The sequence below is a fragment of the Macaca nemestrina genome, chromosome 2 (assembly GCF_043159975.1).
Source record: "Macaca nemestrina isolate mMacNem1 chromosome 2, mMacNem.hap1, whole genome shotgun sequence".
In the NCBI taxonomy this organism is placed as follows: Eukaryota; Metazoa; Chordata; class Mammalia; order Primates; family Cercopithecidae; genus Macaca; species Macaca nemestrina.
The window spans coordinates 149,831,894-149,946,914 of NC_092126.1; the positions used below are offsets into that span (position 1 = coordinate 149,831,894).

The window sequence follows — 115,021 nt, forward strand, 5'->3', positions numbered from 1 at the left end:
TCTTCACCCATCCTGCTCCAACCTAATTGCCTTTGCCTAGACCACAGTCAGAGCTGGTGACTTTGCCAGCTGTGGCCTCACCTCCCTAGACTCCAGCTCACTGTGGAAACTACAGAGCCCAGTGACCCATCACTTCCACTGCAAGAAAGGCTGGGGATGCAGTCTGACAATCATTGTCTTTCTCCGAGCAATTCAAGGTAACTATCAGCACCATGATGCTGGCAGCTGTGACTGCTAATGGAGCTAGAAACTGTCAAACTGAAGGTAATAATTGTCTCCTTAAAAAAAAAAAAAAAAGAAAGAAAAAACTAGTTAATTAGCATAATCAGGGAATATATGGGCCAATATTCCTCACCTAATGTGGGAGATGAATATGAACTATGGGGCCTTCGGGGTTTCCAGTGGAGAGAGCAACTCCAGCCAGGAAGTTGGGGGCCACCAGCACAGAAGGAAGAGGAGAAGAGGGTAGGAAATGCCTGTGTATTTGGAGGTATTATTGTATGAGTGCTTCTGGAGACGTTATTTTATGTAAAATGCACGCCTGTCTTCAAGGCAGTGATGTTCATCTTGGCATTTCTCCAATCTATCCCTTTGATGTGTACTTACTGAGCACCTGCTGGGAAGGCAGCCAGGATTTGTTCTTGGCAAAAAAAAAAAAAAAAAAAAGTGAAGTTCACGAAGCATACTCCCATCTTCTAAGCTGCTTATCCACCTTCCCACCCCGAAAAGGGTCTGTTCTCTGGGTTGTCAAGGTAAGACGAGAGCTCATCTGAAGCCATACATGACTGGTAAGGATACCTAGGGTGCCCTGGGAATTGAAAAACAATCTCTCAAAGTCATCTCTCAAATCATGGCAGGCACTGACTGCCTAATATTTGTACCCTTCCGATGGGTGTGTTCAGAGAGACTGGGGAGAGGCATGAACTAATCAGAGTAAAGCAACCCTTCTCTAGACTCACTGTGTGCTGGGAGTTTACCACAACTATACAGACATTTGTTTAGTTCTCCTCATGAGACTGTTAGGTGGCTACCATTATCCCCATTTTATAGAGGAAGAAACAGAGGCAGAAAAATGGTTAAATAACTTATTCAACATCAACCTGATAGTGAGTCCCAGAGCCAGGATTTGAATGCAGGAAGCCTAAATCCAGAGATCATGCTCTTAAGTCTCAGTCTAATACAGGAGAGTTAAGCTTGACAAAGCCAAGCCTCCATAAGAGAGGGCAGGAAGTAGAAGGGAAGCATCACATACTGAGCACCTAGCACATGGAAGGCATTGAGCTGAGGACCCTCCAGAGCTAGTCCCTATCGCCAAGGCACTAGCAGCAGAAGCCAGGAGTGGCCGACACATCTACAGTGCAGGACCCCTGGGCGGTCACTCCATGTGCTCTGGGTCTGAATTCTGGTTCTCCACTTACTAGGTAAGCGCCCCTAGGCAAGGTACTAAATTTGGGTTCCCCTGGAAGCTGCCCCTGAAACAAGGATTCAAGCCTAAAAAGTTCATTTGGGAGGTAAACCCAGGACATATTGATAATGAAGTGAGAAAATTTATTAATATTATCTATTGTATAACAAATTATCCCAAAATTTAGCAGCTTAAAAGAACCGAGACTTATTACCTAATGGTTTCTGAGGGTCAGGAATGTGTGAGTGGCTTAGCTGGGTGGTTCTGACTCAGGGACCCTCACGGGGTTGCAGTCAAGGAGTCAGCCAGGGCTCCAGTCATCTGAAGGCTTAACCAAGGCTAGAGGATCCACTGCCAAACTCTCTCAGGTCATTACTCAGGGCCGCAGGCTTCAGTTCCTCACTACATGGGCCTCTCCATCTGGCTTCCCATGACAGGAAAGCAGGATTTTATCCAGAGTGAGTGATCTGAGAGATAGAGAAATCAGACAGAGACAGAGAGAGAGAAATCAAGACTGAAGCTATAATGTCTTTTATAGCCTAATCTCAGAAGTGACATACCATCACTTTTGTCATATTCTACTGGCTACAGAGTCCAACACTAATACAGTGTGGGAGGGGCTGCAAGGATATGGATACCAGGTGGAGTTCACAGAAAGTAAGATGGGGGAAGCCATAGAGGTCAATAGTGGATGTGATATCAAGCCAGGTCCCACTGTGGGCACCAAGAGGCTAATCCCACAGGGGAACGCTGGGAGAAAGTGTAGAACATGTCTCAGAGTTATCTCCAACATACAAGTGAGGATGCTGGGGGCATTTTCCCATCCAATCCTCATTCATCATTAGTTGAAGGTTGCCTCTATGGGCCCTAACACCAGCATCTTCAGCTGTGACTTCCTCTCTCTCAACCCAAGTTTCCTTGTCTGTAAGTGGGGATGGCATCAACACTTTCATGATAGAGTAATTGTGCAGTGGTTATGCCTGGCACACAGTAAGTGTTCAATAAAGCTGCTGGTGGTGTGGTGATGTGGCTATGATGGTCATTCTGATGTCTGGTTGGGATGAAATGAGATGATGTCAACACCATTCTTGGTAAATCCCTACTTGCTGATTCTCATTCCTGTGTTCTTTCCAGCTCAGCACATCACTTCTCAAGCTCCAGATAATACCACTGCAGGACTCATTGCTCTGATGTTCATATGAGCCCAGAAAGAGACTGGGAATGGGAGCAGATTATGTCAAAAGTTCCCGCCAACTTCTGCATCCATGAGATGTGTAGGGCCCTGGGAGCAATGTGGTATCAGAACCTTGGACAGTTTCCAAAGGCGTGGGCCTGGCCCTGGTTGCTCCCCTCCTTCTTAGGACTCCATAGTACTTAGATGTCTTGAGGCCCTCCTGCATATTAGTAAAGTGATTTGTCTGAGGCTCCACAGCTAGAAAGGGGCAGAGCCAGGACTCATAACAGTCTTTGAGAAGTGCCTTACCTCTCTATTCCTCAGTTTCTTCATCTGTAACACGGAAACAAGGCAGGCTCTGTGAGTATGTGACTTAGTTTATGCACACTATGCTCTTCAATCACTGTCTTGAAATTCTTAGCAATTTTTAAACAAGGCAGCCAGTATTTTCATTGCGCACTGAGCCCCTCAAATCACATAACCAGTCCTGCAAGAGAAGAAGAATACACCTCCATCTCCCGGAGATGCTGTTTCCCCTTTTCGACCTGCTCTCCACTCTTCTCCACCCACCGTATGGTGCATGAAGCAGGCTTATAAGGGCTACACCGACAGGATCCTTTGTCTTCTGATATGTATAGCTGGGTTCAGCTGATGGGCGGCCCTGGCAGGGGACAGGAGAGCAGGAGGAGTGGGTGCTTGGATCCAAAGGCTGCTCACTCCCCAGGGGAATGTCTTCCCCCTGCTCCTTCCCTGCTGGGTCACAGAAACTGGGCCACATCTCTGCCCCTGCATGGAAGCAACAGCTCCATCCTTGCATGGACACCTGTGTGGAAGCCACAGCTGTGTCAGGCAGCCCTCTCCTAGAGCTATGACCACTCTTGCAATGCTCCAAACATCTCCTTCCCTTGGTCCATCTAAATCCATGGTTGCTGACCTCAGACACCTCATCATCCTCTCGTTGAATGCTTCTCAATTTCTCCCTGTGTATGCATCTTCTATTTCCCACTAGGACCCTGGCTAATGCACTCTCTTGTGGAGTTGATGGGAAGATTAAATAAAATCCCACATGTAGCACACTCAGCACAGTCCCTGGTACATGGTCAGTACTGGGCAGAGGTTCACTGTTACTACCGGTTACCTAGCTCCAAAGGCCCAAAGTTCTGAACCATTATCCTACACTGCCACACCCCTCCCAATACACACATGCGCATGCACACATGCACACACATGCGCCCCACTCTATGAAACAGGTGGTTTGGTGGAGTGCAAACAACCAAAGACCTGTATCTAGGGAGAGAAGCTTGGAACCTAAATTGTCCCTAAAGACCTCTGGTTTCCATCCCATTGGCTCTGGGCCACTCTCTGACTTTCGTTGGAAATTTCTCTCTCAGGCTTGGTTCTCTGCACCCTTGATTCTCTTCTGGGAACACAGGCTCTACATAACAAGGCAGAAGCCAGGACTTGGTTTCTCTCCCTACTTGGATGAGCAAATCACATCACAGTTCTATTGCCCTTTCAAGTAGGTAATTACGGAACTTTGCAAGACCAGGAGGTATAAAAGGACCTCCATGATGTGGCCAAGATGGTACCAACACCACCAACCAAGGGTGTAAACAGTGATTGATGATGCCACGGCCCAGAGGAGTGCTAAGGACCCTAGGAGGATGGGCTCAGTTCCCTTCCCCAGGGCCCCAGTCCAATAGACTTCTAGACTCCTGAGGCTTGGAGCTACCACAGCCCTTGGGGTGGCCGTGTTGTCCTAGGGCCATGTCTGTCCTGCTCCCCGATGCAACCTTGGACCCTGGCAGATGGGGTGGAGGCTCATAAAAGTATGATGAACAAATGAACGAATGAACACTTGAGTCCATAAGCTAGTTCAGGAGCCAGTGGAGCTCTTCCTGTATCTCAGGCCCAATGTATTTCAAAGTCCCTCCCCGCACCATATATGGCCTGAGGAATCTATAGAAGAATCACCCTGCTATCCCCACACACAAGACACTTTCCTCTTAGTAGTCTTTTGATTCAGCCAAATAAACACTCGCCAGGCCTATGACAGTTCTAGTTGGAAGGAAGAAAATGCTCCACTATTTTCATTAATTCCTCCTCTCCCATGTGGTCCAGGTAGAATTTTGTAGGACAACTGCAAGGACATTTTTAAGAAAACCACAGAGAGAGCTGTTGACTGGAGAAGCTTGGCTGAGCTGGTGGGAAAGGGATGGTGCGTGTTCCCCATGAAGTGCTCCCCCAAGAGTCAACCTGTCTTCGAGTTTGGATTCCCCCAGAAACAGACCTTGAGACAAGTGAGCAGTTAAATTTAGGAGGAAGCACTAGTGGGGCAGGGAGGAGGAGAAGGAAAGGAAGCAAATAGTCTATTTCAGAACAGGTCACAACCGGCAGCAATGGGGTCTTAATCCCTCCTGCGCAGACCACACCTTGGGGCCATCCCACAGAAGGGCAGCAAGCTGGGTACTCATCCTCCCACTTCTGTCCCTCTCCCTCACTGGTCAAGGGCTGCCACCAGGGCTGAGAAGCTCCCGCATGTCCAGCCTCCCCTGCACAGCCAAGAGAAACCCCTTGCATGGAGGGCTGAAGGGCATTGCAGGGGGAGCGACCCACACCACCATCATCTGATACGCACCATTAATCAATTAATCACCCATCAGCAGGTTGGAGCCTCCCATGATGCGTGTGTGCTTAGGCTGTGCCTGGGGGTCTGCCCTTCATAGCCCCGGCAACAGAGCTGTGAGATTGTGAGAACTGCTGCCTGCATTTTACAGATGAGGAAACGGAGGCATAGAGGTGACTTAACTTTCCCAAGGTCTCATCACTAATAGGCAAATAAAATAAATAAAAATTCCTGCCCTAATATAGCTTCAATTCTAGGGGAAGAAGACAAACAATAAACAAAATTGATAAACAAAATGTGTGGGGTCTTAAAACGCAATAAATGCTGTGGAGAAGGGGCAGGGGACAGGGAATACTGGGATGGGGAGAGATAGAGAATTCAATAGAATAGAGAATTCAAAAAAGACTTCCCAGGCCGGGCGTGGTGGCTCACGCCTGTAATCCCAGCACTTTGGGAGGCCGAGGTGGGCGGATCACAAGGTCAGATCGAGACCACGGTGAAACCCCGTCTCTACTAAAAATACAAAAAATTAGCCGGGCGCGGTGGCGGGCGCCTGTAGTTCCAGCTACTCAGGAGGCTGAGGCAGGAGAATGGCGTAAACCCCGGAGGCGGAGCTTGCAGTGAGCCGAGATCGCGCCACTGCACTCCAGCCAGTGGGACAGAGCGAGAGTCCGTCTAAAAAAAAAAAAAAAAGAGTTCCCAGAGATGACAGCATTGAAGCCAAGACTCGAAGGAGGTGAGAGGAGAAGGGATCCATGTGGCTATCTGAGGTCACCGAGTCCTAGGTAGAGGGAACAGCAAGTACGAAATGCTGAAGCAAGAGTCTTCCCAGGGCTGGGCATGGTGGCCTACGCCTGTAATCCTAGCATTTTGGGAGGCCAAGGCTGGCAGATTGCTTGAGACCAGCCTGCCCAACATGGTGAAATTGCATCTCTACTAAAAAGAGCAAAATTAGCCGGGTGTGGTAGTGCACACCTGTGATCCTAAGGAGCTACTAAGGAGGCTGAGACACAAGAATTGCTTGAACCCAGGAGATGGAGGTTGCAGTGAGCTGAGATCGCGCCACCGCACTCCATCCTGGGCAACAGAGCAAGAATCTGTCTCAAAAAAAAAAAAAAAAAAAAAAAAGAGTCTGCCCCCAGGGTGTCCAGAACAGGACTGTGTGGCTGAGACTAGGAGCTGGTCATCTCAGGGGATGGGAGCTGGGTCATACAGGTCACTGCAGGGACTCTGATTTCTACTCTGAGTGAGGTGGCTTTGGAGCAGAGGAGCAACGTGGTCTGACTTGCGTTGAACAGAGTCACTCTGACTACCAGGTTGAGAGGAAAATAAAGTAATATGTGAATGAATGAATGAGCAAGTGAATGAAAGAATCAATTGGTGTCCTTGTACCTTCTCACAGATGAGTCTGAGCCACTTACTTTAATGGGGAGACAAGGGGCAAGAGTTTAAAGGGAAGCTGGTGAAGCCCACACTGCAAAGAGTGGAATTCAAGCCCAGGAGACAGCAGCTGGGCCTGGCGGGAGATGCTGGTCTTGGCTGTGTCTGCAGCTGCCCCTCCACCCCTGTGTTCCCATCCTGCCAGCACAGCCCCAGGGAGCAGCTGTGATCACAGACATGAAAGCAAGCCCTGTGCAGAAGATGATCAGAAGCCTTGTGACAACAGTTGTCCCTCAGAGTGCTGCTTTCAAGAGGCCTTGGGCCATCCTGGGGAGTCCTTCTCATCGTCCTCCAGCCCCTGGGCTGCAGAGCCCAGGCCATGACACTCTTACTCAAAAACAGCACACAGTTTCTGAAATAATAACACAGAGATGAAGGCTCCCCTGCTCTGGAGTGGGAGAGACTCACAGCTGCCTATGAAGACACCTTAGGGGTACTGGTCAAAAATGTGGCTGACAGATGCTGAAACCTACCCCCCATCAGAGCATTTTGAATCAAGCATTTTTTTCTCTCCTCCTCCTCCTCTCTCTCTCTCTGTCTCTCTCTCTCTCTGCCTTTGTGTTGTAAATTGGGAAGTTAGAGAGGAAGGAAGATAGGAGGTGGAAGGAGAGAAAAATGAAGGAAAGGAAGGGAAAAGAAGAAAAGAAATGGCCCTTGTATGAACATCAACTGTGGGCAGGACACATTACTGAATACTTTCTAGTCTATTCATTAGTTCATTTAATTCATACAACAGCCCTATGAAGTAATTCCCATCAATAGGCCTATTTTGCAGACGTGGAAAATGATGCTCAAAAAGGTTAAGTCATCTGCCCAAAGACACAGAGTGGAGAAGTGATGGAGCTGGGGCTGTGTGTTCTAATGCTGATTCTGCCTACATGCAACCGTCTGATGGGGGACATGTTCTGTGCTCCATTTCTTGGCAGAGTCAAGACTGGACACCCTGAGAGAGCTGCATCCCAGGCTCTGCGCCTGGGGGAGTGATGGAGCCTGGTGAGGGAAAGACACCAGGTGAAGGAGCCAGGGCTCTTCCTGTTTTCAGCCCCCTGAGCTCCCCTCTGGTTCAGCCATCTAGCCTCATACAGTTCCACGTGCCCTGGTTTCTCCACTCACCCACCACCCGTGAGCTGGGCCATGCTATGGAACCCAAGAGGACTCAGACCTCAGCCCTGCCCACATGGGGCTTCTAGGCCAGGAGGCACACACAACTGAATCCAGGGTGAATGTTTTCAACTATTCCCAGAAGACATCCCTTCAATCTTCCACAGGGATTTGACTAATTCCATTTATTTCCCACCATTCCCTGCACACCGCTCCATGACATGCTATGTGCCTGACTCTGGAGCCACAATGGTGCATAAGACAAGGTACCTGTCCTCAGGAGCTCTCAGCCAGGCTACCAGGGGAGGCAGATGTGTACACCAACAGATCCGGAACAAGATTATAAGTGCCTCACAGGCAATCTTTTCAGAGTTGAGTGGAAACTCAGAAAGAGTTCACTGTAGAAGGTAGAGTAGACATTAGAGCTGGGTTTTTGAAGCATAATTAGGAGTTTTCTCAAACCAAGAAGACAGGCTTGGGCATTCCAGGTGGAGGGAAGAGCTTGGGCAAAGGCCCAGGGGTCTGAAAGGACATGGTGCATCCCTGGAACTTCCAGGAGGCCACGGGGGAAGGAGGCAGAGTGTGCCCGCGTCTCTTCTTTTTTCTTCCTATGCAGTCTCTAAAAATCCCCTCTACTGTTGGAGCAATTCCACTCCACCCTCGATGTGCATCCCTCAAGTGGTAATTAGTCCAGCATTCCCACTGGAGATCTTACCCCTAGTCTCCACAAAAAAGTATACAGGCATTCATCCAAATAAAACAGGTCTCTCCTTTGGGGGACGTCTGCTGCTGATAGCATATGATTTTCCTCACATTGTTACTCAAAAGACCGGAGAGATTATTTCCTTCCATTGGAGGAGTAAGGAGAGAGGCTGCCATTCCAGCGAGGAGGCCGGGTGACTTGACAGTGCTATGGGAGTGGATTGGGGAGCAAGGAAAAGTGATGGGTGAGATGGAGAGAGAGGCTGGATCCAGATGGAGGAGGCCAAGGGACCAGGTTGTGGGCTGCTAGACATCCTGATGGAGTAGGGTGTGCCGTCGGCAGTTTGGCCAGCCTAGGCCCCGGATGGCACAACCAATGGCACCCCAGCCTGGCTTGGGGTGAGCACAGAGTTGGCGTTTGGAGCTGTCAGAAGTGATTAATTCATCAAAAACACAGCACACTGGAAAACTGGCTGTGACTCAATGGCTCATTAATACTCAGACTCTGATCAGCCCGCAGATGCTAATTAAAGCCACTCTGAATAAAGGGCGGCCTCCTGAGAGCTCCAGCATGAACCTTTCCCTCACTGCCCTTGGCAGGGCACCCTCAGAGCCGGGGGGGAGGTGAGCATAGTGGGTGGGCTCTAGGCCGCCAGTGAGGGCAGACTCATTCTTGGTAGCTCTTGAGTGACAGAGCCCAGTGGCATTTGGAGAGGATCTGTTCCAATCTCTGCCATTTTGCAGATGGAGAAACTGAGGCTCAGGGAGGAGCAGGGGCTTTCTCAAGGCCACTTAACAAGAATGTAACCAAGCCTGGGCTCAAATGAGGCCTGAGCCCTTCCTATTCTGTTCCTCTTGACACTGTGCAGGCTGAAGGAAGGACAGGAAGGTGAACACAGTGTAGCCACAGCCCTCAGGTTGAGTACATGTCAATGGGAGGTCATTTCTGGGAGGGTTTCAATCTCACCTTGTTCAATTCCACACCCCAGCCCCCAGCCTAGAACCTGGTACAGAGAAGGTGCTTAACAAAATGCTGAACAAATTTATGCATGAGTGGACTATAACTTATGCCAGAATGTGATCATCAGATACAAAGGTGCTTTAATCAGATACAAAGTGCTCTGTGAGTTTGGAAGAAGAAGAAATCAACGAATGCTTCCTGGAAGAAGAAGCATCAAGTAAAGAGGCACAGACTGACCCTGCCTGAGCCTGCTCTGAGTATCTTCTCATTTCATCCTCACAAAAGCCCTACCATGATTATAGCAATGATTACATCCATTTTACAGATGAGGAAACTGAGGTCCAGTCAAGTGAAGTCCTTTCCCCCAAGGTCCCACAGCCAGAAAGTAAAGGAGTTGGGACTTGGATCCAGGTCTTCCTGGCATCAAAGCCCATCCCTCACCAGTGCCTGGAAGCTCAGTTATAGAAGCCCTGCCAGAGATGAGTCTTCCCAAACTCCCCCAGGACGTGGCGGGATGCCTACATCCCTCCATCCCAAGATCATGCCTGCCCACTCCTGTCATAGGGTCTAGTCAGGTGTGTCTATGGAGGGGATCAGGATGGTATCACCACATCCACATCCAGCACGAGTTTTGCAGCCTGGGAGCCACCCACCAATATCTGTTGAGGGTACTTTAACCCAAACACCTTCGTGGAGGGCTGCTGAGGGATTCCATGAACCAGATTCACAAACTGAACACTGGGCATGCAGTGAGTGCCCTCCAGGAGGAGCAAAGGTTGCATTTGGGCTGTTCATTGTTATTCGCATTTGACCAGCCTCCCTTCCTGGATTCAAAGTCATTCTTGTCTCCAGAGAGGGGCAGACCAAGGACAGTCACGGGTCATACAGCCACGGGAGGCGCAAAGCCAAGTTTTCCAACTCCTGACTCCCCAGGAAAGCCTCCTTGTTCTCAGAAAACTGCCCACTCAGCCAAGGTTGAGGTCTGTGTCCTTTGACAACATAAAAGCCCCTTCTGATGAAATGATTCAACTGCATTTCCACCAGGGAGTCAACATCTGCTTCCCACCTCATGCTGTTCCCACCCCTCCCTGGTCCAGATCAGAGGCTGGAGGCACTGCGCATGTCACACTCACCTGGAGCGTGCTAGGGAAAGTGCGTGAGCCCAGGGGAGTGTGTGTGTGTGTGCCCAGTGTGTGTGTGAGAGTGTGAGGGTGTGTGTGAGCTCAGGGGAATGTGGTTGTGTGTACTTAGTGTGAGCCTGTGTGAGTCCAGCAGGAGTGTGTGTGTGAGCCCAGGGGAAGCATGTGTGTGTGTGCACATGCCCAGTGTGAGTGTACATGAGCGTGTGGATGTGTGTAAAGGATGTGAGACCAATGTGAGTCTGTGGGTGGTGCGTGTGAACCCAGCAGGAGTTGGGGGGTGTAGTTTCAGTCGGCTACGACTGGTGATGCTGCAGTGACAAACAGCCCCAGTCTCCACAGCTCACAGTGGCACAGATTTACTTCTCAGCATCTACCAGTTAATTTGCAGGTCACCTATGGCTCTGCTCTTTCAGCTGCATCCCAGGACCTAGAGGAAATGGGCAGCATCTGGCTGGAATATTGCGGGTCACTGTGGCAGAGGGAAAAGAGCATGAAGGAGCCATGAGCTGGTTTTCAAGGCTCCTGCCCAGAAGCGACACCTCGCCTTTCCACCCTATTCTATGGCCAGAGTGGACACACAGCCGAGCCTGACTACAACAGGATGGGAAGTGGAATCCTCTCTTGGGGAAGGCCAGGAAATACCTGTGAACAAGGACACAGCCTATACCCCTGTGATTCCATGAGGAAATGCACATGGCTTCCTTGGCTTCTCCCTTGCACGTGGGTCCAAGTGAAAAAGAGCCAGCGTGCAAATCTGCCCTTTGGGATGTCTTGCTTCTGAGTGCGAACACATAGAGGCTTTGTGTTTCACACAAAAATGCATGATCACTGTGTGCAAAAGCCTGTGGCCCAATGGGCAGGTGCCAGAGCACGTGTGATGGGAAGAATGTGGGAAGGGAGTGCATGTGTGTATCCTCACCCTCATCGCAGCACTGTCTGAACCCGTCTGTATACACACTGAACGCCCCCCACATTCACACCCGAGCATACGCTCCCTTCCACAAGGAAGAGGCTCTCGCAGATGGGAGGTGAGATGCTCAATTTCCCAGCTGATGATTTAGCAGGTTCATTCACCCCTCATTTGTGGCCATCTGTCACCTTCCACAAGGTGGCTGTCTCCACCTGGCCTGCACACTCTGGCTGCAAAGGAATGGTGGCAGGATGAAAATGCACAGCTTCTGTTCTTAGCTACCAACTCTGAAGATGGGGTCCCCCTCCCAGTTTCAGGACTGTCCTTCTAAGTGCTGCCCTGAGGGTTACGAGCCCCATAGGAGACAGGTCAGCCCTAAGCCTCCCCAGAAGACACATCTCTTAATGCCTCAGACTCCCCCGAATCTCCAGCAACTTTTCTCTCCTCCTAGTCTGTCCCATCTTCCTTAAACGGGCCTCTAGTGGGAAAAAGTCAGCCCCTAATAATCACTGAGAGAATCGCCACTCCTTGGGTGCTGGTCCTTGTGCCAGCACTTGACACGTCTCATTGACCTGTCGAGAAACCCAGCAGACAGGGACTTCTGTTGTTCCCATTTGACAGATGAAGAAACTGAGACTCAGAGAGGTGCCCAACCTCACACAGCCCACTTACAGCTAAACGGGGGCTTGTATCAAGGCCTCCCTGTTCAGCCTTTTTCAATGGGTCCAGGCTGCTCAGGTAACCTCCTCCAGGAAGCTAGCCAGACCAACGGCCTGGAGGGGCTGTGGCAGGACAGGAGCCCTAGATGTGGATGCTGAGGGAGGGAGAGCAGGCAGTCCAGGTCATTGTGTCTTCTCTGGCAACACTCACTCCTCACCCAGGGAGAGACCCTCCCTCAGATAGACCTCCCTTTGGCCCTGACTCCAGCCTCTAACACATCCTTGAAACCAGCCTTCTGAGCTGTGAGTGATTTTGTCAGGTCACATCTCAACCACCGCCTGCCCTGGTGCCCCATCCCCCTTGGGATGAGACTCAGCCTCACACATGCCCTATGAGACCTGTACACCTCTCCAGCTCTGGCACCCCATGCTCCCTCCTCTCTTCCTTCCTCACACCTCACACCCGCTGCACTCCTTACTCCCTGGTCCCCTACCAGGAGCCCTTTCCTTCTCCTTCCCACTTTCCCTGTTGAACTCCTGACCAACTCAGCAAAGTCTTCCTACAACAGGGACCCCATAGTTCCCTACCCCACCCAACGGTGGAATAGCACCCCTCACTCCACAAGGCAACTGTATCTCCACTGCTGAATTCTAAGTTCCCTGTTAACTACTGCATCCCCAGCTCATCACTTAACAAAGATCCTTGATCTCCCCCGCCCCAGACCAGGAACTTACTATTTTAGAGGCCAGCGATACAAGTAAACGAAAATGGAAGGCAGGATGGAGAGTGACTCAGGCTGGGCAGCAGCTGTCAGAAAGGTTGTCAGGGAAGGCTGGCAGTGACAAGCGTGCAGACCCGAACGATGAAGGGAGCCATCCCATCCGTGCAAAGCTCTGAGAGAAGGACATGGCTGGCAGATGGAGGAATGGGCTTGGCATATTCAGGGCACACTCATGTGGCTGGATTTTAGGCAGCTGGGGGAAGACAGGGTTTCAGCAAGGGAGCAAAGGGTTTCAAGAATGTTTTTATTCCATCTTTGAATACTCCAGGCCACCTCCTCCAGGGAGCCTTCTCTGATTGCCCTTGCTGACCTTTCCCAGCCCTGACCCCTAAGGTAGGTTCCCAAACACCTCTTGGCCCCCTTAAGATGAAGGAGTCTCAGAGGATGGAAAAAGCATTTTACAACACGGCCTTCCTCTGGTCCCAGGCTCCATGGCCAGGAGAGCATCTGCGGGGTTTGGATGGGGTCCCAAATGGGACAGTTGTCCTCTGTGTCAGCTCCAGCTCCAGTTAGCAGGTCCCTCAGGGAGGCAGGCCAGGCCGGCTGGAATGTGAGGCTTGGTTATTTATGGATTTCAATTTCCCCACTCCTGCACCTCCTGGGTGTATCACAGGGAGGCTGCAGAAAAGAATTTTGCCTCAGACTAGCAGAGGGATCCAATTGCCACGTGAATCAAACACCCCTAGGGGACCCATGGACATTTAGGGGTAGCATCTGAGAGATAAAAAGAGACTGCACAAAGGGCTCTAGGCTGGGAGCCAGAAAACCAGGTTTCTAGTCCTGGCTCTGCCCCAACTTTAGGGAAGCCTTTCTCTGGGCCCCAATTTCCACCTTAATAAAGAAAGACATTAATCTAGGTCAGGGATCAATGAGTTTTTTTGGTAAGATGCCATACAGTAAATATTTAGGCTTTGGGGGCCTTATGGTCTCTGACACAACTACTTAATTCTGCTCTACAACCATAGACAGTACGTGAGCAAATGGGCATGGCTGTGTTCCAGTAAAACCTTAGTACAAACAGGTGGTAGGCAGAATTTGGCCTATGGGCTGTAGATTGGTTTCCTGTGACCTAGGTGACCCTTCTGATAGGTTGCAAGCAACAAAATCCCAATGCCAACTGCTGTAAGCTAAACATTACCTAGGTCAGAAGGACTTACCAGGTCACATAAAAGTCCCAGGGAGACATCAGGCATGGCTGGATCCAGGGACTCAAATGATATCATTAGGACTCATTAAACACTCTTTTATGGGGAGAAACATGGCTGTCAGCATCAAGAGTTCCAGGATCAATTCTGATTGGACCAGCTTGGGTCATGTGCTTCTCCCTGAACCAATCACTGTAGTGGAAGAGAGGATGTGCTCCTGATTGGCCAGGCTTGGGTCATGTGCCCATCACTAGAACTGGAGGTGAGTCCAGCCCCACCTAAACTACATGACCTGGACTGGGTGAAGGGGTGGCACTCCTGAGGAAATTTGGGGTGCTGTTGCTGAAAGAAAGGGCAGTGTACAGGGCTGCACTTGCATATAGTGAACCTTCATGTAAATTAGAACAGCACCCCTCTGGGTGGACGTAGCCCCACACTTTGGCTTGGCCAGTGGAGCACAGACTGGATTTCAGCCCATACTCCCCCCACCCCAGGGTCAGACACCTGTGTGGGGAATGACATGCGCTCATGGCATATGGGGTGGCCCTGGAAGTAGATGCCACCAGATGTCCATGTGACCCTTCCAGGTGGACAGTCAGGGATTCCTTGTATGGAGTTTGTCCTCAAAGTTTTTTGTCACAATGTCATTGTTTCTCTCTGGATAATAAATAGTAGCCACATCCTGGATGCCTCTGAGTCCCCAGTCACTCTTCCCATCCAACCCACACCACACACCATCACCAGATTAATTTTCCCAAAGCTTCCAAGTCAATCCCCTGCTCAAAAAACCTACTTAGCTTCCCATTGGCACCAGAACAAGGTCCTCACACCTCAGTCTCATGCTCAAGGTATCCAGTGGTCCTTCCTTAGTTTCTTTTCTCAGGCTCATCTCTTCCACTTTTTTATGCTCGACTGAGTCCAAGACTTGAGTTGGCCCCATCATTCATTAACCATGTGACCTTGAACAAATCCCTGTCCCTCTCTAGGCCCTCAACCTCCTCATCTGTGAATTTGGGGATAACCATTGATGTATCTTGAGACACATGAGTCATTTTTACACTATAAAATATTATACAAACACCAAGTGTTACTATTATATCTCCTCCCCTTGTAACAGAAGCCCTCATAACAGTCATAATTCACATTTCACTAGAGTGTAGGTCCTAGATTGACCTGAAAATTTCACCCAAATATGTCTGGGAAGCCCCAAGAGACATCTTCTAGGTGCTCACCAACCAGCCTGGCAACACCAGTTTCCTGTGCAGCCGCCACGCTCTCTCTCTCTCCAGCATCCACATTTGCAGTCCCTGCTCATGCCTGGGGTCAAGGTGTTGTCCCCAGCTGTCTCTCAAGATGTTGGATTGATGCTGTAGCCAAGCATACCTGGAGACAAGAAAGGGCTCCTCTCCTTCGCACCTGTGGGGCTGGGTAGAGTCCCCCAGGCCCAGAGCCTCATGCAGACCCCTGTGGAAGAGACCTCTTCAGCTTCCACCATAGCCCCTTCCTCTAACAGCCCAGCCCAGGAGTTCCTGGCCTGCCATGGTGCAAAGAGAACTCAGGAGGTCTGTGAACTGGCATGGGGAAAACATTACAGCTTTATTCTCATCCATTTCCTTACAGTAGGAATAAAGATAGCAAGCCACAATGGTGTTAGCCGTACCTATGACTCTGCAGCCAGCAGCAATCACTAATGTTTTCCTATCACCTTGCAGTTGTTACAGCAATCTTTTCAATATTGTTTACATTCATCACGACTTTGAAATCACAGTAGTGACTAGATCCAATGTTAGATCTTGCTTAACTCATTGATGGAATCGTATATATTTGTATGTGTCACAATTTTGATTTTTAAAGTATTTTGATAACCATGTTCCTTTGTCATCCAGTATATTGTATTTTATGCATCTAAATGAATTATTTTCAGAAAGGGCTATATACCAGCATGCTAAAATGGCCCATGGCACCAAAAAACGTCGTTAGATGTCAGGATTCTTACCATCCCAGGCTCTCCTCTGCCTCCTCCTCTTTTCTTCTTCTTCTTCCTCCTCTTCCAAATACATGCAAATAAGGGATGCACACTTCATCAGACAGCCCTAAACCTGTCAGAGCCGCAGCTGCAAGCAGAAGCCAAGTTCATGCCTGGCTCTCTCCCGTCTCCTGTGCCAGCCCCCACCCCACGCCCTCCCGATCCTAGTGCTTTTGAAAGTGAAAAGCAGGCAGCTACTGTGCCAATGATAAACAGCCCCTCCCCCACCTCCCCTCAGCCTGCGCCCTCTTCCTCTCTCTGCTCACCAGGGCTCCGGCATCACATTCCCATGTGCCTGGATACAGAGTGTGGTTCTGTAAACAGGGCTGTGGGCTATACCACGCTCCCTCCCTCAAAGCACTGACCTTCTCCCGATTGCTGAAGAAAAGGGACTTGTGCATGTGGCCCCCTGGGAACTGAGTCTGACCTAGAAATCATGATGACCGGCAGGCTCACCCCAAAAGAATGAGAGGCATTTATTTCTCTTCTGTTCTCTGAAGAGGAAGAGCTCAGTTGTGTGTTCTGAAGATTGCAGGCTTCCCCATTGTGTCTGAGATGGAAGGAGTCTACTGCGAGGAAAGCAGACCCCAAACCTGCCAGAGAAATGGGGCAGTCGTGTCCAGGCAGACCTGGTTGCAAGCATGACTGCCTCTCTGTGAGATGGAGTATGCAATCTCATGGAGGGACGTCACCCATCTCGGTTCCCATTAGCAGCTGAGATTGTATTAAAAGAGGTGTATCGGCCAGGCACGGTGTCGCATGCCTGTAATCCCAGCACTCTGGGAGGCCGAGGTAGATGGATTACCTAAAGTCAGGAGTTCGAGACCAGCCTGGCCAACATGGTGAAACCCTGTCTCTACTAAAAAAAAAAAAATACAAAAAATTAGCTGGGCGTGGTGGTGCACGCCTGTAATCCCAGCTACTCGGGAGGCTGAAGCAGAAGTTGCAGTGAATCTGGGAGGCAGAATCTGAGAGATTCTTGAATCTGGGAGGCAGAGGTTGCAGTGAGCTGAGATCACGCCATGGCACTCCAGCCTGGGCAACAAGAGCAAAATTCCATCTCAAAAAAAAAAAAATGTATCTCCAAGGGATCTTGTTTTGTAAAAAGAACACAGTGAAAACTGGTGGGGCCTGGGGAAGAAAGGATAAAGGGAAAGGGAAGGAGAGAAGTTCTGTAAACAAGAGTCCCCTGCAACCCAGTCTGCAATGGCAAAGAATTGAAAATGCCTGAATAACCATCAATGGGGAAGTGCATACACCCCCTCTAGGCCGCACTTCGGAATACTCACAGCAGTTCAAAGAGAAAAAATGAAGATCTGTTTATTGCATGGCAAAGTGCAAAGATCACCGAAACTATTGAGTAAGAAAAACAAGTGGCCCAATGATAGCATGGTATAATGCCATTTTTATAATGTCAACACACAACACAAAAAACCCACCAGCATATGTTTTCTAGGTACATATAGATGAAATCGAGTGGAAAGAACCAAGCCTGGAAGGATGTGTTGTAAACAGTTCACGATGGTTCTATCTGGGGAGGGAGGAGGAGTGAGTGATGATTACGTGTGATGATCAAAAAGAACTGTCTTAAATGTTGTAATAGTTTACAAGGAGTAAACTCCTGAAATGCTTGCATAATTTTTATTATTATTATTATTTTTTGAGACAGAGTCTCACTCTGTCGCCCAGGCTAGAGTGCAGTGGTGTGATCTCAGCTCACTGCAACTTCCACCTCCTGGGTTCAAGTGATTCTCATGCCTCAGCCACCTGAGTAGCTGAAATTACAGGCATGCACCACCACACCTGGCTAATTAGTAGAGACAGGGTTTTGCCATGTTGACCAGGCTGGTCTCAAATTCCTGGCCTCAAGCGGTCCACCTGCCTCTGTCTCCCAAAGTACAAGGATTACAGGCGTGAGCCACCACAACCAGTCTAACTTTTTCTTTCTTTTTTTTCTTTTTCTTTTCTTTTTTTTTTTTTTTAAAGACAGGGCCTCGCTCTGTTGCCCAGGCTGGAGTACAGTGGCGTAATCCCAGCTCACCGCAGCCTCAAACTCCTGGACTCAAACGATCAAACGATCCTCTCCCCCCAGCCTCCTGAGTAGCTAGGACTACATGTGTGCGCCATGACACCCAGCTAATTCTTTTAAAACATTTTGTAGAGATGGGGTGGGGTCTTGCTACTTTGTCCAGGCTGGACTCAAAGTCCTAAACTTAACCAATGCCCCTATCTTGCTTGGATTACAGGCATGGGCCACCATGTCTGGACTGTAATTAATATTTTTAAAGAGGGAAAATGAAAGAGAACAAAATAAGAAAAGAAAGGAGAGAGAGTTGGGGGAAGAGCGAATGAAAGTTAAAATTGGAAGTAGACAGAGGAGGGCAGGGGGAAGGGACGAAGGGGATGGGAAGGAAACAGGTGCAGAAACACCTTGTGGTCCTCTCTTCTCCCGCCTGCCAATCTCTCCCCAGTTCCCATCAGCCTGGGGCAGACAAGCAGAAATCCAAGGGCTCTGCAAGTTTCTCTCCCATTACGATTTCAATTCCTGTCCTTGTGCCCGCCTGCCCCCAGCCCTGGCCTCCTGTGGAGTGCTTCATTCCCCTTATCAGAGGGGACCAGAAAGGACCTCAGTGCTGGCCCTGTGCCTGGCCCACTGATTGCCGTTTGTTTCTGAAGGAGCGTTTGACGGTGGGCTTTCCCTCTCCCAGAACTATTCTAGGAATGTCAATAGCTTCCGCTTGGGATAAAAAGGCTGAATCCATTTTTTTCTCCTAAATAATGATATTGTGATTAGCTGCCATTCTCATGGCAAGTAATGAGAGCAGAGCGAGCATTTGCTGCTTCTGGATTTCCTAAGATAGAGATGTGTGGATGCCATGAGCCTTAATGGGACAGCCACTCCATGCTAGGTCTTGAGTGCACAAACTCCTTCCACCTCTCAACGCCTCTCTTGAGTATTCACGGCTGTGCCCATGCAAGAAAGGAAGAGACTGAGGCCCGGCTAGGAAGTCCTACAGGAACTGGGGCCTTCTGACTCCAAGGCCAGGATTCTTACCTCTGGATTCCACTACCCGCTACTCTTGGAAGGTGAAAATCCCAGAAAATGAATAAGATCTCAGGGTAATGCTCACTGGCACAACCCCATGAGGCATAAGCTACCTTTGCAGTGCCCACCCCTTTCCCACTGAAGGAGATGCAGTGTGCCACTCTTATCTCTAGACTTTACCTTTCCCAGCTGGTCTGGCCGATCTCCCACCACCATTGCCTGCACCTCTGTGCCTGGGGGCTTTTCTACAACCCCAGAAGGCTGTTGTACCCAAGTGGTCGCTAGTCCAGAAGACTGGGAAACTAACACTCTGAGAAGCAGCCCTCAACTGACGGCTGGCAGGAGTTGGTGTACAAATACTCCAGCTCCCTCTCTCCTTGAGTAGGATAATTCTGAGGTGCGTGTGCTACACTGTTTCCTAGAGTTTCTTCCAGGCACTTAAACTCTGGTTGCCCACCCTGGTAACTGGCTCAATCATACACCCTGTGTTGGCTGCCTTCCCTTCCCAATCTCACTTCCCTACCCAGGTTCCCTGCATCTCCCAAATAAACTGCCTGCACTCAAGTCCTCATGTCAGGGTATGCTTCTAGGAAAGACCAAACAATCACCTCCTTCAGAAGCTGAGATCCAGACATACTCTAACAGAAGCTTTGGTCATCAACAGTATGTCTTCTAGAAGGAACTTTCTAAGAGTCAGATCCAATCACATCCTTCTTCAGGACTCCTACACCAAGTTCAAACTCTTTCAAGTGGTATTTGGACATATAGGTTTTGCCTGTTCAGCAGTCATTTTCCCTGACCTAGTTACAACCCTCAACTTGGCATGGGGGTAGGAAATTACTTCTCCAAATTCAGTCCTAACAGGACACAGGATAGTATCATGGTCAAGACTATAGTTAAGAGTGTGTGGATCTGAATCCTGGCTGGGCGACCTAGGGCAAGTTCACTTCAACTTCACTTCACTGAGCCTCTAGTCTTTATATGATGGGCAACAAGGATGGGACCTCCCACATGGGGTCTTGTGTGGATTCAATGAGTTCATACACACAAAAGGTTGAGTATAATAGCTGGCAGTACCTGGCATGTGATTCAGGTGGGTTAATTCCACCCCAGATTCCGTGGAAATGGGATGTATATGACTCAAGCTTAGCCAGAAAAACACAAATACCTCTGGCCACAGCGACTGGCTCGGGAAGGAGTCTGTGGGCCAAGTTAGCCCCATGAGAACCAGCCTTAGGAATTTGCCGGAAAGGCTGGGAATGAAAGAGTCTTTCCTCTTGAGAGGATAAGGGTATTTGTCTGGAACTGCTGACAGCCATGCTGTCAACACGTGGGGAGAATGAAGCCAACTCTCAGGGAAGCAGAGCTGAGAAATGGAGGCGGGGGGCGGGGATGGATCCAGCCATGCTGACAAGATATACTCCTGGCATTTTAGCTGTGCAAGTCGATAAATTTCATTTGGTGTTTCAGGTGGTTTGAGCTCAGATTCCATCTCCTGCAAGCAAAGGAATTTAGGATGGAGTCACGCTCTAGATCTGAATTGAATGAGTCAGATGGCCCTTTGACATCCTAAGGCCAGTGACCTCTAGGTTTTATCTTTAGCCAACCAAAAATTGTATCAAAATAATTAGTAGAAGTCCAGCTTATAAAAGTGCAACTGTACTGGTTGAATTCAAGATAGAGACCCTTGAGCCTCTCAGATCATGCCCCTCAATGTAGTGTGCACGGTTGAGCCAGCTACCAGGGTGGGCAATAGGAGTTTAATTGCATGGGGGAAACTCTATTCACACAAGGAAATATCACTCACACGTAACTGCCTCCCAGAGACACGTCCACAGGAAGATCCAGGGATCACTGGGGTCCCAGGACTGGGACCACTGTCCTGTACCACCCCTGTAACAATCCAGCTGAACAAACAGAAAATCTAAGAGGGAAAGTGACTTGCTCAAAATCACATGTTAGAGTGACAGCTGGAATCCAGATGAGCCCCTGACTCCACTCTCTGCACCTCCCCTGACCGTATTTTTTAAGTTTCCATGACTCACATGCCACGTCAAAAAGGTTTTTTTTTTTTTAAACATTCATGCCACTCTTTAGGAATTTTGCCAGGACTGCACGTACTCAGATTGTCATTGACTTAATATCTTTCTTTAAATAAATCCCTACTTTTAAACTACAATAAACTTATTTAAAAGGAAACATTCCACCACTGCCACTACAAATAGAAAGCCAGTATTCCTTGCCAAAATAGAAATTGTTAAAATAAATACAACAAAAGTAACAAACAAAGAGCAATGTTATTAAATTCTAGCCAGACTCAGTTTCAGGAAGGAAGCTGAGGCCAGCTCTGTCTTTATTGAAAAAGGAGATTAGCAAGGATTGGAGAGGTGTTAAATTCATGGCAGCACCACAGTGAGACTTTCTTCTTCATGTGAACAGAAGGATTAGGTGTGAATTGAAGAGGAGGTCACTTTCCATGATTGTGAGTCTGTGTCATCTAATGCCAGGTCCAGGTCTCACCCGGAATCCTCTCCTGGCCCTCTAGTGGTAGAATCTGACACTAGGGAAAATTCTGCCATAGGCCAGGGCTTCTGCAACTTAAATGTGCAAGTGAGTTTCCTGGGGTTTTGTTAAATGCAGATTCTAATTAAACAGATTGGAGACGAAGGGCCGATGTTCTGCATAATAATAAGTTCCCAGGTGAGGCCAATGCAGCTGATGGTCCATGGATTACCCTTTGAGGACAGTCTAGACCAGGGGTCAGCCAAGTCTGCAGTCCCACAACCTGTTTTTGTGACTAAAGTCTCTAAAGTCTTCTTAGAGCACTGCCATGCTCACTTGCTTATGTGTTATCTTATGGACTACACAGCAGAGTTGAATAGTTGCAACACAGACCTTACGGCCTGCAAACTCTAAAATATTTACTACCTGGTCTTCTTCCAAGGAAGTTTGCTGACCCCCTGGTCTAGACAGCAGACCCTGAGGCCTTTATAGGTCCCGGACTGCCAAAGCCATAGGGAAAGGGGCCTGGTGACATGTCCAACTGTCATCTTGGCCACCCACTCCTCAGCAAAGGCAGACACTAAAATCTCTTTTTTTTTTAATGTAAGTAAAGGTGCCTGTATAGAACGCAGTATCATTCTAAACAAGGGTAGGAAATGGTAAACATTTTAATGGGTTAAGGATCAGGACTGTTAGATGAGGAGTTAAATTGCCTTTGAACCCTCTGAGTCAAAGGATTGTAGGCCCTCCCTTAGCACCATGGACATGGAGCCAGAGCCCTGCTCATGTCACCTTCAGCCTCAGGGCCCCTTCTTGTTGAAAGAAGCAGGTCTGGCTTCTTAGTAATGGAGACTCAGAGCTCTTAAATGGGCTGCTGGCATATCTACCAAAGTTCAACACACACCTCCCCAGGACCTGCAAACCCACTCCTAGGTATTAGAAAGACAATTCTGCAAGTGAGTCTTGGCCTAAAAATGCATGACTTTTTATCATGAAATCAGTAAGTGTGAAAGAAGAACCACTGAACAGAAGTACATTCACATGTGCACCTGAGGGCATGCATAAAAATGTTCTCAGCAGCACTATTTAGAGTACCCTGGAGCAGGAAACAATCCAATGTCCATCAGCTGGAGAATGGATAAATACATTGCAGCATATCCATAGAAGGGAATACTATACAGCCCTGAAAATAACAAACAATCGCTACATCCAATAGCATGGATGAATCTCACAGACATAATGCAGAATGAAAGAAGCCAGGCACATGAGAGTATGACTCTATTTGTGTGAAGTTCAAGAACAGGCAAAACTAACTTATGGTAATGGAAGTCATAATAGTGGCTACCTCTTGGGGTGATATATTGACTGGGAATTTCTGGGAAGGTAAAAGTGTTCTACAGCTTGCTCCAGCAGTAGGTACATAGATGTGTGTACATATAAAATGTCACTGAACTATACACTCAGAATTAGAGCTCTTTCTGCGCTTTATTGTATGTTATACCCCAATTTGAAAAAAAATTTCACAGGCTGCTGGCCAGCCCAGAAGATAAGGTGCGTTGGCTGCTGTGGGTCCCTCCAGCCCCATGGAGAGACAAGAAGCAAGTTGATGAGATCCAGGGGCTGGTGGCTTTTGTCACCACCAGTTGTGGGCACAGTGGGATCAGGGAGGCACCCAAGGGCCTGGCAGCAGGGAAGTTATTCTCCCACCTTCTTCTTAGAAGCACATTCCTCACAGCTTATCTCAAGAGCTGCTTCCAAGGCGATACCATTTTTAAAAGCCACCAAAAGCCCTCTCCTAGGACTGCCTTTGTATAAACTGCCACATCTGGCTGGGCACAGGGCACTTGGTATGCATCACTCTATTGAACCCAGGCAACCAGCCCTAGAAGCAGTGACACAAGCAGGGATGTTGAGGAACTTGCCATAGGCCACACAGCTGTGAGGGCATGCTGTGATTTTTAACTATTTCCCTCCTTCCCTCCCTCCCTCCCTTCCTTCTTCTTTTTTCTTTTCTTTTCTTTCCTTTTTGTTTCCTATTCTTTCTTTCTTTCTTTATCTTGGTAGATATGGGCCCTCACTATGTTGGCCAGGCTAGTCTCAAACTCCTTGCCTCAAGTGATCCTCCTACCTCAGCCTCCCGAAGTGGTGAGATTACAGGCGTGAACCACTGTGCCCAGCCACCCTGTCTTAATTACTCTAACAGTCATACTTGCATCTGCACCACACGTCAGTGCTCTATAGATAAGACCAAGAAAAAATCCTTACAGAAGTGTGACACTTTATACATATGAAGGCACTTTCTACATAGTAAGAAAATGGTTGGAAGCCCAAGCTAAACTGCTTGGTTTCAAATCTCAGCTCTAGCACTTCCAGGTACGCTTTTGGGCAAGTGATTTAACCTCTCTCTGTGCCTGTTTCCTCACCTGTAAAATGGGGCTCTTGATAGTACCTATCTCATAGGCTTGTCGGAGGATTGCTGTGCAGCCACTTGAATATTCTCTGGCACAGTAGGCTCTCAGTAATGTTAGCCATTTGCATGTTAGTCAATACAAGCCAGCATTTACTGAGCCTCCTCCACTACTGCAGCTGACCTCATTCAGATTTCAGGGCCATACCGGGAGTCTCTAGCTCACTCCCATTTCACAGACTGTGTAAAAGAAGTTTGAAGAAATGAGTCCCTTTCCCAAACAGAGGCCCCAAGAGAGTAAGCAGCTCACCAGGGTTTAAACCGGGTCTTACTGGCTGTGTGACCTTGGACAAGTGGTTTCACCCTCTGAGTCTTTTTTTTTTTTTTAAATATATTATATACTTTAAGTTCTAGGGTACATGTGCACAACATGCACATTTGTTACATATGTATACATGTGCTGTGTTGGTTTGCTGCACCCATTAGCCTGTTGTGGAGTCTTAATCTATAAAATAGGAATAACATCACCCATTTTATGGGGTCTTTTGGAGGAGGATTGCAATGGTTCATGTGAATGGCTCCAGCACTGAGAGAACTTCCACAAATACTTACATAGTTACTTGTTGTTTTAAAGACATGACTTGCCCATGGGCGCACACCTCCTGGATAACTCTCTGGGATGTGAATCCAGTCTTCCCTCCCCAGTGCCCACATTCTTTCCACAGCATGGACTGCCTCTTTGTGCCTCCCTTCCAGGCCTGTCTTTCCTCCAGCCCAACCACCTCGCTACCCTCCAGATAAGCCTTGGGTTTCCAGATAGATATGCATCAGCCTCCTCAGTGTGCAGCACACAGGATCCAGTCTGGGTTAGTTGTCAGACACCCACAGGTGACCGGTGACATTACAATCCTTGCCAACTGGGCAGGGTTCTTATTCCCAGGAGGCTGGCACTGCCCAGGGAAGAACAAATAAGGGTTTTTGAACTCTGAGCCTTGCTCCTTACATCCTGTCCATTGAGAGGCGGACGTGCAGGCCCTCAAAAATTTATACTTGAGTGAGACACAAACGCATGGTTTTCCTTAGTGCCTTCATCTATTCAATAGATATCTATTGCATGTTCCCAGCTGGGGGTGATGGTTCATGCCTATAATCCCAGCACTTTGGGAGGCCGAGGCATCTCCTGAGGTCAGGAGTTCAAGAGCAACCTGGCCAACATGTCAAAATCCCATCTCTACTAAAAATACAAAAATTAGCTGGGCATGATGGTGCGAGCCTGAAATCCCAGCTACTCAGGAGGCTGAGACAGGAGAATTCCTTGAACCCAGGAGGCGGAGGTTGCCATGAGCCGAGATCATGCCACTGCACTCCAGCCTCGGTGACAGATTGAGACTCTGTCTCAAAAAAGAAAAAAAAAAAAGATATTTATTGCACGGGCCAGAGGCGTCCCGGTGGCACCCAAGCTGAAACCTGCAGAGTAAGAAAGAGTTTACCAGGAGAAGAGAGAGGATGAGGGAACGGTGTTTCCAGCACAGGGAATAGCATATATGAAGGCCCAGAGGTGGAAGCCTTCTGAGTGTCACTGAAAGTAGCCTCATTTGGCTGGATGCAGGCAATGAGTGTGGAAGGGAATTCAAGAGTCCCAGGGACTCTGCAAGAGGATGTAAGGGTCGCAGTCAACAAGTATTGAGCCCTGTTGTGTGCAGTAGTCCAAGGGGCAACAGTCCCTGCCCCCACCAAAGGGAGAGTGGTAAGAAGCTGAAGGAAGGCAGTAGTAAGGTCTGTGTGGGAGTTTCAGTGGAGAAGAAATCATATGTAGTTGGGAAAAAATCAGTCAAGATTCTTGGAGGTGGTAGCATTTGAGATTGACCTTGAACCTCAACTAGAATCTTGTCAACTGGGGAGGTAGGGCATGGAGATTCCTTGCAATTCACAGCAGAATAATTAATATATGCTGAGAATTTACCACAACCAGGGCGTTAGCTGGCTTTCTCCAAGCAACCTTCTGAGGTAGAGACTACTATCATTCGCACTTTACAGAGAGAAAACAGAGGCCCAGAAAGGGGAGGTCACATGTCCAAGGTCTGTCTAGCTCAAAGCCAGCATAACACCTGTAGTACAATGTGCTGTGGAGAAATGTTTATGAAGCCATCTCCTGGGGGGCAGGCTCATCTCCATGGCTGCTCCTGGCCTGTCTTTTCACAGGTTGCCCATTTGGAGGCATCCGCCTGTTGAGTGTTTAAGTATTGATCTCAGCATGGTATGACGGGCACAAATATTTAAACATTCAGCAGTGAGGCCTCGCTGCCCAAGATCTGGCCCAGCGTGACTCGGGGACAGAATAACAAAATGAACCTACGTCCTATTATCTCCTGTGAGGCGTATTGTGGTTTCTCAAGTGATTACGCACATTAATGATTACGCACATTAATTGCTAATGGGGGAATTTCTGGCATGGAGGGGGGTGTGGTTAAGGTGATAACATTTCTTCTGAAAACAAAAAAAACAAAGGCCCGCTTCCCTATAGGGGGTATTTTCTTAGGTTGAAGGGGGGCTTCTCAGTGTTACTATAATTTTGGAAAGCCTGGAAGATGGGATTCTTTGTTGTCATGGAGACAGAGTCTGCTATGAGCAGCGGATGGGGTCCTGGACAGGGGTCCTGGACAACGGGCAGGAGAGTAAAGCAGGTTGGCGACAAGTCTGGGGGCCCTGATCCCAGATTGGGTCTCTTCCCGGAGCATCACTGTGACCTGATGAGAGGCTCTCTGGGGCAGCAGAAAAGCCCCCTGGCAGGATTCATGAGCTTACAGGCCCAGAGCCCTGGCTTTGGAGGAGGCCGGGCCTGAACTGGGATCCAGCCTCTGCTCCTCTCCTACTGTGTGTCTCTGGGCCAGTGATTCGTCCTCTCTGCACCTGTTTCCCCCTATGTCAATCATTACCATGCAGCGAGTGCTCAAAAATGTAGCTAGTAGGCATGGTTTTTGTGGCTTTGTCAGCAGATAGCCAAGTACCCTCAGGCAAGTCAGTGCCTCTCTCTGGGCCTCCGTTTACCTGCAAAAGCATTCAACTAGCTAATACCTAAGGACCATTTCTAGCCCAATGGCCTGTGAGTCTATGACTCAATGAACTCTCCCAAGTCAAGAAAGAGACAGGACTATGATAATGGCATTCACAATCATCATTTCCACCATCTATTGGGTGCCTACTGTGTGCTGGGAACCCTGCTGGGCACCAGGTCCTCCTCGCCTCACACCTACAGTGCAGCCTCCTGACAATTTTCTCACTTCCAGTCTTCTCCCTTTTAATCCATCCTGCATACCTGGCCAGTTTCAGCTTTCTTAAACCCTGCCTGCTCCTTTGCTCCAGAACACTCAGTGGCTCCCCAGCGCCCCTCAAGGTCAAGACCCAACTCCTTAATGTGGCAAGTGAGCCTTCCATGCTCAAGCCCTTCCCTTTCTCATGGACTCTCCGACAGACTGTGTTGTCTCTTTGTCTAGTCCTCCCCATTCCTCGTACTCAGTAGGTGCTCAATAAATATTTGTCAAGTGAATGAACGCATGGATAAAATGTTTCTCTAAATTAGGCTACTCAAACTTGAGTCCTTTGCAAAGCAGCCACAAGAGTTTTGCAAAAATTGCATGCCATGTCTATTTTTATTTACTTAAATATTTTCCTTTTTTAGATTAAATAAATGTATCTCAAAAGGAAACTTTACATCATGCTATAACTAGAAGGCCAATATTACTTGCCAGAAATAGGTCTCCATTAAAATAAATACAAGGACAAATGAGCAAAGCATTCAATTCTAACTAGATACTGTTGTCTACCAAAGCTGGCGGCCTCTCAGTTAAAATGGGATTAGTCAGTGCTTTGGAGAGGTGTTAAAGACTAAACTAGCACCAACCTGAGACTTACCCATTGACAGAAATCACAAGGATGTAACAAGGGGATGAATAGGGAAGAGCTGTTTCACTCTAAGTTATTCCATTCCACTGAAAATTATCCTACCAGCAGCGTGGTAGGATACCACCTAAGAAGGTAGGCTGAACTGGGATCCAGGCTCTGCTCCTCTCCTACTGTGTGTCTCTGGGCCAGTGATTTGTCCTCTCTGCACCTGCTTCCCCATATGTCAATCATTACCATGCAGCGAGTGCTCAAAAATGTAGCTAGTAGGCATGGTTTTCATGGCTTTGTCAGCAGACAGCCAAATACCCTCAGGCAAGTCAGTGCCTCTCTCTGGGCCTCCGTTTACCTGCAAAAGCATTCAACTAGCTAATATCTAAGGACCATTTCTAGCCCAATGGCCTGTGAGTCTATGACTCAACGAACTCTCCCAAGTCCAGGCCCCCTGTCCAGGACCCCATCTGCTGCTCATAGCAGACTCTGTCTCCATGACAACAAAGAATCCCATCTTCCAGGTTTTCCAAAATTATAGTAACACTGAGAAGCCCCCCTTCAACCTAAGAAGGTAGTGGCAGCCTACACTTTGGAAACCCTGTTCTGCAGAGCCCACAGCTCCAGCAGGAGGTATGCATATGAGTTCTCTGAAAGACTTTAACTCAGGTTTTTTGAAAGAGCATTGGAGGTCCTGCATGCAACTACCTCACCTTCACAATATAGTGTCCCTATCTGAAGTCTCACTGCACCAGAGACAGCTCTCAGAGCTCAACTGTGATAAGAGTTCGTTGGACACCATCTTCCTGGTGGAATAATGAGCTTCCCATCCCTGCAGAGATGCAGACATATGCTGGACAGTCATGGGTGTAGGGCAGGGGCAGAGAATGTCAGCAGGGGCAGGAAATGTCGTGGAGATAATTCAAGCGTCAGATGGTCAACCTATGAAATTGATCTGATAGCTAGAGTTTGCTTTCATAGGTAAGTAAAACAAATCTAGAGGGACAAAAAGAGAGGGGAATTCATTCTGGTCAGCAACGTAGAAAAAACAGAGAGACAATTGTGAATGGGGTTACCCAGAAAACATGAAGGACAAAAGGGGGATGGGAATGGCTATTATTATTCTTTTTTATAATGCTTCATAATTCTCAGTCCAACACTGGATTCATGAAGGCTATTTTGGTTTTAAGCAACATAAACTGAATTCAAACTTGTGTAGTATAGGAAAAATGACTTAATGATATAAATAGCTGACACTGCCTTCAGGTATGGCTGGATCCAGGGACTTGATATACATCAGGACTCACTCCGCTCTCTGTCTCTCAGTTCAGCTTTCCTCTATGTTGGCTTCATTTTAGGTAGGGTCTGCTCAAGTTCTACAAAGATGGCTGCCAACAGCTCTATGCTTAGGAGCTTTGGTGGAGATTGAGTTTCTGTTTGACAATAGTTTTTGCAAAGTCCCAGGCAGAGTTCTCATTGGCCCAGCATATGTCACAAGTCCCCTCATTGAGGTCAGAGTGCCCTGGTTGTCTGGTTGTCAGAGTGCCCTCTGATTGTCTGTGCCCTGGGTCACAAGTCTGTCTCCAGGAGGAGGGAACCCCACCCAACCATATGAATATGAGTGAAGGAGGGGAAGTTTCCCAAATGAAAATTGAGGTTCTGTCACCTAAAGAAGTTGAAATGAATGTCAGGCAAGCAAAAGTAGCCTTCATTTTTGCTACCCTTGTATCTCCACTCAAGGCTATGCTCCACATCTCCATCCAGACAGCTCCTATTCATCCTCCTATTCATCCTCAGTTCAAATGGCACTTCCTTGAAGAAACTTTCCCAAACCATCCCACACTGGACTGGAATCCCCTGCATGTGTGCTCTTGGCAGAGCTTGTCATTCTGGGCTTGTGTGGTTATTTGATGAAAGCCTGTCTCCCATACTGGACTGGCATCACCTTGAAAGCTGTGGCCTGTCTCACCCATCGCTCTGTCCCTGGAGCCTAGGACAGTGCCTGGCACACAGGAGGAGCTCAGTAAATACTTATTTGAAGTACCAATGGAGGTCCACAGCAAATATGACCTGGTGATCAGTGGTGGGAGGCGAATGGGTCAAGAAAGACATCAAGATTCCCTGCTCATGAGTGAGAGTGTGGGGAGACAGAAGTCAAGGTGACCTTGGTGAGCACTGCCTTGGGGGACTCAAGGATGGATGAAAGCGGGAGGAGGCGAGGTTACATGGGGTAGAGGACTGGAGATCCATCAGCAAAAGCCATCCCTGGGGACACGGAGAGGAGGGGAAGAGTAGGTCAGGGCTGAAGAGAAGGAATCTTTTCTCTGAGTTCCTGGGGAGCCCAGATGGAAGGGTTGATGTGGCCCCATTCCCAGGAGCCTTTATAAAAGAGAGTGGGGAGGTCAGGGCTTTGCAAGGACAAGGGAAGGAGTCCCTACGTGCTGGATTGGGATTGGTTGGAAAAGGGATTTCTCTGGGAGAATCCCTCAAACCTCAAGAACTGGGAGGAGAAGGGTGTCTGGGGCTTCTGCCACCATCCCTGTTTCCCTTTTGAGTAATCTGTTTCCGCATCTGTCCATCCACACACAGAGTTACTTGTGTCTCCATGACCAACCGCTGGCAGTGGACAGGGTGTCCTTCCCACCCCCCCTCTTACACACACTCACTCCCACCTGGTACCCAGAGCCTGGTCACCCCAGGCCAGGCCTGTGTTTCCAGGTGTAACAGGCAGGAGACGCTGCCCTAGGACGAGAGCAGGGAGGGGGCAGGGGCCCACCCCCACCCACAGCGACCCACAGAGGGCGAAAAGAGGACGACGGCAGAGAGAAACAGAAAGGACAGGCCAACAGAAGCAGTCCTGCAAGGCTGGAAAGAGAAAAGCCAGGAGGGGAGTGCTTGCTGTGAAGGACAGGGAGACAGAGACCAAGACGGACAAGCAGACAAGCTGATGACCCAGGACGAGGCCGGGAAGAGCCATCCAAGGAAGGAGAAGGAAGGAGAGAGACTGGAGCGGGACGGCGGGGCACGCGAGGGAAGGAGGGGGTGGGGAGAGGGAGGGAGGAAGAGAGAGGGGAGAAGGAGGGAGAAGAGAGCGGGAGAATGCGAGAGAAAAGAAGGGAGAGGGGAGGCGTAGAAGGGGAGAGGAGGTGAAGTGAAAAGGAGAGAGCCTGCTGGCGGTGAAGCTGCAAGAGGCAGCTGCGGAGTGAGCGCGCGGCGCGGGCCGGGAGAGCGCTGGGCGGGGGCGGGCGGTGCGGGCAGGGCCCTCCCCGAGCTGGGCGGGCTCCGGGAGCCGCGGGCCCCGCCCTCCCCCTCCATCCCTCCGGTCTCGCTCCCCCCTCCTCTCCCTTCCCCGCGTCCCTCCGCCCGCCCTCGGAAGACCGAGACAGCGGAGAGGTTGCGGGTGAGCTGCGCTGTGCCCAGGAGCGGAAGAGTCGGGAGCGCAGCGCAGCCCGAGCCCGAGCGGCCCCGCGTCCCGAGCGCACCGGAGCGGCCGAGCCGCCCCGCGCAGCGCCAGTCCCGGGCAGTGCAGCCCCGGCCGCAGGTAGGAACGGGCGGCTGGCGTCGGGGCGCGGGGCGCTGAGCCTAGGATAACGGCGCAGGACCGGCTAGAGTCCCGAGCCGCCGCCGAGAGCCGGGTCGGGTGGGGGGCTGACACCTCGAGATTCAAGCCCCCGCGCGGCACCGTCCCTGGAGCCACATGAAGGAGCAGGGGCGCCGCTCGGACCCCGACGTGCGCCCGGGCCATCCATCCCCTGAGACACGCGGGAGGCAGGAGAGCTCCAACAGAGGCGAGAATTGCATGCCCCTTCCCTCCTGCGGTGCCCCTCTGGCCCCGCAAGTTGGCGCTGGATTCTGCTGGAGCCGTCGAAGCTCCCTATTCATTCCCCAGGGGATGGAGGGGACGCGGAGTGAATGACACGAACAGCGTTAGGGAACCGTGCGCCACTTTCCCAATCCTGGGGTCAGCTGAGCCGAGTTAGAGCTATGCCCCTCATTTGTTATCTGCGGCTACGGCGGGATCGGGTGCGACTTGAGGATGGGACATCTCTGGGACAGCCCAAGCTCTCAGAAACGTTGGCTTAAAAGCACACCTGGGCTTGGGCTGAGTGCACTGGAGCTAAGCCTAGTGCACCGGAGCTCGCGTCGCGCCACCCCAGCCCCGACTTTCTCCAAGAGATACGGGGTGCGGGAGGTCCCTTAGAGGGCTGGAGGACTGTGCCTCCTTGCTGCTTCGGGAACCGCGCTCCCCTTCTTGCTTTTGCTCTCTGCGTTTACTCCCGGGGCGACACTGCTCACCACGGTAGCCTCGGGCAGGGCAGTGTCCGTTGGGTCCTGAGCACACGTCCCCACAGGTGGCACCCACAGATGTCCTGTTCTAGGCTTGGCTCGGTCTTCAGACAAGAAACTCAGACCGGGCAGTCCCCTATTGAGGCTCTGAACTAATATCCTCCCAAAATAGACATGAACCTCAAGGAGAAAATTGGAATTTTTAAAAGCCAAATGATAACACCACGTTCCTCCCCAATGTGGGGCTGGAGGCTCATTCCCTTTCCCAGGAAGCCCAGCCTTATCCCCATGAAGAGCTGGCGGGGGGTGGGGGAGAGGGAATAAAATGGCTCCTGAGCTTTTGTGACACCCCAAAAATCAGAGACCGTGTCAGACTGAGTGGCATTGGGGGTCTACCTTTGTTTTTCTGTGACACACAAGGTGGGTGTTCGGCAAGGGAGTAGGGGATGTTGGGTGCTGGATAGTGCCTAGATTCTGTGTCTTTGGGAACTTTGGGGGAAGTGTCCTCTCCTAAGGGAGCCTAAAAAGGCTACTACCCCTGTCCCCCAAATTCCAAAACAAAAGAGGTCAGTGAAAGCTACTCGCATCTTGCATGTTATCTCTTTATCTTTGGAGCGCATTAGGAGGGACTGACCCAGCTCCAGATCAGGGTCTGGTTGGAGCAGGCACAGACCCTCTCCAAGGCAGAGAAGGGGAAAAAGAACTTGCCCTTAGAAGTGGGAGTCCCTGCGGGAGTGGGACGGACCTTTTCCCAGAGCAGCCCTGGCAAAATGGCTGAAGCCTCCCTCGGGCCTCAGAAATAAATCGTCAGGCAGGCAGCAAACAAAGAAAGAGCTCTGTCTCCAGCCAAGCGCTGGCTCAGTGGCCAGTCCTTGGAGGACAAACAGTGAGTCCCAGGCAGAGAGACACAGCCCGGCCTGTCTGGCAGAGCATCTGGAAAGTGGGGTTCCCCTAGGAACACACAGGAGAGAGGCAGCCACTCTGGAAGTAAAATCAGGGACCCTCTGTACTGATGTGGGATACTTTATTTCAGGTCTGGAGGCTTGAAGAGAAGTGAGTCTCCAGGAAGTTAGATGGAGCTGGGAAGGATGTCTAGAGACCAAGGAGTAGTAGCTTAGAGGGTAAAAATGAGGCAAAATCAAGTCCATCAAAGCCGAAAGATGCACAGTGGCCACGTCTCTCCTGCCTGCCATGGATTTTACATGCCTGGTGACCCGAGAGCAGCAAAGACTATGAATTTTTTTACACATGGCCCAGCACACAGCAGGACCTCAATAAATCTCTTAAAATAAAGCCTGCATGTATGGAAGGTGATGCTATCACTGGCATGGACCTACCTGCAATCTCTACCTGTCTTGCTGAGCCAGGAAGGCTATAAAATGTGGCCCCCTGGCCCATAGCCGGGAATGAATGAGCCCCAGATGAGGGTTTGCTTTGAGCTGAGGCATTGCCATTTCTGGCCGGGTGACCTTGGGTACATTCTTGTTCCTGTTGGAAGGAAGGAATGGAGTACCCAGAGCTTCCAATGTGCCAGGGGCTATTCTTACAAGAACTGTGTAAAGCAGGCACTATTCTAATCCCCAATTCAGAGGCGATGAAACTGGATGCAGAGAGGGGAAGTGACTTGCCCAAGGTCACATAGCCAGGAGGAGGAAGGGCAGGGATCTTAACCCTACTGTTCTAATTTGCAGGCCAACTTTGTCCTCTCGTGGGTCTCTGGGCCTCGGTTTTTCCATCTGTAAAGTGAAGTGATGGGGTGGTAGTCCCTGTGGGCTTGCCATTGGAGCAGTGGCTGGTCCTCCGCCTTGGTGGCATATGACATGCTGAGAGCACCATGAAATAAAACACCAATATCAGGCCACTTCTTGCCATCACACAAAGACGCCGTTCCTTGGCTTGGCTGTGAGCTCAGCAGCTGAGATTGAGTTCCATGCCACTTGGAATTTGGAGATGTTTTTTCCACCCTCTTGCTTGTCAGTGGTTCACAGGCAGGGTGTTGTTAATGACAGTTGATTCAGCCTTGCCACCACCTTTAGCCGCCTGCATCCTGAAGTTCATCTCCTTTGTCCTTAGGAGCCCATCCCTGTTGCCTAGTCCAAAATGCACCCACCTTCCGCTTGACCACCAGCCCCGCCCCAGCAGCCCCTCTCCTCTGCCACAGCCCCAGTGCCAAACCCACTTAGAGCCACTTCATCGCCTCTCTGCCCAAATGGAAACTAAAATGCGAGCGTCAGCAGGCCTGTCTCTGCCTGTGTCGGAACTACCCCTTCAATTCAACCGCGCAGTGTCGCCTGAGCTTCTCTGTGTCTGGAGAATGCTGGGCAGGGTATAGCCCCGCTGGATGACAGCAACCTCAAGTTGACCTCAGTTGCCAAGAGCATTGGGCACTGCCCCCACAAGGTGAAAAGATCATCATGTGTCCACTGCTCTGTGGCTTGGCGTGCCTCGATGCTGGCTTCTCAAACAGGCCCTGCTCAGGTGGCTCTTTTTGCCAACTTTACCCCGTTTTCTGAAGGGCGCTAGGAGATGGAGGGGAAGAGGTTGGTGCTTGCAAAAGAAAAAGTTGGGAGGCCAGATGTGCACCCCAAAATAGGACTTCCCAGGAAATGGGTCTCAGTAAGCGTATGAACATCCAGCATCTTCATCTACTCCATGCTCACCCAAGACCTCTGGGGTCAGGGGAAGGGGCTATGGAGTCAGTGGGAAGTGGGCCAGTAGCAGAGAGGAGAGTTGCCTGGCATAGGCAGTAGGTGTGAATGCAAGCTGTGATATTTCAGCGGAGACCTGGAATTCAGTCATAAACAGAAAAGGAAGAAAACACTAAATATTGTTCCAATGCAATTGTATCAAAAACAGTAATAACTGTCAGTTACTGCATGTTGGCAATATGCCAGGGACTGTGCTGTGTGCCTTACTTATATCATTGCAGTTAATTTTCACAAAGCCCTGTGAGATACATAGCATAATGATCCCTATAAGGGTGAGGAAACTGAGGAGGAGAGGGGCTAAGGCACTTGCTGCAGGATCACTGGGCTAGTAAATAGCCTTAAAGCCCAAACCCAGTCACAGCATGCTTAAATCCCTGCCACTGAAAAGCCCCTGACACTGCTTACTTGGCAATGACCATGAGCACCCCCCACCGCCTCCACCCCAGTTAAGGAGCTGCACAGTTTACAAAGCACTTCTTCATCCATTCCATCTGTGGAGCTTTGCCACAGCTCTGGGAGGCTGGGTGGCATAACTTTTGCGTGATAACTGGGGAAGCTGACTTGCAGAGAGATGAATTTATGCCCAAGGTCCCTCAGCTGCTAGGTTGCAGAACTGGGGTTCAAATTGAGATGTCCAGCCTGTTACAACATATTTGGGACCTAGATTTTAAATTCATTTGCAGCTAGTGCTGATGTCGTGCACTCAGCCACCTTTCCCTAACTCTCGGGTGTCTCCCAATTTTGTCCCCACCATCTTACTGCTTAGGAAGCTATTGAGAGTGCCCTGACAAAGCCATCAGCTGCGTTTACCGTGATCTGACGTGACACAAAAGTGGCATCCGATTCCATGCAAGCTGCCTGCAGCGAATGGCCTTCTATTTTTACATTTCTCACAAATTGGAAATTACAAGGAGGCCAGGTCTTGCAGAGAGATTGGCTGTGGTGCTCTGAAAGCAGGGGATGTACAACTAGGTGGAACGGGCCACTTTAGGATGCCAGGGGCCCTGTTGGCTGTGAAAGGAGTCCCCTGGCTACTGGGACTGGATGGGATCCTGGCACACAGGCCAGGCTTGGGGATGCAGGAGTTAGTGACTGCCTTGGACAGTGACCTGCAGCTCTGCCCACCTGTCGGTGGCCTGGTGTCTGCAAGATCTGTGTCTCACGCCAGCTCCTGAGATAACTGAGCCCTGGCCAGAGGGACATTCAAGGTCAAAGATGCCCTGAAACATAGACAGCAGGTTGCTTTCATGAATGTGTTGTTTGATAAGGAGGTTCTGTGCAGGGAGAGGGCAGCAGCCACAGGGAGGTGAGCAAAGACATTTGGTATCAGTGTTGCGGTTTGCTGCAACTTAGCACTGATCACGATACTCCCGGTCATCAGAACCGCACGTTATACTTTGCTAAAAATGCTCTTGCAGCTGCTCTTTCTTTTGATCATATATAAAGTATTCTAGGGGAAGAAAATATGGTCCTTGAGATCCTGGAGAAGAATCCTTTCTCTAATAAAGAGTGACTTTTATTTTAAGCTAGTTTTCTCATAAAGCCCAAATCAGAATGACCTTGACCCAAATGAGGCTCCTTTGCACACATGTGCTTACATGCACATGTTAACACTTACGTAGAATTTCAGTTTTCAAAGTGTTTTCTCAGTTGAAGCTTGTGACAGCCCTGGGAGTTTCAACTGAAGGTAATTTTATTGTTGTTATTAGTACCATTATTATCCTCATCCAAAAGATGAAACTGAGGCTCAGTGAGCCCTGACTCCTCATCTCTGTCCCCTAGTTTCCCAGCTGATGGAAATCACCTTTACTAGGCTGAAATCCAGGTTCACCAGGTAGCCCCTTGAGAAGTAGTCCAGATGAGGCCAGTTGGGGTAGGAGGTAGAGCACAGAGTACTCAAAGATCGAGACTTACAGGAGAGCTTGGGAAGGTACGGCTGTGAGGTTTGGGAGAAAAGGGCCACGGCATCTTGTCCTAACCTTACCTGAGCTCTGGCCAGAGATTAACATCTCCTTGGTTATGCCCAGAGTTTGGATCCAAAGAGTGATCATTTGGCTGGGGGCTTCCAGCAGTAGCCAGACCTGGAGGGAGAGGAAGGGATGGTTGCTCTCAGACACCTACCTGCACACAAGAATGCTTTTCTCAGTGAATTGGGGGAGAAATGAACACCAGGGGCCCCCATGAGATTTCATAGAAGGATCTAAAGGTCTTCGTAGCCAGGAAGGTTGTGGGGAGTGTTTGTATGTGAGCTTCAGCTCAGACCCACTGGAGGAGAGGGCTATGTGCTTCTGAGCCATGCCCAGGCAAGAGGGCAGGGATGGGGTGGGGATATGGGATGGAAACCACTTTACCCTGGCCATGACCCACTCCCCTCTGCCTTTGGACTGTCGCCATGCTGGAGACTGAGAAATATCACTAGTTCTAGGAGCTTCCCTGTGAGGTGCCAGGGGAGGCAAGAGACCTGAGGGTTTGACAGTTCCCTGGCTGGATGGTGGGGAGAGAACTTGTCCAGTTTGACCCTGACAATGAGTTCAGAGGGCCTGCTGGGCACTGGTCCCTGAGCCAAGGCTGATGCTGGACGATAGGTGCTACTCTCCCCTTCTGCCAGAGGGGACCCTGAGCCCAAGGGTGGTGGAGTCACTCGCCACGGGGTGCACAGACCAAGATTGGGCCCAGGTCTTGGTGATGCCAACCTCACGCTGCTTCTGAAAAGCACCTGAGACAAGATAACTGTGGGGGAGCCAGGAGCTTTTTCTCTGTATTCGCCATTTCTGGCTGTGCCATGCAAGGGCTGAGAAAAAGTGAAAGCAATGCAAAATAGAAGTGGCCAAAAGCAAAACCCACCAGCTTCCTGGGCACTGTCTGAGCTGCCAGCCTGCAATCCAGGCTTCACTGCCGCCTGAGCTGACTAAGCCCCTTCCTGCCCAAGTCAGATGTTTCCAGAGCTTAAGATCAAGGACCCACCTATGATTTAAAAAAAAAAATAAAAAGTAGGCCTGGGGAAAGGGAAGAAGTCATCTTACTGAAGAGTATTTTTTTAAAGGTGGAATTTAAATGCACTCATGGATTACATATGCATTTTTAGCAGGTTGGTTCAGCATAATGACACAGAATGATCTGATATGTACATCTGTCAGTCTTGGGCTCTGCCTGTGACCTAGGCACTGAGCCAGTATTTCACAAGCATTGTCCCAGGATCCTCAATAAGGAAACTGAGGCTCAGGGAGCTCAAGAAGTTGCCCAAGGTCATATCACTGACACGGGGCAGAGTTGGGAATCAGATCCAAGGCTGCAGGGCTCCGAGGCTTGGGCTTGCAGACCTGAGAAAAAAGTGGGAGAGCTGCCTCCTGCTGGGCCTCAAGCCTGTGGGGGACCGTGGGCAGGTTCTTTCCCCTCTCTTGGCTTTGCATGCTCAGTTCATACAGCCAAGGGGTTTGGACCATTGGATAGGACGATCGGCTGCTCCCTGCGCCAGGCGCCAGTTCTCCAGGCAAGGGGAGGGAAGTTGCACGCCCCACTTCCTCCTCTCCTCCTCCATTTCCCCCATAATAGCCTCCCCGAGACTAATGACTGAGGAAGATAAGAGCCCTTTCTCCAAATGGCAGTGAATGCCACTAATGACAGAGCAGATGCAGCACTGTTAATTATTCCACGGGTATTAAATGAAAACGCCAGCCCTGGAGGAGTTAAATAGCGCCACTGATCTGGCAACGGCTATACTTAAAAGTGGTGCCATCAGCCTGGGCCAGAGCAGAACAGCCTCCTCCCCAAACTTGGAGCTAGACAGGAATCACAAAGGAAGGGTCCCCTCATTGGTCATAGACCCCCTTCAGCTCAGGGTCCGAAGCAGCTCCTTGGAGACATGGATCAGTGGCTGCTTTGGGAGATTTTCTTAAAGGCCCCTGGGGGACCTAGACTAGTTACCCTCAGGAGCAGATGTGGACAAACAATTGGACCGAATAAAACTCTGAGCACCTACTGTGTGCCAGGTCCTATTTTGGATTGTAGAAAGAAACCGGGTGCTGTTGCTGCCCTTTGAAGATCTGCTTGCAGTGAAAACCGTAGATCCCTTAAGAGCAGGAATGCTCTGTCTTTTGGAGTCTGTGGTCCCGTAGTCAAGAACACAGAGTGGGTACCTCTTTATTACTTTGATTATCTGCTGGTTCCTTGAATGAGGACCAGAGGCCACACAGATTGCGGCCAGAGCAAGATCGGTGGGCAGGGGACTGGGCCAGGGGTCAGGCTGTCTTCTCCAGGTACAAGCAACGTGACCTTCCTGCACAGCTTAGCCCCAGGTTCTGAAATGAGGCATGACGTGGATGAAGAGCTGGGTTTTCCGCTTGCTGAGGCACCACAGGCAACTCCTTTGCAGTCTCTGAGCCTCAGTTTGCACATCTGCAAAATGGGGAAGATAAGGGCTATGATGGCTGCAGGCAAAACCACCATCTCCTAACCAACCCTGGCCCTGAATCTGGAGGATCACAGACACCTCATAAACATTTGAAGAGTGACATTCTGGAGGCAATTCAGCAGAGAGAGGGTAGTCACCAAAGGCGGCATCCGGTTCTTCCTGTGGGTCTCACTCAAACCTCACTCCAACCCCCAACTCATTTCCAGCAGCTCAGGTCACTTGTTCCCAGCTTCCTGAACCTGGAAAGCCATTTCTCAGGTCTTTCTAGGCTAGAGAACATTACAAAATCCACCCATTTCAGACACACCTGTGTTATAGATGGGTAAACTGAGGCCTAGAGAGGAAGAGTCCTCGGTCTTGCAGATGCTAGGACCCGGAGCTTCTAACCCCTAACGCAGTGCTCTTTCCCTTCCACCAAGCCAGCCCAGCTCCTCCGTTAAGAAATTATTAAATAGAGTTGGTGGAAGGACTCTGGTTGCCGTGACAACGGAGCCTGTGTCCTCGGGAGATAATGGCGTTGCACAAGGCAGAGTGATGTGTATTGAATGCTGATTCGGGAGCTGCTAGAGTGAGAGTGAGCACAAGAGGAGAGTGGAGGGGACCGTGTCTAGAACTCAAGCTTCCCCAAGAAGGAGGTGCGGGACTGGTCGGGGTGGGGCAACTTGCCTCCTCTACTTCCATCCTTCCTACAGCCTTGTCAGAATGGGATACTTCCCTGCACTTCGTGGAGGTGCAGAGTCAGGTGAGGAGAGGTGAAGTGACTCACCCCAGGTCACAACCAGGGAAGAGCTAGAGCTAGGATTACACCTCCAACCAACACGAGGGCCTAGGCTATAGGGAGAGTCTGGAAGGAGGCTGCCCTGCAGGGCCAGGGGATGGTTGACAGAGACCTTTCTAAAGTCTTAAGTGCTTGTGGAGGTCCTGATGGGCCAGGAATAACAATTCCAGCCCAAGAGGAGGAGAAAACAGAACATCAGGGTAGCTAAAAGCATCAGCTTTGGAGCCAAAGTCACATCTCTCCCTGCCACTTCCTAAACTGTGTAATCCTGGGCGAGTCACTTTCTCTCTGGACCTCAGTGCCCTCATCTGCAAAATGGGGATAATACCAGCACCTACCTCGTAGGATTGTGGTGAGACTGCATATCATGAGGCAGATAAAGGCCATAGCTCAATCACCAGCAGCTGTTGTTATGAGCCAAAGGGGAGAGGTTAGGAAAAGGGTCCGCTCCCAACCATGTATCGGCTTGTAATTTGTGGTGTTGGAAGAGTGAAACTGACTAATACAGTACAAGCATGATACATAACAGGGTTCTTCATTCCAGGCTAGTAAATATCACTAGAACAAATGAACAGCTCCATCACCAAAAATATACATAAATATTTTGCATTTGAAGAGTGTGAATGGTGTACCTCACTGCAAACGTACTGTCCTTAAAAACCTCTATGCACACCTCACTGGGGGAATTTGTGTTTGCTCTATGCCAGCTATCTAAACGACCCCATGCTGCAAACGCTTTTGGAAAATAAACACTCTCACCCACACACCTAGTTTCTCTTCTAGAAGCACAGCTGGTGCAGTAGACTTACCTCCCTAATCAGGGATTGGAGAACATGGGGTTAATACCCTGTGAAACCCCAAAGTGCATCATTTGCATGCTGGCAAAGATGCAGGCTGGCAGACAACCCCATTCCATTTTGGAAGCGGAAAGAGGGTGCTGGACTCAGGCATTTGGCTGTTTCAAAAGCGCTGGTGAGAGCTGGGATCCTGATGATTTAGATGCAAGCAACCATTTTGTTTGTTTCCGCAAACCTGTTTGAGCAAATCCACCCCCAGAGATAGCAACCTGTTTCTGGGTCCTCTGAGAGAGAGGGTCATTTGTTTGCTGCTGTTTCTGGGACTGGATGCCAAGCTATGAGGCAATGAGCTGAAGACCTTGGATCTTGACACCCCTATTCCAGGCAGGCAGGAGAGGGGTCAGGGAGACTGATTCAGTGGACAAATAAAGACAGTTGACATTTAACCAGGATTTTAATGGGTGTACCAAATTGCAGGATACATACACATACCACTTTGGGAATCACGTTTAATAAACAATTTGCTCTAAGAATTTGATTTGATCAGCATCTCCCAGTGACTCCCACCATTCCTTTATATTGATTGCGTATAGGTTAAGATAACACTGGACCAGGCGCAGTGGCTCACGCTTGTAATCCTAGCACTTTGGGAGGCGGAGGCGGGTGGATCATGAGGTCAGGAGATCGAGACCATCCTGGCTAACATGGTGAAACCCCGTCTCTACTACAAATACAAAAAACTTAGCCAGGCATGGTGGCGGGCGCCTGTAGTCTCAGCTACTCAGGAGGCTGAGGCAGGAGAATGGCGTGAACCCGGGAGGTGGAGCTTGCAGTGAGCCGAGATTGCGCCACTGCACTCCAGTCTGGGCAACAGAGCGAGACTCTGTCTCAAAAAAAAAAAAAAAAGATAATACTGGCCTTCCTTCCACCCAGAACTTTTTTCCATCACTAACTAAAAATATAAATGAAAGCCCTGATCAGGTGGTTTATTATAATATCTGCCAGATATCAAGCATTTACTATGTCCCAGATGCTGTACTAACTACATATTTTCCCATTTAATCCTCATAGCAGCCCTAGAAGTAAGTGTTATCACTTCTGTTTTAGACAGAGAGGGTAGGTGACTAACCTACAGTCACACAGCATTGAACCGGAGCTGAAACTCAAAACGAGGTGTCCTTGCCCCTAGGGAAGGACAAATTTTCTTTAAGTCCCGCGAACAATGAGCATACTTATGAAGAGCTCCTGCTTGGGATATCATAGACTGATCAGAAGTTTGTCAGGAGCCATGATAGGGGCAGGCAGCAGAGGGCATTGCTTATTGTTCATGGGACTTAAAGAAAATTTGTTCAATAAAAATCTGATTTTTAGCCGGACATGGTGGCACATGCCTGTAGTCCCAGCTAGCTGGGGGCCTGAGGTGGGATGATTGCTTGAGCCTGAGAGGCAGAGGTTACAGTGAGCTGAGATCATGCCACTGCACTCCAGCCTAGGTGACAGAGTAAGACCCTGTCTCAGAAAAAAATTAAATAAATAAATAAATAATCTGATTTTACCAAATGGGTAGACTGTTCTTGTTACATAGGAGTTTTCACTTTACAAAAACAAGGGGCTCTATACCATAAAATTCCTTTCCACAGCTAAGTGAGTGAGTTAAGAACAGATGCACTGGTGAACGTGAGCATTCAAGTCTTTTAAAAATAAAATTAGCCTTTATATTGTGGGAAAATATTTTAGACCCTGGAATCTGACCCTTAACTGACTCTGAAAATACACGCCTCCCTCATTCTTGCAGAATATTCTAAAGCAGAGTCTCTCTGAAGTTTTTAAAATCCAACTGAGCTTTTATTAAGAGAACAATAGGATTTGTTGTTTCCTAAATATAAAATTATAACACCAAACATGCTTTTTCAAACTTCACCACCCCAAGAGTTCGACATATCCCCTAGGGAAGGGGACATTAATCCTCATCCGTCTTCCACTGCTCAGAGAAAGAGCTCTACTGAGTGACTACGACTGCACCGTGTATATAAGGATTGCAAATTCAGGGGCCGTTGAGGGCCAGACAGGTCACAGAAATGCGTAAAGAGGTCAGGGATAGGATGATAGTAATGGTGGGACTTGTAGTAAACTAGAAAACACATCACCCCTGCCCTTCTCCAAAGCATGCAAGTTCAAGTTCTAAAATTCAAATCCGATACCACTCAACCAAACATATTTGTGGGATCCATTCGGCCCAAAACCACCATGTTGAGATCCCTGGTGGTTCTTGTGACCTTGTGTGATCTTGATCCAGACAATTTCTCTCTGGGGCTCAGTCTGATTGTCTCTAGAAGGGGCTGATAGAGCCTGCAGAGCTGCTGAGAGAGAGAGAGGAATGCAGTCCCAGGTGTGGACGCTTCATAAAGAGCCGTGGCACTGTCTGCAGCCACTGTCTTGGATGTGCCTTCTGCGACGCTAAGCCAGCTCTCCGTTTGGGCTGTGCTCCTGCACGTGACTTATTTAGTTCATCGTTTAGTTCAGGCAGCCCTTGCAGTGTTATGTTTTCTTTTCCCCAAATCTGAGTTCTTAAAGGGCCTTTACCTTAATGCCCGTCGGAGCCTTCCAAGCACATCTTGAGCAAAAATAAACAGCTATTTTAACCCCACGGGCTTCTTACACGTGTGTTTTAAAAGGCAAAGAGTGATGTAAAAGAATGGCAAAAGGTCATCGTGCCGCTCTTATTTCCTGGTCTGAGTTAATCCTTTCTGGCCGGTTGAGCACGGGGCTTTTACAGAGGCATCCCCTGGAACTGAAGTCCTCCAGAAAGTCCCACACCCATCAGAGGCAGAAGGAAGAAAGAAGCCTGGAACAGGCGGTAAGGGTGCAGAGGGAGGGCACCCGGACCTGTTCCACAGGGGCTCGCCCTCATACCCAGCACAGGGTTGGGGGCTCCAGCTGGTGTGGGGAGGTAGCTGCCCCGCGTGGAAGGTTAAGACTAACGGGCCCCCAGCAAATACAGTCAGAAACAACTGAAGGAAGTCAGTGGAACAGGCCCTGCAGCCTGGGTTCAAAAATCCCGGCTCCTCTGCCACTTTTGACCTTGGCCTCCGCCAACCTCAGGCTTCTCTTGGCTGAAAGGTAGGCTACCTCCCTCCCTCTTTGGTTCAGTGAGCTGACACAGTGGAGCCTTGGACAGCTTACAAGCAGTGAATGGCACATCTGTTTTCTCTTCCGTCCTTCTTTCCTTCTGCCCTTGTTTTTCCTCTTTCCCCTTTCTGATCCCTTCCTGTGTGCCTCCTTTCCTCCTCCTGTTTTCCTCCTCATCACTCTGCTCCTTTACCCCAGCCTCCTCCTTGTCTGTTTCTTTCCTCCTCTCCTTCCACTCCCTTTTCTCTCCTTTCCCCCTCCTTCCCACCCTCCTCTCTCTCCATCCCTCTCCACTTTTTTAAATCCACCCAGGGGATGCCTCCAAGTTCCCGTATCTGATCCCAGGGTGCGATGTTCCTTGCCCTGCAGCAGGCATCTCTGCAGGCACCCACTGGCCCCAGCATGCGCTCCAGGGCCAGCCCAGGGGGTGGCGTCCGGGGCTTCCCTTACAGGAAGCAATCAAGAGGGTTTCCAGCATTAAACCACTCAGGAAGCAAGGCCAGTTTCTGCCCGAGAGCATGCCTCACTGGCCCCACAAGAAGAACCAGGCCTAAGGCGTAGTGGTGTGCTGGAGCCTGCTCGCAGATGGCGCACACCCAATCCTGTGACCTCGTATTAGTACTTTGCATGGGTCACGGTGGGAGTGTTTACACCACAGAAATCAGCAGGTGCTGCAAATTGAGTCTTCTGTTTTGTTTCCTAAGAGCCCGTTGTTAAAACTTACCAGCACACCACTGCTCTGTAGACCTGCCGCCTTCTCCGAAGCAAACGTTCCTGTGCTGAGGCCTTGTAAGAACAATGTCTGCTGCCATAGAGGGCAGAAGCCAGAGAGCGCACGCATATCTAGCGCTGTTTAAGCTGCCTGCTGTCGGGGAAGCAGAGCGGGTGGAAGATCTGAGCCCTGTTCTTGCAGAGGTGACGGTGCAGCTGGGAAGCTAAGACAGAAGAATCTGTAATTAGTCAGGAGAGAAGCCACGTTGTATAGGGTGACCAGGCCTTCCTCCTCGCCCCCACTATGGTCCTGGCTCAGGCACTGTCTCTCATCCTTCCACCAGCCCTGTTACAGCAACCTCCACCCATGCTCCCTCTCCTCTCTTCCTCCCCACACAGCTGCTGGGGGATCTTGCCAAGTCACCATCACATCAAATCTCCCCACCTTCCATGGCTCAGGTGGCAGCCCTGGTGACCACTCCATGCCCACAGCGGAGAGGGATAGTTAAGAACATGGGCTTTGGAATCAAACTGCAGTGTCTGGGAGCCGAGAAGTTGTTTGACTGTCTGAACTTCGGCTTCCTCATCTGTACAGTATGCAGTACAGAAAGGCAGTAAATACATTAAGCACTTCCTCAGCCTTCGGTGTGATCATCATTCTCATTACAGAGTAAAATGTGCCCTCTTTTCCTGCATCAGAGTTCTTTACTACTACTGGCGGCTTCCTGGCCACGTTTCCCTAAATCACCCCAGATTCTAGCCCCCAAGCCAGCCTCCTCACTGTCTTCAAATATGTTCTGTATTTTGGCTTTGTTCTGTCTGCCTGGAATGGACCAGGAGCAGTTAGGGTTGCAGTTAAGAGCAAGCAGTCCGGTCCTGCTCCTCTAGCTGTGATTATTTTAAAAATATCCCCACTTCTGCTCCATTTCCCACCAAACCCAATGCTACCCCTCCCAGTTGCCTGCCTGAACCCAGACCCCAGGGCAGGGCGCCACCTCTCCTTCTCTGTGTGCTGTGGAAGAACTTACACCGTGGATGTGGATTGTCCATGGCCCATCTCCCAGCTGTCCCAAGAGCTCAGTGGCAGCAGGACTCAGACTCCAACTTGCATCTTTGTCCCTCAGCACCCAGCATGAGGCCCGGCTCCCTGGAGGTGCGCAGTAGATGCGGATTGGATTGAAAATTGCCTTGACAAAATGAGGTGCTCAGTTGGGCACTATAGATAATTAGGGGCTGGAACAGACATTAGTAAACCACTGATGGTGTGAGTGAGACAAGCAGGATTGGATCAGAGTGAGGTGGAGCTGGAAATCGGAGTCTGACTCTCCTGCTTGCACACAGAAGAAAGCTGAGGCACAGAGAGGGGAAGGGACTGGCATAGGGTCACACAGCTAGTAAGTTTAGGGTGAAATTTCAAACCTGTGTCTACTGGACTTCAGGGTGTCAAGCCCTTCCTCCTCAGGTCAGCTCCTCGCGGCAGCTGCAAGACACAGGCCATGTCTGCAGTTAGAGGACAGCTGGGGTCTCCAAGAGGGCAGTGCTGCCCCTAGAGGCTGGCTGCCTCCTGGGGACTCTGATTAGAACCTCCAGCCCCACGGCTCAGCCAGAATCCCATGTGACCTCCCAGAGACTCCCTGGATACCTGTAGGGTTTGTCCAGCACAACCATAGGAGCCATTTTAGAGCCAGAACTCAGAGGCTTTTATGCTGGCAGCCTCTCTTGAGTTTCTTAAAAAGAACAGCAGGCCTTGTCCTTGTGGAGGTTTGTCCTGGAGGGAGGTGGCTGCTGGGGATAAGCCATACTTGTACACCCCAAATGGAGGACTTGGGGGGTTCCACAGGTACCCCATTAGAGACAGCAGAGTGGTTAAGAGCTTGGACACAGGAGCCCGGCTGCCTGGGTCAAGGCTTGGAGCCCCTAGCTCCTAACTGGGAGACCTTTGGCAAGTCACTTTAACTTCTCTGTACTTCAGTTTACCCATCAATAAAATGGGGGCTAACAGCAATTTAATAGACAAAAAGCATTTAGAGTGGCCCCTGGCACATTAGTAAGTGTGTCCAGCTCACTTCCTCCCTGTACCGAGCTCTTCTTTTTCTTTCACCCCTTGTTAATGAAAAGTTGAGGAATTCTTCTTTTCTGCAGGCAGCTGCAGAAGCAGGAGAACCATACTCCTAGAATCTGTTTCACCATTGGATGGGTCTGTCATATTCCAGTAGTTGCAAAGTTGAATTTGTTCTCGCCTGGGTTGTCGGGGTGGGGATGCCTTCCGGCCTTCTTCCACATTGTGGTTTCAGAGGTGTCCTAGAAAACCTGACTTCTAGGCTCTCAGAGGCTGAGAGCAGAGGGGAAGGGCTAGAGCCTCCATTTATTCATCTGTCCTAGGACAGTGAGGCTAGGCAAGCTCATCTCCATGCAGTCACATTTCTTTCCCTCTGGCATCCAGCAGGCATGCTTGGGCAGGTCAGGTCATGAGGCCCAATAGGTCTAATGGCTTCAGGGAATTTCACACAGGCCAGTGCCTGGGAGGCACTTCCTAGACAAGCAAATAGCACCAGACTATAAGTCAGAGGGCCTGGGTCAAGTCCTATGTGACTTTGGGCAGGTCATTTGACCTCTCTGGGCCTTAGTGCCATCATCTGCAAAATGGGACAAACGATCATTTTAGCTTCAGTGTATTTAGCACTTCCTGAACTGAGCACGGTGCTAGAAAATTCAAATCCAGTCATCACAGAGTGAGAAGTGGTCACTATTGACCTCCTTTATTGACAAAGAAACAAAAACTTTTTTTGAGACGAAGTCTCGCTCTGTCGCCCAGGCTGGAGTGCAGTGGCGCAATCTCAGCTCACTGCAAGCTCCGCCTCCCAGGTTCACACCATTCTCCTGCCTCAGCCTCCCAAGTAGCTGGGACTACACGCGTCCGCCACCACGCCCGGCTAATTTTTTGTATTTTTTAGTAGAGACGGGGTTTCACCGTGTTAGCCAGGATGGTCCCAATCTCCTGACCTCATGATCTACCTGCCTTGGCCTCCCAAAGTGCTAGGATTACAGGCGTGAGCCACCACGCCCGGCCAAAACAAAAACTTTGAGAAAATAAGTAGCTTACTCGAAAGTCACAGTGGGATGTTGTAAAGAGTAGGCATGCAATAAATACTACCGACAAAGACACCTGCTTCTGCAAATTCCCTCTCAGGTACGTTGAGGCAACTGAGGGATTTATACCAAGACATAAAACTGCTTTCCTTCGTCTCTTGAGTAAGAGTATGTGGCTGGCTGGGAGCTGGGTGGGAGTCTGTAATGTTCAGGCCACTCTCATGCTGTGAGACCTTGGGCCAACCACCAGTCCTCGGTGGGTTTTTTTCTTCATCTATAGAATGCCATGGTAGACCAGGTGCACCGGTTTGGCATGGAGCAAGTCTGGACCAGGAAGGAGGCCAGTTGTGTCTTGGCCCCAAGCACCACTGTGCATGGGGCTGAGGATCCAAGAATGGAGGCCTCCCATTTAGGCCCCAAGCTGTCCCAACCAGCTCATTTCTCCTGTAGCCTGCATCCCACCACAGGCCTGGCTGGCCTCTGAGGTCTTGTTAAAATGCTGGGCCTTGGAGACCCTCTCTGGTGGCTCCCTTTCCATCAGGGCACATTCTCCAGGGAGCTTTCCCTGATCTCCAGGACAGTGCGTGGCAAGCGCTGCCCACAGCACCGGCTGTCCTGCACAATTCCAACCTCCATCCATCTAACCTTCTGTACCTGATCATCCAGTATTAATTGGTCTTCACATTTGTATAACATTTTTCAATTACAAAGCACTTTTGCGGCCATTCATCTTTTTGAGTGGCAGCCTAAGCTGCTATTTATTGACACTTCCTGTGTGCCAGGCCCTTGGCTGGCCTCTTTCCATGCATTATCATGCAATTCTCAGAGCAATTCTGTGAAATCCACATTTACAGATGAGAAAATCAGGACTCAAGCAAGCCAGATATCTAGCCCTATTGCACAGAGATTTGAACGAAGTCCCATGAAATAATCTGGGTCATCCCTAACTTAACAACTTCTGAAGCTGTTGTATGTGCCTAAATCATGGGACCTGGTTAAAAATCAGCTTCTCATTCCATAGGTCTTGAGTGGGGCCCAAGATTCTGCATTTCTGATAGGCTCTCAGGTGATGCTGATGCTGTCTCTTGAAGAACCGCACTTTGAGAAGCAAGGCCCTGAAATCACTGGGCAATTTCAGACCCCAGGCTGGCAAGGCTGTTTCCTTATCTGTCAGATGGGTGAAGTAGCCCTGGCTTACATAGATGGAATGACTCCTGGATGACACAGTGCCTGCAAAATGCCTGGCACACAATAGATGCTCAATAAATGCTAGCTCTTCTCCTTCGATAGGAGCTGGCATGAGTCTGGGTACACAACAGATGCTCAATAAAGCCTTGTCCAATGGATTGAGCCTAGCATTTTTCCCAAAGGCAGAGAATAAACTGTATTATGTTTCCCCTTGGAATGAAGCCAAACTCAATATTAATTTCTTTCTTGAACCACGGAGTTTCAAAAAGAAATAAAGGCAAACTAGAGTGATTGCAGTCGAAGCGAGCCTCTGTAATTTCTGTAATTACAGAACGAGAGCAAAGCAAAGCAAGCACAGCCTCATGGAGGGAGTGGTGTGGGGTAGGGGGAGGGGAAGAGCAGGTCCTACTTCTAGACCCACTGCTCCCCCTCCTTGCTTCCCTGGCTTTTCAGGGCTCCCCACTCACTCCATGGTGGGGCCATGGCCTGAGACAATGGCAGCCCTGAGACTCCAGCCCTGACCTCTTGGTCTCTGCCTAGGTCCCCACTCCACGCAGCCACCTGTCCCTGTGATGCAGTGGGACAGAAGGAGATTGTCCAAGGCGGCTTCCACACACTCCCCTCCCCCTTGCCTGCCATCTGGTCCAGGGCTGGGCTGCTCACAGCCAATCATCCAGCAAGGCCCACAGCCCAAGGGCGCCACCTCCAGAATAGATTGTGGGTGCCAGTGCCACTTCCCCAACTTCTGCCGGTCCAGCGACCCCCATGCAAGCCGCTGTCATCTCTCTGGACAGGCAGCCTCTGATCATGTCTCCCTGCTTCCCCCTTGCCCCTAGGCAGCCTCTTCTGGGCAGCCAGAGGGAGACTCTTCCCCCACCACTGCAACCCCCCACTTCCTCCCATCCCACTTAGAATGAAACCTGAATTCTTGCTGTGGCCTCTGACACGTGTGTGACCTGGCCCCTGCCCAACACCTCCTCCTGAATCCGTTTCCTCTCACACTGCTCACACTGGACTCCAGCCACTTTGGCCACGTTGGTGTCTTTCAAAGGTGCCAGGCTCGTTCCTGCCTCAGGGCTTTTGCACTTGCTGCTCCCTCTGTTTGAAATACTGTATCCCAGAAAGTCCCATTTCTGGCTCCTAATTCAGACTGAATGTTTTTTTCTCAGGCCAAATAAAACAAGCCCAAGGGCCAGTTTTGACCCATTTTGCCACTTCTCATGTAGGGCTTCCAAACTGTACATGTTTTCTTTCCCTAACAAAGCATCTTGTCATTCAGAGATTGGCAGAGGAATTCTTTGTGCTTGGTTTGGCCCCATTTTTATCAATGGCTTTAACACTTGGTCATAGAGCATACACTGAGGAAGGATGGGATATCCTGGGAACGTTTCTCCATCTTCCTGCCTGGAGTGTCTTTCACTAACTCCATCCTTCCCAGAGGCCCCATGAGCGAGTCATCTTCTGGTTTACTAATCTGATCCCATTATCAGCCCTGCCCCATCCCTGCAGCTAGTCCCTAAGTTCCTTAGCCCAGTGTCCAAGACCCTTCACATACTGACCTTCCTAGCTTCACACTTTGTACTTTAGTACACGTGTTTCCCTCCACTTGGAACACCTTTTCTCTCTTTTTAACCCTGATGAATACTTATTCAACCTTCAAAGCCCTGCTCAAGTGACCCCTCGTCTAGGATACGTTCTCTGGCTGTATTAACGCGTTTCTTCTAGGCCTACCGTGTCTTGTTCTTACACCTCTTGCAGCACTATCACAGGGTATTATGATCAGCCATAGGCAGAAATATTTCTCCTTCTAGGCCATGACCTTGACAAGGGCAAGTGTCTTGTCTTACTAAATTCTCACACCCTGAGTATCCACCCCAGCTCCACGCACATAGGAGGCCTCACTAAGTATTTACAGAAATGAATCTTTCTGCTGGAACCTGTTAGTTCACTGATTCAGATTCTGGCAACCAGGGTGTAGTTCAGAATATAAAATGCTTGAAGAGACGGCTCCATTGTCGTTTCAGCACACAGCATGTGCTCAGTACATACTTGCAGAATGAATGTGTTAGTGAGCGAGTACAGAGGACCTGACCTGTCGTCACTGGTGGTCTCACATTAGTAGTGCCCTGTGAACGTGGCTTTGGTGGAATTAAGTTAATCATGGTATAGTATGCACCTGAAGGAACGTGGAGCCGGATTCTGGGTCTCCAGAATGTTGTTACCTGATGAAGAAGAATGGGAAGACGCTGGAAGAAGGCTTTGGAAAAATGCCCAGATCATGAGAAGGTGAGAGGTGTTTCTTCTGCCTGCTCCACCAGCCGGTAGAGGAGGCTGATCACAGACTGGCACTCAGGACAAGGTGGAAGAAACGTGTGGTCTTGCCGCTACAGACCCACAGAGCTGTCCTCCAGCATGATCCCAGAGAGCCACAAAATACAGGGGTGTGTCTCAGGAAAGGAAAAGTAACAACTTGCAAAAAGGTTGGTTTTGCTTCAGAGAAATGTTCTAGAAAGACAGCCAAGTTACCCTGCCGTGAACTCACACACACCTGTGCTTTCTGCATGTTATTTTTCATAGGAGAGGGAAGTGCCAGGAATTAAAATTGCCGAAGCACTGTTCCCCAGGTGTGCGGGTGAGGCATGCTTCTTGGGACCACTCCATTTAAGTGTTGGGTCCCAGGCGCGTTCACTAGCAGGAGGCTCTTTATCATTTTCCTCCCATGGACTAGATGTTTGGGATTTTTTTTACTACCAGACTTTATTACAGAAGAATTATTTTTGTATTAACAAACACATGTACCACTCCCAGCTTCTGACTGGCCCAAGGTGCTGAGCTAGACTTCTTTGCTTTGGTACAAAGAGAGCCCAACGCCAAGAGACTTGACATTTCTGTTAGCTGGTATTCCCCAGGGGGACTAAAAGGATGATTTCCATTGGAGTTTTTAAAATGCTGAAGACACTGAAAGACCTGAATAGTAAACCCTTAATAAACGTTAGTCGGCATTATTATTGTTGTTGTTGTAGCCTTCTGGGAAGTTGTGAATGCCAGATTAAGAACAATGGATCCATACTCAGATGGTGGCGATTGCAGTGATAACAATGACTGAGATTTCCTAAGCCCTAACTATGTGCCAGGCATAGTTGTACACGCTTAACACACATGATCTCATTTAATCATCACCATAACCCTCTGAAGGAGGTATTATTATCCTCCCATGTTATAGATGAGGGTCAGAGAGGTGAAGTAACTCACCCAGCATTAGCAGGTGTTGGAGGGAGCCGAGGTCTGTCTGACTTAGCACTAGGGTGGCTTTGCCGCTGTGTAAGTCAAAGAGCCTTCTCAGTCCTAAATCCTCAAAGAAGTTTGAGTTGTATCAATTCATGGCTTTACTTTATCTTCATATGTGCCACATCTTCTAAAAGGAAAACTCCAAATATAGTCATGTGGCTCTTCCTAGGGAAGTTATAGGCATTTAGCTGAATCTGAATACATATCCCCATATTCCAGAAATTGGAAATCACATGTATGTCTTCTTTATGGTGGGGTCTTCAGAGCAGCCACCATCTCTGATTGCTCAGGGCTTGGCATGAGGAGGTGCTCAATATAGTCATGGAGAACTCATGGACTGAACATCCTGGTGAACCAGAGGGATGGTGCAGAGATTTAAGATTGCAACAGGAGCCCCCAAGCCAATGTAAGCAAAACATCTGTTTCATGACTATGGGAATATTTTGTAAAATCCAAGTACCAGCCTGAAGAAAGCCTGGAACTGCAAACTAGGAGCTTCAAGACACTCTATCTTTTGATCTCTAGTTCTCTCCTTCCTCAGCAGACCAACTCTCACTCTGAGTACAAGATGGGCAGAGGATGACTGCCCCAGAGTTCCCAAGTCACTGGCAAAACTGCCCCTCTTCCTGGGTCCCATGCCAAATTTCCAGGGAAGGAATTTGATTGGCTAGCCTGGGTCAGGTGGTCAGTCTTGATCCAAGGTGATTGGATCATTTTGAACAAATATGGCAGATGGAGACCACAAGGGTAGATCATGGGATAGTCAAGGCCATCATTGTTAGGACAGTTAATGGCTGAGGCTGCTCTCTCCCGCATATCCCAAGACTCCCTGGTAGACCACAGAATCGGCCGCCTCCTACTTCCTGCCATTCTCGAGGAGGGGAGGCAGGCACCCTACTGAGTCCAGAGCCCTCTCTCACAGTGCCATGCCCAGGCCAGGATCTAGATGGGCATCCAAGACCAGCCTGTGTGCCGTGAAGGAGCTCAAAGTGAGCAGGCCATCCCTGAGAACGAGGAGCAGGGGTGGCAGGCAAGTTTGGATGATCTGAAGATGGCCTGGTTCTCCGTGAACTCTGGGAGGAGAAGATGGTGTTTGGTAATGGGGACTGCATGTGAAGGGCTGGAGGGCCAGTCCACAGCAGACTGGGCCCCCACTGGGCAAAGCTGCAGGGTGGAGGTCACGGGGGGAGGGCCAGGGTCACACTGCACCTTGCTTTGGCGCAGCTCCCACCTCTGAGGGTCCGCAGACTGGTGCTTCACATGTTCTGGTTGTTCCGAGGGTTCCACAAGTTTATTTTGTGTTATATTATTAATTCAAATCACTTTTGTAGAACATTATAGAAATTTAAAAAAGTACAAAGAAGAAAACAAAAGTCACTCATAAACTAAGCATTGTAGTCATCTTTGGATATATCCTTTTTTAAAATAAATTTGGGGGGAGGGGGCAAAAATTGGATAATTCGAAATAAACTCTCTGGAAACCTGCCTTTCTCACCCCAAAACAAGGTGCTCTTTCTCGTGTTCTTACGTGGCCTTTTTGTAACATTTCCACGAGTTTGGATGGAGGATGGAGAAAAGTCTCAGCAGCCCCTCTGTTGGTTTCTCTTCTCCTCTGATAAAATTATAGAATGTCTTCTCCACGCTGCCCTCATCCCACCCCCACAGCTGTCCTGAGGGCAGCAGGCCCCACTCCTGCATGTTCCCAGCACCCCGAGGGCCAGTGCCATGCTGCATGGACTCGCTGCGGCCACCCTGGCTGGGGATGCTCTGCGGGACACGCGCACAGCCCGGACAACCTGGCAGGCTTCCTGCACCCCCGCTGCCCTCTGTAGGAGCTGCCTGCCTGCCCCACCGCTGCTTCGCCATCCCTCCTCTCCTTCCCTTCTCTGTTTTGCAGGCTCTCACCCAGAGTGGCAGAAGGAGCCCTTCTGGAGCTGACCCACCCCCGACAACCATCAGGTAACATCAACAGCCACAGTAACAACATCCATGAGTGGAGTTCTCCCTCTTAACCAGGCTGACGAAAAGCACTCTTGCAGCGATTACGGCTGAGTTTTGATGCAACTCTACAAGCCAGAGGGGATTGCCCCCATTTTATACTTGAGGAAACTGAGCACAAACAAGAGCAGTACTTAATAGTATTGAGTAGTAGTACTGAGCAGTAGTACTCAGCTGGTAGAAGGCAGACTGGAGATTTGAACTCAGGACTGCTCTCAGCCCAGTTTCCTCCACTGTACTGTACCCCATGCTGCCCCTGGAAATAAAAAGGTAAGAAGGCTTCAGGGTGTCAGTAGAATATCTTGCGGTGACTGAAGGCTGAAAGAGGTCCTCTAAACCAGTGGTCCTTAGCTGAGGGCCAGGGCTGGGCTGCCAGTATAAGAATCTCCTTTAGCAGAGTTTGTTAAAAGTATAGACTCAGGACTTCCTGCAACCCAGTGAGAGATGTACCAGTGTCATCCTCATTATAAAAGATAGGGGCACACAGAGGTTGAGTGTACTTAAAGTCATACAGCTCAAAAGTGGTAAAGTGGACTGTGATCAGAGGTTGTAACTCCTAGGCTCTGTTGTCTTCACTGGGACCCTCCATAGTGGGGCCACCTTTCTCCCCATTCAACCGTAGGTTGAACTTCTTTCTTGCTCGCCCTGGCCATGGCTAGTATGGCTGCAGAGTGGGACAAGGCTCCCAATTGCATCCTTGAAGGCAAAGTTAAAGATTTTATGATTAAATACTTAATATTTCATGTTGGAAGTTTGGTGGCCTCAGATTTCTCCTCTGAGCAGGACATACAACAGAGGGTTGGACACAGATGGCCGGAGTTGAAGCCAGGCCAGGAAACATCGCTGTGTCTTTGGAAACAAAAGTCACCTTCCTTCCTCCAGGAGCGAGGGTGGGCGAGAGGAAGAGCTTATAGAGAGCCTTTTCAAGCCCCTAGTTTGTTCATGGGTTATTTTGTTTTTGTCATTTTAGGGTGAGGCAACTCCAAGGTCATATTCTCTTTCTGTGCCTGTCACCCTACCCCTGTCCTCCTAGGGTGCCCTTGAGCCGCAAAACTGCTGTCCACGTGGACCGGGGCTGACATCGCACGTCCATCTGCCAGGACCCCTGCGTCCAAATTCCGAGACATGGCGACCAACGGCAGCAAGGTGGCTGATGGGCAGATCTCCACCGAGGTCAGCGAGGCCCCTGTGGCCAATGACAAGCCCAAAACCTTGGTGGTCAAGGTGCAGAAGAAGGCAGCGGACCTCCCCGACCGGGACACGTGGAAGGGCCGCTTCGACTTCCTCATGTCCTGTGTGGGCTATGCCATCGGCCTGGGCAACGTCTGGAGGTTCCCCTATCTCTGCGGGAAAAATGGTGGGGGTAGGTGCTGGCCTGGAGACCTCCTGGCTGGGTCTGGACCCTGCAAAAAGGATCCTGCTTAGGCATTTTTCTGGGGCAACTGTAGGAGAAAAGCTCCCCTAAAGACTCCAGAGGGAGCACCAGGCCCCATTTCTTGTTTCTTATCCCTTTATCAAAAGATTCCCGAAGGACGATTGTCCTCTGTTAATGATACCAAGAAGTTCATCTACTCACCTGCAAAAAATGGGATGTATTTCACGTAAGGCTGTCCTTGGGCCTGCAGTTGGCTGTGGGTCCTACTTTTGAGGCGGGTATAGAGAAATCCTGGATGGGGACCCAGAACCATGGCAATCCCTCTACCAGGGCAGGTCTTGAAAGTCTTGGGGCCACGAGCTCTGTCTTCTTTCCCCTGCAGGTGCCTTCCTGATCCCCTACTTCCTGACGCTCATCTTTGCGGGGGTCCCACTCTTCCTGCTGGAGTGCTCCCTGGGCCAGTACACCTCCATCGGGGGCCTGGGGGTATGGAAGCTGGCTCCTATGTTCAAGGGTAAGTCTGCAGAGCGGAGCCCTGGGTGGTGGTGCCCCTGCCCACACACACCCCTGCCCCTCTGGAGAGAGGGAGCTGTCTACCCAGACCAGGGTTGGCATCACATATCCGTCCATCAGGTGTATGTCTGAGCAGAATGAGGGCTGTTGCAAGGGGCCAGGTGGCAGATGACAGTGCTGGTCAGAAACTAGGGAGGTGGAGGTGGAGAAGCCCAATCCAGAATCTCCCGCACATCAGCCTGTTCTGTCCTGTTAGCCCATTCATTTCCCCTGCGAGAGCTGGGTGTGACTTGCTTTGCCTCGTGCTCAGTGCCTGACAGGCACCCAGGTAGATACTTGGTGAGTCATGCTTACTGACTGAGGGCCTGGGCCCCACCTCCTCTGGCAAGCTGAGACCCCAGCCCTGCCTGCCACCAGTCTGCACTGGGCCCCAGACATGAGTCCTGGCCCCTTGGCTTGCCAGATGTACATGACCTTCAGCAAGTCACTGCCTCTCTCTTAACCTCAGTGTCCTCAGTAATGCCTCTCTCTGAGATCGATAAGATTGTAGAGGTCATGGAACATGCCAGGACAGTTCATGTGAAGTCTGTATTAAATGGATGTGTGTCTGTGTTCTGCTCCCAGGCGTGGGCCTTGCGGCTGCGGTGCTGTCATTCTGGCTGAATATCTACTACATCGTCATCATCTCCTGGGCCATCTACTACCTGTACAATTCCTTCACCACGGTGAGTGGTCCCTTTGGCCACCCCCTCCAGCAGGAGCCACACCCAGAGCCCACCCTCCGCCTGCTGTGGCCACCACTCTGCTGACAAGGTCATTCCTCCAGGAGTGGGGAACTTGGTTTGTCTTTTATGGGCCTTGGTCTCCCCACAACAGCCATAGCCTCACGAATTTAGCATCTCCTGTGAGCCAGACACTCCTTGTAGGCTCACATCCAATCCTCATGACACCCCTCTAAAGTGCGTATTGTTAGTCCATTTTATATGGACACAGACAGCCTGGGTTCAAATCCTGACTCTACTATATACCAGCTGTGCAACTTCAGAAAAGAGACTTAACCTCTCTGAGTCTCAGTGCCCTCATTTACAAAATGGAAATAAAATTAGAATCTGCCCTAGTTCCTCAAAAAGTTAAACATAGAATTACCATATGATCCAGCAATTCTGCTTCTGAGTAGATACCTAAAGAATGAAAAGTAGGCTCTCAAAGAGATATTTGTACACTTCTGTTCACAGCAGCACTATTTACAGTAGCCAAAAGGTGGAAGCAAGCCAAGTGTTCATTGATAAATGAATTGGTAAGCAAAATATGGTCTATACATACAATGGAATGTAATTCAGCCTTTAAAAGGAAGGAAATTCTGGCACGTGCTTCAACATGGATGAACCTTGAGGATATTATGTCAAGTGAAATAAACCAGTCACAAAAATACAATCCTGTATGATCTTGCTTATATGAGTTTCCTAGAGTAGTCAAATTTATAGACACAGAAAGTAGAATGATGGTTGCCAGGGGTTGTGAGTAGGGGGATGAGGAGCTGTTGTTTAGTGGGTGGAGTTGCAGTTTTGCGAAATGAAAAAAGTTCTGGAGCTGGATGCTGACAATGTTAGGCAACACATTTCTCACAATGTATTCCCATTGTTAAGTGACACATGACTATATTTGCAGAGGTGTGGCAGGGCTAAGGGTGCTACATTATGGGTATACTTAATGCTTCTAAACTGTACACTCACCAACAGTTAAGATGGTAAATGTTATGTATAATTTTATCACAATTAAAAAATGAAAGAAAACAAAAAGTGAAACCCACCTCATAGGGTTCTCATGAGGATTAAGGAGCAGATATGTGTAAGGAACTTAGAACTGCGCCTGGCAGAGAACAAGCTCTGTAAGTGTTTGCAGGTGTCATCGCAGTGAGAGTTAGATGGGCAAGATCTCTTGCCCAAGATCACATGGTGGGGAAGTAGCCCCGGCTGCAGCTTGGAAGGCTCTTTTCATAGTGAACGGGTTGAGGTTCAAATCTCAGCCCTGGCACTTAGTAGCTGTGTATTCTCAAGCAAGTCACTGTCCCTCTCTGATCTGTCAAATGGGGATCATAATGCTACTTACCTCCCAGAGCTGCTGGGAAAGGGAGGTGTGAGGAGGCTTGGGGACCATGAGGGTGGGCAGGGTGCACTGGGACCACTCATGCCAGCCCCTGGCAGCCCAGGGGGATGTGTCCTCATGACTGTGTCCTTGCAGACACTGCCGTGGAAACAGTGTGACAACCCCTGGAACACGGACCGCTGCTTCTCCAACTACAGCATGGTCAACACCACCAACATGACCAGCGCTGTGGTAGAGTTCTGGGAGTGAGTATGGGGCCGCCAGGGGATGGCAGGGACAGGGAATGTCAGCCAGGGGCTACGGTCATGTGTCACATGACATCTTGGTCATCAGCGGACCACATATACAATGATGGTCCCATAAGATTATAATACCATATTTTACTTTACCTTTTCTACATCTAGACATGTCTAGTACAGAAATGCATTGTGTTACAGTTGCCTACAATATTCAGTACAGTCATGTGCTGTATAGCTTTGTGGCCTAGCAGCAATAGGCCACACCATATGGTGTAGGAGTATAGCAGGCTACACCATCTAGATTTGTGTAAGTACACGCTATGATATGCACACAACAACAAAATTGCCTAACAACACATTTCTCAGAACATATCCCCGTTGTTAAGTGACACATGACTATACTTGCAGAGTTGTGGCAGGGCAAGGGCTAAGGCAGCCACAAGGGATGCCGAAAGCCTTTTCTCCCCAGAAAGAGTTGGACCATAGATGGAGCCATAAGACACACATACTCTGACCTTTGATAGCGAAATCCAGCTACCCACAAAGCCACGGTCTAGCAGGGACAATACGTTCCCCAACATCTCTGCCTCTAATCTCCTGCCAGCGCCTCCCGGTGATCGAACTCAGCTAGAAGCCAGAGGGCAGGGGACCAGATAATGTAGCCATAGTAGTCAGCATCCTGGGGCCTGGCACAGAGTGGTCAAGGGGGAGAGTGGATCAGAGAGGCAAATGGAGGGGAATAACCAGCATAGCCAATTAGAATCACATGGAGAGGTCGACCTTATCCTGATTCATCCTGAAAACCGGCCCGATCTACTTACGAACCTAGAGTCACTCGGAATAAACACGCACACACACTCCGGCCATAGTGAAGGCCATGCTGATTGTATCTTCAGGGGAGTACCTTGTAGAGATGTGTGTTGGGGGACACTGATATGACACAGTGAGGTGCTGGGGCCCAAATCTCTCTGGCATGAAGGAAGCATCCATGCTGGACAGCTCTGAAGGATCCAGGAGCAGTCTAGAAGGTCCCAGAGTACCTTGGATAAGCTCCCAGGAGGAACTGTTCTCAGGCAGTGTCAGAATCAGTGTTGCCTGATCTCTTTATGGTGCAATGTCCGTGGTTACACTGTTTCCTTACAAATAAAAATCAAATTCTGCTCCGGTGGGTTCTGCTTTCCGGCAGCTCCCACATGCCGCTCTTAGGCACGTTCGAAGTTTTCATTCAACCATTTATTCAGTAAACACTTCTTGAGCTCCTACTGTGTACCAACTGATGACAGGCACAGACGTGCAGACAGGCAATGGCACCACCAGGTGGCCAATGCAGAGAGGACGGAAGCACAGGCGGCTGGGCTGCAGGGACCTCAGGGAGGCCCCTCGACCAGCCCAGGTGGGGAGTGGCATCTAGAGGAGAAAACTGCAGGGCAGGCAGGTGCTGGAGAGGAACAGTGTGAAGGCTGGGAGGCAGATGAGGTCAGGCTAGGCACCGGCAAGCAGGCTGCAGTGAGTGCTGAGAGGAGAGAGAGATGCAAGGGCCTTGAAAGGCTGGCCAGGGAGTTTGGGCTTCATTCTGAGAACAAGCGGGTGCTATTCATTGCAGTAAGCAGAGGAGTGACATGATCAGACTTGCAATTTGGAAGGCTCTCTGGGGCTGGAGAGGAGACAGAGGAACACTGAAGGCAGCGTCCCACTAGGAGGCCACTGGGCCATCCAGATGAGCAGTAGTGGTGGCTGACTAAGGCCCTGGGAGGTCCTGTTCTCTTTGATCTCTTGACCAAACAGCACTTTCTACCGATCAGTATAGTGGGCCTCGCAGTCCCCAGCTACCTCTTGAATCACAGTGATGACGGTGTCAGCACAGTTCCAGGGCGGGGATATCGTCTGTGGCCATGCCCTGGGCACCCCTTGATCACTCCAGCTCCCACCAGCTCTGTGTGACTTTCTCCTCCCTCCACTGTTTGACTAGGCGCAACATGCATCAGATGACAGACGGGCTGGATAAGCCAGGTCAGATCCGCTGGCCACTGGCTATCACGCTGGCCATCGCCTGGATCCTTGTGTATTTTTGTATCTGGAAGGGTGTCGGCTGGACTGGAAAGGTAAGGGATGTATGTGCACAGTGGGGACAGGAGGGCACTGGATAGAGGAAGCTCTGCCCGCAACTCCCAGGAGTCCCATCTAACCCTGAGTTAAGCAGGTCCCTTCATCACTCGGTGTGTCAGTTTCTTTTACTGTAAAATGGGAATAATAACATTACCTTACCTTCTAGGGTGGTTATGAGGATGAAAGGAAATAGTGCAGCACAGTGGGAAGCTCACAGCGAGTCCCATGGGATTCCACTGGGCCCAACAGAGTCAACTCAAAACAGAGGACAAATGTTGCTCCTGGACTGTTGAACAAACTTTCCCAGAGCATCTGCTCTGCACCAAGCCTTGTGCCAGGCGCAGAAGCTCCAGAGATGACAGCTTCACATCCTGACCCTTGAGGAACAACAGAGATGAATAGGTTAATGGTTAAAGACTCAGGCTCTGTGTTAAGCAGTGCATGATTTCAGATCCCAACCTCACCATTTACTAGCTGTGAGCTCAGGCAAGTCATTTCGCCTCACAGATAAGTATAATCATGAGCCCCGTTTTACAGAGAAGGAAACTGAGTTCCTTCTCGGCTCATGATTATACTTATCTGTTGGTTTATGATGATAATCAGATGAGATGGTGATTTTGTCAAGCACTCAGCACCTAGCAAGGGGGGTTGTTATTGCTCTTGTTTTTATTATCAGCAAGTGCAGAGCAAACGCCAAGCTGGGATGTCCAGCCCAGGGACACCCGGGAGGTGGAAAACTGGCCTTACTCCACCTCTTTTCCCTTTCAAGCCCTACCCCAGGAGCTTGGGGACAGAATATAGCAGAGTCTCTCACTGGCCTTGACCTGAAGGGAACCCAGAGGGCAAGTGTGTTGTCTCAGATCTTATGGCAAGTCAAGGGCAGAGAAGAGATTTGTACTGAATAAGCCGGGAGGCGGGAAGGTCAGAACTACCCAAGAAGTGGATGCAAGGTTCTAGAAGCAGTAGCAGAAACGAACCAAGCAGAACTTTAACAAATTCCACACTTCGCAGAGCTGATGAAAAGCGGCCCTAGTTCCATCTGGTGGGAACTTCTGGACCCACTGTGTTCTCAAATCCAAGGCTGGTGTAAAAATCTCTCTGATCCATTCCTAGGACTAAGGATGCCAGAGGAGGGCACAAGTGTGTCCCAGTCTAACTTTCGGGGCAGAAAAGTATAGGGCTTATGGGCTTTGGAAGGGTTTGAATCTCAGTCCCTGAGCTTCTAGCTGTGTGCACTTGAGCAAGCCATTCACCTCTCTGAGCCTCAGTCTCCTCATCTGTTCAATGGTCACAACAACAGTACCTTACAGGGTTGTCACAAAGGCCGAGGGAGATGAGTAGAATGCTTAGCATATGCCTTACACATAGTATTAATTATAATCATTTTGGAGTGGTAATTAGAGTTCCTGCTACATTAAGAGACTGGCCACTTCTTGGGGACAGAGAGTAGGGCCCCCTCACTGCATATATTGAGGATGTCAACCAATCCATCCACAAGCATTTATTGAATACCTACTATGTGCCTGGCTTCACGCTGAACACAGAAGGCAGGGGAAGTACGAGACCGAGGTGACATATAATAAGCCTGCAGTATGTCCTCATGTGACTGACCTTTCTGAGCAGTGGGTGTGACTGTGCCTGTTTCCAGACAAGAGAAAGTGAAGCTAAGAGAAAATACGACATTGGCCCTAAGTTACACAACTCGTGGGTGACACAGATGCGTTTGAATTCCCTTTTCCTAGCTCCAAGTACAATGGGTTTTCTCTTGGATTGTGGCTGCCTTCCTTAATCCTGCAGAATCTCAGGGTCAAGTCATGGACGTGAAGCTAAGCTGGTGAATTGTCCATGCTGACCGGGAAACAGGCTCACATTAGACTCTCAGATACAAAGGTCATCGAACTTGAACATTGCTCTTCCACACTAGTGAGCAAAGAAATGCAATTTTAGACAATGATGATCAATTTGACAAAAAATAATTGTTTAAATGATGATACCCAGTGCTCATCTTGTGACAGGAAGACACTCTCTGTAATACCAGGTGAAGTTCCATTTCTTGAAGGCAACAAGGTAACAAGGTAATATGGATCAAAAGCCTGTGATAAATTTATTCCTTTTAACTCAGTAACTCCACCTCTAGAAATTTTTCCCAAGAGTGGTATAATAATTTTGTAGCTGAAGATGCAGGGGTATTTAATGTGGTATTATTTAGAGTCACATAAAATTGGAGGTAACCTAAACGCGTAACAGTGGGGAAACTTAAAAAGAGAATGGTAGGACCTTCTGAGGGACTGTTTTGTGTAATTAAAATGTCAAATTGTTCATGAGGCAATAAAACAATGTTTAGTAAACAAAATGAGAAACAAACCTGTATGTATTGTGTTTTGTTTTTTAATTCTAAACATGTTACATGGAAAGGCAAGTACCTAATTTGAACCTCATTTTGTAAGAAAATGTAATTACATCTGCAAACGAGAGTTTCAGAAGAGCATTAAAGTAGGAACATCCATGCATTTATGTGTTTGCCAGACAATTATTGAGTGTCTACTATATACGGTGGACTGTTCTAGGTATGGGGACGTGAACAATGCAAGCCTTGCTCCCCCACATAACTTAAATTCTAGGTGCTGGTGAAGGGAACTTTCATTTTATGTGTGTGTGTGCATATGTAATTTAAAAGTTTTCCTGTCACCACATGCATTACTTGGATAATTTAGAAGTCAAAAAATAGGAAAAAACAGGGGAAGGGAAAAACCAAATGTGAGCTGGTTGGCTCAGACTCCAAGGAGGAGCTTCAGAAAAGTGGCCAAGGAGAGCAAGGATCTGGGAAGGCTTCCTGGAGGTGGAAGAACTGGAATCAAGCCCAGAGCCACAACAGATATGGATGTAGGGGAAATGGGGGAGGAGGAAGCAAGGGTGTACAGGAGGAGGTGTCACCTGTCACCCACTTTCCTCCCAGGTGGTCTACTTCTCAGCCACATACCCCTACATCATGCTGATCATCCTGTTCTTCCGCGGAGTGACGCTGCCTGGAGCCAAGGAGGGCATCCTCTTCTACATCACACCCAACTTCCGCAAGCTGTCCGACTCTGAGGTGAGTGCTCCTCCCGGCCTGGATTCTGAGCCACCACTTAGCAGCTTTGAGACAAGCTTTTACATCTTTCTGACCCTCACTGTAGACCGGGTTTGTTGCCAGGGAGAGCCGGTGGGCATACGGAAAAGGCCCTGGTGAGCCATGGCTATGGTGATTACTATTGACGGTCTTTGATAATTCTGCCTACAGGTGTGGCTGGATGCGGCGACCCAGATATTCTTCTCATACGGGCTGGGCCTGGGGTCCCTGATCGCTCTTGGGAGCTACAACTCTTTCCACAACAACGTCTACAGGTTGGAGAGGACAGCTGTGGGAGCCCCTTCATTCCTGGCCGAGCCCCTCGAGTCCGCACCCCACACTCATGTGTTAGGGCCCTCTTTGGCCACTTTGCACTCTCAGCTTAACCTCTCCCTGAGCCAGTCCTTTGTGTCACTCCTTCTGGAGACACAGACTTTCCTGTTGTCCCCTTTTCCTGACCCCGATCCTCTGGCTCTGCCCTCCCCTAGCTTGCTCTTAGGACCTGTGCTTCTGGGGCCCAAAGTGTAGCCCCGTTCCCAGCTCCCTCCTCCGGGCCACCCCTTCATAACCACAGCCAGCAGCTACACTGTCTGCCAGTACCACCCTCCTGACCCCACTCCTCCTTCTCTCCAGGGACTCCATCATCGTCTGCTGCATCAATTCATGCACCAGCATGTTCGCAGGATTCGTCATCTTCTCCATTGTGGGCTTCATGGCCCATGTCACCAAGAGGTCCATTGCTGACGTGGCGGCCTCAGGTCAGTGCAACATTGTGTGGGGCCGGGCTCCTGGTGTGGGGGCACTAACCACGCTGGCCTTTGCCATCATCACCATTAACACCACCACTGTGGCTCACTGGCCTTGAGTACTCCCTATGTGCCAGGCAATGCACTGAGCATTTTACATGGACTGTACCCGTGATTCTTCTCAACACTTTGCGATACATGCTACTGTTAGCCCATTTCATAGATGAGAAACTGAGACTCACCTCCTAAGGGCATGGAGCTGGAAAGTGGCAGATCTGGAGTTGGAGCCCAGGTCTGGCTGACTCCCAAGCCTGGGCTCTTAGTCTCTTGGCTATACTGGCACATCCAGCACAAACCTGGACATTTTGGGGAGAAGATCCACTCTTGCCTTGGGGGTATAAACTTTGGCTCAATTCAGATATGTTCATTACCATACTACAAAGACCCCCAAATCCATGCTTTTGTCTCAGCTCCAAAGATGTTCTCACCAAGTGGGCCATGCCAAGTCTGCTCACCACACAGTCATCAGTGCCACAGAGCCCAAGGAAAACCCCAGACAGCCCTTCTCTGCACAGCCAGGCAAGCAGCCAATGGGAGGAACTCACTGTGTGCAGGGCAGAGGCCCCTGAGGCTCATGGAGGCCACACAACTGGTCCCTTGAAGAAGTGGGCTGGTCCCGTGAAAGGAGCATTCTCTGCTCCGGTTCTAATCTCCCCTTCAAGGGCAACCGCCATCTCATTTCTCTGCAACTCCCCAGCCATTCCACCACCCCCATCCAGAGCCAGACCCAGGGAGGTTACAATCTCTTTCCTTCTCATTCCAAGATTTCCTGATCTCTTAGACACCTGCACCAAATACTCAAACGCAACACATGCCAAACAAGGCTCCAAAGACTTCTCCTCCGCTATACTCCCCATCACAGAAGGGTCTCACCATCCAGTGCCCAGGGTGGAGAACTCAGCATCATCCTGGACTCTTCCCTCACCCTCACCCTGCAAGCCAGCCCATACCAGGATCTGCCCCTCCGCCCCCCACATCTCTATCTGGTTGCCTCTCTGCACCTGCACTATCCCCACCACTGGCCAGGCCATGCTGTCCCCCTTCCAGATGATGGCCACAGCTCCTCACTGGTCCTCTTGTCTCTGGGCACAATTACTGTGGCCCCTCATCCCCCACCCTCTTTCTGCATCTGGAAAAAGGGGCTGAAAACACTCACTTGAAAGGTTACTCTGAAGATGAAATGAAATAAGGCTTAGAAAATGGGCAATGCGCTGGAAAGGCTGTAGGTGCTGAGTACTTTTTATTTTTCTTGTCTTTTGCCCTTCTCTGTTCAGGCCCTGGGCTGGCGTTCCTGGCATACCCAGAGGCGGTGACCCAGCTGCCTATCTCCCCACTCTGGGCCATCCTCTTCTTCTCTATGCTGCTGATGCTGGGCATTGACAGCCAGGTGAGGGCGCCCTCTGCAACCCAGGAGCTTCTCCACCCCCAGACTCCTCAGTCCCTGAGTAAGCAGGGAGAGGAAGCCACTCTTAGGCTGCCAAGAAGATGACCAGAAATTCCAGGTCCCTAGAATGTTCCACTGCATGAAACTTCAGGGAACAGCTCAGCCACCTTCTCCATTTTCCAGAAGGGGAAACTGATGCTCAGAGGGAAGGGACTCTCCTGAGGTCACAAAGTGAGTCATAGGCAGAATCAGGCTGAACCCTGGGCTCTGCTGGCTCAGTGCTGCTAGGCCTCCCATCCTTCCTTAGAAGGTCAGGCTTTGGGTGGATTGGGGCTGGGACTGCTGTAGGTGGCTGACCTCTGTTCCCACCTGAAGTTCTGCACTGTGGAGGGCTTCATCACAGCCCTGGTGGATGAGTACCCCAGGCTCCTCCGCAACCGCAGAGAGCTCTTCATTGCTGCCGTCTGCATCATCTCCTACCTGATCGGCCTCTCTAACATCACTCAGGTAAGCTCAGTAAGCACCTGGCACTCCCCCAGCACTGCCCAGGGCCACACCCAGGGCCTACTTTCCCCTCCTCTGTTGTATCCCACCTTTCCTGCCTTCATTGAGCATCATCTCTGTGCCAAGCTCTGGGCACATAACAGTGAGTCAGATGGGGTCCCTGCCCTCCAGGGGCTCCCAGGCTGGTGGGAAACACAAACATTGAGCTAGGACATACAGGACAGAGCTAGAGAATGAAACACCTAACCGGACTGGGGGCACCAGGGACTGCTTCCTGGAGAAGAGGATGTAGGAATTGAGCTTTGAAAGGCCCACAGAAGGCCGGGCGTGGTGGCTCATGCCTGTAATCCCAACACTTTGGGAGGCCGAGGCGGGCGGATCACCTGAGGTCAGGAGTTTGAGACCAGCTTGGCCAATGTGGTGAAAACCCATCTCTACTAAAAATAAATAAATAAATAAATAAATAATACAAAAATTAGTCGGGCTTTGGGGCAGGTGCTTGTAACCCCAGCTACTCAGGAGGCTGAGGTAGGAGAATCACTTGAACCCGGGAGGCAGAGGTTGCAGTGAGCTGAGATCACACCATTGCACTCCAGCCTGGGCAACAAGAGCGAAAAACTCTGTCTCAAAATAAAAGAAAGAAAGAAGAAAGAAAAGAAAGAGAGAAAAGAGAGAGAGAGAAAGCAAGCAAGCAAGAAAGAAAAAGAAAGACAGAAAGAAAGAAAGAAAGAAAAGAAAGAAAGAAAAAAGAAAAGAAAGAAAAAATAGAAAGAAAAAGAAAGAAGGAAAGAAAAGAAAGAAAGAAAGAAAGAAAAAGAGAAAGAAGAAAGAAAAAGAGAGAAAGAAAGAAAAGGAAGAAACAAGAAAGGTCCACAGAAATTAGCCAGAAAGTCAAATTGGAGATGGACCTTTGAAGTTGACACTGCCCAAAGCTTTCTTTCGTTCCCATTTTTCTTTTGTATTGACATGAATGAGAAATGCTCGCATAGCTGGTGAATTGTACAATAAATATAAATGACTCTAGCAACATGAGTTTAGCGCTGTGGGTCTGATTTTTATAATCCACAAATCACCCCCCAGATCCAAATGTAGTTCTGCTCCAGAGTTAGTATTCATTCATCCCTTCATTCATAGTTGTCGAACACCTGCTATGGGCCTGGCATGACCCTGGAAATTCGGCAATTAATGTGACAGATACTACCGTGTCTGCCGTCTTGGAGCTTACGTTTTGGTGGATAAGACTGACAGACAAATTAGATGATTTCGGAGAGTGTCAAGTGCCCTGGAGAAGAGGATAGCAGAATAGACAATGACCAGTGGGACAGGAGGGGCGCTCCCTCAGACAAGGTAGTCAAGGGAGGTCTCTCTTTCCAAGAAAGCGACAGTTGGGCTGAGACTTAAATGATAAGAAAGAGCCAACCAGACGAAGATCTGGGGAAAGAGAGCAGAGTAGGTGCAAAAGCCCTGAGGCATTTGAGGGATGGGGCAGGTGGCGGGGGAAGCCAATGTGGCGGAGGCAGAGGGAGTGAGGCAATGGGTGGGAGACGAAGAACCAGCCCATGCGGACCTTGCAGGCCAAGACATTTGGATTGGATGGGATGGGATGGGATGGGATGAGATTGGATGGCATAGGATTGGATTAGATCTCTCTCTCTCTGCTTATTTATGTGTTATATTATTGTCTCCTTTAAGTCATGAAAGGTTTTAAGCAGGGGAGAGACATGACTGATTTACACTGTAAAAAGATGGCGCTGGTGACCAACTCCTCTTTCTGCCCTCCAACCTTACCAGAAATTGGCATTTTCCTCTACCACCTGGACATTTCCTTCCCAATCCCCAGACTGTCAATGTCCACAACCTCTCATGGTCACAAAGCCCTCAGTGCTTCATCTAATCTACCCTGAAGACTTCTTGCTGCAGTGCAGCCTAATCCCAGCCCCATCAGCCTCCAGAGTCCATGTCATCTGTGAACTGGATGCAGTGGGCACCGGGGGCAATGCACCTGTTCTCACCTCTTTTCCTCTTGCAGGGGGGCATTTACGTCTTCAAACTCTTTGATTACTACTCTGCCAGTGGCATGAGCCTGCTGTTCCTCGTGTTCTTTGAATGTGTCTCTATTTCCTGGTTTTATGGTGAGTATCAGCCCCTCCTCCCTTATTCATTCACTCATTCATCTGTTCATTCCTTTCTTCAGTCATCATTCAACAAGTGCAATTTGAACCCCAGGTCTTCTCCCTGCATTTATGTATTTATTTATTCTTCATATTACAATTAAATTAGGTTAGTCCAGGAGTCCCCCATGTTTAGAAGATATAAGAGCAGTTAAATGAATTCATTTAAAATAGGTGCCAACATTTCTTCATAAATTTTGGAATAAAAAGGGTTTTTGGAGATTTTATCCAGAAAAGGGAAACCAAAACTATTTTTTAAAGTTTTAAAGTTATATATTTAACAAAAACTAGGCTGTAATTAAAAGTATGCACTATCTTAAAACAAATAACAAAAGAAACATTGATTTTATTTATTTTGTGGCCTAAGTTTCTTGAGCCAACTGCACGACAGTAAAAAATGAAGACATCCTTTCTTGCACCTTTGATCGTCCCATCAGAGCAAATGTTTAAAGAAACATGATATTTTGTGTCCCCTTTGCAATATCTACCACCTCATCCCTCTTGTCATTGTCCCTTCTTTTTTATGTTTGTTCTATATGTATAAATTTAAGGGATATGGGTGCAATTTTGTTACCTGGATATCTTGTGTAGTAGTGAAGTCTGAGCTTTTAGTGTACCCATCACCACATAATGTACATTATTTTTATTTTTATTTTTATTTATTTTATTTATTTTTTTGACAGAGTCTTGCTCTGTCACCAGAATGGAGTGCAGTGACGCAAACTCAGCTCACTGCAACCTCCGCCTGCCTGGTTCAAGCAATTCCTTTACCTCAGCCTCCCCAAGTATCTGGGACTACAGGCGCCCACCACCATGCCCAGCTAATTTTTTGTATTTTTAGTAGAGATGGGGTTTCACTGTGTTAGCCAGGATGGTCTCGATCTCCTGACCTCATGATCTGCCCACCTCGGCCTCCCAAAGCGCCGGGATTGCAGGCATGAGCCACCACACCCAGCTGTACATTCTACCCACTAAGTAATTTCTCATCATCTACCCTAGCTCCCATTCTCCCACCCTTCTGAGTCTCCAGTGTCTATTATTCCACCTGTACCCATTGTTTAGCTCCCACCTTTAAGTGAGAACATGCAGTATTTGACATTCTGTTTCTGAGTTGTTTTGCTTAAGATGTTGGCCTCCAGTTCCACCCACGTTGCTGCAAAAGGCATGACTTCATTCTATTTTATGGCTGAATAGTATTCCATTGTGTATATATACCATACTTCCTTTATCCAGCCATCCACTGATGGACACTTAGGTTGATTCCATGTCTTTGCTATTATGAATAAACACGAGTACAGTTATCTTTTTGATATAATAATTTCTTTTCCTTTGCGTAGATAGACAGTAGTAGGATTGCTAGATCAAATGGTCGTTCTATTTCTGGTTCTTTGAGAAATCTCTGTACTGGTTTACATAGAGGTTGCACTAATTTACACTCCCAAGAACACCTTCTCTGTCTAACTGTTCTAATATGGTCAGATCCTCACTGGTCAGTGACTCTGCTTGTAATTTGAGCAGTGCCCAAAGCCACTCTGGTGAACTTCAAGACACCAATTTGGGGTTTGGGGTTTTTCTTTTTCATGAGATTTGCAGTTCTTCTTTGCAATTGATTGCCAATTTCTTTTTCTTTTATTTATTTTATTTTATTTTATTTTATTTTTGAGATGAAGTCTCGCTCTTGTCTCCCAGGCTGGAGTGTAATGGCACAATCTTGGCTCACTGCAACCTCCGCCTCCCAGGTTCAAGCGATTCTCCTGCCTCAGCCTCCTGAGTAGCTGGGATTACAGGCGCCTGCCACCACATCTGGCTAATTTTTGTATTTTTTAGTAGAGACGGAGTTTCACCATGTTGGCCAGGCTGGTCTCAAACTCCTGACTTCAGGTGATCCTCCCGCCTCGGCCTCCCAAAGTGCTGGGATTACAGGCGTGAACCACCGCGTCCAGCAGACTGCCAGTTTCTTACAGCATCTGACCATCAGGGAAAAACAGCCCCTGCCCAGGAAAGCCTTTGAAGGAATGGCTGGGATAGATGTTGAGTGGGGGGGACATTGAGAGTGGCAAGGGTTGGGGGGGATCATCTTGTCAGTCTCCTTTTGTTGGTAGATATCTTCACGTTAAAGTGACTTGCTCACCTACACAACCCACTTGCTGTGAGAATTGGGCTATTGAAAAATACCTGGTAACGAGGACCCCCAGAGCATTACCCCCATGGTACAGACAAGGAAACTGAGACTCAGAGAGGTTAGATGACTTGCCCATGGTCACACTGTGAGAAGGTGGTAGAACCAGGCTTTGACTCTGAAGCACCCACAGCTCATCCATCCCTTCTGCTCCCAATGTCACAGGTGTCAACCGATTCTATGACAATATCCAAGAGATGGTTGGATCCAGGCCCTGCATCTGGTGGAAACTCTGCTGGTCTTTCTTCACACCAATCATTGTGGCGGTAAGAACAAGGCCTGAGTAGCCCTATCAGGGCTAGACCAAGCCCTGGGAGGACTCAGGTCCAGGGAGAAACCTCTAGAGGCAGAGGCAGGTGGAAGAGGCCCCCAGAAACCCTGTTCCTTAATAATACTTCTCTCTACCATTTGTTGGGCATCTATTCTGCACCCTGTACGGTACAAGACACATTATATCATCCTCCACAAACCTCAGAAAAGAGGTATTATTGTCCCACTTTACCGCTGCAGGATCTGGGGCTCACCTAACCAGTATCACCCAGCTAGTCAGCGCTGAGATTCGAACCAAGGCCAAGCTCTTGGCACTTGGAGACTCTCCTTCTCAGGGTCCCTCATCCCCACAAGCAGGAGCTGAAGCAGGGGCAGGCCTGGAAGGGGCCACCCGAGGTTCTTGAGGTGGGGGCAGAGCCACTGCATATGTTGTGTACCACGTAAGGGGACCCCGCCAACCGCACACTGGGAGCTGATACCTCACCCTTGCTCTGCTTTTGAAGCCGGGGAACTTGGAGGAAGGGATTCCCTTTTCTAATTAGTCTCCCTAGAGGGGTTGCCTTTTCCTGCTGATCTTCCCTGAGAGGGTGTCTTTTTCTATTATGCACAAAGGCACCTTAAGTGCTAGCAGTGGCGCTGAGTGCAGGACTCCTAAGACCTTGGGCCTCTGTAAGGGTCAGCCTTGCGGTAAGGGTGGAGGGCAGTCAGCCTGCTGGCTTCAGGGTGGTCCATCCTGGGTGACTGACTCCTCCCCTCCCCTCCCCTACCCCGTTTCCAGGGCGTGTTCATTTTCAGTGCTGTGCAGATGACGCCTCTCACCATGGGAAACTATGTTTTCCCCAAGTGGGGCCAGGGCGTGGGCTGGCTGATGGCTCTGTCTTCCATGGTCCTCATCCCCGGGTACATGGCCTACATGTTCCTCACCTTAAAGGGCTCCCTGAAGCAGGTAAGCCCTTCCCCACCCTTCAAATTGCCAGAGCCCTTCTCCCACTGTGCCAGGCACAGCCCCACCCCTTGTGGAGTTCACAGTCCAGCTGGGGAGACAGACAAGTCAATAGCCAATGACAGTAGAGTATTAGAGACACTGAGATTAGGGAAAGCCAAGGGGGTTGGAGCAAATAGCCCTCCCTTAGCCCTACCTGGGTTAAGGAGGATTAAAGAAGGCTTCCCAGAAGAGGGGATAACAAAGGAGAGGCCTGGGGATAAACCAAACTTAAAAGTAGAAGCAGAAAGAATGTTCCTAGAAGAGGGAGGGGAGGAGAGGTTGGAAAGCATGTGCTAAGGTCCAGGGGTATAAACTGCATTGGGTGAAATGAAGGGAGATCAGTGTGACTGGAGGGTAAAGTGGAAAGGGGTGTGAGGAGAGGGCATGACAAGAGATGAGGCTGGGATGTAAGCAGGTCCAGCCAGATCATGTAGGGCTTTGAAAACCAGGACAAGAACTTTGGACTTTATCCTGGCGGCAATGGGATGTCATGAAGGGCTTGGAACAGATGGAGGGTGGGATCACATTTGCTCAGGGCTCACTCTAGATCTCATTTGTAGGATTGATATAGAGAACATGTGGTCTTACCCACAAGGAAAGACAAAGCACAAAAGACCTGCTGCCCGCAGCAGGGGCCTCACCATCACGTAGGGTTCTCTGTCCATGCCTGCACTTTGTTAAACTGCACTGAATTCTTGAGGGAAGCAAAGAAGTGCTGGAGGTGCCACACAAAGAGACATTGATGAGGTGTGTGCAGGCTGAAAAGATGCCACTGGGAGAAGTGGAGAGTCAGAGCGTGAGGGCCGCCCCAGAAGGCCCTGGATAAGTGGCTGTCCACTGTAGTTCCCTGGGAAATGCACCTGCCGGACCCAGGGGAAGCCCTCTCAGGTCCGAGGCACGGGGAAGCTGGGCTGCAGGTTATGTGCCGCCGTGGAGTTACTGGGTCATCCTCCTCCAACCTCAGATGAAGAAACTGAGGAACCACAGGGGTTAAGTAAACAGGTTCCCAGTTCGGGAAGCTGTGAGCAGAGCCAGGGCTTTCAGCCCTTTCTTCCCAGTGCAGTTCCAAAGCTTTCCTTTTCCATGATCCACTGAAGAGCCTCAAATAGCAGCTGGGTCTTAGCGTGGCAAGAGGTTAAGGGGATGCCCTTGCAGAAAAGAGCACAGCTTGTGCAAAGGCCCAGCGGTAGGAAGGGCCAAGACATACCTGAGGCCAGGGTGTGAGCTGACAGGGCAGGATGGCGAAGGCAGTGGGGGATCCGTCCACTCAGCATACATGGATGGAACCGTGATGATGTGCCAGACACTACTGTCAGTGTGGGGGACACAGCCATGAACAAGATAAGCAGTAATTGCAGCCACCTGGAGCTCCCATTCTGGTAGAGGAAGATAAGCAACTAACAAAATAAAAGCATGTGAGGTGGGGAGGAGCACTATAGAGAAAAATCAAGTAGGTAGGGGGTTTAGGGAGTGCCGGGTGAGGCCTCACTGAGAAGGCGAAACATTTGAGCCAAGACCTAGGGAGGCGGAGAGCGAGCTGCCGCTGTCTGAGAGGAAGGTTGTGCCAGAGAGAGGGCAGGGCCTGTGCAAACGCCCTGGGGCGGGAGCATGCCTGCTGTGTTTGCGGGGCGTCGGGGAGTCCCATGCAGATGGGGTGTGGATGCGTGAGGAAGAGGAGAGGACCCTGAGGACTGGGAGGTGGCAGGAGCCAGGTCATGTAGGGCCTTGGAGGACTTTGGCGCTGCCTCTTGGGGAAATGGGAGCCTTCGGTGGGTCCTGAGGAGTACAGGGGCGTGATCTGAGTCCGGTTTTCACAGAACTCTCCCGCTGCTGAGAGGACGGAATGAAGGCGAGAGTGGAAGCTGAGGGCTGACTGGGAGTTTTTGCAGTAACCCAAGTGAGAGGGGCTGTGGCAGGGGTGCAGGATGTGGGGATGTGGCTGGAGTTTGGGTGTAGTTTGGAGGCAGAGCAGACAAGATGCACTTGAAGAGAGGGCAGGAGAGGGAAGCGGCGGGTTCCCTGTCATCCCAGCCTGGGATTTTCCCCAGAGAGCCTCATGCCTTCCTCCCCGGTACCCACAGCGCATCCAAGTCATGGTCCAACCCAGCGAAGACATCGTTCGCCCAGAGAATGGTCCCGAGCAGCCCCAGGCCGGCAGCTCCACCAGCAAGGAGGCCTACATCTAGGGTGGGGGCCGCTCGCCGACCCGACACTCTCACCCCCCGACCTGGCTGAGTGCGACCCCCACTTGATGTCTGAGGATACCTTCCATCTCAACCTACCTCGAGTGGCGAGTCCAGACACCATCACCACGCAGAAAGGGGAGGTGGGAGGACAGTTAGACCCCTAGGTGGGCCCTGCAGTGGGCAAGGATACCCGGTGGCTTCCGGCACCCGGCGGGCTGGTGACCTTTTTAATCCAGGCTCCATCAGCGTCCCACGATCGGCCTTGGTAACCGCCGCGGTAGATCATTTTTATCCCGCGAGGGAGCGTGATGCAGCGAGGCCACATGTGCTCCTGGCTTTTAAACCTGTTCCTGACTGTTCTCTTACTGCCGAAACCCATGACTGTTATCTCGGACTTTGCAGGAGTTACCTTCCCTCTGAACGCTGCTCCATGCACAGGAAAAGGGCATTTTGTACAATGGGGACTTCCCGGGAACGCTTGCTCTTACGTACCAGAAGTCAGCGGAGCTCTGGCTTTCGTGTTTTGGTTTTCTCCTTCCCAAGGCAGCTGGACAAAAAAAAAAAAAAAAAAAAACCCAGGGGCGTCCGTCGATATTCCCAGGGCCGCTTCTCCTGCAGTCTGTGGAGTGTCCTTGTCCCCGCGGCCCGAATGAATGAGCGTTCTGCAGCCCGATGTCCCTGTCCCCTCCCCGCCGGGCCATTCTGATTGGACCTGGCCCAGTGCAATCCATCCAGACAAGCCCTGCTTGCTGGAAAACTGCCACAAGCACAATTGATCTCTTTTTATCGCCATTCCAGGGGCCTCAGGTCCTACTGGGGAAACTTCCTATACTGGAGCTCCGGTTTCTCTTAAGCTGCCCAATTTCACAGAGTACAAAACAGTTGTAGGGGAAATCAAGGTGAAGGATCTGTCCGACAGTCAAGACGGATCCACAGTTATCTTTCGGTCTCCTTCTTAAACTACCACCCTCACTGCCACCCACCCCAAGCTGCTGCCACCTCACCTTCCTTGAAATTCCTCAGCGGGAGTCTCCTCACTGCCACTAAAACCCACCCAGCCCACTAACTGAGGAGCTAGTGTTAATCCAGAGGATCCCCCGCAATGTGCTTCCGAGATTCAAAATGCTTCATTGGAAAGTATGATTTGTTCCTTTCTGGAACTGGGCTCCGTGGTGGCGGCGGCACTTCAAGCGAAGACAGTTTCTTGCAAGCTCCAGTAGCTCCGCGTGTCTCATTTGCCAGGAAGATGGGTTCCCACGTAGCAAATCATACATCGTGCCCCGTAGCTCCTTAGCTAGTTAGCTCACAAGCCGTGTTTTATGACTAATCCTTAATAACTATGGTAAATAACTGTGACTGTGGGGTTTTTAATCTCTTGTCATTCTCATCTGAAAGTGACCAGCATACCAGTTCTTGCAATAAGATATTACCCTCAGAATATTAAGCACATTATTGTAGAGAAAAAAAAATATGTGTACACATACGAACGCACAACATGCACATTCATCCTCACTTGTGGCACGTAGGTCTCATTTGATATTGTGTAGGAAATCTGAAGCCTTTTCCTGAGGTCATCTGTAAATTAGTCTCATTGCCAAGGCATCCCCAGTGCCAGCTGGTGAATCCATGATCAGAATGCATACGTATTATTAAATGATAGGGTTTAGAATGACAGGAACCCATCACTGTGTCTCATGGTTCTACTTCTCCATCTGTGTGTGAATTCCTTTAGACTAAGGGCAGGAAGACTTCCAACTTTCTCTTTGTTCTTCAGTGTGAAACTGAGACCAAGTCTCTCTGAGACAAATGCAGTGTATTTAATGTTTGTAAGCAATTCTAAGTGAGATGTTTGGCAAGAAATCCCCTAACTGATTTCCATCCAAACCTATCTTATAGAGCACAATATTAAGTGTCGTACAATTACTGTGAGAACTGTGAATATGTGTAACTTTTTTTAGTATTTGCCCGGGGCGGGGGAAATATTGTATTATCATATATGCTTTTTTTGCAATAAGGATTTATTCTCAGAACACCAAGTAAATCTATCTCTATATAAAAAATATATGTAATATATACATATTCAAAGTATATACAGAGCCTGTTTTAAAAAATACAGTATTATTTAGTAAAATTATCTGTTCTATGGACCAAATGTAAAATATTTATAAATGAAGATGCATTTTAAATGTCTATAAATGGTGTCATAACTAGAGCACGGGCGTTATGTAAGTTTCTAAGAATTTAGAGGATAAATAATAAAGGTTCTATGATATACAACATCAGACCTTCAATTCTTTGGGGTGGGGGCACAATATCCTGTTTCATCAGAACACCACCACATATATACAGAACTATTTTTCCCTAGCAGAGAGAGACTGGGGCTCAAAACCCAACAAAACAGAACTGGACTTCCCCAGAGTCTTAGAGTCATAGAAAATGATTGTGTGCTCCACGAGGGAGGTGCTTTCGCTGTGCATGGGGTCAACTAAATAAAGATCTAAAACTGCAGAACAGGAGCACATGTAGTGAACAACGGCACTCATTCATTCACTCACTGATTCCTTCCTCAACATTGTTATCTTTCTAAAGTGTATTTAGAAAAATGTGAATTCTACAGATGAGTTGTAAGAATAGTTCCGCAGACACATCTGCGCTTCACCCAGATTTGCCAGTTGTTAACACGTCGCCACATTTATCTTCACTAACTCTCTGTCAGTCAAGGCTCAGCCTGGGAAGTGGAGCCACTGGATATGATGGAATCAGGGCTTTATTACAGGAACGGACCTTAGACCACTCACTGTAGGGCAGTTAGAAAATAAGAGTCTGAGGTTTCTCTACCTGGTCTGTACTTCCCCGGCTGTCCTCACCACTGGTTCCTTCCTTTCCTTCAGGTCTCTGCTCAATTGTCACCTCCTCACAGAGGCCTTCCCTGACCACCCTAGCCAAAATAACATGCTCCTTCATCTCTCTCTGCTCCCTCACCCTGCTTTATTTTTATTATTCTCAGCATTTGCATGCTTACTAATTTAATCTCTATCTCTCCCCACTATAAAGGAAGCTCTTGGGGCGGGCACGGTGGCTCACGCCTGTAATCCCAGCACACTTTGGGAGGCCGAGGTGGGTAGATCACTTGAGGTCAGGAGTTTGAGACCAGCTTGGCCAACAGGGCAAAACCCCATCTCCACTAAATATACAAAAATTAGCTGGGCATGGTGGTGGGTGCCTATAATCCTAGCTACTTGGGGGCTGAAGCAGGAGAATCGAGTAAACCCAAGAGGCAGAGGTTGCAGTGAGCCGAGATCGTGCCACTGCATTCCAGCCTGGGTGACAGAGAAGACTCTGTCTCAAAAAAATAAATAAATAAAATAAAAATAAAGGAAGCTCTGGGAAGATGGGGACTTTTGTTAATTCACTACTGTGTCCTAGAGGCCCAGAACAGTGCCTGACACACAGTAGAAGCTCAGCAAATACATGAATGAATGAATGAATGAATGAATGAATGAATGAATGAATGGCTGGATGGCAGAATGGATGGATGGGCAAGGAATGGCGATGGAACAGCCATCGCGGGCACTGGCTTTGGGGTCAGACAGCTCTCCATGTGAGTTCCGGCTCTGCCATTCACTCTCTCAGCAACTCTGAACACGTTGCTTAAATCTCTTTGTGCCCCAGTTTCCTCACAAAATTGTTGTTAAAGTGAAATGAGTTAAAACAAGGAAAGAACATAGCATGGTGCCTAGCCCAAACTGAGCACTTAAAAAAAAATAGTGATGTTATTACAGCAATGGTTCCTAAAATGTTCCCTTAGAAGAACCTCTTTAATCGGGGTCTGTCCCCTACCCAGAGCCCCATGTTTTGAAGGATTTTGTCTACCAAACTGTCGCTTAATCATTAAGCTGTTTCCCCCTTTTTATTAATCAGATGTGGCTGCTAATTAGAGCTCCTGATTAGCATGAGGTAACCAGGGTGACAGCACTAAGCTGATATCATTCCAGGCAAAAGCAAAGAAATGTGGCATTTGGGGTCCTCAGCTTACCCAGATGGTTTGTAATTATGTGATTTCCTCTGGGCTCTATAATATGGAAAAAAAAAAAAAAAAAGGTCCTGGATGTCCCATTGACTTTTCCAGGGACCCTCACAGGTTCAGGACCTCAGGTAGGGTCTATGTCTTACAAAATGTTTGACTGCAGACTTTGTATTTCTCTTTCTTTAAAACAAAAGGTTGCCTTGAGGAGTAAACATTTTCCGGGTTAGGTGACCACGACCTTTGATCCAACTAATACAGATCATGAAAATGGCTCACAGTTTTGAAGCTCAAGTTTTGCACACATCTCTATTTCTTTCTAATAAACTCCCAGCAGTGAAATCGCTGAGTTAAGCAGTCTGTGCATTTTTAAGGTTGTTCATACCTGGTGCCAAACTGTCCTCAGGGAAAGTGGTGACCATATTTTATTCCCCTCAGAAGTATATGGTAGTGACAATTTCCCCAGACCTTTTCCAAAATTAGGTCTTATTATTTTTTTAAAATCTTTTTCAATTTCACAGCTAAAGATATCTTAATAGTTGAGCCTATATTTCTTTGAATTTTACTGATGCTGGACTTTTTTTCATGTCCTTTCTGGCCTTTTGTATTTATTTTGTGAATTTATAGCTCATAAGCATCTTGTTGTTCTTTAGAGACGGGCTCTCACTCTGTCACCCAGGTCGGAGTGCAGTGGCACAATCACAGCTCACTGCAGCCTCGAACTCCTGGGCTCAAGCCGTCCTCCTGCCTTGGCCTCCCCAGTAGCTGGGACCACAGGCATGAGACACCACGTCCAGCTAATTTTTTAATTTTTCTTTTGTAGAGACAGAGTCTCACTGTGTTGACCAGGCTGATTTCAAACTCCTGGCCTCAAGCCATCCTCCCTCCTTCGCCTCACAAAGTGCTGGGATTATAGGCATGGGCAACTGTGCCCAGCCAGCATCCTGTTTTTGTATGTGTCTTATTTGTTTGGAAGACTTATTTTTAATATATTGAGAATATTAACACTATCTTATGTATGTTGAAAATAAATCACAGGATGTATATGGATAGATATATGTGTATGTATATGTACATGTGTATGTATATGTACATATATATGCATATGTACATGTGTATGTATATCTATATGTATAGATATATGCATATGCACATGTATGTGTGTAGATTGATATAGATAGATAGATAGATAGATAGATAGATAGATAGATATCTCTTCTCCCAAGGAAGTCTTTGTGTTTTCTAGTCCTGGCTTCTCTACTTCCAAACCTTTTAGAGTTTGAGCCAAAGGCTGGGAAAATGTTTTTGGCCATCCCCTTTTCCAACCCTGTGTTGGTGTAGCCCCTCTCTTGGGTGGAAATGTGAGAGTAATTGCATCTTCCACTGAGGGCTGAGGATTCATGGCTTAGTAAGTGTCAGGTGTTTATAACAGGGCCTGGTACATAGGAAACAGTCAGATCGGGCCATTCTGATGACTTTCTGTGACCACACAATAGCATCAGCTGCTTACTCTTCTCTCTGTCCTCACAAACCATCCCTTTTATGATCCTCGTGGAACCTTCCCTGGGACACCTTAAAGGCTCACTGAGCCACTGTCAGGACAGCTCAGAGAAGGCAGGTGTTGAAGTAGTGGCAGTCATGGCAATAGTGATAATGATAACAACTATTCATTCAGGCCCTACTAAGTCTGAGGCTCTGTACCAACCACCCCACAAGATTTTTCTCACTTCTCTCTTGGGACCACCCCATGGGGTGTGGGTGACCCCTCATGTCAGTGCTCCAGCCATAACACTCAAGTCCCTTTTCCATCTTCATTTTTGTGCACACTGGCTCCCACCGTGCCTGCACTCTGACATCCAGCACTTCTGTCTGTGTCAGACATGAGTATTATTTTTATAATAGGAAATACATAATAAACTATATTTTTAAATACACAAAGTCATGGCTAGGCACAGTGGCACATGTCTATAATCACAGCACTTTGGGAGGCCAAAGCAGGAGGGCTGTTAAGACCAGGAGCTCAAGACCAGCCTAGGCAACATAGCAAGGACCCATCATTACAGAAAAAATTTAAAAAGTTAGCCAGCCATGATAGTACATGCCTGTAGTGCTAGCTATTCAGGAAGCTGAGGCAGGAGGATAGCTTGAACCCAGGAGTTCAAGGTTGCAGTGAGCTGTGATTGCACCATTGCATGCCAGCCTGGGCAACAGAAGGAGACCCTATCTCTAAAAAAACAAAACAAAACAAAACAAAACAAAACATACAAAGTCACATGGGCTTATCAATATGGAGGAGAACAATTTACTGACAAGGCATCTCATTATAATGCATGTACGATTAAGGACTTTATTTTGCTTTTGGAGGAAAATTTTCTTTTACCAAAAAATGCTAATGGGACATGGGAGAGGAGACCCACCATGACAGACAACTCTAACAATATCCTAACACAGGCAAAGGAGAAATCAAGGGTTCCAGTGATATGTTTACTGGTGTTTCACCTGATACTGTCAAAGAGAATGTCGTGGTGGTTTACTCGAGGTTGGTGTCAGTTCAGGTCCACCAGGAAACAGATGCCAAGACAAATGTAGCAGCAAAAGGGACCTGTGGGTAAACACCTTAAAATATTTTATTCATGTATAATAATTGCATATATTTATAGGGTACGTGTGATATTCTGATACACACATACAATGTATAATGATCAAATCAGGGCATTTAGGATGTCGATCGCCTCAAATGTTTACCATTTATTTGTGTTGGGAACATTTCAGATCTTTTCTTCTAGCTATTGGGGTAAGCACCCTTAAATGACACAGGGGAGAAAGGGCAGGGCCAGGCAGGAAGACATTTGATCACATTGATGACTGGACAGGAGGAGAAGGAAGGAGGCATGGGTGGGAAGAGTCATAGACCACAGTGCAGCACTGGGACAGTCTCAGCCAGCCCACCAGGGTGCCCCAGTGCAAAGGCTGTCCTTTGAAGAGTTCCACATTGAAGAAATGCCCAGGCCCTATTAACTCCACTACACAGTCAGTGCTGCCAGGGAGAGTGTAAACTTGGCTCAACACTGTGGGACATCCCATAGGCACTGCAACTGGGGCCACTAGCCTACTGTACTCCCCGCAGCAGTTCTCCAAATTACAGGAATGCAGAGGCAAGGAAAAGATATCCTTATTTCCTGAATGCCTTCTGTGTGCCTGGCACTTTCTCATAGAATACTGTTTACTCCTCATCACAAACCTAAAGAACACTGCAGGTAATTATTGGCATTTTGATATGGTGTGCATGTTCATCTCCTCCAAATCTCATGTTGAAATGTGATCCCAAATGTTGGAGGTGGGGCCTAGTGGGAGGTGTTTGGGTCGTGGGGGCAGATGTTTCATGAATGGCTTGGTGTCCTCCCCACAGTAATGAGTTTGCACAAGAGCTGGTTGTTTAAAAGAGCCTGGCATCTCTCTCACTCCCTCTCTCATGACATACTCACTCCCCTTCCCTTCCACCATGAGTAAAAGCTTCCTGAGGCCTCATCAGAAGCTGAGAAGATGCTGGCACTATGCTTCCTGTACAGCCTGCAGAACTGTGAGCCAAATAAACCTCTTTTCTTTATAAATTACCCGGTCTCAAATATTCCTTGATAGCAGCACAGAAAGGACTAACCCACATTTATAGATGAATATCCTCAGGCTCAGAGAGGGAAAGCAACTTTTTCTCACAAAGCCACACAGCTCAAAGTCATGGGACTGGACACCTGAGCCCAGATCCTTCCACTATAGCATAGTGGCCTCCATGGTCACAAACATGGCACAAGGTATAAGGCAAAGATCTAAGACCAGGCAGAGTTAAGGCAAGAGACGGATCAGGAAAAGCCCATGGCATCAATATGGGGGGCTTCTGCCCCTTTCCTGCTGGAGTCTTGCCACAGCCCAAAGGGGTTCTTCTTGCCCACTGCAAGAAAAAGCCAGAACATTGAGACAGCAGTGTTGCAGTAGAGAAAGGGTTTAATTATCACAAGGTAACTAAACAGAAGGATGGGAGATGTTTTTCAAATCTGTCTCCCCAAAAATTCAGAAGCTAGCGTTTTTAAGGGCACTTGGGCAGGCAGAGGGCTAGGAAACTGAAACAATTGATTGGCTGGGGACAGAAATCACAGGGGTCCCTAAACTGCCTTTGAGCAGCTGAGTCAGTTCCTGGGAGGCGATTTCAGATCATGTGGCATCTCTTGATCTCCTGGAATGCTAAATCCGAAAAATATCTCAAATACCAGTCCTTTACGTTTCACAATAGTGAAGTTATCTATAGGAGCAGTTGGGGAAGTTACAAATATTGCAACCTCCGGTTATGTGACTCTGGGGCAGTAAGCAACTTATAGAAAAGCAAACTAAACAAGCAATGGATGGTTATAGTTCAATCTATTCTTTAGCAAAGTTGTAGGCCTCTAGCATAATTCTAACCTTGTTACCTTTTGTTAGTCTTTACAAATACGATTGCAATTTTCAAACAAAGAAGGGAACAGCTCCAGGAAGGGGCTACTATGGCCTCCGCACAAGAATGAGCAAAAGCAAACTAGCCTGGTAGAAGCAAGATAAAGTCAGGTATGTTCTATTTCCCTTACTACTACAATTTTTGCAAAGGTAATTTTAGCTTCAGAAATTAGCCCCACATCTTCTGCCAACCCCTCTGGAGGCAAGGGCCTGCACTGACCTCCTGGGCCTGCAGGGGGCTTCAGGGTAAAATACACAGACTGAATTTACAAGGACCATGCCAGGAAGCACCAACCCAGAAACCCAGTACACAAACCCTTAGCTGCATTTTGGAAGAAGAAAGCTTTAACCCAGCAGTGCACATAAGAATCGGAGAGAGTGCTGGGCAGAAAGTTGATCCCCAGACCCCATCCCAGACACTCTGATGCAGGAAGTCTAGGAAGATGCCCAGAAATTACATTCTAATAAGCGCCTCAAGCCTTTCTAGTGGAGAAAGTCAGCCACACATCACATCAAGAAATACTGTTAAAAGCAATCCTGGAACCAAAATTGAGGAACAGTATACAAAGCAACAGGCCTACGCTCTTGAAAAATGTCAAGGTCATAAGAGACAAAAACCAAAGAATTGTTCAGATTAAAGACACGACAACTGAATGCAATTTTATCCGGAAACGGATCCTGGACCAGAGACAATATCTTTTCTCTTGCTGTAAAGGGACATTAGTGAAACAATAGATGAAACTTGAATAAGATATGTAGATGAGATAATAATATTGTATGGATGATAATTATATGATTTTGATCAATACACTGTGGTTATGTAAGAGAATGTCCTTTATTTAGGAAATGCATGCTGAAGTATTCAGGCTAAAGAGGAAACTTGTCTACAACTTATTCTTAAATGACTCAGAAAAAAAAATAATATGGTATAGGCTGGGCGCGGTGGCTCATGCCTGTAATCCCAGCACTTTAGGAGGCCGAGGTGGGCGCATCACCTGAGGTCAGGAGTTCAAGACCAGCCTGGCCAACATGGTGAAATTCCATCTCTACTAAAAATACAAAAATTAGCTGGGTATGGTGGTGGGTGCCTGTAATCCCAGCTTCTCGAGAGGCTGAGGCAGGAGAATTGCTTAAACCTGGGAGGTAGAGGTTGCAGTGAGCTGAGATTGTGCCACTGCACTCCAGCCTGGGCAACAGAGTGAGACTCTCTGAAAAAAATAATAATACAAATACACTATATACATATATAATATGTGTGTGGAGAGAGAGCATAAGAGAGAATGATAAAGCCAGCAGATGTGGAAAATAACATTTGGGGAATCTGGGTGAAGAGTATACAGAAACTATATGAGTTTTGTAACTTCTACTTATTTATTTAGAGATGGAGTCTTGTTCTTTTGCCCAGGCTGGAGTGCAGTAGTGCAATCTCAGCTCACTGCAAACTTCATCTCCTGGGTTCAAGCAATTCTCCTGCCTCAGCCTCCCAAGCAGCTGGAACTACAGACATGCACCACCACACTTGGCTAATTTTTGTATTTTTAGTAGAGATGGAGTTTCACCATGTTGTCCATGCTGGTCTCAAACTCCTGACCTCAAGTAATCCACCGACCTCAGCCTCCCAAATGCTGTGATTACAGGCATGAGCCACTGTGCCCGACTGAATTTTACAACTTCTAAGTCTGGAATTATTTTAAACAAACACAAACACTCTAGGAAGAAGCTGCGTATCACCTTCATTTGATGAGAAAGGTACAGGGTTTGGAACAGGTTCCTACGGTGGGGAGGGGGATGGTGGAAGGATGAGCAGGCTCTAGTTTGCACCAGGACCTGTCCCCACTCACACACTCCCATCCCTGTCATTGCCCCTCTTCTCCTGGTAAACTCCTCAGGTCCCAGCTGAGAAGTCACCTCCCGGGAGCCTGCCCAGGATGTGCTGAGCACCGTCCTGTGCTCCAAGGCTCCTTGGCACTGTGCTCCTCCCACCCCAGCCTATTAGCCTCTCAGGGGCTGAAGGTTGTTGGGGGAGACTGTGTCTCAATTTGTCTTTGTGTCCCCAGGCCTGGCACAAAATTTGCACATTCCAATGATTAAAAGAGATCCACTTTTATTAATAGTTTCCTATTCCTGAGAGCCAACATTTTGCAATACACACCAGCTAAGTGCTGCCTAACCTCTGTGTCATTAATACCTATGAAAACCCATAAGGCAGGTCTAATTACTCCCACTTAATGACGCTTATAGAAATGAAATGACTTGCTTTAAAAAACATTGAATGAATGCATGCATGCGTGCATGAAAGAAAAAGGTGCAGAGTACTCTGTGACCCTAGAGAAGCCAAAGGTGTGTGTATTAGGGGGTAAGAGGGGAACCTCAGGAGACAAGCTCCAGTACCTAAGGAACTGGACATTCTCATGGTCGGGACTGTCCAACAATAGAACCAGCTGCCTTGGTAGTGAGTGAGCACCCTGTCCTTGGAGGTGTGCAAGCAGAGGGCCCCACCTTAACAGGAGTAAGAGGATGGTGGCTGGATGCCTGGGAGGGGCTGACTTCATGATTCTGCTGGCAGCAGGTGGTTTCTGAGTTGGTCCAATGGGAGAAGAGACCTGGGACACAGGGTGAGACCCACATTGGCTCTCTTTTCACCCCCACCTCATGTAGCCGAGTCCTGGTCCATTGAAACATTCACTTTAAATTGGCCCTTGCACTTAAATAATTTTTAAGCTATTTTGCAACAAAACCATGGCCTCATTAGACTTTAAAGAAGGAGGTGACCCCCAAACAGACTAATAGTGGTCATGTGGGCTAGCCCCACATGGGGCTTGACAGCCAACTGGGACATTCAGAATCTCACCTCCTCAGCCGAAGCCAGACCCCGGCTCCACAGCCTGTGATGTGGGGCCCTGACCTGGGCTTCTCCCCTGTCCTTCCCCATATAACTCAAAGCAGGCCTCTTCTTTCTGGCTCCCCCTGCCAGACCACTGCTAGTAGCAGTGGTAGCCACAAGGCCAGCTTCCACTCAGTGCTGCATCCCATGGCCAGAGAGCTCTTTCTAAAGCATAGCCAGGCGGGGTGACTCCCCTGCTGAAAACCCTCCAACTGTCTCCTACCATGCTGAGAACCAAGTTCAACTTTCTCTCCATACCCTGCAAGGCCCTGTCTGATCTGGCCTTCCACCTTTAGCCCCATCTAGCTGCCCATGCACACTCATCTGGCTGCTCTCCTCTCTGAAAATTCCATAGGAATTTTAAGAACAGCTTACCAATTTGTGCAGCAACAACAACAACAACAACAACAAAGAAAACAGCTAGAATTTTGATAAGGTTGCACGAATCTTTCAATTGATTTGGGGTGCATTGCCATCTTATCAATATTTCCTCTTCCAATCCATGAACATAGGATGTAGAGGACTTTGCCCTCTGCCAGATGTGCCCTTTTCAACTCTCTGGGCTCCTTGATGAACTCCTGCTTCTACTCCTGGATCCCTGGAGGAGTGAAGGATGCACCATCCCAAAATATGCCAGATTGGTATATTGATTACTTTTGAGTTGAAAACATTGAAGTAATTGTAATTTCCAAAAGGGCTAGCTGACCTGTCTCTGCCTGCATATAGCAAGTGATAAAGATTCCTTCGGAGGGAGGGGGGACCCTTTGCCGTACCAGGGTAAGAAAATAGCCGGTAAGAAAATAGCCCTTGTAACCACAGACTGAGACTTAGGGGCTGCGATGGATAAATATGACTGAATATACTTAACATAGTAACCCTCAACATCCACTAGTTCCAGGTACCAGTACCCCATATATCTCCTAGAGGCTCCCCTAGAAAATTTGTTGTTCCTATCAAAATTTTCCTTGTCCTGTCATTTCTTCTCAAGTTTATAGTTGTCCAAAAAGTATAAAAGCATCTTGCTTTGGCCACTTTTGACTTCACTTGCTTGTGAAGATCCCTGGGTACATGTAAAACTAATACAAAGTGTACGCTTTCTTTTTGTTAATCTGCCTGGTGTCAATTTGGTTTCTATCCTGCATAAGAGCTAAAGGAGTCTGGAGGTGATCTCTGCCCACTGCAACCCTCTGGAGCATCCTCTCCCTCAGAACCCTTCCCTGCACCAGGCCCTCCTCACTGTGTTCTGGGGGCCTCTGGACTTGCCCATCTGGGCACAAGTGTACCCCACTAATCTCTTCCCATTTTCATTCCCCAGCTAGACTTGTCAATCTCATGAGGACAGGGACTGTTTTTCCTGACATTGCTTCCCCAGCACTGAGCACATGCCTGTTGCATTGTAAAGGTTCAACAACTATGTGGATTGCAATGGCTGGCTGGAAGAACCAGTGAGAATACCTAAAGGCACATTAAACATGCTTCCCCAAAGAAACAAACAAACAAGTATACACGCAAAAGAATGAATGAACTGACGCATCCACAAATGTAGGTAGATAGTTAAGTGACAGAGCATCCCCCCAAGCTTTGAAAGCAATGGTTCTCCACCCTGGCTCCAGGTTGGAACCACCTAGGCCTCCATCTCAGATCAATCAACTCGGAATCTTTAGGGGTGGGGCTGAGCTTCACCTTTTTTTAAGTTCCTATTGATTCTAGCATATAGTCGGGGTTGAGGGGTTCCCAAAGTGCAGTTCCGGAGCAGCAGTGTGAGTGTCGCCTGGGGACCTCAGAGTTTCTCAAGCTGCATAGAAATCACTGGAATCGGGAGGGTGGGGGGTGCCCGACTGTGTGTGTGTCTAACAAGTTCTCAGATGCTGCTGGGGCTGCTGATTGCGGGGGTTCGTACTTTGAGACCCACAGGTCCAGAGGTCTTCTTTCTCTCTAGTCCTTTAGTGAAGGAAGGATTGGAGGAGGTGACAGATACTGCTTCCTGGTCCAGGGACGAGAAACCCTAAAAGGGTGGGACAGAGATTGCTCTATCAGTTGTTCTTTTTCTTTACTTTCCCATTTTTGTAGATTAGGAACCTGAGACTTTGGGAGGAGCAGAAATTTGCCCAAAGCCCAGGATCAATCTTGGAAACACTGACTTAGCAGAATATGTCCTGAGCACTTGGGACGTGCCAGGGGCACATATGCGACATGCTAAGAGCTCAGGGGCCAGCCTTTTAGCTCCGCCCTGCCTCTTCCAACTTGACACCAGCACCCCAAGGTCAGAACCCTAGGGACAGGTCGGGGCTCAGTTCCAACTCACCTGGCCTGCCGAGGAAAGCAGGGCTGGGTGCCAGGCATCCTGCTTCCCTCATGCCCCGATGGGAGAAGCGGATCTACCCCCTGCTCCCTGAGCTCCCTGAAACTGCCAAAGCCCAAGAGGAACATCAGGAGGAGCAAATGAGGCAAGGAAGCCAACTGTCGGCTTCCACTCACAGCCATGGAGGAGACGCTTCCTCTCCCTGGGGGACGCTCAGGTCCCACACAGCCCATTTTCTTGCCTGTCGAGGTGGTCTCTGGAGATGGTGTGAAAAACTCAGTTGAATGGTGAAGCAACAGCCATTTCCCTCTTCCTCCTCAACACCAGACTCTGATCTTGTTCAGGTATCAGGTGGCCCTGTGCTACAGAGGGGCGGAGGCTTCATTCCAGGGCATGACTGATCCACATCAATCATGCCACTCCATTTCCCTGGAAGTGATCGGTGGAGTCATGGGCATAGGAGCAATTATGGCCAATGAGGTGTGAGGATGAGACAAGGGGAAGTGAAACTGGAAAGGTTTTTGCTCTTATATGTAGATACTGGACCAAAAAAGAAAGAGAGAGAGATGGATGAATAGATGGATAGACAGATGGACAAACTATGAAGATAAGATAAATTAGAGTAAAATGCAGAGTGCTAATGGTATAATCTAGATGGTTAAGTACACAGGTGCTCACTCTATTAGTCACTCAACTTTTCTGTATGTTTAAAACTTTTCATAATGATGTGTTTTAAAAGCATGATGCCCGAGTGTCTACTAAAGTTGAATATATGCAAGTCCACTCCTAGGTATATGCCTAACGTAATAAGAGAAACACATTCTTTTTTTGTTTTTTCTTTTTTTTTTTTTTTTTGAGACACTGTCTTGCTCTGTCACCCAGGCTAAAGTGCACTGAAGCTTCCATTTCCTGGGCTCAGGTGATCCCCCCACTTTAGCCTCCCAAGTAGCTGGGACTATAGGCATGCCACCATGCTCAACTAATTATTTTATTTTTTGTAGAGATGGGGTCTTGCTATGTTGCTCAGGCTGGTCTCGAACTCCTGGGCTCAAGCAGTCCTCCTGCCTCAGCCTCCCAAAGTGCTAGGATTATAAGCGTGAGCCACCGTGTCCAGCCAGAAATGCATTCTTAATGTTCAACAAAAGATATGTGCAAGAATGTTCATAGCAGCACTATTTATAATAGCAAAAACCTGAAAAAGTCGAATGTTTGTCAACAGAAGACTGAACAGATAAATTGTGATGTATTCGTGCAATAGAATACTACACAGCACTGAGAATTAACAAATGGCAACTACACACAACAACAGGGTAAATCACACTAATATAATGCAGGGCAAAGACACTAAAAGTACAGAATGCATGATCACATTTCTATAGAGCTCATAGCAGGCTGACGTGAACGGTGCTGTTAGATTTCAGGAGATCGGTGGCGCTTATTGGAAGGTAGCAACTGGAAGGTAGGGCAATAGGAGCTCCTGCAGGGCTGGTGACATTCTGCTGGCTGAGCTGGTGCTAGTTACAGAGAAGCAACTGAGCTGCATGCTTTTTTTTTTTTTTTTTGCACCTTTCTTTATATATGTTATGCTTCGATTAAGAGTTCAAGATGCATATGCTTGAAGGGAAGCCTCCCCGTTCTCTGATTCTCCACACAGCTAGGTGAAGTGAAGATGTTGGAGTTTCTGCTGGCATCTATGATGCCAAGGAAATGAGCCAGCCTCCCTAGGTGGCAAAACAGAAAGATGGAGGCTGAGCCCAGGTGACACTGTTGCCAACCTTGACACTGGCACAACTGTAAGAGGTGGGGACTATCATTGTTCCCATCTAATCCCCCAGGACACCAAGGCTTAGAGAAAAAGCTTAGAAAATCCCCACCCCACCTCAGAGTGGACATTCTAGTTGTTCCTGGGTTAGAGGTGAGCATTCAGAATAACAATACAAGGGATGACCCACCAAAAGAGAAGCTGGACAGTTCAGTGGATGTGGAGACCACTGTGGGCTGGGGTGTCTGGGGAGCTTTCCAGCTAAGATCTTGTTTTCCGGTTCCTGCTGCTTCTCTCACTATTCACCATGCCTTTTTCCCAGCCACCCACAACCCAGTCTCTGCTCAGCCGCACGGAGTTCCCCCAAACTCTACTGCTCTTCCCCTGTTGGCCTTTGCACAGCCTGTTTGCTCTGCCTGGAGGGCTCGCCTCCTTCCCTCCAGCAGCCTAACTCCAACTTCTCTCTCCGTCTTGGCTGTGGTGCTCTTCCTCCAGGAAGACATCTTGGACTCTCTCTTAGGAACCTGAGGCCCGTGAAGCCAGAAGGAAGAGAGAAAGTAAACCCCCACACTCACCCACCTCTGGAGAGGCAAGTCCTTGTTCAGTCCTTCTAACGACCTTCCAAGGCAGGCAACACTGGTATTCTCAGCCCCAACTGGCAGGTCAAGAAACTGAGGACCAGAGAGGACAAGAGACTTCCATGAAATCACACAGCACTCTTTCCATCAGGAGACAGGCCCTGAATTATGCCTGTGGAATTTGGCAACCACAGCAACAATGATAATGATACCCACTAAGGTTTATTTGGCATTTGCCAGGAAGGGCTCTAAAAATTTCATCTATATTAACTCATTTAATCCTCACAACATCCCCATGAAATAAATATTATTATTGTCCCAAAATTACAAGGAAGAAACCAGAGGTGCAAACAGATGAGAAACTTTCTCTCTCAACTACCAAATACTCATCATGAAATACCAAAATACTCACTAGTCACCAAATACTGAAAGCAACCAGAAAGATCTTCCTCATCCATCAAGTCTACAGATCTTTCAAAAATCATAACTGGCAGCATCAGAATGCAGACAAATAAACACATCAGAGACACAGTACAGATGCACAGATTGATTTTTTTAAGCTTTCTGATCATAATTTGGTAACAGTATTTAGTAAGAATTCCTTTTTTTTTTTTTTTTGAGACAGAGTCTTGCTCTGTCACCCAGGCTGGAGTGCAGTGGCGCAATCTCAGCTCACTGCAACCTCTGCCTCCCAGGTTCTAAGTGATTCTCCTGCCTCTGCCTTCGGAGTAGCTGGAATTATAGTGCCCACCACCATGCCTGACTAATTTTGTATTTTTAGTGGAGATGGGGTTTCACCATGTTGGCCAGGCAGGTCTTGAACTCCTGACTTCAGGTGATTCACCTGCCTTGGCCTCCCAAAGTGCTGGGATTACAGGCGTGAGCCACCGTGCCTGGCCTGTGTATTCTTTTTGACTCACCAATTCCATGTCTAGGAATCTCTTTCTTAGGGAAATACTCAGAGACCTTGACTCAAATTTGTACTCGAAAATATGCATTGCAGTATTACGTTTAACAATGGCAACAAAAGAAAGGAATCCACCCAGAAGTTCAGCAATAGGGTTGGTCGGATAAATGATGACACTCCCAGTCCATGAAACATGACTCAGTCACTAAAAGTAATACTGTAAGAAAAAAAGTAAGTATCATTTTTCTAAAGTGTCTAAAATTCAAGGATGAGTAAAAACAGAATACAAAACTATATGCACACGGTATTATTTGTGCTGTATTGCATGATATTATTATACACCTACACCCAAAGGAACCCTCCCCAGGGTTATGGATGTGTGCAGCAATATTGGTTGAATCTATTGAGCAAGGCTGGGAGGACATGCAATGATGCCTTCCTGCTCATAACAACCCCGTGAGACAGTCGCAACAGTATTGTTCCCATTCTGCAGCTGGGACCACGGAGGCATAGGAAAGTAAGGTCCTCACCAAGGCCAGGATTGTCTGACTCCAGAGCACACATTCAGGCCCACACCAGCCTCTGGGTATGATATTATGGGTGGATGGTTAGAAGTTTTTATATACTTTTAAGAAGCTCTTTTCCAAGTTGTTTCCAATGAACATCTATCACTTTTACAATCAAGGACAGAAGGCAATAAAAATCATTTGTTTGTGCAAAGTGTCCAAAAAGTTCCGGAAGGCTGTACATGCCCAGGTGTTACCGACAATTATCTCCAGCTGGCAGGAGGCCTGGAGCACTGTGGGCTCTTCATTTTGTTCTATTCTGTCATTTTTCTGCAGAAAGTGAGCACACGAGTTATTTAGAATTCGGGTGTTTGGTGCCTGGGACCTCTGGCAGGGTCTGCGGTGTCTGGAGTGGGGCCTGCTCTGATCCGGTGGCAGTACCTCTAAACCCCTGCGCACCTTCTCCCCACAAGCTTAGGCCATGGCCACCCTCATCCCCACCAGAAAAGCATGGCACCAACACCAGCTTGTGCCTTTCCTCGTCCCCTCCCAAGAGGGCCATGTCCTTGTTCATCTGTAACTTTCAATTAACCAGGCACCAGGCTCCGGCTCAGAGGCTGAGCAAATGTTCCAAGGAGGGAAAGAAAATCCAGCCCAACAGCTCCAGGAGGACGCTTCCTTTTAATTAAAGTGAGGATCACGGCGGCTCTAAAACCCCTTTCTGATGAAACGTGAAGGTGGCCAGGGAGGTGTCCTTGAGAGCAGCGCTGGGTAGGGCAGGGTGGCAAAGGTGTGGTGAGGGAGCCAGCCTCCCACCTCTGCATCCCTCATTAGACTCCTGCAGGGCTAGGGCCTTCTAGCTGCGCTGAGGAAGGGTGGCTGATGTCAGCGGGCCCTGATAATTAGAATCCAGGACCCCCGAGAGGGCTGCCACATGGTGGCACCAGGATGGTCACTAACACTAGCCGTTACGGGTGTTAGGGAGGGGACAGCGTGTGCAGATCAAGTCTGGAAACGAAGCTCTGGGCTTGGCCCGAGCACAGCTCCAGGCTTCCTTGCTCCTGCTGCTCCCAGGGTCTGCCTGGCTTCTCTGGTTTTCTGTTTGAACAGAATGGAGGGAAGGAAGGACCGTGCTCACTTCTCTTGAGCCCATTTCTCAGAGGCCCGCAAAGGAAGGGTGTACCCAGCCCCAGCCCAGGGGAAAGAAGGCCTTTGCCTTTGTGTCTCACTCACATCATGCCCTGCAGCAGGGCTGGAGGTTCCCGCAAGATGGTGAATGGTGAAGATGGTGGTGGTTGTAGTCATACAGCCAAGGTCTGTGGAACATAACTACTGCTCCAAGTGGGCATCAATAAGATGGCGGATTTGGCCGCTTGGCCTTTGTGGGTTGGAATCCCAACTCTGCTACTCCCTAGCTGTATCACTGAGGGCGACTTCATTCCCCTCTCTGGGCCTCATCTTCCTCATCTGTAAAACGGAGCTGACACTGATGCCTGCCTCACAGAGCTGTGTTGTGAGGATTAAATTAGTGAACATGTGTAAAGTATAAGAACAGTGTCTGCTTCGCCTGCCCTCAATTAATGTCAGCTGTTACTAAGACATTTTACACTTATTCAGATTAACTCAATAATTCATCCCAATACCCCACGTGGTAGTCACTTTCATTATCCCTCTTAGTACATGCAAAAATAGGCACAGAGAGGCTAAGAAATTTGCCCAAAGTCACATACCTTTTACTAAGGAGAAGAGCCAGGATTCCAACCCAGGCCCTGTGGCTCCACAGCCCACGTGCTTGGCTATCATTTTATTAAACATTCTGCTCCTCATTGTGGATGCATACATGTGGACTTGTAGGCATGGATGGTATTCTGTAGCAAATTTTTACAAGATGGCGAATATTAAGGGAGTGGTTGGCAGAGTTGAATGGGCAGGGGCTCTGGGATCAAGCCAGCTTGAGCTCAAGCCTCAGTTCTGTTGATTTCTGGGTGTGTTCCTTGGAGCAAGACACTCCTTCCTCGTCTGTGAAGTAAGACTCACAGTCGGGTCCCTTCTGAGGGAGGCAATGGAGTAAGGAGGTGAGGAATGGTCTGCAGGAGGGGTTGTGGGAGGGAAGAAGGAGGAGGGGCACAGGGGAAGGGCCTGTCCCCTGTGGGTTCCAGACCCCTGCCCCTGAACAGGCTGCCTTTCCTCCTCTGCTCCCTGCCCCTGCAGCAGCCAGAGGCAGAGCCCCAAAGCCCCAACCAGCATATCACTGAAAGTGATGAACCCTGGCTTCAGATCCTAGCAAGGGCGCCGCTGGCAGCTGGAAGGGGTGCTGCTAAGGATTGCTGGAATGGGAAGGGTCCAGTGAGGACACCTGTCACTGGACCATCTGGGTCCTGTCTGAGGATACTCCCAGGAACACACCTGTACCCAACGCGTCTTCTTCTTCACCAGGCTCCTCCCTGTCTTCCACCTCCTGGCCTGCCCCCTCCAGTCCAGCCTCTATACTGCAGTGGAGGGATTAGTCTAAATTGCAGACCTTATCAGGTTGTTTTCTGGCCTAAAACCCTCCCATGGCTCCCCACCATCCAAGCTCTTTGCCTTGACCCATGAAGCCCCATCCACCTGTTCTGAGGTTGTCTGTGAGTCCCTCTTCCATTCTTTGGCCACTGTACTCTCCCCTCTCAAATGCTAAACTCCTACTACACTGGACATTTGTTTGTGCCATGTTCTTGCACCGCATTGGGGCATTTGATCTTATAGATCCCTCTGCAAGAAGCACCTTTCTCCCCTTCTGACCACCACCACCCCCAACCAAAACACACCTTCTGGGTTTTCTCCTGTTTATTCTTCAAGGCTACACTTAACACGTTGCTTCCCCGAGGAAGCCCTTTCCATATTCCCCTGACCCAGCTGGGTCAGCTGCCCTGCTTCGTGTTCCCACAATCTCCCAAGCTTCCCTCAGGGGACATTTACCATAGTCTATTGTAATTATTTAAGAGTGTATCTCTTCCACTGGACATAGGGAACCCCTTGAAGATAAGGACTGATTTTGAGTTGCTTATTATTGAAATTATGATGCTTGAGACAGAGAAGGGGCTAAAGGGTCTGTTGGGTAGATGGAAGGATGGATGGATGAGACCATGACAGGTAGGTGGGTGGGTTGGTGGATGGATGGATGAATGGATGGGTAAGTGGATGAATAGGTGAGTGAGTGAATGGATGGACGGATGAATGGAGACATGGTAGGTAGGTGGGTGGGTGAGTCGGTGAATGGATGGGTGGGTGGATGGATGGATGGAAAGATGGAAGCATGGCAGTTAGGTGGGTGGGTGGGTTGGTGAATGGATGGGTGGGTGGATGAATGGATGGGTGGATAGGTGGATGGATTGATGGGTAGATGGATAAATGGATGGATGAATGGGAGCACGGCAGGTAGGTGAGTGGGTGGGTGGGTGGATGGATGGATGGGTGGTTGGACGAATGGGAGTATAGGCAGGTAGGTGGGTGGGTGCATGGATGGATGGGTAAGTAAGTGAGTAGACAGAGGGAATGATACATTGGTGGATGAATAATAAGAAAACAGATAATAAAATAAATGTTGGAAGAATGGATGGGTGAGTAGGTGAATGGATGGATAGATGAATTATGGATGAATGCACAGACAGACAGATGGACGGATACAGTCCTTCCTCAATCGTTAAGAGAAAAGCTCCAGTCTTTGGATTTCAAGATTTGGAAGGTCATTATACCTCTCCCAGCCCTTAATTTTAATGGTCACAATGGCAGTAACATAGTTTTATTACGTTTTTAAACATTAAGGTCAAATTTACATAATGTGGTCGGGCGCAGTGGCTCACGCCTGTAATCCCAGCACTTTGGGAGGCCAAGGCAGGCAGATCACTTGAAATCAGGAGTTCAAGACCAGCCTGGCCAACATGGTGAAACCCCGTCTCTACTAAAGATACAAAAATTAGCCGGGTGTAGCGGTAATCCTAGGGGAGGCTGAAGCAGGAGAATCGCGTGAACCCAGAAGGTGGAGGTTGCAGTGAGCTGAGATCGCGCCACTGCACTCCAGCCTGGGCAACAGAGTGAAAATCCATCAAAAGAAAAAAAAATTACATAATGTAAAGTTAACATTTTAAAGTGAACAATCCAGTACATTCACAATGTTGTAAAATCACCACCTCTATCTAGTTCCAAAACGTTTTCATCATCCACAGAAGATAACCCCATTAAGCAGTTTCTTCCCATCATCCCCTCCCTCAGCCCCTGGAAACCACTAATCTACCTTCTGTCTCTGAATTTGCCTTTTCTGGACATTTCAAAGAACGCAGTCATGCAATGTGTGACCTTTTGCGTCTGGTTTCTTAAATAAGACTTTTTTGTAGGCAATAAAAACTAGTTTCTGAGGGCGGAGAGGAATCTATAAAGTGGGCATATGGCATCTCCTGCCTGGTCACTCCTGCTTAGGAGACCAAAGTGCTCCTGGAAGCAGCAGAGGTTGACAAGCAGGTGGGGGAGGACCCCAGGGACGCAGGCTCTCCTGTGCCACCCACTAGCAGGCTGGACAGGGACTGAAGACATGCTGATGTCCCTGGTTGCCTAGCACCTGGCTTAGGGTCTGGTGCGCAGTGAAAACTTAGTAAGTAGGAGCTGGAGTGGCCTTCACTGAGTGGCGTGAGGAGGGATAAAGATTCCCCCACCTCCTGGCTGTGTCATGGTCCCAGAGGGAGCCCCTCTTTCCCGTGCATCAGTCCCCACAGAGCCTTGCCGTGTGCAAGGAGCCTCAGCAAGCCTCTTCACTTAGTCTCCCCAACAACTCTGCAGAGTGGCTGTCAGAAGACCCATTAGCAGAAAGGTGGCCAAGCTAGATTAAGTGTGTTCCCCAAGTATCCAGCAACAGCCCCTGTGCTCTTTCTGCTGCAACATCCTGTTCCTTCTCTTCTCTTCCTCCTCTCTGTAGGGTCCCTGCTATCTACACATGATTCAAACCCTGGGGGATTTAGGCTCCTGTGTCTCACCCACAGCACTCTTTTCTTAACCATTTCCTGCTGCCTCCGAGCCCCAGACAGGCTCCCTCTTTCCCGGCATCTCTCTCCCCTCCCCTCTGCAGGCAGCAGTCAAAGGCATCTCCATGGTACGAGTCGGCCATCTGGTGTCTACATAGGGTATAGCAGCCACAGAGGGAAAAGAGTGAGAACTCCCTGCCAGGGCAAGAGCTGGACCTCACCTCACAGCTCAGGGAGGAAGGTACAGGGGATGGGGCCCTAATTTAATCTGGGCTCTCCATCTGTGACTTGCCCTGTGCTAGGTGCTTTACATGCATTGATCTCAGTTAACTCTCACATTAGTACTACAAGAACTACTCCTTACTGTATGTAGTAGGGGCTCCAAAATACTTGTGATGAAAGGACAAACACTCTATGATTTTACTTACATGAGATCTCGAGAGCAGTCTAATTCATAGAGACAAAAAGTAGAATGCTGGTTTCCAGGGGCTGGGTGCGGGGAACAAGGAGTGAGGTTTCATGAGTGCAGAGTTTCAGCTGGGAAAGATGAAAAGAGTTCTGGAGATGGATGGTGGTGACGCTGCACATCAGTGTGAGCGGACTCAGTGCCACTGAGCTGTGCACCTAAAAATGGTTAAATGGTAAATCTTATGCTATATATATTTTACCTCAATTTTTAAAATAACTATATGTGAGTGAATCAACTAAGAAGAAATGAATAAATGCATACATGAATTGATGAATGCATAATGAAGATAATAATACCATTTATGGAATACTTAGTATGTCCCAGTCATTGTGCAAAGTGTGTTTCAACTGAGAAGTGTTTTTATGAAGCCCCAACCCTGGAGGTCCTGCTTGTGGCTTTTGGGATACAGCAGTGAGCTAAGTTGCTACCACACTAGAGCTGACATTTTGTGGGCAAGATAGTAAACAAGGGATATTAAGATGTCAGGTGGTGGTAAGTGCTATAAAGAAAAAAAAAAAAAGGCAAAGCGAAAAGATGGAGAATGGCTTGGAGAGAGGTGGGAGAGCTCGTTCTGATGGGTGTCATTTCAGTTTCACAGATGAGGAATGGGAGGCTGGGGGGCTCGCCCAGGGCCACACAGCTAGGAAGTGGTCCAGGCAGGAACTGAACCCAGGTCTGTCAGAGCCCAGCCCTGGAGCTCCTAACCACGCTGTGACCACGCCAGGCAACGGTGTTGTCTCTTGGCTCACATCCTGAGGCACGCACTTCAACCCTCTGAGGGCCTCAAAGCTGAGTCCCAGGATGCGAGCAGCAGGGTCTCCCTCTCTCATAGCCCGCCGGCTCCTGGAGACGCAGATGGATCGTGCCTCCAGCAGGTGGCGCCGCGGCCCGACTCGGGCGCCCCAGCAGAACCAGCCTGCCAGTTGAGTCTGTGCCAGGCTGGAGAGCGGGGCGCGGGCAGTAGGTACCACCTGAAGCGAGGCTGGGTCGGAGGCTTCGGACAGAGATGTGCTGCTGTCAGTCGGGCAGACCAGCTTTAGAGGCTCAGCCCTGCGGGTCACTTCGTTATGGGACTTCGGCCCGCTGTGAGCTTCCCGCTCTGAATGGAACCGGGCTGTCCATCCTGCCTCCAGGCTGCGGGAAGACGGCATGAGCCCAGGCCTTCATCCCTTCAGCGGTGTTTCCTTGAGAACTTCCTGGATGCCAGGCCCCGCGGACTCAGCAGGAAATAAAGCCCACAAACCCCGCTGCCCTCCCCTCCGAGAGGCTCCATTCCGGTGGGGAGACACATTAACCTAGAGTAACCAAGTGCGCATTTTGCTAGAGAAGGGGACATGGAGCAAATAATGAGACGGAGAAGGCAGATGGGAGGTGTGTGGTCACAGGTTAGACGTGTCGGTGGTCAGGCGCCAAGGAAGACCTGCTGAAAAGCGACCCTGGAGCAAGGGAGGTGAAGGGGGAGCCGCACAGATGCACAGGGAAAGGCACCCAGCAGAGGAAGCCAAGGGAGTCAGTGGGCCTGGAGCGCGCTAAGCCAGAAGAGTGTGGAGGGAGCGAGGGAGGTCACAGCAGGGGCGGGTGGTGCAGGGCTGCGGAGGTCATGGTGGGAGGAATTGGACTTGAACTCTGAAGGGGACGGGAAGCCAGTGGCATGATAGCCCCACATTTCAATGGCTTAAGCAACACAAGTTTATTTCTTGCTCACATTATCTATTAAGAGGGATTGGCGCGTATGGGCGGGGCCCTTCACTTAAGAGATCCAGATGATTTTATGAGGTCGATATTTTCTTACAAGGCATCAGCATCCCAGCTAGGGGATGAGAGTGGTGAAAAGTGAAGCAGCAGCAACTAAATGCTTCGGAATGGAAGTGACATTCGTCACCGCCTCTCATATTTCATGGGCCAGAATTTGAGACAGGCCATGCCTCATGTCAAGGGAGAGGGGACGCATAAGCCTCCAGGCGCTCAGTATAGAGGAAATCAGATTAGTGACGGACAGCACCCTGCTAGTGCTATAATTTCCACCATGGGTCTACATTCCCCGGCTCAATTTTACTTTTTTTTTTTTTTTTTTTTTTTTTTGAGATGGAGTCTCGCTCTGTCAGCCAGGCTGGAGTGCAGTGGCATGACCTCTGCTCACTGCAAACTCTGCCTCCCGGGTTCACGCCATTCTCCTGCCTCAGCCTCCCGAGTAGCTGGGACTACAGGCGCCCGCCACCATGCCCGGCTAATTTTTTGTATATTTTTTAGTAGAGACGGGGTTTCACTGTGTTAGCCAGGGTGGTCTCAATCTTCTAACCTCGTGATCCACCCGCTTTGGCCTCCCGAAGTGCAGGGATTACAGGTGTGAGCCACCACACCCAGCTAATTTATTTTTTCTTAGAGAGGAGGTCTCACTTTATCACCCAGGCTGGAGTGCAGTGGTGTAATCATAGCTCATATTGTGTATGGAGTTGGCTGAAGCTGCAGACCTTCACGGTGAGTGTTACAGCCCTTAAAGATGGCAGAGACCCAAAAGTGAGCGGTAGCAAGGTTTACTATGAAGAGCAAAAGAACAAAGCTTCCACAGCGTGGAAAACGACCTCAGCAGGTCGCCACTGCTGGCTGGGGTGGCCCGCTTTTATTCCCTTATTTGTCCCCTCCCATGTTCCATTTTTGTCCTATCAGAGTGCCCTTTTTTCAATCCTCCCTACGATTGGCTACTTTTAGGATCCTGCTAATTGGTGAGTTTTACAGAATGCTTATCAGTGCATTTTACAGAGCACCAATTGGTGTGTTTTGCAGAGTGCTGATTGGCACATTTTACAATCCTCTTGCTAGCTACAGAATGCTGATCGGTGCGTTTTTACAGAGCGCTGATTGGTGCATTTTACAATCCTCTTGTAAGACAGAAAAGTTTTCCAAGTCCCCACTGGACCCAAAAAGTCCAGCTGGCTTCACCTCTCAATATCCACTTCAAATTGCTGGGCTCAGGGGATCCTCCCACCTCAGCCTCAGCCTCCCCAGTGGCTGGGACTACAGGTGTGTGCCATCATGCCCAGCTAGTTTAAAATATGTGTGTATATATATATATATATAGAGAGAGAGAGAGAGAGAGAGTCATAAAACCTCCCCCTCTGTATTTGGAGGGCTGGGGAACTACCTCTGCTTCCCAAGGAGAGAGGCTGAGCTGAAATTAGGTGAGAACCCTGAGGAAGGGCTGAATCTGAAACTGGCCCAAGAGTCCCATAGACTTTTTTGATAAACATAGAAATTGACCCTTCTGGACTTAAAGCTTGAAACTTGTATTTGTTTTATCTGAATTCCTTCTTCAGGAAAGAACCTTCAAGCCTCTCAAAAAAGCATCCAAGAACTGGAACTCACCAGATCACTGCACCAGATAGCACACTCCTCATTTGTCATGATGGCTTATTTGGCCTTCCCTAGTTCCTATTTTCTTACACATTGTTACATTTCCTCCCTGCTATATAAAGGCCCAGTTTTAGTCAGGCAGACGGATTTGAGGCTGAGCTCCCATCTCCTGGGCTGCAGCACCCGATTAAAGCCTTCTTCCTTGGCAGTATTCACCATCTCAGTGATTGGCTTTCTGTGTGGTGAGCTCATGGTGCGGCTGCAACAGACTGGGAGTCTCACAACCCCTCCTAAGCAGCTGCCCACCCAATTTTGGCTGGAGGTGAGTTTCAGTCTCTCTCTGGCTTTGCCACAGCCAGTCCCAAGCATATTCCTGATTGCCTTGGAAGAACTGTTTTTGAAATCTGACATCTGCATCCACATAGGTGAGTGTCCTTTGTGGCCCCAGAGAGTAGGATCTGTTCCTCTCAGTTTGGGAATTTTTTTTTAAATTTTTTTTGAGACAGCATCTCATTCTGTCACCCTTACTAGAGTGCAGTGGCAGTATCTCGGCTCACTGCAACTTCTGCCTCCCTGGTTCAAGTGGTTCTCCTGCCTCAGCCTCCTGAGTAGCTGGGAATACAGGCGTGTGCCACCAAGCCTGGCTAATTTTTGTATTTTTAGTAGAGACGGGGTTTCACCATATTGACCAGGCTGGTCTCGCACTCCTGACCTCATGATCTGCCCCCCTCGGCCTCCCAAAGTGCTAGGATTACAGGCATGAGCCACTGTGCCTGGCCGGGAAATTTTTAAAAGAATTTCCATTTGCAGTTTGAAGGAGCTCAACTGGGAAAGGCAAGCATACTGACTGTTTTGGTGTGGACACTTTGGGGGTTGTTTGTTGCTATAGCAATTGGATTGTGTTCTGGTGAGAGTGTGTGTGTGTGTGTGTGTCATGGGAAATTAGAGTTCGGTAAACTTTATATTATTTTGCAATACTTTTGGCCCCAATGTTGTTTGGAATTTGGAGTTTGCTGTTGAATGGGAGAGTGAGATGGAGTTCCATGTATCCAGGCTTTTGTGCTGCTGTTCTAAGTAGGGCTGGACTTGGTTAGTATGTGATGCTCTCCCTTGGTGCTGTTTGACCCCAGTGTTCTTTGGAGTCTGGGGACGTTTGGCCTTTGAAAATCAAACTGCCATGGAAACTGCTTTACCCAAAACTTGGTTCACAGCCTTCACTGGACTACCTACTGGGGCAAAGAAAGTATAACCATGTAAAACCAGTGAGTTTGTATTGCTACTTCATGGCTAGAGTTCCAAGGTGTTATAAAAGCTGTTGAATCTGTGTGTGTGTGTGTGTGTGTGTGTGTGTATTCATGTCTAGATGTATTTATATGTATGTAAGTTACATGTTGTATCTACCAAATTGGCTTATAAATAAAACAGCGCTCAAAAATTAAGAAAATAAATCCACGTAAGTTCATATGACTTAAGTAAATGTTTGCTAAACAAGCTGGTTTTAAAATTGTTGGTAAAATGAGGCCTGGCTTGGTGGCCCATACCTGTAATCCCAGAACTTTGGGAAGCCAAGGTGGGCAGATCACCTAAGGTCAGGAGTTCGAGACCAGCCTGGCCAATATGGTGAAAACCTGTCTCTAATAAAAATACAAAAATTAGCCAGGCTTGGTGGCACATGCCTGTAGTCCCACCTACTTGGGAGGTTGAGGCAGGAGAATTGCTTGAACCTGGGAGGTGGAGGTTGCAGTGAGCCAAGATGGTGCCACTGCACTCCAGCCTGGGCAATAAAGCAAGCCTCTGTCTTAAAAAAAAAAAAAAAAAAAAAAAGATTATTGGTAAAATTGAATTGTTAGCATACATTTTTGTCTGGATTTTATATTTGTCTCTGACAGATATTTTGAGGTGTCAGGGTTTGGCATAGAAGCTTATAAAACTATAAACCCAGCCAAAACAAAATGATCTTGGTGCAAATTTTTGATAACTAAAACTAATTATGTTATTGGTTTAATGAAAACAGCTGAATCTTCTGAATTATTGTTGAAAATGCCCATGTAGTTAACTTTAAGATTCTTATTTTGATGAACACCTGATATTCCCAGATTGTAAAATGGTTAATAAGGAAATAACTAACTTTAAATGATGGTGCCTAATATCTCAGTTTTCAGAAGTAATCTAGATAAACTGTTAAAAACGAAAGAATTGAGTATATGTAAATGGGATAAAGCTTTTACATAAATTTTTTGTGTAATTAAAAATCTTAAAATTATTTTTGATACTCAGATATCTGGGTCATCTTCAATTAAGAAAGGGTTATGATATGGGGAAATATGTTTCTAAAATTGTGTAATTGTTATCTATAAAAGGCTAATATCTGATTGTTCAGTATTTCTTCCTTCCTAGGGTTTCACTACAATTTTAGGGTAAGAATTCTAGTTGACATATAATTCTATATAACATGTACCCAAAAAGATATTATTAGTGAGAAAAAGCATAATTTTGTCTAATTCAGAAGTTATCTAAAATTACTTCAAGTTATGGACTTGAAAATGGTTATTTATGAAACAAGGTAGTAAAAAACCAGTGAGAGAGAGAGGTGTGAAGAAAGTTGAATATGAAGATGTACTTTTGGTAAAAAGGATTATAAAGAAAAGATAATAATTTTGTACGAGAGAGGATCTTATATAGTTAATTTTTCTCCTGGAGTAAAACGACTGTTTTTTAAGAAAAGAAGAAAAAGAAGAAAGTCTGGGACTGAACAGAAAGCCTAGTCGTGTCATGGATGGTCTGCATAAGTCAGATGTAGTTTTTCCCGTTTCTCTGTGTGTTTATCTTCATACATATACAGAGAAAACAGAAAGTTGAAAAAGTTTAGATAATAAAATATTCTTTAAAACCTGATAGAGAACTGGAGAAATTTGGCTAATTAACATTTTCATAGTTAAAGCTCTTAGTCTTGATGATAGGGACAGAAGGCAGGGAAATATTAGGTAAAAAAGGGCAGGGTCCCTGGCGAGGGCTTCACCCTCAAGCCTGGACCCAGGGCACAAAGTGAGAACATCCATTCTTGTTTTCCTGCCCAAATGTTGCCTTTTCCAAAACCACTGTGGCCCTTCTCCCCACATGCTATACCCATAAAAACCCCAGTCTCCTCTGGCAGAGTGGTGCAGCAGAGAAGGAGAGAAGCAGCAGTGTGACATCAGTGAGAAGCAGCTTGACTTCAGAGAGGTGGCTTGACAGTGGTGCCTCGGAGTCCCTGGCCAAACTCCAGGGGAAAACCACCTTTCCATTCCATCCCCTTTCCAGCTTCCCATCTCACTGAGAGCCACTTTCATCAGCAATAACATCCTCAGCATTTACCCTTTTCAGTTCATTCCTGCAACCTGATTCCTCCTGGACGCTGGACAAGGACCCTGGTGCATGTGCAAGATGTTGTCACACTGACCCTCCACTGAGTTGTCTTAATACTTAAGCTGTCCATGAATGGCAAAACTAAAAGAGTGCACTGTAACACATGGGGCTCTGGGTGTCACGGGCAATCCCTAGATGCTGCTGCAGGCCTGCACAGAGTTCTGCTCCTACCAGTTGCCCAGAAGCACTCCTCCTGACCTCTGCACCCGTTCACCTGGTGCTCCCACTCCCATGAGGGGTTGAGAGCTGTGGGCTGAGTAAGCAAGTCACCCCTTCAGGAATCCCACAAAGGGGTCAAGGGAACTATCTCATTTCATTGATGAAGGTAAAATAAGAAATACTGTAAAGAAATGCATGGGCAATTTGACAATTCTTTTGTGCTAGAATACTTAATAGTAATTACTAGTCATGTGTCTAGAGTGAATTTCTTGATTGCACAGGATGTACAGTAATATTGGTGGACTTAAGAATACTGAATTTTGTATCAGGAATAAAATATTCATCATGGGGGGTTTTGGGGCTCTGGGTAACACTGTAGCCTCCGGGGTAGACCGAGTAGGGGAAAGGTTGGAAGTAGGTTTCTTAATTTGTTTTTGCTTTTTTTTTTTTTTTTTTTTTTTTTGAGAAGCAGTCTTACTCTGTCCCCCAGGCTGGAAGTGCAGTGGCACAATCTCAGCTCACTGTAACCTCCGCCACCCAGGTTCAAGCAATTCTCCTGCCTTAGCCTCCCGAGTAGCTGGACTTACAGGCACGTGCCACCACACTCGGCTAATTTTTGTATTTTTAGTAGAGATGGGGTTTCACTATGTTGTTTGTTCTTCTTTGGATTTTGTTTGTGTATGTGTATATACCATAGGTATTTTTTAGCATCTAGTGGAAGGCTTTTATTTGGTTCTATGAATAGTTATTTTGTTTCATACAAATTTCTAACAAGTTATCATTTATCCTATTTATCCTAGGCTACCTTTGTTGGGCCCACAGGACTTGATGGAGCACACCAGCCATTTGGAATTGTTTCATTTTGCTTAACTCTGATGATGTTGAAATCTATGAGAGCTTTAAGGATCCTGGCAAAAATAAAAGACTTGTTTTTACAAGTTCTGAGCACAGATAGTACATTACATATTTTGTTATTTGGAAAAGTAGGTATGTTTAAATGTAATAAAGGAGGTATGTTTAAAAGTAGTAGAAATGTTTAAGTGATGTTTATTTCCAAGGTAATTCAGTTAAATCAATGATTTGAGTTGGTTTCAGATCTTTTCCTTTAATGAGGAAAAACTGTGATATGGGTACAGTTTTAACATTCAAGAAAGACTGGCTTTGTCCTTAGGGAAATTATATTGGTTGGGATTTCTCTCAAACTAATTGAGTTGTGTTGATCATTATTAAAATTAAGGAAAATTCATTTGGATTAAGTAGTAATAAAAAATTCTGAGACTTTCTAGTGATCTCTGATCCCAGGCCATTTATCACTGATGGGCCTTCATGTGTGTAATTGAAAACAAAATTCGTGCAGGCGTTGCACTGGTTTGAAGATTTTGGTGGTGAAAGTTACCTAATCAGTTGTCACTACTGTATCTAGAAACCAGTCTTGGAAATGTGGGATGATGCTCTTTTAAATAGCTGAAAAGAAATTATTGTGTACTTGTCCTTACTATGTCCTTGTTTTGTTGTGTGATATTTAAGTGAAAGGAAATTATTTATCCTCTTAAGGAATTGACAAAACTGACATTTGCATTTATCATTTTTTTAATGATGGAGAGAAAAGGCAGCTGTCTTATTTTGCCATAGGACCTCTCACTTTTGATGCTTTTGGTCACAGTTTTGTCACTAGAATACTAGCAATTAGATATATGCAGTGAGTAACCTAACTACTTAATACAGTGGTTTGAAGTGCTGCAGGCAGTAACTCCTAAATGCCAAATTTCAGTGTTTTAATTTTTAACATGTTAGAATGATAGAACTTTCTATAATATAAACATTGTATTGGCCGGGCGCGGTGGCTCACGACTGTGATCCCAGCACTTTGGGAGGCCGAGGCAGGAGAATCACGAGGTCAGGAGATTGAGACCATCCTGGATAACACAGTGAAACCCCGTCTCTACTAAAAATACAAAAAATTAGCTGGGCGTAGTGCCGGGTGCCTGTAGTCCCAGCTACTCAGGAGGCTGAGGCAGGAGAATGGCGTGAACCCGGGAAGCAGAGCTTGCAGTGAGCCAAGATCGCACCACTGCATTCCAGCCTGGGCGACAGAGCGAGACTCCATCTCAACAACAAAAAAAACCCATTGTATTAATGAATGCTTGTGCTGTTAAGTTACAGGGCTTTGACTCTTGGGTCTGAAGAAGGCACCAGCCCCTGCTAAATTCTGGGCATTGACACTAGTTGAAGCCTCATCCTCAGATTTGGAAGAAGGTAACAGTAAGAATGAACTGTTTTTAACTGTCTTTGTGAGACACAGGCCAGAAATTAAAACTATTCAATCCCTCTAGGCCCAGGGACTATGGCAGAAGAGGTAGGCATGTGAACTTATAAGGGTTGATTTTGAGGGATAAGATTAATTCAGAGTTTATCTACAAATTAGACATTAATATCAAAAGCTCACTGATGCAAGGCCAGCATCTGGGCCCATGTGTTGGAATAACAGGGTTTTCTTGGAACATTTATCTGTTCTTTAACAGAAAATTGGAAACAGTTATTAAAAGTTGATGGAAACCTTATCTTATGGTCAAACTGATTACAATTAGATTTTTACAAGGTTTTATTAAAATCAGCTTTAACATTAGCAATATACCATACGAAGGTAAAATATAGTTTTCTCTTTTGAATAAAATGTTTGTGTAATACTGAGAGATAAAAGATTATGTTGACCTTCTGAGTACACTGCAGGGAGAAAATGGAGTGGGAAGAGAGATTTAGTTGGCCTCATGCTGTCTTTATTAGGTCTTACTGTTTGGGAAACTAAATTTATCAAAAGGTAAACGTTTTTATTTTTTCACCTCCGCTAAATGAATATTTTTACAGTGACTTGTGATACTATTTTGTGCTTAAAACTTTGATATTTGGCAGACTTTCTAAGAGCAAACTTTCAAGTTCTAAATTCAGTCTCTTGACCTTAAACTAACTTTCTTGGATATTAGGTTCCCTGAAGTCTGAGATAGACATATTGGGCTTATTTGTTATGTTAGGATTATGCAAGAAGCACTGCCAAATCTGAGATGATATTTAGCTTCCTTTGGGTTATATTTATATAGATGTATTGTTAGTATGTGTTCCAGGATTGTATGAGAGTCCTAAAATTCTGATATGTCTTAATATATGTTGTCAGCAGTTATTATTATTAAGTTGTTTTATGTCACAGAAATAATTAAGTTTCCTTGTCAATCATGTCTTTAACTATGGCTGTCTGCAGACTTTTATCGTCCACAATTGATGTGTTGCTGTGATCCTTCCCAAAAGAAAAAAAGTGACTTACAATCAGCTATAGTCCAAAGCTTCCTTCTTTGGAGAAGTTCATGAAAAGGACTCTTGAATGCAGGTTTCTGATAACTTTGGAGATTGTGCCACTAGATTACAGAGAAAATTTCCAGGGCACTAATTGAAAGCCTGATGTGCTCATAAACATTCCCAATCCAGTATGAGGCAGAGCAGGAGGTGACTGCATGGACTGAACCAATGCAGGCCAGAAAGAATTTCTTATGGCTTTTGTTGTTTGAAATATTGCTGATTATTTTTGTTTTGTTTTTCAGAGTCTGGAGAATCTTTTTCTTTTGAGCTATTTATAGCCTTTAAGTGTATTTATAGCCTTAAAGTGTATATACCTCAAGGGTATTGAATGGAGTATGCTTTTATAAACAGAATTTGAGAGCTATTTCTCTCTCTGCTTAATTTATCCAGAATATGGAAACTCTTTGTGAATATTCTTTATTCATGGTAATGTGTTTGTTTGCATACAATTAATAACATGTTTTCTTTTGTAATGGGACACGGTTGGAGTAACTGGTTATTTTCTCAAGACTTTGACTAAAATGGCCTTGTAAGAGATTCCAGCAAAGCCAATTTGGGAGAGTCTATATGGACAATGATTCTTGTTGAACTTTGTGGGTTATCAGGCCATGTATATGGAACTGAAGCTTACTTTGCAGGTACATTGGTCCTGCTGTGATTTGTCTTTAGTGGAAGTGGGGAACTGGAGAGAGAAAGATTGGGTGTCGGAAGAAAACTCTATATTAGAGTAACCTTTGATTTCTGGGTGGCCACATGGTCACCCGTGGTATGGAGCTGCCTAGGACACCCACCCTCAGAATGAAACAGCCAGAAGTACTGAGACCAGATTCCCCATGACTGAGGAATTGATAAATAGAAAGGGGAGACTGAAACCAGCCCAACTGCCCCATAGACTGTTCTTTTGGATAACTATAGAAATTGATCCTTCTGGGCTTAAAGCTTGAAACTTACATTTGTTTTACCTGAGTTCCTTCCTCAGGAAAGGAACTTCTGGCCTCTCAGAAAGTATCAAAGAACTGAAACTCACCAGATCACTGCACCAGATAGTACCCCTCATCCTCACGATTGCTTCCTTGCCCCTCCCTAGTTCCTGTTTTCTTACACGTAGTTACATTTCTTCCCCGCTATATAAAACCCCAGTTTTAGTAGGTCAGGGAGATGGATTTGAGTGAGCTCCCATCTCCTGGACTGCAGCACCTGATTAAATCCTTCTTCCTTGGCAGTACTCATCATCTCAGTCATTGGCTTTCTGTGTGACAAACAACAGGACCTACACCAAACCCTTGGTGTTTTGGTAACCAATTGAGGGACCTGATACCAGTCAGCAGCTTCCCCTCCAACCCAGCTTCCCACCTTAGGGACCCAGGCACCAGGGCGGACGCTTCCACATCTTCCCTCCCCTTATACAGTCATTAGCTCGTGTTTATTTTACCTCCTAAAACACTTCCCAAGTGTATCCATATCTCACAACCCCAACCAGAAACCACCACCCAACTCCCATGACTGCCATCCCTTGCTGCAAAGCAGGTGAGCCTTCCACTGGCTTCTCCACCCACACTGCTGCTGTGGTCTTGTGTCCAGAATTGGTTCCTTCCGGTGGCTTCTTGGTCTTGCTGACTTAAGAATGAAGCCACAGTCCTTCGCAGTGAGTGTTACAGTTCTTAAAGATGGTGTGCCCAGAGTTTGTTCCTTCAGATGTTCAGATGTGTCCAGAGTTTCTTCCTTCCAGTAGGTTCGTGGTCTCGCTTGACTTAAGGAGTGAAGCCACAGACCTTCGCAGTGAGTACTACGGCTCTTAAACGTGGCACATCCAGAGTTGTTTGTTCCTCCTGGTGGGTTCCTGGTCTCACTGACTTCACAAGCGAAGCCGGAGACCTTCGCAGTGAGTGTTCATAAACGTAGTGTGGACCCAAACAGTGAGCAGCAACAAGATTTTTGTGAAAACCAAAAGAACAATGCTTCCGCGGCGGGGAAGCAGACCCCAACGGGTTGCCATTGCTGGCTGGGGTGGCCAGCTTTTATTCCCTTATTTGGCCCCTTTCCACGTCCTGCTGATTGGTTCATTTTACAGAGTGCTGATTGGTTCATTTTACAGAGTGCTGACTGGTCTGTTTTTATAGAGTGCTCATTGGTGCATTTTTACAGAGTGCTGACTGGTGCGTTTACAAACCTTTAGCTAGACACAGAGCGCTGATTGGTGTGTTTACAATCCTTTAGCTAGACAGAAAAGTTCTCCAACTCCTCACCCGACCCAAAAGGCCTGCCAGCTTCACCTCTCAGTCTTTTTAAAATGCCACTCTGGCCATGTCATGCCTCTACTTTCTCTCCAGTGGCTCTACATGGTGTCATAATGCAACCCAGTGCTTTCCCTGGCACCCAAGGCCCTTTAGGATCCAGCCTCTCACGCTCCAGCCTCCTCGCCCATGCTCCAGACCTACCAGTCACCTAGCTCCTCTCTGCTTTCCCGCCTCTGTGCCTCTGCACATGCTCTTCCTTCTGCCTGTGGTCGCTTTCCACTGTCTTTAGTGGGAAAACTCCTGCACATTTTCAAACCCCCAGCTCAAACGCTCTTTCTGTGTGAAGCTCCCCCAGGTGTCGCCTGGCAGAGGGATTGAGCTCCACCAACACCCCCAGCACATCTTCACTGTAGCACCTGGCATGTACTATTGGCATCTGCTTCTGTGCCTGCTGTCCCCAGCACTCTGCTCAGAGATACACTGCACGTTGAGATCCCTTTCCCACACTCACATGCACAGTGGATACAAAGGTTTCCCAAACATCATTTTCCCCTGCTGCTTGCTATGTACACTAATATCTTCTATTATAGCCTATTCTGTTTCTTTTTTAAAAAAACATGTTAGCCCATCCATTAAATTCATTTTGCTACAGTTTGAAAAACACTGCCCTGGAACCTCCTGTAGGGCGGCAGGGACTGTGTCTGTAATTATCTCTCCATCTCCCAGAGCTTAGGACAGTAATAAATGTTTGTTCTAATAAATGAGTAAATAAATGAGGGAGTGATTATTTAAATGTGAGTGGATTACTTAAACAATTATTTAAATGTGGTTTGATGTAAGGGAATACAATGACAAGTGAGTAGGTGAATGAGTGAGTAAATAAATAAATAAATAAATAAATGAGGAGACTGGTTATGTTGTGGGGACTGGCAGCTAAGTCAGCGGGTTGCCTCGGGCCCTATACTGCTAGTGCATGGTTTCTCCAAGTGTGGTTCCTGGATTTCCTCCATCAGAATGTCCTGGAGAGTATAGTGAAAAGCCTGGTGCCTGGTACCCACCTCAGACCTACTGAATCAGACTTTCTGAGTGGGGCACAGAAGTCTTCATTTTTTGAAGCTGCCCAGGTGATTTGGGTGTGTGTTGGTGTCTGAATGGCTGCCTCAGGACCTCCCTAAGCTGCTGTTGGAGGGGGCATGGTAAGAGGAGCAGAGCAACAACAACAAAGACAGGTAACAGCCCCCCACATCCTCCCTTCCTCCCTGACCTGCTTCAGAAGGAAATGGACTTCGGGTGAGCCTGCTCCTCCTCCACCTCGCCCTGGGCCCAGCAGTGAGAGGACACCAGAGCCCTGTCCAGCACTGCTGACAGAAGAGCAGAAGGCAGTGATTGCCATGGCAACGCATTAAGAGATGCAGAGCCACCTCCAGTTTTAGCATCTGGAAAGGGGTCAAGCCTTTGGGGCACAGAGTGGGAAGGGAAATTCACTCCTCCGGCGTCTTCATAGCTAACAAAGCCATGGCACAGTGCACGTTACGAAGCCTTTCACACAAGAAAACTAGGAAGTGGCGTCCCCATTTTACAGATCAGAAAACTAGGGTGGGAATTTCCTGCCAAGCCAGTCAGTGGCAGAGCTGGTGTTTGAATCCAGCCTTCCTGATTTCAAAGTCCACACTCTTGCTTCTCTAATAGTTGCCTGTCTTGGGTAAATGACAGACAAGGACCCAGAGACCCCAGAATCCTGCTGGTGTGGGGTTTTGGGAGCACATGCGTTGGCCCACTCTACTTGACACAATCCATGGCCCACTACACTTGGCACCTATCTGGGAAGGCTCACACCTGCACAGATACACAAGCAGAAAAGCTTCCAAAATTGTTCATTCATCCTTGCATGTAGGACATGTAGATACATCCAAAGGAAGCATACACACAGCCTCACATGCACACACAGATGCCTGAACACACTTATATTGACCAATATAGACACATATATCTGCAAACACCTACGTAGGCACACACTGGTATATACATGGAAGCAGATGTAAAATTAATTGTCTTCATGGTACTGAGTCATTACCCCTCCACACACCCACTTCTTTTGACATGTGACTTTGCAGTTCCTCTCTTCTGAGAGGGAAGATCTATTTCCCCATCCACTGAATCCAGGCTTGGCCGTGTGACTTGCTCTAACCAATGCAATATTATCAAATATGATGCAAGCAGAACCTTGAAAAAGTGCTTGTGTGGTTCTGCCTCTGTCTCTTGGTCCTTGCCATCACTGTGAAAACATACTTGGGATGTAAAGGAGGAGACACCTGGGGCAAGGCACCTCATTTGCCCCAGCTGAGGTCATCCTAGATCAGACAGCCCATGGGGCCATGGCCAACCATCGGAAGTGGGAGATGAAGCCAGGCGCAGTGGTTCACGCCTGTAATCCCAGCATTTTGGGAGCCGAAGGCGGGCGGATCACAAGGTCAAGAGATCAAGACCATCCTGGCCAACATGGTGAAACCCTGTCTCTACTAAAAATACAAAAATTAGCTGGCTGTGGTGGCGTGTACCTGTAGTCCCAGCTACTCGGGAAGCTGAGGCAGGAGAATTACTTGAACCCAGGAGGCGGAGATTGCAGTGAGCCAAGATTGTGCCACTGCACTCCAGCCTGGGTGACAGAGCGAAACTCCATCTCAAAAGAAAAAAAAAAAAAAAGTGGGAGACTAGCTAAAACCAGAAGAACTGCCCAGCAGAGCCCAGCTGATTTGTGAGCCAAACAAATACTTACAGCAGTGTGCAACTGAGGTTTTGTGCCACTAAAGTTCTGTAGTTGGTTGTTACATAGTATCTACTGATAGATAACTGATACACATCCCCAAGCTGATACATCCCCAAAGGGGAATTTATCATGGGAGAAGGCCCTAGCTATGTGTTTACCTGGTCACGTGGTTTTGTAAAACTCACAAAAGTAAAAATCTTTAAAATAATAGCTTGATTGAAATGTAGTTCACATATTATAAGATTCACCCTTTTAACATGTACAATGCAGTGATTTTTTTTTTTTTTTTTTTTTTTTTTTTTTTTTTTTGAGACGGAGTCTTGCCCTGTCGCCCAGGCTGGAGTGCAGTGGCCGGATCTCAGCTCACTGCAAGCTCCGCCTCCCGGGTTTACGCCATTCTCCTGCCTCAGCCTCCTCAGTAGCTGGGACTACAGGCGCCCGCCACCTCGCCCGGCTAGTTTTTTTGTATTTTTTTAGTAGAGAAGGGGTTTCACCATGTTAGCCAGGATGGTCTCCATCTGACCTCGTGATCCACCCGTCTCGGCCTCCCAAAGTGCTGGGATTACAGGCTTGAGCCACCGCGCCCGGCCTGCAGTGATTTTTAGTATATTCACAGAGTTGTACAACCATCACCATTATCTAAGTCCAGAACACTTTAATCATTCTTAAAATCAACCATTAGCAGTAACTCCCTCCCCATTTCCCTTCTCCCTGGCAACCACTAGTCTTACTTTCTGACTCAATACATTTGCCTGTTCTGGGCATTTCATAAGAATGGAATCATACAGTTTGTGGCCTTTTGTGTCTGTCTCCTTTCATTTCACATATGTTTTCAATATACATATATGTAGTAGCAGGTATCAGTGTTTCATTCCTTTTTTGTAGCCAAAGAATAATCCATAGTTTGGATATGCCACATTTTGTTTGTCCATGCATCAAATGATGAACATTTAGGAAAAGCAACACATTCTATCCACAACCGGTTAAGACTCCTAGCTCATTCTACTCACACTTCCCCTCATGACAGGTGGCATTTGGGGAGAGTTGACTTGGCGATACATTTAGTTTGAGATCAGAGCATAGATGGATGTGGTTCACCACCTCTTCCATATATAGGCTATTATTATTTATTGTGGCTCCTATGGTTTGAATATTTGTCCCCTCCAAAACTTGTAGTAAAACTTAATCCCCAATGTGACAATATTAAAAAGTAGGACCTGCAAGAGGTGATTGGCTCATGAGGGCTCAGACCTCATGAATCCAGGGATTAGTGGATTAATGGTTTATTATGGGGGTGGCACCGGTGGTTTTCTAAGAAGAGGAAGAAAGACTTGAACTGGCACACTCAGCCCTTTTGCCATGTAATTAAAAAGTGGGACCTGGAAGAGGTGATTTTGTCATGAGGGCTCTGCCCTCATGAACTGATTAATCCATTCAGGGATTAGTGGATTAATGGATTATCATGGGGTGGGACTGGTGGTTTTCTAAGAAGAGGAAGGAAGACCTGAACTGGCTCACACAGCCCTTTTGCCATGTAAGGCCCTGAGCCACTTTGGGACTCTGCAGAGAGTCACCAGCAGCAAGGCGGCCCTCACCAAATGCAGGTCCTTAACCTTGAATTTCTCAGCCTCCATAAATGTAAGAAATAAATGATTTTTCTTTCAGGTATTTTGTGATAAGCAACACAAAATAGACTAAGACACTGGCATAGCAATGGCCTCCAGAATAGCCCTATTGCCCCCATGCCAACTTGCCCTACATCATGACATGAAGGATGAGGTCTATGGCTGTACCAAAATATCTCAGTGTGTGGTCTGGTGCCCAGTATCAGAAAGGTGTGGGCCAAAGAAGAGAAACAGGGTTGGAAATGGACATAGCCAGAAATTAGTCTTGGAAATGGAAATGGAAAATTCTTCAGATCATCACAGATAGTATTATAATTGGATTCAGTTCTGACACCTAATCAAAAATATTTTTTTCCATTTGGGCATATGCTTGATAATGCAGCATATCCCCAATAAGGTGACATATAGCATTATAAATACACCATACATTTTTCTTTTTGTGATGGAAAACACACAAAATTGAATTTATCAGAATTCTTGAGTCTGTAGGACTCAAACCCAAGACTCTGCTGCAAGAAGCAAGTATGTATATGAAGTTACATCTTGTGCATCCTAACTCTTGGTGAAAAAACAAATTTCAATCGACTGTGTCAGAGGAAAGGCTGACATCATTCTTTTCTCTATCAGAAAAGATTATTAAAAATCATAAACATATGAAAAGTATGTAGCAAAACTAGAATGAAATGCATTTCAGAGGGTATCAGGAAGTTGATTAATACATATGTCATTTTTCTAGATTTTGTGATGTTTCTGACCCTCGTCAAATTTTAAAAATGTTGTAACATTATGATTTATTTTTAAATTCTAAATATGCATGTGCATACCTAAATTAGTATTGATAATTTTGAAATCTTTTCCTTAGAGAGGGCACCCTAAATTATATAAACTGAACCCCCTTCCCTGCAAAATGTGGCTCCCTCCTGATACACACGCCAGTGCACGCACACACACACCTATGCACCCCCAAGAGCCGACACTGCCCAA

General features: G+C 48.1%; 1 protein-coding gene and 2 long non-coding RNA genes across 3 annotated transcripts; 1 reads left to right on the plus strand and 2 right to left on the minus strand.

The window, feature by feature from the left end:
* Window positions 1–1,227: 1,227 nt before the first annotated feature.
* On the minus strand, window positions 1,228–14,314 carry LOC105477702 (uncharacterized). The gene is made up of 4 exons (XR_984895.3): window positions 14,060–14,314; window positions 12,856–13,095; window positions 2,889–3,066; window positions 1,228–1,872 (listed from the first exon to the last, which is right to left on the minus strand). It is a non-coding gene; the product is annotated as an uncharacterized lncRNA (long non-coding RNA).
* Window positions 14,315–15,242: 928 nt separating this feature from the next.
* Window positions 15,243–16,390, minus strand: LOC139361788 (uncharacterized). Its single transcript, XR_011619422.1, has 3 exons — window positions 16,340–16,390; window positions 16,044–16,161; window positions 15,243–15,430 (listed from the first exon to the last, which is right to left on the minus strand). It is a non-coding gene; the product is annotated as an uncharacterized lncRNA (long non-coding RNA).
* Window positions 16,391–31,283: 14,893 nt separating this feature from the next.
* Window positions 31,284–76,514, plus strand: LOC105477703 (solute carrier family 6 member 1). The gene is made up of 16 exons (XM_011734355.3): window positions 31,284–31,460; window positions 54,204–54,265; window positions 55,338–55,667; window positions 56,062–56,193; window positions 56,817–56,917; window positions 58,434–58,543; window positions 60,507–60,639; window positions 63,600–63,734; window positions 63,924–64,027; window positions 64,386–64,510; window positions 65,833–65,945; window positions 66,318–66,449; window positions 68,476–68,578; window positions 70,962–71,062; window positions 71,845–72,012; window positions 74,133–76,514. Exons 3-16 carry the CDS (start codon window positions 55,430–55,432, stop codon window positions 74,235–74,237), a joined length of 1,800 nt encoding a protein of 599 aa, XP_011732657.1. The 5' UTR covers window positions 31,284–31,460; window positions 54,204–54,265; window positions 55,338–55,429; the 3' UTR covers window positions 74,238–76,514.
* Window positions 76,515–115,021: the final 38,507 nt, after the last annotated feature.

Bases quoted from the DNA above. Each gene is read 5' to 3' on its own strand.
- LOC105477703 (XM_011734355.3), top strand. From the start codon at position 55,430: ATGGCGACCAACGGCAGCAAGGTGGCTGATGGGCAGATCTCCACCGAG. The intron at 65,946-66,317 runs GTGAGGGCGCCC...TCCCACCTGAAG, and splicing joins TGCTGGGCATTGACAGCCAG to TTCTGCACTGTGGAGGGCTT. The intron at 68,579-70,961 runs GTGAGTATCAGC...CCAATGTCACAG, and splicing joins CTCTATTTCCTGGTTTTATG to GTGTCAACCGATTCTATGAC.